The sequence below is a fragment of the Cupressus sempervirens genome, chromosome 4, assembly GCF_028749045.1.
Source record: "Cupressus sempervirens isolate cs-2001-9-10 chromosome 4, ASM2874904v1, whole genome shotgun sequence".
Taxonomy (NCBI): domain Eukaryota; kingdom Viridiplantae; phylum Streptophyta; class Pinopsida; order Cupressales; family Cupressaceae; genus Cupressus; species Cupressus sempervirens.
The window spans coordinates 608,370,975-608,515,153 of NC_143121.1; the positions used below are offsets into that span (position 1 = coordinate 608,370,975).

The 144,179-nt window shown below is 34.3% G+C and overlaps 1 pseudogene; it reads right to left on the minus strand.

Moving 5' to 3' along the window:
- Positions 1-6,356: 6,356 nt before the first annotated feature.
- Positions 6,357-9,232, minus strand: LOC149562703 (flavone 3'-O-methyltransferase 1 pseudogene; annotated as a pseudogene).
- Positions 9,233-144,179: the final 134,947 nt, after the last annotated feature.

A 144,179-nucleotide genomic window follows, 5' to 3' on the forward strand; every position in this document is an offset into this window, starting at 1 on the left:
TGTCAAAACTTGATTTGCAACATTTGGATTTTCTCTCCCTTCAAACCAAAGTGATGTCTAGATGCTTGCTCTTGAATTTCTCAATCATCTTGTTACTTCCTTATCCCCTAGTAAATATAGTAACTCATACTTGTTGCATGCTACTTGGTGGTAGTTACTTATTTCTATCCTTGAATAATCAAAATCCTCTAGCTTGGAGTCTAGTTCCAACAATGCTTCTTTTACTTTGAAAACTTGTCTGACATCATCTTTAGATGAAGCTATTTCAAATAAAGCTCTAAATTGTTGAACTACTATCTATGCTAAGGAAATTTTAGTTAATGATTCATCTTCAAAAATCTTTAGTCTATTAGTGTTGTAGTATGTTTTTGCTTCCAAAAATTTCCCCTGAGATTTATTCTTTATTTGTTGAATATCCTCATATAGCCCTTCCATGACTTTATTTCCTAAAGATATATTCTCTATTCAGTCATCTAGTTTGTCTAACTCCTCTATTGAATAAATTTCAATTAACATACAATACCTTTTCCCTTTAATAGATTTCATTGCTTGTAAATCATTAGCCTTGGTATGGACTTCATCCATCAATTCAAAATCTTCATTTACAATGGTAACCAATTTGCCAATGTGAGTTTAAATGTTGTGTAGAAGGTTCACATTACCTTCTATTATGTGTACTCTTCTTATTTCAAAACTGTGATGCCACCTCTCACATGCACCCAAAAATGAATCCCCTATTGGTTGCCCTACCTCTTTTCTACCTAGTGTAGATTTAAGAGAAATCTTAGGATTCTTAGGGTTTATAGAACCCACTACTTCATTAAAATATCTCGTCAATAATTTATTCTATTTTCTTAGTATCAAAAGCTCTAATTCATCTTTCTCAAGATGTGTGAACACTTGTTTGAGACATGTAATGATTAGAACCTCTTCTATGTACAACCTCCTTTTTTTGGTAGCCCTTAGGGGTCAACTCATATGAATCCGTGTGAGGAGGTGGAATAGCAATATTTGTTAAGAGGTCCTAATCCTAGTTCTTTGTTATGAAAGCTAGTGTTTCAGCATCATCCTTGGGTAGCTTAGGCTTCTTGGTTTCATTTATCAACTATACCATGCCTTCCTCTTTTGTCAACTCTAACTATCTTTTCTATCTTAAAAAGACCTTTTTTATCCATTACAATGTTTTTCCCATCGGTAACATATACTGAGCCAAAGAGGTGGGTTCTGATGCTACTCCCTTTCCCTTATCACTCCTCTTAGGATTCTTCTCATGTTGAGGAAGAACTTTAGAGTGAGCTTCTATGCCAAGTTGAGCTAGAGACCTAGCCTTTGTACATGGAGGATCTTTCTTCCTTTCTTGCATAATTTTCCATTCCTTTGATCCTTCATTGACATTTAACTAAAAATATTATCCATCTTCTAAGGTTCAAATCTCAGGTTCAATCATTGGAGGAGGCAGGGAAATTGATCCTTGATCTAGTTTAGGAAGCATTGATGAAATATCATGTGATGGTGCATGAGGAATACCAAGAGGCCCTTGTGGTAAGGGAGTCAATTGATCCCAATCTTCTCCCATTCACTCATTCTAAGGAGTATCTCATATCTTGTCCCCTACCATTTTAGTTCCTACAAGCATAAAATCAAAATCTGAAATGACAAAAATGTCTACTCCCTTGCCTTCCATTTCTTCAATCCGCTTTTTTTGTTCCTCTTCAGAGGTCTCAATAAGGGCATGCTCTCAAGGGACAAAAGGTAGTTTTTGATTTAAACTCCTTCCTTCTTCTTCAATGGCTATAGTTGTACAATTCCTCTTATTCAAGGGGACAAATTATATTTTCTCCCCATCTTCCTCATCTTCCACCTCATGGATGGTTTTTGGCACTTGAGGTGATGGAGTGTTTTTTTTCTTTAATCTCCTCCTCTTTATTCCCACCACTATCACCTCAGTTTTGGCCATTTTTGGTACTAATGGAGAGGTTTCTACTGCAAGTTCTTTGGGTGAAAATGCTCCTTCCTATGTTGGTTTAGGCTATTCTTTCTCAGGTTGGGCTTCTTATTTTTGGGTATCCGACTTTGGCTGAGCCTCTTCATTTTGATCCCTTACACAAGTGGCCCTAATTCTCTTCTTGCCCTTTATATTCACTACCTAGAAGTTCTCCACCTCCTACTCATGTTGGTGCACCATTTTAGGTCTTGCTAGTGATTTAGTGGGGTATGTCAATACAATGACTTTCACCCCTTTACCTTTCTTGGGTTGAGTTGTAGCCTAGAGGCTCGCGGCTTGAGGAAATGGATCCATATAGAAAGGATTTTTGATCCATTCTCTTGCTAAGTCAACTACATGTTAGGCCTAGTCATTGATATCATCATTCTCTCCCTGCCCAATCTCTGCATTCATTATGGGCCTCTCATACATCTTATGCCTATTGTATAATGGATCCAATACCTTAAGAGAATCATTATTCCATGCTTGGAGAGGTATCTCCATGTAAAACACCTTCTCAAAAAGTTGTAGAATCATCCTACAATAGTTCCTAATGAAGACATCTTAGTCATCTATGTTATTCATCCAATGATCCTCAAGTGCCTCTTTGGGAACAAACATCTTTCCCACCAAATGTTGCCATCTTGATATTGTCAAAATATGGGCAAGGTTACTATTAATCCTCAAGAGGATATTGATTCCAATCTAAATCAAATGTAGCAATATCTTATTTCTATTTGACTTCAAAGGCCCTAATGGTGATTGTCCACACCCAAGTCTTCTTGTGCTACTTCCTCACCTTGTGTTAGGCAGAAGCTAGTTGACTTGCTATCTCCAACAATAACAATCTACCAATGGATATCGTGGGAGCTTCTTTGGAAACAAGAGGGTACCAACTACTAAAATACAAGTAAATGTCTTAAATTGGATGTAATAATCTCCAACTTGTGTTATTCAAGTTGTTTCTTCTACTGATATTCTTTTCACATAATCTTCTTCAATGAACCAAATGATGGAAAATATGAACCCATTATTGACCACCTTGTATTCAATACTTTGTAGTGGAAATTTCTTCTTCACCAACCATGGATAGACTACATAAGGCCAAGTATTGCATCCTACATGCTTCCTTTTATAAATAATCCTAAGTAATCTATTGGTCTTTCTACCAAAAGATACACTATATAGGAGGTCATATAAAAGTGGGGATCATTTTTAACCAAAATCAACTTCTCATCTAGATCATTATTGAGTTTTGTGGTCCAATCAATAGGCATATTTCCTATTTTGATGGTTTCTATGAAATGTACCATCCATGTTTCTAGATGACCTACCACAAGAAGGCCCATAGCTCGACTCAGAAGAAAAATTGAGTAGCCAATATTGTCTATCATATAGCCTCTAGTTATGTCTATCTTTCCACTTCTCCTTCCCAAGGATGTTTTGTCAATCAAGTACATCCCTTGTACCAATTGTTTGGCTTTTATCTCATTCTCCTGGTACCATCTATTTGTGTTGTCAAAGGTGATCTAGAGGTACTGATCTACCTAGGGAAGATGGAAGACCTCAATATTTTGAGGTCTTATGTCCAGGACTATCTCTTTAGTCACACTTATGACCACTTTCTCTTCTAGTACATAGTGATGTGCCAAAGTCATGATCAGTTCAGATGATTGAACTGGCATTGGGTGAGAAGCAATATTTACCAACCCACTTTAGATTAGCACTAACACCATGGCTGACCTTTCTTTAGGATTGTTACACAATAAGAGGAAAGCATTCTAGTCAATATGCCTTAATTTAGTATCGTAGATCTTGGAATGCTTGTCTTGAAACCAATATTTCTTTGGCTCCTTGATACTTGATGGCAACTAGTTTTGGTACTATATTTGTGGCCATGGAGGATGAAGATGAGGCCAATATATCTACACAAAAGAGAGATGTTAGTATCTAATGTTGTAAACCTAGAATGACCCTAAAGCGTGACTCAGACTGATAAAAAATTGACCAAAAATAGATACAATTGACTAGAAATCCCTAATGTGTATGAAATATACACATGCACACATGCCCAAGGTGTGTATGTGTGCTCTTTGCATAACACAAGACTTCACTAAATATAAAGTGCACTTGCACAAATGTGCACTTGAACTATGTAATGACAACTCATATTCGAGGGACTTGGGTTTTTAGGGAAATTATGCACCTATTAAGGGTAAGCACATGCACATGTGCATATACTTATCAATTTGTGTTATTATCTCTAAAAGGTGGATGCCCTTTCTCAGAGACACAAAGTAGTAGAGTTGCAGAGGGTGTGTAGGTGCGGTGATTAGAGGTCTAGAGGGTGTGTAGTGAAGATTGAAGGAGGGGGGGTCTATTTATAGGCTGAGGTGAGTTTGGTGTACACCTTTGAGGGTGCACACATGTGTGCATCCTCAATAGGAGATGAGTGTAAAGATGTGCACTTAGTGCACATGGTGTACTAGTGCATACTTTTTATGCTTGTGAAGCCAAAAATTTGAATTTTTGACCTTATAATATTGCTCATGATTGCTTGACTAGGTGTCAGAGCTTGACCCAAACTCAAAGAAAGGTCCTAATTGATCGAGGCACCTCACTGGGTGTCTCAAGAGAGTTTTCAAATTAGGGGGTTCCCATTTTGTGACTCAAAATGGGGCATGTGTTGTGAGACCACAACAGATGGAAGTTGACAAATAATATGATTCCACCAACACAGTTCAGCCAAGATATACATTAATGATTGGCAGATTACAATATCTAATACAAACTTGACCTGATATTGCTAGTGTAGTTCGAATTATAGCAAGGCATCAGGAAGAGCCAAAGGAATCACATTTGACAATAGTAAAATAAATATTTTGATACTTGAAGGGAACTTTGGAATATGGCTTGTGGTATGTTAGATCTAATAACTTTACATTTTATGCCTATACTAATGCTGATTAGGAAGGAAATGTAGATGATAGGAAATGTAGAGAGAGAGAGAGAGAGAGAGAGAGAGAGAGAGAGAGAGAGAGAGGTATAAATGGTACATATTACATAGTTATTATTAGTTAAACTATATGAAAATTTAATAAGATTAGTGGAAACATAGAGATTCATGCATACTATTAGTCATCTCTTTGTGATTATTTATATTAATTACATGGGCACATTCTAGATTCATCATTTTTGATGATGTAGATGATGAGAAATATTTGTAGAAATAGGGAGCTCGATTATATAATTTGTGTCATTCTTTATATTTTCCAACTCACACTCAACAATTTTTTTAAGTGTGCTTAGATAGTTTCCAAATTGTGTTTAGATATTCATGTTAGAATAAAAAAGACCAAGATTATTTGTATCATCTTACACCCTTCTTTATAATTCATAATCATTTATTTCAATAAACAACTCATTTATTCATATCTATAATTTCATTGACATACAAATACTAATTAAAGTAAATTAAGTATTATTAGTAAAAGATCTTATTATTTAGATTGTTATACAAAGATTTTAAAGATTTTAATTTATTTATTTTAATACAATAATAATGTATTGTATATTAAATACAAATAATATATACATAAAATTTGAACAAAATATTAAAAAAGCCAAAATATTAAATAAGATCAGTTGTTAAATTAACAATATGGATAAGGTAGGTACTTTTAAATTACTTTTTGTGTAAGATTTTTTAGATTTTTATATTTAATTGGATATACATGAAAGTATAATGTTAAAGTCAACAATATATACTTATCTTATATGTATAAGTACATTACATAGACATACACATACACATTTATATAAACACACACACACACACACACACACACACATACACACACACACGAATATATATGTTATTCAAATCATTAAAGAACTCACAAAATTATAAAAAAAGACAACAATTTTTTTTGTAATGACTATTCCCATATGAACCAATAAAAAAAAAAGAAAAATGACAATTTTAAACTTATTAAGAATAAATTATAAAATATATAAAATTGTTTCTCAATAAGTTGAACTAATCAAGAAGTTGGATTGAATCAAAGCAATAGAATAAGATTTATTTATATTTAGAATTCTTCTTTTTCCTTACTTGAATAAATAATATAGGAAAATGAAAAAATGACAAAATAAGCACACACATCTAGACACATATTTAAATAATCACTATTTACCTCAATAAAATTCTTTATTTTGAAATTGGAATATCATAAACAATTATAATATCCAATACAACAAATCCAAACTATACAAATTGAATACTACTAAATATGAAGGGGCATAAAAGTTTGAAAATATATATAAATTCTAATATACACCTTATAAATAGGGAATACTTGATATCTACAATTTATAATTTTGATAGCTCCATAATTGACTCCATCAATGGTAGCTTTATAATTGTGTAGCATTTAAATCCAGAATCTTCAAATAGGGATTTGAATTCTTCTTCAATCCTTTCTTTTGCACCTCTAGTTCATAAAATCATGGACATGTGTCAAATGATAGTTGCAAAGGCCTCAAACTTCCTTGGCTTTCCACAATTGTCTCCACAATTATAATCTTGCCATCTTCTGGTGTGGCCTCATAACATTTCTTTAGTAGTGTTACACAATGCTCATCATCCTAGTTATGTAAGATCCACTACAATTGCATTGCACCATTAAGATCTAGATTTTGTTTATATAATTAAGAAATACATTACAATGTGACATTATGGCCAGATTTTATTTACCTTGAGAAATATTACATTGGCTGTAGGTATTCCCTCAAACATATTTCCACCTACATGTTCTATGCCTGCATAAACAATAAATGCAAAATGACAAAAAATTGTGTATTTTGAAAAATGTATTATATTGATGAGAAAGGAAAAATAAAATATAATTTTTTTAATGATAAGAATCTTGAACAAGATGAAAAAGATCACCATAACACATTAGAGTTAGACAACACAAAGTGTTGATGAGTGACATAACATTCTTCTTTATTACGTGTTGTTAAAAGTACAAAACAATTATTGTAATTTTATATGCAATTCAAAAGTGTTTTTGGAAGTATGTAAGAGTTATGACCATAACTCTATTATTATTTTTTAAACATCAAAACATATTATTGTTATATAGAGACATTTTTGTTTGTTTATTTTATACATTTTAATCATAAAATTTTGTTCATCTCACACTCATTTTTATGTTGACTTTTAACTTTAACTATTATATATTATCACAAGTCAAAATATATCATTGATTTATCCATTAAAAATAAATGAAAAAAACCATAGTTTTAAAGCAATATGTATTGAATCAATTGTGTTATTTTCGTAGTGGTTGCGTGTCATAGCAATTGAGGCATCTATAAATAGATATCAGTCTAAACTCCTAATGATATATTTTTGACCTTTGTATGCATAAAGTTTTCTCACATTCATTGTAACTACATAAAAGCCAAATCAATAACTCTAAGTTGGTAGGTTACATATGAAGAAATCTAAAAAAAATGTCTAAACCCAATCGACCATTTAAAAACTTAAGATGCAAAAAATTAGAGTGGACACATCTTAGATCCTTTCCCTATATAAAAGTGAGGTAGTGTAACTAATGTTGGATTTACATTAACTTTATAAACTAAATTACTCATATTAATCTTGCTAGATTTTCACAATTCATGTCAATATTATATGTATATCTTAATTTGATTGTGCAACATAATTTTATCCTAACAATAGATCATAGAATGTGGTCCAATATAATAATACTGACAATCTCCAACACAATCATATTCCAAAACCACTTAAAATATTACCTATATTTCATCGGACAGCTTAAACATCACACACTAAGACTTGATTCCTAAACTAAAAAATAAATAGTCAAAACTGACTTATTTTTCCAAACTTAATTTCTTCGTTAGTGTGTGATGTTATGGTACGGGAGCACCACCTCCACTCTCAAATTTAATATTTTTAAGTCACCTTATAATCCCATTAAAATCATTAAAATTGTAATGGCAGATTATTCATCTATTCTTGGGAAAATCAGAAAACATTATATTACATGTTAACTGTAATAGTCATTTGTATTACATATTAAAATGTAATCGGTTGGATGGGAAGTTTGATAACTACCGAAGAAACTTGTGCTCTAAATAGACACCATTGTAATCGATGGAGAGGAGGAGATCGATAGGAAGTTTTGAGGAAGATAATTTAATGTGACTAATACTCTAAATGGACATACTGTTGTAATCTGCAGATATTATCTTAATGGAAGCATAAATGTTCATATTTAATGACATCTTAGTTTTACTGAATTATATTCTATCGATTCTTATTATCTTTTCCATAGTTGTCCAACTTTTAATATAATTGCAGAAGAAGAGAATTCGGTTATGAAAACTGATAAAGAATGAAAGTTAGAATTTTGATATTCAAGATGCTCTGAATCATGTTACGACCGTGTTATAATGAGATCGCGAGACAAAAACATTGTCAACAAAATGCTAACACATTAAGACACAAGACATTTGGCATGTTGGAAGGATACATACCAGGAATAGGAGGTGCACTGGTCACCACATGAGGAAGATCAAAGTTGATGCCATGAATGTGAGGATGTTTGCTTACAATGCTGCGCAAGGAAGCCCCCACACCTCCCCCAACGTCCACCAAGCTTTTTACCTCCTCAAACCCTCCATATTTGTCAAGCATATAAGGCATGATGGAGTTAGCATAAGAGGCCATTGCACGGTGAAAGGTCATGGCCGACTTGGGATTTTTCTCTGCGTGTTCCCAGCTGCTCATTCTATATTCCTTCTCAAACGGACAACAATTTTCCACCACGACTGCATCCAAATGTTGCCAAGGACCCACCGCCACCTTATCACTTACAAACAACACATATGGAGCCAATGATTCTTCATTATCTTTCTGCACGAGCAATCTTGAAACTCTATTCAATCCAAATCTGTCACCATCTTCAGAGAACACACCATGGACAGCCAAAAACCTCAGGATGCGACACAGAACGTCTAGATTTGCAGGGGCAGGAGACATGTGAGAAGCTATCTCTTCTACTGAGAGATACTTTGTTTCATTCACATGGGTGCCCATGATATCAGGAATGTTGAGCAAAACAATGGCTCTCAGAGCCATGGGCTTGGCTAGAGATATCATCATCTCATGCAACTTCAGTTTAGCTTCCTCCATTGTCTCTTCTTCTTCACAAATGAAAGTTTCTCCACAATGGAATTAGAGATTGGACGATTGGCTATTATAGAGACTTCAGAACAACACTCGAGTCTAGACAATATTTCCCTTTCTTCATTACTGCCCAAAATAATAAAGAAAACCTTATTTATTTCAAGCTCAATCGTCTTTAATAATAGCACACCAACCATACTCACTCCATTAGTGCTATTGAATGTTGATAGATGTATGTATTGACTAATTGTTATATTGAATGTTGATTGATATAAACATATATGGCACTTAAAAATATTATTAATGCTTGTAGTTATAGCTGTAAATTAAGACGTGCTATCTGAATATTGTAGGGTCCCAATCCCAACTATTGGATAACATAATGTTGATAGACACATTAGTTATATATGTAAATTAAGAAGTGTTATTTGAATGTTTAAGAGTATATATATATATATATATATATTGTTTTGGGTAAAATGCTTTTATTTATTATGTCAAATATATATATTTATTTTAAGATGAGTCATTTGAATTTCTAAATTAATGGTCTACAAGAGGTACGGCTGACTATAGAAGTCTTTCTGGCCATAAGATTATCCTATCATTGATTTCATTTGTGCAGGACTGCTTGTTTTAGTTCTAACAATGATTTTCACTGATAGAAGCACACCACCTTGCACCCAAAATACCAGTCAACTGTACATCATGGTATGTACAAATTTTCAAACTGAAAAAAACATTCTAGATGTTCAAGTAAATTGATCACTTGTCATATTGGCCTAAATTTAGTGTAAGGATGTTTTAAAAATACAGTGTTGTATGAATTAATACTAGAAGTTTAACTTTTCTATAAAAGTTTTCCATCATGCAAACCATCTCCATTTAGTAGTAACTAGCACTTGCAACCATAAGAGGTGAAAGGGAATCATTGACAAGTGTTTGAGTGAAAAATATAAATGAAACTTTATATTATAAAGTGTAGTGCATAATAGTGTAGATCTACAAATATGTATCATAATTAAAGATACTTTTGTGCATTATTTTGATCATCTCATTCATTTATTTAAGTGAAGGAGATTTCTTCGGACAAATAACATTTATTTTGGATTAGTTAAAGTAGCATTAGTATCATTTTTTCTCCTTTTTTGTGGGACATCTTAAACAATCATAATATTCAAATATATTGAAAACCATTAGAATATTTTTTTATTGCAATTAAAAATGTACATATTTCCTTTTCTTGATCATGTAGTGTCCACTTGTAGAAGATAAAATATTGTACTCTTTTTTTGATGAATAGACCTTCTCTATTAATTAAATATTAAAGAAACATATGTAGGGGGATACAAGTTCACTTGGCACATAGCCGGATAAAACAACTATTCATTAAAAAAATTAAAATAGAAGAAAGAAATCCCTCAGGTTGCAAGAGTAGTGTGAGCCGAAGGAGGATCTTTATCATTAGAGCCCCAAGAGTCTGTGGGGTTAGTTGATGGCTTAGGGCGAGCCCAATAATCAACAGGGGCAACAACAACATAATATTTTCTTTTTTTCCCTCTGGCTTGGGCAGACAGATAGGTAAGTCCAGCCAAGAGAACACCCATTTAGGGTCTTTGTGCATAGTGGGTCATCCCGCATGAGGAGAAACATGAAGAGCCACTAAGGACCATCATGAACCCAACCTCCGTGGAGGTAAGGTCGAGTAGCAACGACCACCAAAACTACATTTGGGAGAGCAACAAGATGGTTGCAACCTGGGAGTATGCGAGCAATGCACTGAATTTCTCTGACTTGTCTAACACCCACCTGGAGGAGTATAATCATTGGATAAAGTATCTAGTGGTACTTAGGAAACTGTACAAGGGGAAGTTCTCCAATGAGCCAAAAGCTCCTATAGGTGATGACCTCCAATGTCACCTTATCTATTTGTACTTGAATCTGCATCATGACATTATTACAAATACATTCTTTAGCATACATAGAAACATGTGTATCAAGAAAGCTATGAGAGAATAATACAATATTGTGGTCTTTCCAAATAGTAAACAAATTCTCCATTTTGAAAGCATTTGATATCTGGGAATACTTGAAAGAGAGTCTAGTTGCATCTCCCACAACCATATGCTAGGAAAAGGCCTTTGAGTGGAAAGCCTTAAAAAAATAATGAATTCAAAGCCAGTAATTCTAAGCTTGCCTACAGAACCAAAAAAATTGCAGGAATATTTCTAGCTAGCCAAAAAAAGGACATCTAGGGTTTGGGACACCCAGATCTTGAAGCCAAGGGCCCAACAACAACCCCTGGAAAAGGAGACACTAGGTAAAGTGAGCTATTTGTGGCTCTTTGATAGCTTTCCAAAGTGTGGAGAATCTAAGACTCCAAGTCTTGTGAGAGGACTACAAATGCTAGCGCTAGTTAAGAGTGTCAACCATCAGAAGGTGGGGAACCAAACACCAATAGCCCAACTTTGGTTTATAGCTAGTCAAAGGAGTGGCAAGGTACTACTTCTAGTCCTTCCACCATGGGCAAGAATGAATACCAAACTTGTGCAACATATGGGGAGATCAATTATCTATCAATTTGGATGGATAATCTTGAATTGCACCTGTAGGTCTTCCCATGAGAGAAGGGTCACAGTAACTCTAAAAAAGAGATCTTTAGATGTCTTGATTCTCCTCTAAATAAATGCAGCATGCTAGCTCCTTGAATTTTAGACAAAGAAACGCTTTGAACAACAAACATAGGAGACTGCCACAAGTTTTGATGGTTCATAGAGAGCCTATCTCTGAACCCATTTCCTGCCCAACGAAGCCAAGGTTTGATGACTTCCCAGGGTTTCCAAATGCTTTTAACAACAAACTATTACAAGATAGGATTATCATTGCACCAAAAGATCAACATGTCAATGCTTGATATTACCATTAGACTTATAGAACACATGTGGTAGTTAAGCCATGTCACAAATCCTCAAGGGGAACATTGGTAGTTATTCCAATAATCCCCCCTAGCGTTAGCCAAGGAGATTTGAACATGTGACCAAGTTCTCACACCACTTGTTACAATCTAGGATTGTCATTGCACCAAAAGATCAACCTATCAATGCCCAATGCAACCACTAGACATATCAAACACAGGGTCCGATGGTTAAGCCATGTCATAAATCCTGAAGGGAAATGTGGGTTGTTAGTCCAACACAAAGGTTCCTTGAATTTTCACTAGTTCAGTAGTCACAAGAAGGTTTTGAAAGACAATCCCCTTCCAAGTTGGCCAGTTAACTAGAAAGCTTGAAGAAATGCAATATCACAAAAAAAATTTCTAGGCTTCATCACCATAGAGAGCCCAAATGATCCACTTAGTACAAAGGGAAATCCCCTATTTGCAAGTGGAAAGAATTCCAAGACCACTAGAGTATTTGGGCTGATAAAAAAAGTCCCAAGCAACTCTGTAAAAGCCATGATGCACAACATTAGAGACACGCATGATGTCCCTTAAGAGGCATTCAAGCTTGAGGTATGAAGCTTTTCGTAGGGGCCTAACAAGAGGAGTAGTAGACATGTGTAGCAAACAACACTTTAGAACAAATCTAAAAATTTTGCTAAGAGGGTGAAGGCCGGACACCCAACACCTACAAGGGTGAGCACTGGACACCTGAGGTCTATATAAGACCTTGACCCCCTTCCTTACCCTTACTTCATTCCGAACTCCCTCCTTGACCACACGTCCGTAGGTCCTCACCCTCACTTCTCTACTCTTACTCATTCCCCTGCAACAAAACACCAAGATCAACACTCAAAGAGGTGCACACCATCACACCCCTCACAGGTGAGCATGTGAGCACCCCCTCCATTGCAAACTTAAAGCTAAAAATCCTAGCAACAAAAAACCTAAGACTAAGATTCATGCGAGGTGTGCACATGCACACCCCCATGAGGTGTGCATGTGCACACCTCTATAAGCACTCAAACATAAGTATTTTCCCCCTATTTTTGTGTTGTGCACTACACGTATGTGCACCTTTCCAAGGTACATAGGTGTGCAATTGAGTACTTGGCCTTTATCCAAGGCTAATTCAGTGCACCAACACACCTGTAAGGGTGCGTTAGGTGGACTAAACTTCATACCAGGGTATTCTTGGGGGAGAATATACATTTTAGCTTGTTTTCACTAATTTTGATTCATTTTGATGATATTATAAGTCTCATAGAGTCTTATATTTTCCTTTTGACTAATGTGTGCCTTTTCTGTGTAGATAAAATGACATCCTCTTCCTCTTCAATGGTTAAGAAAATGATACCAAAACTACTCACATTTAAAAATCAAGGAGCCCCTAACAAGTCATGATTCTAGGATAGGCATGTAGGAATCTAAGACATCAAGCTAGGGCATATAGACTATAACACATTCCTTACAATGTGCAACAAGCCCAAAGAAAGGTCTTCTATGGTATATGCACTCATCCAGTTTGGCCTAGTAAATGTAGCATCACATCCTACGTAAGTTCAATATTCATAATTGATAATAATACTTGCTAAACACTATGTGACTGAGGAAAAGGTCATAAAGAGCATCATTGGTGAAATTATCTTGGACCTTCAACCTTGAAACATCAAGAAAGTGTTTCACCTTCCAAGGGAAAATCATACGTATAGATTTCATATGATGAGGTAGAATGATGGTAGAAAGATAATGAGAAAGAGGTGAAGGAAATAGTGCAACCCTCTTCCCTCATCGACAAGACACCTTTGGGTCATAGAGTAGGCAAGGTAGATATCACCAGAGGATACATGAAAGATGACATTGGGTATATGATTGTCCTCCTAAGTAGAGCCATGGGTCTTCTAGTAGTAGGTCACCTTCAGACATGGATGGTTCATTTCATTATAACCATTAAGATTGCAAAGGTGCCCATTGATTAGACCACCATCCAAAGTGATAACTTGGGTGAGAAACTAGTAGTTGTCAAAGAAAACCCTCACTTCTATATGAAATCATATATGGCATACTTATTGGCAGCTAGAACCATGGATATCTAGGCCTCTATATAAATGGAAGAATGTAGGATGCAAATGCTTGGCCCTATGTGGTATACCCACAATTGGTAAAGAAGAAGTTCCCACTACAGAGTGTGGAATATAGAGTGGTCAATGATGGGATTATTTTTGCAATCATCTGATTTATTGAAAGGGATTATAAAAAGACAATTTCAGTAGAGGTGATACCTTAAATTATAGAAATCAAAGCCTACTACATTCAATTCAAAACCTTCATGTATCTTAGGGAAGCTAGTACTCTTATATTCCCCAAGAATCTCCCAAGATACCCATTAAACAAGCTCATACTCTTGGAGATATCCCACCAACTCACATTTGTGTATGATAGGGTGGGGAAACAACATAAGAAGACATGGACCTATGGAAACAACAACATTGGGATGGTGGAGCATATGGTAGGTAAATATCTTGTGCATATTAATGCCCTAGAAGATCACTGGATGAGAAAAATAGATGACTATAATATTTGAATAAGGGACTAGTATAGGATGAATCTATACCTAGTAGAAAATGTGCTAAAGATGAAGATTCATCTTAAGGATATCGAGAAGGATGTCGATGAAGTCATGTATCCTTTGTATAATAGAGATAAAATTTACAATAGGATGATTATGAATGCACAAATAGGAATGGATGAAAGTGATGAAATAGATCATCGGGAAAGACATGTGGTTGAATTGACAAAGGAATCGATCCAAAATCCATTTTGGATGGATTTAATTCCCTAGGCCATACCTCTACAACCCACAGCTAGACCTATCAAAGGTAAAGGTATAAAAGTCACTGTGCAAAATTATCTCACTCAATCCCTAGTAAGTAAAGGAATGGTACACCAAAATGAGTGGTAGGGTGAGTACATTGAGGCTAATAATGGTAAGAAGAGGAGAAGGGCACCCCCTAGGGAAAAGAAACAAGTGGCTAAGATCCAAACCATACCAGCTCAAGAACCACAAGCTGAGCTTCAAGAAGAGCAAACATAAGAACCTCCAAAGCAAGGACAATTAGAATAGTAGTAAGAGGAACAAGTAGAGGAAAAGAGGATTCCACTATAAATGACTACAGAGGGAGAAGTGTCTCCCTCAACTCCAAAGAGAGCAAGGACCAGAGCAACTGTAGTAGGTATACAAAGAAGAATATTGAAGAAGAAAAGTACTCTATCCCTACAGGTTCTAGAAACCATCCTGGAAGTTGAGGATGAAGAAAAGGGGAACAAATAAAGTTTGTCCCTTTAAGATAAAGAACCTTCCCAACTAAAGATCTAGAGAAAGAGAGGAGAAGAATCTCTACACAAACATCTCCATCCATTCCAAAAGAGCTTATCTAGATATAAATTTCAAAAGATGAACAACAAAAGTGGATAACAAAGATGGAGAATGAAGGAACTAATGTCTTCAATCTCTTAGACTTTGATTTTATGCCAGTGGGAACTGAGATGGTGGGAGAAAAGATCTAAGATAATCCGACAAGTGAACCTTTAAGAGAGGATTTCAATCAATTTCTTCATCTACCTCAAGGACCTTTGGGCATTTCACCACCACCATTATAAGATATGGATTTTTTGGACAAAGGGTTAGTGACTTTGTTTCCTACACTCATTCAAATAGGAACAAAACAATAAAGGCTAGAGAAGGGTGAATACAAATAGGTTTGAGTCAATGAAGTGTCCAAGGAGGGACAAATACTAGAAGAAACTCAACAAACTCCTTTAGATACAGATGTTAGGTACTTAACCCAACAGAGTATAGAGACTCCTCCTAAAGATCTTCCTTGACATGAGTAGACTCTAGAAAGAAGTGACAAGGGAAAGGGACCTATTGCATAACCAACCAGTTCAACTATGTTAATGTCACCCATGGGAACCAAACAAATATGGATGAAGAGGGAGGTTATGTTTCGACAAAAAAGGTAGTTGGACCTGACAGAAGAGGAAGGAATGAAAGAATCAATTAAAGCAGTGAAGAGGCCTAAGCCACCTAAGGGTGATGTGAGATAAAGAAGAACCAAGGTCAAGACCTACTTGCACATATTGTCATTCCTCCTCCTCATGCTAACACTAAAGAACTAACTCTAAAAAATTACCAATTCAAGGAGGTCATGCTGGGAAGGCCTGCAATTGACATAACCAAAGTGATGATCACTACATGCATGAAGGAGGTGTTTTGACACATGAATTAGAATGTGTCAGAGCTAATAATAATGTGAAATCATAACGAGGTACTCAAAGGCTACCTTAATAAAGTAGTGGGCGCTTTTGACCTGGCGAATTCAGAGATCGCTCTTGGAGTGGAACTAGGAAGAAAAGGAGAAGGAACATAGTTGGACCCATATTTGGAGGCATATCAACAATGGCGTGACAATTTTGAAGAGAAAGGAGTGTAGATAATACAAGGAAATTTGAGTCTATTGCACCACATCTCATCAAATGCTAAAAAATTAGGTTTGATAGTGAGATAATATTTTGGGCTAATGGATGAAGTACATACATGGGCTAAGGACTTATAGGCATTAAAATCAATAAAAAGCTAGAGGTGTTAGATTTTTATGGAGGTATATGTTGTGGACAAGCTAGATAAGCTTGATGATTGGATTGAGAAAATATCTACAAGTAATAAAGTAGTAGAGGGGTTACATGAGGAAATCCAATAGATTAAAGATAAGGCTCAAGAGAAATTTTTGGAAGTAGAGAAGTACTACAACGCCGCATGCTTTGAGACTTTTGAGGATGAGTCCAAAACCAAGAATTGTATCATGTAATCACTAGTCCAATAGTTCATAGGGATATTTGAAGGTGCTTCATTAGAAGATGACATTAGAAAAGCATTCAAAACCAAAGAAACACTATTGGAACTAGACACAAAGCTTGAAGCTTTTCTAGATACAAGGGTAGAAGTTAGTAATTATCAGCAAGTAGTGAAGAATAAATATGAGGCTTTAGATTTATTGGAAGCTAGCCAAGTGGCTGAGATGATAGAGAAATTCAAGAATAAACATCTAGACATCATTTTGATCTAAAGGGGAAGAAAACCTAGATGTTGGAAATTTAGTTTTGATACTCAAAAGATTTTTAGATTTTTGGAACTTGTTACCAAGCTGTGCAGCTGTGCTAATAGTTTTGAAGAATGAATAGTGCACTGATAGTTAATTGCCAATTGCTAATTTAAAACATTCCATGCATCAAAAATGCATTTTGATAGTAGTTCAACTCTTAGAAATGGATAGAGAAGGTTGAGCTACCATTTTTAAAGCTTTTAGAGAATTTGAGATCATCTCACATATTCCTTCTCCATATCTTCTTATTCTTTCATTCTTTTAAGTCATTTAAAGGATCATGCACCCATTAATTGATATGAAAAAGGGTGGAGACCTATTTAACACCATTTAGAGAGTTAGTTTGTATATAATTAGATTTTTTTAATTTAGTTTTTAGTATGAGCTTGAATTTTAAGAGCTCTCACTCCTAACACAAAGGGAGGAGATTATTTATTATATATACATGGATGCAATATATACTCCACACTATTATTTTGATGCAATAAGATATGCTATTGGTGCTATCATTTTGAGTGTAGTTATTCTCACCAAAGTGTGTTATTTTTGTGAATGTATGTTCATGAATAATAATGGAGCCAATGGTTTTATTGTGTTGTTATGATTGTATGAAATTTTAGTTCTAGTGTTTTCCCTATGTTAAATAATTCCACTGACATAATGAATTAGATAAAGGATCATCTTTGTTCTTACATAGTGTCTTATCTTACATGAGCAAACTTTTTGTGGCCTTGCAATTTGATGAGATGTACAACATCTTTTGGAATATATTGAGTTCCCATCAACAATTGTATCAGTGGAATTGAGGAAGCACTACTCTTGATTTCATTAGTTGCCTACCTGATCCTTTTGATAATTTAATTCAAAGATGTGTTATTACCTTGGTTTATGTCTGTTAGGAATTTCCCTTTCATTTTATTTGATTTAATCTCTCATTACCCTATCTTTTTTATTTTCTTTTCTAATATTTGGTTAAAATAGGAATTCATATAGTTGCATTAATAGATTGCATTCATCATAAAATAGAAAATACAAAATTATATCTCTTTTGTGGTTACACTTTTCAAAAAGAAACATATTTATCCGATATTAGTTCAAACTAGAAAAGGCCTCCTCGTGAACATACACATTTATCTTCAATTGAGCAAACCAAGTAGGTTGAAAGACCCCTTAGAATCTTGGAGTTGGTCCTTGATCATTTATTCAAGAGAGGGGTTCGAAAGGATCCCTATCATTTAGATCATGAAAAATGACATTTCAATAAAAAGTGGTGCTGAAAGGAGGGCTCAAACCATTTGGATAAGAAAAACAAGACATTGTTTGAAAATTTTACAGTTTTTGAAAGTTCATAAAAGTTTCCATCTGACACTATTAGAAGGTGCACAAGTGCACTTTTTGAAGATGTTTAATTTTTGTAGACACACTTCCTAGAGGTGCACTTTTCTAGAATCAACATAAACTAGAAGATCCCGATCCACCATCTCCATTTCAACAAGCTTTATAGTCTTCACCTACTAGATAAGAGTTCTTAGAATTCACTCATTTCTGTAAGACTCACAATGATAAAATATTACTAAGAATTCTACCACTTCCATTCCAAATTTCATCATCTTCTTCAATTCCACCTCCAAACCTACCTCCACCTAATCCTCCATCGATGGACCTTTTTGCAAATGCAGTAGATTTACCAATCAACTTGTAAGGTGCACTTAATGACCTTCCAAAGGATCCTAAGAAATTATGCCCAAGGTTCATCTATAGATAGACACAAACAACTAAATATCACATCAAGGTCTTCAAATAAATCTATAATAAAAAATAGATTCAAGAAGATTATGTCATTCTTCATTTATTCCCATACACTTTGGGAGAAGTTTCCTTCAACTAGTGTGTGAATTTGCCACTAGGATGTATCTAGAATTGGGTGGCCTTTGAAAAATTCTTCCTATATCAATTGAAAACTTTTATCAACCCAACTATGATACATCATCAATTTATGTCAATCAAGAGGGTCCAAATACAAACCATTTTACATTTCAATTGTCACTTTCATATGGCATACCGCAAGTTGGAGACACCCTACACCATGCTAGTTAAAGTTGTAATCCAAATTTATCTTAATACTATGGACCACCTCATTGCTATCTTTCTACGGAGACTACCTACTACAAACATCAATAAATTAGATAAAGTCTTCATAAAAGTGGTTACATTTACTAAACAAGCCAATCCTAATGGAGGAGGATTGATAGTTCCAGCTCAAGCTAGTACAACAATACTAATGTATCCTACTAGAGCACAAGTGATGCCTAGTTAGTTCATTCTAATGTATCCAATTCCACTACAATAGACACTAGCTATACTAGTTCCAACCATAAATTACTCAGCATATGAACCTCCAAAAGCTTCTTAGTTTGAGCATAAGGAAACAACATCCACTGATGCAAAAAATAATATTTAACTGAGATTGGCCAAATGAAGAAGACAATGTCACAAATTACCAACAAACTAACCCATTTGAGGTTTTTGCAAGTGTAGAACAACACATTTGAGAGAATGAATGTAGGCCCTTCCAAACACAACTATGGTCAAAATTATAACAAGAATTTCAGTGGAAACAACAATGCAGGGAACAATTCTAATCCTCTAGATCACAACAATGAATTCCAAGGACAAAATAAACAATGGAATATCCATCCAAACAATGGAAGTATCCCTATGGATAGTAACAAAAATGCTTAGTTTGTGGACATTAATCAATTTAATAGTAATCAAAATATATGTAATGATGACAAATCATATTTCAATGGAAATCAAGAAGTAAATCAACATTCACAAGGAAATGACAATGAGGGCCCCACGTAGTTCAAAACTATGCTATTAGAGTCCTAAGATTCTCTACAAAATCCTTATATGGAAGAATAAGTCAATGAAGAATTTACTTTTCCATTCAGTCAAGAATCAAATCCTCAACTAGAATAGAGGTTTTCTTTTCAAAATGACAATTGAAATACTTACAATTTGCAAAATTGAAAGGAACCCATTATTAATAGGATTCCTCCCACATTACAAGAAACACCTCCATATTCAAGGGCTAATAAAAATCTAGTGCCTACACAAGCACCATATGTTGGACAAAATAATTAATACCAAGGAAACATAACTATGAGACTGAATAATCCTATATGGTCAACTAAAAAGCATAGTGTAGTCGAATATATAAAAAGAATGAAAGGGTAGTGTATCCTTGTTTGATATGTTACAAATTTATAATAATAAGAGAGAAGCACTAATAAAGATTCTTAATCATACAAAGGCAAAGTCTAATGTAGGCCCTCAGAAGATATTATCACCACAAGTTAACACTTTGGAGGCTATGTCAACCATGTATAAGGAAAATGTGGAAGTGCTTCCTTTCTTACTTAGTATCAATTTTTTTGGAAGAAATGTTCACAATTGTCTCATGCATTTAGGACCTTCTTGTAATATCACACCACTTTCAATAGCTCAAAGGTTGGGAGTCATTCCACAACCCACCAATCAAATTTTAGTTCAATTCAACAAAACAAAAGTAAAATTAATTGGGCTATTGAAAGATGTTTGAATATAGTTGATTATAGACCTCAGAATTCAAGACATCATATACATACATGTGGTGGAGATTTTGGAAACATATGATTAGTTATTAAATAGAGAGGGAAAAAATTCTTGAGAGGATGGTTTTCAGCTGATTTTACTCAACTATGGTTATCTTGGACATGATTGAATAATCAAATCAAGATCAATGCTGAGTCAAAACTACAGACAATGATCACAAAATACAATGGACCAAATGAGGTAGAATTTTCCCAAGTAGATTTGGGCTCTTACAAGGTGATGGCTCTTGACATAAATTCAACTAATAAACTAGACAATTTGAACAAAGAATTCATCAATTCTACTCCAAGAGAAGATGTTGTGACTCAATTCATAGACAACATGGTTGCAAATTTATGATGCCTAGAGAGAAGAAGCAGACCCAAATGTTTTTCTCCTCCCGAGATTTTGCAGGTTACACAAAATTAGTCATTCAAAATTTTAGTGCTCACATTTCCAACAAGAAGTTGTTGTCAAACTCCAAGTGATATACAAAAAGGAAAATATGAAATCATCAAGAATGATGAAGAGGAAAAAGAAGATATTAATGTCTCATATAGGGACACCTATTTAGATGGTGGGGGTTTATCTTGTCCTCTACCAAGGATGATTAAAGTCCTAAGGAGAAGACATTTTGTAAAAGGCTAAGGTTGGACCTCAGTAGTTGTTCACCCTAAACCAAAAATTGACAAAATCATAGAATTGATTGGGGAAATTCAAGATCAACAAGAGAAATAGACGGCACCCATATCAAAGGTAAAAAATGGTAGCATGCCAAGTCTACTACATGAAAGATTAAAATTAATCCCAAATAAATAGTCCTTTAAAGTTCAAGTGAAAGAAAAACTTCGAACAAATAAACACAACTCTGGAAAGCCCAAAGAATAATCAATTTGGGAACTCAGGTTTGATGGCTCTAAATGAAAATTAGGAGCTAGTGCAAGTATTGAATTAATTAATCCCAAAGGTAGATTTTGTTATGCTACATATCATTTACAATTTACATGTACTAACAATGTTGTAGAAAATGAAGCCTTGATTCACAGACTTCTCTCCATATTAGAGAAAGACATAAAATCTCTCACAATTGAAGGAGATTCTCAATTGGTAATTAGATGGGTTAAATCAATCTACTGTTGTAATGATAGAAGACTACTTATGTATCGCAAAAGAGTTTGGGACTTGATGGAAGATTTTGAGGCTCTGAACATAAGATCCATTTTGAGAAAGAAAATATGGTATCTGATGCCTTTGCAATTTCAACTAGTTTATTACAACCCATCGAGAGTACAAAACTAAAAGGTTTTTAGTTGAATTGGTTGCCACTCCATCTATTCTAGATAATATTATGAACTTCTTAGTTTTACACAATGACCAACATATTCTTGAGTTCATTATGTGCAATGGCCTTTTCAAAGGTCAAGATATTGATGATACTCTCGATGATAAACCTGAGGATGATGAACTAGAAGATGAAGATGGGATTATTAATTTGAAAATAAATACTATCCCCAAGGGGATGGTATAATTGGAGCATATCTTTGACTGAGATGAATCAACACATAGTAAAATAACTGTTGAAGAAAAAGGGATTGAAGAACGTGATTCATATAATCTGGGCATGAAAGAAGATCCTAAAATGGTGAGAATATGAAAGATGTGTAATCCCTAGAAATGAGAAATTATGCTTCAATTTCTTACATAATTCAAAGATTTCATAGCATGGAGTTATGAAGAACTCAAGACATATGATCCCAAAATCATCACTCAACATTCTAGAAGCCTGATGCCAAACCTTTTCATCAAAGATAGAGATTGATGAATCCTATTAATGAACCACTAATAATGAAAGAGGTCTAGAAGTTGCTTGATGATACAATTATCTTTCTAATCTGACATTCGATGTGGGTTGCTAACTTGGTTCCATTAAGGAAAAATACTGGAGAAATTTTTCTTTGCATGGATTTTCACAATTTGAACCTAGCATCCCAAGAGCATAACTACCCTTTTCCTTCACTTGATGAAGTGTTGCAAATAATGAATCAATCCAAAATGATGTCTTTCTCAGATGAACATTTAGGATACAACAAGGTGATGGTAGATGAGGAATATAGGTCAAACACTACATTTACAACAAAATGGAGAACTTTTGCACATAGAAGAATGCCTTTTGGATTGATCAACCTAGAAGCTACCTTTCAAAGAGCCATGGATGAAGAATTCAAAGGGATGATCAATAAATGTATAGTTATCTATATGGATGGCCTAACCATATTTTAAAAATATTGAACTACCCATATTTCTGATTTAAGACAAGTTTTCAACAAATGGAGAATATATGGCATATCTCTTAATCCTAAGAAGTATTGGTTCGAGGTTATCAAAGGAAATATTTTGGAGAAAGTTGATTCTAAAGTTGGGATATCCATTGATCCTAGAAGGGTAGAATCTATTCTAAATTTTTTATCTCCCCATAGTTGCAAAGAGTTGTAATCTTTCTTTGGGAAGAATAACTTTGCGAGAAATTTCATCAATAGGTTTGCTGAGATAGTGCATCCCCTTAATGAGTTGTTGAAGAAAGGAGAAAAGCTAGAATGGGTTCCTAAGATCAAGAAATATTTTGAAGACATCAAAGTATCCATCTTTATGGCTACAATACTTTTAAGTCTTGATTATGATTTTCCTTTCAAAATCTATGCATTTGCTTCAGAAGACTCATGTGCTGGAATTCTCACTCCAAAGAAAGACAAAGAAGATCAGAGACCTAGTGCATTCATGATTTTTCCACTAAAGAATGTTGAATTGAAATATTCTAATCTTAAAAAACAATCTTTTGACTTGTTAAATGCAGTCAAGAAATTTTGTCATTACATACTTAGGAGTAAGGTATATGTTTTTGTGCTTGGTCTTGTAGTGAAATCATCACTGATACAAAATTAATTGGGTGAATGAAGAGGAAAATGGATGGCTATATTAAAAGAGTTTGACTTGGAAATTTAACCAGTGAAGCTGGTCAGAGGACAAGGGCTGACCAATACGATAGATGACAATGCGATCAATACTGACAATAAAATCATATTTAATGATGAAATTAGTACTAGTAATGAACAAAATATCATAATATCTCACATTGAAATTGATGATAGAATAAGCATAGATATTTGGTATTAAGATATTGTGTACTTTTTTTTGATAGAATCAATACCCTAACTGGATGAATAGTTCCCAACATAGAGGACTCAAGATGAAGTGTGAATCCTATATGCTTCAAGATAGAAAACTTTACAAAAGAAACTATGAAGGAATTTATTTGAAATATTTGTGATGGGAGGAAGAAAAAGAGGTATTGGAACAATATCATGACAAGTATGACACTAGACATGGATCAACTAAGGCTACAATCCATATGATTTTTAGATTAGGTTATTTATGGCTTGTTGATGTTTCAAAACATCATGTTTAAAAAATCACAATGAGAACAAAATACATCTAGGGGAAGCTACTTCCCATCTACAACATACCCATTCAGACACCAGGGCCAATTATAGGGCTAGATCCTTCTTCTACTTCAGGCTCTACAAAACTTAGGTGGGTATGCCTTAGATTCATTCATATGGTACTAGTGTAAAAGCATACACTTAAATCTAAAAAAATAGATAACACCCTTAATCTTCTAATTCTTATACAAACAATAGAGGCATGGAATAGCTAATAACACAACCTATGAACTAGATAAGAAAAGTGAGGGTAGCTCTTTTAGCTCTTTCAACATGAAAGGGAAAATACTTTATAAATGATGTTGAATATCAACATAAACTAGGTATTAAAAATGTAAACATGGCATTCCCTAAGTTGATGAATCCCTTATCCATTGGGCATTAACTAAGTCATAACATACACATGTATACTTAAAATATAGTCATATATTTAGATATAAAATCTATCTATCTACCTTGTAAATAGACATCTATCTTCAAAATGAAATTCATGCTTACCATATCCTCCCATGATCCCTATAATTTTGTCAATGTATATCAAGAAATTTACTCACATCCTTGACCCAATAGAAAAACATTCAGTGGGGTACAACTTCAAAGCCAAGTTGCAACTCCTTATGCATATATCAATAGAAAATTACAAACCCATGAAGATGGAGAAATTTTTTAGATTGAAACTTTCAATGAGGCTTTCTTATTAATTTCCTTGAAATTAATACATCATCGTATATGACAAAACTCAGAATATACACAACACATGGCTATGTTAATTAGTTTCTTACAAGAAACTACAATATTGATGTTCATAACAGAGAGAAATGTTGAGGAAATTGTGGAATCATAGTCATGATAGAGATTTCAACCTAACTAGATTTATCCTTGTGGTATCACAATAGTTAAAAACATCTATGAACTAGAACCAACCCTTATAATGAGAGAGAAAGAGAATGATATAGGACAAGAAGAAGAAACTAGATCTGATCTTGAAGTGACACATGTCCACTTCAATCTCTGCCCCCTACTACTACAAAGCATCTCTCTTCTCTCTACAACAAAAATTTGAAAGGAATCTCATCATTGTGTTTCAACAAACTCAAAATATCTTTTCTAATTGATGAGAAACCCTTGTTCTTATACAATCATCAAAAAGCATCTTAAATGTTGATAAATCATCTACTAAATTGATTTGGAGCTGAAAATACTATCACTAACTATATCTCTAATAACCTTGGTGCACACCTAGTTCATCATTTTTCCAAAAACCAACTTTGAACTGTTATTTCTAAATGTGGTTGAAAAATGGCTACCTAGGACAAAACCCTAAATAGATCAAACATATTGCTTCCTATGCAAAAAATAACTACAAATCTAGAAAGTTCATCTTCTCCTAGTTTTGATGGTATATGATTGTCATTTATTGACCCATCAGATATTCCTAGGACATCAAGTTGAAGCTCAAGTTCATACCATGGCCCTTAGGTCTACATTTCTTTTCAAAACAGTTATCATTTCCTAAAGTTAAAACTTTAGTATATAATCCTTGTTTATTTAAAATTTCTTGGTACGTGATTTTGAGGGAAATAATATAAAATTGATTTTTCATGCTTGTTCCTTTTTTCCTCCTACTTTTCAATCTTGTTCAAACTAGTTTGATCTTCTCTAACACATGTCATCCTATGATTCACTAGGTTTTTCTTTGTCATTGCCACTTGGGCATCATGTGGCACCCTCTGATTGGACCACTAGTCAACCACTTGTTACTTGCCACACTGCTATGTGTCATCATTTCATTAGACCTCCTCCTTTACAGTCAGTGCAAGGTCACCTATCAACTAGGTACTCTGCCATGTCATTTCCACATGGCACTTCCTGATTGGTTTGATTTGTTACACTACCAAGTGGGCTCACCACAATGTGTCAACATGTTGCTATGTCACTTTGGTTAAATTTATCACAACTTTTCATGGAAATATAGTGATAGTCATCAATTCTATGTCACATAGTGAAATCTTGTGTTTCTATTTGAAACATGCAATCTTAGCCAGCCTACCACACATAATGATGTCAGTATTAGAGTCAAAAATTGTCACACCAGTTGTGACATAGAGATGTTGTGACACTATTCATCCTTGCCATGTCATCAATGATCTACCACATGTCATCTTGCTAATCACCTACATGCTACCATTTGTCATCATTTAGTTAGTCAAACTTGAAGCCATGTGACTGCCACATCACTACACATGTTGTTCAAAATTTCTTACCTTTTCTCTAGCTAGCCATGGGCCCCATGCATGTGCAAGCACTTGTGTATAAAATTAGATTTATTTTGACACTTAAGCTTAAGGAATTTGAATATAAAAATATAATAGATGCTCTCAAAGTAGAGAATGTGGGACTATTAAGTTTTCACATGATCTTACAGACCATATCTTTCTTTTTTCTCCCTCTGCCTTGGGCAGAGAGATAGGGAAGTCTAGTTGAGGGAATGCCCATTTAGGGTCTTTGTGCATAGAGCGTCATCCCGTACGAGGAGTAGTAGGAAGATCCATTGGGGACCATCATGAACCCAAGCTTTGTGGAGGCAAGGTTGAGTAGTGATGACCACCAAAACTACACTTGGTAGAGCAATGAGAGGGTTGTGACCTAGGAGCATACGAGTAGTGCGCTAAATTGCTCTGACTTATCTAACACCCATGTCAAGGAGTACAATCATTGGATAAAGTATCTAGCAGTACTCAAGAAATTGTACAAGGTGAAGTTCTCCAATGAGCCAAAAGCTCCTATAGGTGATGACCTCTAATGTCACCTTATCTATCTGTACTTGAATTTGCATTATGAAATTATTACAAATACATGCTTTAGCATACATAGAAACATGTGTATCAAGAAAGTTGTGAGAGAATGAAAAAAAATTGTGGTCTTTCCAGATAGTAAATAGAATTTCCATTTTGAAAGCATTCGATATCTAGGAATACTTGAAAGGTAGTCTAGTTGCATCTCCCACAACCACATGCTAGGAAAATACCTATGGGTTGAAAGCCTTAAAAAAATCATGAATCCAAATCTAGTAATTTTGAGCTCACCTACAGAACCAAAAAATTTGCAAGAATCTTTCTAGCTAGCCACAAAAAGGACATCTAGGGTCTAGGACACCTAGATTTTGACGCAAAGGGTCCAATGATAGCCCTTGGAAAAGGAGACACTAGGTAAAGTGAGCTATATGTGGCTCTATGATAGCTTGCCAAAGTGTGGAAAATCTAAGACTCTAAGTCTTGTGAGAGGACTGCAAATGCAAGCATTGTTTGAGAGTGTCAACCATTAGAAGGTGGGGAACCAGAAACCAATAGCCCAACTTTGGTTTATAAGTAGTCAAAGGAGTGGTAGGGTACTACTTCTAGTCCTTCCACCATGGGAGAGATGAATGAATGTTTGTTGTCCCTTAAGCACTAGAGTTTGAAATAGGTGGAGACATGAGAAGAGGTACTAAAGATTTGGGTGGTGCTAAGCTTGAGATAGGAAGACCATTATTCTGAGGAAAAGAACCTTCCTTAGTTGTAGTGGAGCCTTTTCCTTTTTCACAATAATAGTCCATTCATCCATTTTGACAATTAAAGCTGGTTCGGCTTCCTAGACTGGTGGACAATTATGTTCCAGTAATGCACAATCCTTAATCTTATGTTCTATAAACTAACATCTATAAAATGCATTCAAGAGGTTTAGGTAAAACACCTTCTGATTGGAGGTAGTACCACCTATCTAAATTTACACTAATTCTTTGAGGTCCCTAAAATGGTCGACCTTAACACAAACCCTATGTTGAGGTTGAGCATTGAGAAACTTATATTGCTCAAGGCAAATGACCTTACTGATTGTTTGTGCAATGGCTTATGGGAAGGACCAATATGGAATAGGAAGCCTAGGGAACTCTATCCATACTAGGAAATTGAGATTATGATCATCAGAGATAGCAAAATTATGGGACCAACATTGAAAAACTAGAAGAGAGGACTTGATAGACTAGGGGTGTCTAAAAACACATGCTTAGCTTGGCTAGGGTTTCTAAAGTGAAAAATAAAAAATCCTCTAATAAGGATTTGAATACCTTCAAGGTGAACACCCCAAGGTGTCTAGACCTTAAAAATCCAATCCAATAAAATTCTTTTGAAAATGAGTGCAACCCAAATAAATACCCAATTAGGTTTTTTTGTTCTAGCCAAGTACATGCACTATCAAATTCCTTGACATTTAACACAATATCAGGGGAGGAGTTACTTCATGGAACACCTTGGGAATGAACTTACATGAGTATTTATTTGGCAAAACCATTCTCACCCATAACATAATATCTAGCATCGACACCAACTACTAGGTCAGAGAAGGCCGAGGCCATTATAACTGAAAAAAAAATCCCACAATAAATGTGGTATGACATGCGACAAACAAACATGGATTTAGAAAGAAGTTGTACAAACCCTAGTAGATCACATTTTTGTCTTCATTCTATACTTCCATATCAATATTATAAAATTTGACCTGCAATACCATTTTAATAAATTAAAGAAATAGGAATTTATAAAGTATAAAACCTTAAGAGTGAGTATAGAAACAATTTTACATACATTGGACCTATTATTGCAAGAGACAATTTTGGTAATCTTCTTATTTCTTTCTAGACAATGTTGTATGGATTCTTACTTAGTGCAAATCCCAAAATGGAGGTATGGATGTACATATGTGTGAGTTTGATTATATTTTCTATCAAAGATGATCACAATAAATGAATAGAGGTCATATTTTTCTATAACATTTATAAGGTGGCAAGTAAATTGTGTGATAAAGAAGTAAATATTTACTATTTGAATCATCAATGTTTGTGGAAGGAAACATTTCTCTTACTCGCAAGAATGATGAAAATAAATGCAACATGATTTATTTAATTTTTGACCACCACTCTAAAAGTCAACTTCTAAGAAAAAATAAACTAGAATATAGAAGAGGTAAAGATTGAAAGGCATTCTTGAACCCAACAATTATTTGGGAATTCTTGATAGGGATTATTTGGTCAAGAAAATCTTAGTCTCATGGTCAACTAAAAGAGAAAAAGATAATTAGAAGAATAGATAAACAAAGTAGAAGATTTGGTTAAAGTTGACTTTGACACTAAGCTAGCAATAAAAAATATATTTATTGAAATTCAAATATCAAATAAACTTAAGAATTGGAATAAAGGTGGGTTTACATTATGAAATAATCCATTCTATAGAAGAAATAAAATTTCAATTTTTGTTACACTTCAAAAGAGGGGTGAATCAACAACTTTAATAGTATATGTGTTAAATATAGATTTGGAGACTTGTATCATGTTAGAAAAAGTCATCATAATACAAGTTTGGATTGAATTGGAACAAAAAATAGGTATACAATTGAAGTCACCCACATTGTAGAAACAACTTAAACGACAATATTTACTACACATAAAAATATGGTCAAAGAAACAACTTTTTTGTGGAAAGGTTCAGATTACAGATCATGAAACTATATTATAATTCTAAAAGTTTAAATACAATTAAGTTTTCACATCTTAGTGAACCCATAAAACATTCTTAATGCATGCATCCATACGATTATGCAATCACTTAAAACTTGTAGGTTACTATCAAATAAACTTGTAGAATTGTAAACATGAAAGATAACAAATTCATCAACATGCTTGACATAATGATATATGTGGAAACAAAATTTGGGAAAACCACCAGTAACATGCTACTCTTTTTCACTCTTTTGAAGTGATGCCCTATGAAAGGCCAACCCTTTTAAAGGTTACAATACACACTGTTAAATGTGACCCTATTAAAGGATTTCAATCACCCTATTAGGAGTCAACCTTCTTAGAGGACTTTAGACCATTCACTTGGAATGTCACTCAGTTAAAGGATTTACAAATGACTATGAGGTCAACCTTAATCCAAAGGATTTATCCTAGACTAATACAATTGTTAGAGAGTAACAATAAGGCTTGATCTGATAAAAACTTACAACTTCATTTGCAGATTAAAAATCATTGTTTCAATCCTCCATTATTTTTAGCCTTCATACATTTTATCTCTAATAGCTTGTTCACCCTTCAAGCATTCATACCCTTAAGCCTTCTTGTTTAACATTCCAATGTAGTCTCTTATCTTAGGTTACTTGATGAAGCAAAACCCTTGACTCCTTGTCTTCCTTAAGTTCCCACACATGAAACTTTTTCGTTTGACCAACCATTCCTATAAATAAAAAATTAAGATATTTTTTCCACTAATTTTATATCATCTAATTTAGGGTTAGGGTAGATTAGGTAGGACACAATGAATCTACCACACATTCCATATCTCTTCTAGAAAATTCTCCTTGAATCCTCTTTGAATTTTCCTAAAAATAGTTTACCTTGAATTTTGTGCCACTAGGTCATCAACCTTATCTTCCACATGTTTCACATATTCCAAGAAAATAAACTTTTGACTTAGATCCATCGAAATCATGATCTTTTAAATAATGTAGCCAATCAACACTATCTTGCTTCTAATGATCAACACATACTGCATTGCTTGGCATCCTCTATAAAATCACTCAGCATGAACTAAAATTTACTAGTGCTCGACATCAACTAAACATTACTTGACATCCACTATTTTTCTCAGCATACACTAAAGTAAAATTTTACTTAGGTCCAATGGATTTTTTGCTCATCTTTCACTGACTTTACTTGGCACCTACTATCCACTCGTTCAAGTTTTGCAGATAAACTTTGTGTAACTTGTTCTTCGAAACATTCTTAGTGTAACCAACCTTTGTAACCTCAAGTAGATTATCAATACATCATGTTATTATTGTCTTAACTCATTCTTGTACTTGCTTGCATAATTATAACTCAACCTTCCCTCTAGGTGCTATTGTTACATCTTTTGATCAAATCCTCTTCATCAATCAAATAAGTGATAGTACTTAAATCATATAAGTAGTTGTCTTACCAGAAAATAGTAGGTTTGACATCAATGAAAAAACAATGATTGAAACATACAAGCTCCTTCTTCAACAATCTAGTCTCAACAATTTCCCTCAACAATGATATTTTTTTATCTGATCTTAATAATCTCCCTCTTTGGCAGTGATGCCAAACCAAACTGATCAACCAAACTAACTAGGTTAAAATAGTAAGAAAATACCAAAAAGAAAATAATTCCTTGTGCTAAAACCTCTCCCTTTATCATCAACTTCCATCTTCTGATTAGGTTACAAAATTCTTCCTTATAACTCCCTCTGAATTTCTTCTTGTCATATCTCCCTCTTACTAGGTAGATGTTATGATTTCTCCTTCTTTGTTCTCTTGGTCAATAACTATCTCCCTCTTTATTGCATTTAAATATCTCCCTCATCATTCTTGTATTATCCTTGATTAGGGATATCAACAATTATCTCCTTTAGTAATTATGTTGGCTTGATCAGCAATTATCTCCCTCTTTGACAACAATGCTAAAGACTTGTCATCTTAACATGTAGATATAAGCTTTTCTATTTCTCCCACTATCATTTTCCTTGTGACTAATGTGAAGTGTTAGTTCTTTGATTACTTTATGTAGCTCCTACAGTAAGTTCCTCTGCATCAATTTGAAATATATGAATATTAGCTTGTTTGATGTAGGGAACTCATCTTTGTTACTTAGATAGCCTTTGATAGGGGTATCACCCCTACTTTACCTCTTAGATACTCATGAGTATCCTTAGGTAATGCTTTTGTGAAGATATCAACAATTTTCTCTTTAGTGTTGACATATTCCATATTTACCTCTTTATCTTGAACTAATTCTCTCAAGTAATGATACTCGATTGCAATGTGTTTAGTCTTTGTGTGCATCACATGATTCTTTGATATATTGATAGCACTTGTATTGTCACAATAAAGTGTTACTACTTCTATGATCTCTTCCTTCATTCCTTTGAGTAGTTGTTTGATCCATACAATGTTTGTATAATTTATCGCAACAACAACATCTTTAGCTTCAGCAGTAGATTTTGAGGTGAAATTTTGTTTCTTGCTAGTCTATGTAACCGACCTCTTTCCTAAGAAGAATGATTCTCCACTGGTGCTCATTCTATCATCAAAGTTTCCAGCCCAATCAACATCAGTGTAGACTCTTAATTCAAAATTTTCATTTTTCTCATAGCATAGACCATACTCCTCTATTCCTTTTAGATATCTCATTATTCTCTTTATTTCCATCAAATGATTCTCCCTAGGATTAACAAAGAATCTTGCAACTATCCCTATAGATAATACAATGTCAAGTCTTCTATGTACTACATATTATATTTTAACAATCATAGACCTGCACAATGTTTGATGTATATTAGATGAATCATCATTCTTTGACAACTTGTGTCCTATCACCATAGGTGTACTTACTGGTTTGGAATCCTCCAATCCACACATTTTCAATATTTCCTTCACATATTTTGACTAAGTGATGTATATACCATATTTCATCTGATATACTGTGAAACTCAAAAAGAACTTGATCTCTCCAAACATAGACATTTCAAATTCTTGCTCCATTTTATTTGTAAAAACCTTACATAAGGCATCTTGACCTTCAAATATGATATCATCAAAAAAACATTCAGATAACAAAATACCTTTTCCTTTCTCTATCTTTATGTATAGATTGCTATTATCTTCAGTCCTTTTAAATCCAATCTTCACAAGATACTTATGAAATCTCTCATACCATGCTCTTGGTGCTTGTTTCAAACCATATAGAGCTTTGTGTAATCTACATAGCATGTTCTTATTGTTAATATCAACAAAACCTTCTGGCTATTCTATGAAAACTTCTTCCTCCAATATGCCATTTAGAAATGCAAATTTAACATCCATTTGATAAACTTTGAAACCTTTGTATGCAGAATAAGTAAGTAAAGTTCTTACTCCTTCCAATATAGCAATAGGGGAAAATTTCTCTCTATAGTCAATTCCTTCTTCTTGTGCATATCCTTTGTAGACTAATCCTACCTTATTCCTTGTTACTTCACCATTTTCATCTAGCTTGTTTCTAAATACCCATTTGGTGTCAATCACATTATTGTCTTCTGGTCTAGGAACTAGAGTCCATTTCTTATTTTTCTCAATTCGTTCAATCTCTTTTTCCATGGCCTTACTCTAGTCTACATATTCTAATGAATCTCTTACTAATTTAGGTTCCTTCATGCTTAGAAAACATTTATCATCTCTCAATCTATTTCTTTTCATTGGTCTAGCATTTTTATCTCCAATAATTTATCTAGTAGGATGATGTCTCTTGACATATTCAGACAATCTTGGTTCAACTCTTGTTTCTTCATTTTATCTTTTAGTTTTAGAATCATTTTGTACATCTCTGTCAAGTAATTCAACATTTCTACTAATCTTAGAATCACAAAGAGCTTCTTCTTTATTTTGTAACTCAGCATCTAAATGTAGCTCAGTTCATGAATGCAACTCGACATTCATAGTGTGTGACTTGACAATCACTGAAACTTGCTATTTTTTTGTAGCTTGATTTGCATCATCTTCTTTAGAAGGCATATCTTCATAAGAGTATACAAATGATTTGTATTCTTCTAGTTCTTTCATAGGTTCAACCTTATATACTTCTATATATTCATCAAAATTCACATTTACATTTTCTACAACTTTGTTAGTGTTAGTATTTAAACACTTATAAGCTTTACTTCTTGTAGAATATCCTAGGCATATACCTTATTTACTTTTTGCATCTAGTTTACCATTCTTGAAGTCTTTAAGAATGTAACACTCACTTCCAAATACCTTAAAATATTTTACATTGGTTGAGTATCCATAACATAATTCAAAAGGTGTTGAATGAGCACCTTTCTTGACTTGTACACAATTCAAGGTATAGATAGCTATACTTATAACTTCTCTCTAGTATTTTAATTTTTCTCCATCATGAGCATTCTGGCATAGTCCATTATAGATCTATTCCATCTTTTAGCAATTCCATTTTGTGGAGGGTTTCTAGGGAAAGATGTCTGTCTTTTGATTCCTTTGTCATTATAGAACATCTAAAACTCATTTGATGTGAATTCTCCTCCTTTTTTAGATCTCAAACACTTCATACTTTTACCTATTTTCTTCTCAAATCTTGCTAAGTACCACTTAAAAATTTGGAAAGCATCAAATTTTTTCTTTAGAAACATAACTTTCCTCATTCTAGAGTAATCATCCACAAGAAGCATAATATACTTATCTCCTTTGTAGCTTTGTACATCCATTAGTCCACACAAATTAGTATGAAAAATCTCTAGTATTTCTTTAGAGGTATGAGCTTTACTCTTCAAGCTTGAATTTATCATTTTTCCTAACTAACATTGTTTGCACATTATATTATCAGTCTTCTTCAACTTAGGCAAACCTCTAACCTTTCTCATATTATTGATACTAACTAGGTTATCAAAATTGACATGACATAACCTTTTGTGCCATAGCCGTACATTATCAAATTTTACAACTAGACAAGTAGCATCCTCTATATCAAGGTATAATAGATCCTAGTTTGATCACCCTTTCCAATTAGTCTTCAATTTGTGTCATATATCTTATCAACCTTGTTTTTAAATTCAACCTTACATCCCAAATTATTCAGTTGTGACACACATAAGAGATTATAGTTAAGTCCTTCAACATAGTAAGAATTGTCACATAAAATCTTATCTATGAGTTTGATTCATTCTTTTCCTTTTATCAAACATAGTGCATCATTACCAAATCTTACACTATTTTCATCATAACAATTCAGTGTAATAAACTTACTTTTATCTCCAGTCATGTGATGTGGACACCCATTGTCAATGATCCATCTATCATTCTTGTCCACACAAGTCACAAGTGTAGTTGCCTCATCTTCATTGGATTCATCCTTAATTGCAACATATACTACTTCATCATCCTATTATCAGATTCATCTTTTGCTTCCTCTTCAACAATGTAGCATGACTTTTTGCCTTTGTCTTTTTAGTGCTTTCTATCTTCATCTCTTCTACTTCTGTACTTCTCACCACCTCTGTAGTTCTTCTTATCTGGACATCTAGAAACAATATAAGCAATCTCATTGAAATTGAAACAAATGATAGGTAATTTACCTTTGAACTTACCTTTACATTTGTGGAATCTTCTTGCCAGTAGTGCTTCAAGCTTTTCTACATCCTCCTCATCTATATCACCCACTAGATACATACTTTATATTTTTTTCTTCTTCTTCTCATTAGGTTCCTTCAAGGACACTTTAGCTTTGAAAGAAAATTCAATATTCTCAGGTTTGTAATTATCAAAATTAGATAGCTCAAAAGTAGTAGTCTACATACCAGACCTTCGAGTGATAGATCATTTTCTGGTATGCATCTTATTTCTTTAATTATAGAAACTCTAATAACATATATACATAGAAGTGTTCTCAAGAATTTTCTTAGCACATTATCATCATCTATTTTATCATTAGCTCCTCTTATTGCATAAACAACTTTTATCCTTGCAACATATTGAGCAATATTTTTACCTTATTCCATTCTCATTTCATCAAACTTACCTCTGGGACTTTCAACTTTTCTCTAAGAATATTAGTGTCTCCTCCATAGATGGTGGCTAAGGTATCCCACATTTTTTGTGCATTTTCAAGACCTTTGATGCCATCAAATTTAGCATAACCTAGGGCAGAGGCAATCTCCAACATTGCCTAGTTATATTTTTTCTCTTTTTTTCATATATCCTTGGCTGTTTGTGCTCTAATATCATCAAAATGCTTAGTAGTAATGGTAGACTATGCATGATTTCCAAGTCCTCCAAGGTGTAACTTTATCAAAAATTTTCATGCAGGAAAGTTATCTCTATTGAGTTTTGGTACTTCTCTTTTTGACATCTTGATCTTTGTGCTTCTAGTACCTTCAAACTAGTCCTCTTAGGAAGATGGCTCTAATACCAATTGTTGGAATAATTTTTAGAATAACTAGGGGGTGAATTAGTTATTCAAGGTCTAGATGTATAAATAAAAACTTCTCATAGATTAGTGAACCCAAAAAACATTCTTCATGCATGCATCCATAAGATTTTGCATTAACTTAAAACTTGTAGGTTACTATCAAATTAACTTGTAGAAAAGTAAACATTAAACATAATAGATTCATCAACACACATGACACAATGATTTACGTAGAAACCCAACTTGGGCAAAACCACTAGTAACATGCTACTATTTTTGACTCTTTTGAAGTGATGCCCTATGAAAGGCCAACCCTATTAAAGGTTACAATGCACACTATTAAATATGACCCTGTTAAAGGATTTTAATCATCCTATTAGGAGTGAGCCTTGTTAGAGGACTTTAGACCATTCACTTGGAATGTCACCTAATTAAAGGATTTACAAATGATTTTTAGGTCAACCTTAATCTAAAGGATTTATCCTAGATTGATACAATTGTTGGAGAGTAACAACAAGGCTTCATTTGATAACAACTTACAACTTTATTTGTAGATTATAGATCACTATTTCAATCATCCATTATGCTTGGCCTTCATACATTCTATCTTTGATAGCTTGTTCCCCCTTCAAGCATTCATTCCCTTAAGCCTTCTTGCTTAACATACCAATGCAGTCTCTTCTCTTAGGTTACTTGAGGAATCAAAACCCTTGAATTATTGTCTTCCTTAAGTTCTTGCACATGACACATTTGCTTCTAACCGAATATTCATATAAATAGAAAATTAAGATCTTTTTGCTGCTCATTTTCCATCATCCAATTCAAGGTTAGGACAGATTAGGTAGGACATAATGAATCTACCCCACATTCCATATATCTTCTAGAAACTTCTCCTTGACTCTTCTTTGAATTTTCGTAAAAATAGTTTACCTTGAATTATATGCCACTAGCTCATCAACCTAATCTTCCACCTAGTTCACATATTCCAAGAAAAAAAACTTTTTGTCTTAGATCCATTGAATTCATGATCTTTAAAATAGTGTAGTCAGTCAGTATTATCTTCCTTCTCATGCTTGACACATATTGTGTTGCTCAAGATCCTCTATAAAATCACTTGGCATGAGCTAAAGTCTACTGGTGCTTAGCATCCACTATTTTTCTTAACATAGACTAGAGTAAACTTTTAGTCAGGTCCAACAGATTTTCTACTGGACTTGCACTGACTTTGCTCAACACCTATTTTCCACTTGGTCAAGCTTTGTAGAAAAACTGTGTAACTTGTAATTCTAAATTTTTTTAGTGTAACTATCCTTTGTAACCTCAAGTAGATTATCAATACATCACATTATTACTATCTTAACTAATTCTTGTACTTCTTTGCATAATCATAACTCAACCTTCCCTCTAGGTGCTATTGTTACAACTTTTGATCAAATCCTTTTCATCAGTCAAATAAGTGATAGTACTTAAATCATATAAGAAGTTATCTTAATAGAAAATAGTAGGTTTGTCATCAGTGACAAATCAATTGATAGTACTTAAATCATATAAGAAGTTATCTTAATAGAAAAGAGTAGGTTTGACATCAGTGACAAAACAATGATTGAAACATACAATATCCTTCTACAACAATTTAGTCGCAACAATATCCCTAAACAATGATCTTTTTCAATCTATTCTCAACAACAAGTTGTGAAAATCTAAAGATAAGTTGCTTGCCATGGTTCCTGGAGGTACTATAAGAGTTCAAGAAGCTATGGATGAGAGAGCTTATCAAAATTAAGGGATCACAAGGAACTCGAGTAATTAGGAGTTTTATAATATCAAACTTGGAATTATTTTCTTCTAAAATTTGAAATTCAAATATTCAAAAACAAAACTTGAAGGCTCTGAATAATTACTTGGATTTAATTATCAATCCTATAAATAGAATATTGTAACCACTTAGGCTAATTTGGAATCATCTTATACGAACTCTTAATGATTAAAAAGAACTCACATCAAAATCAACATAAATCTTAAACCCTTATGGTAGATTTTTCCATGCCCTTGTTCTCTTCATTATAGGAGTTTCTTTAGAATTTTCTCTCAAGGTATATGAATGCTCTGATTTACTTGAATTATTATTTTAAAAATTACAAAAAAAATTTAAACTCGTTGACATATTTCTTGTCTAGGATTTAGTTACATAAACAATGTTAAAATTTATGAACTTCAGAGGCTAGAATAATTTTCTAGGTAGTGATAGCTTGGAGGAGAGTCTAAAATACTACAATTATTTATGCACTTTTTGTTAAGCTAAATTTAAAGAAATTATCTATAAAAAAAATGCTATCTATTGGTATAATTCTTCACAATTTTGCATCTAAAGCAATGAAAGATAATTTTTTGAAAACTAAATACTACAAAAATCAATTGAAGAACCTAGCTTAAAATAAGGCAGTTGTTATAAAATTCCAACCCCTTCTTCCTGGCAACAAATGGATTTTTTTTCTAAAAAACATAGAGGCTTCACTTTTTACATTCATTATTCCAATTATTTCCATGTTTCCTATTTAACCATTTCATAGGGCCAAAAATTATAGTAATCATAGGAACATGGTCAAAAATAAAATAGAGCCCATGATGTTTTAAAATTTGAGTTCCTTATGTTGAATCTAAGACTGGTTTTGACTATTTTGTGTCAACAAACTTAAGATGTTTACTAAGTTCATGCCAAGCTAGTAACACATATAGAGTAAATAGTTGATGCTGAGCTACAATGTATGCCGAGCCATAAAAGTTCAACAAGTTTCGAGTGAACTTCAGGAGCTGAGCAATCTTCAGGTGCCGAGTGAAGTTCAAGTGCCGACAAAAGTATAGGTGCCAAGTCACTATAGAAGTTGAGTGGAACAAAATCACTATAGGAGCCAAGTGAGCCAATTTTTCTATATGTGCCAAGCATAAGAGGTTATAAGTGCCGAGTAACACAGAAATCAACATATGAGTTTGTGCCTTCACAAACACAGATGTAAACCATTTTTGGAGCTGACATAGATGAATTTCGAAGGATATTAAAGATAAGAATGAATCTTTTGCATTACTTATGCAATCTGCATGCAGCCAATAATAAAAATGGAGAAGGCATGCAACCAATAAGAAAAAAAACCCTAAGTCTTTGAAATATTTAAAAGGAGAACACAACCCCATTGTATGCATGGATGAGAGAAGTGTATGGGAAAACTATAGAAAAATTTAGAAGGGTTAGAGACTTAGTGTATAATAGAGTAGCATTGAAGAATCTAGTTGTTGAAGAATAGAGTATCAAAACATAGCAAAGTGACATATCAGATCAAGCAAGGATCAGATCAGCAAGAGCAAAACAAGGATTTGGAATCAGCAATTGAAGACTACAAAGCTATTAGGTAAAAAAATTTCTAATACTCTCTAGAAATTGTATTAGATATGGAAATCCTATGGACTTAGGTTGGCCTAGCATCCATTTGTAAATCCTTTAACAGGGTGGCATTCCAAGTGAATGTACTAAAGTCCTTTAACTAGGCCTCCTTTTAGCAGGGTAGTGAAATCCTTTAACCAAGTCACTTTTAATAGAGTGTAAAGTCTTTAACAAGACATGCCTTTCATAGGGTAGACCATTGGAAGTAGTCAAACATTGTAACCTTGAATAGTTACACATTTCTGCAGTGATATTTTGTGGGCATCATCCCCACCCTAGTTTTATCTTCTCATTTTGGACGGTTTTTGGGTTACCAAAGTTGTGTGTTATCTATTTTCATGCATGTCTTTACTTTCAAGTAGATAGATTGGATGCATGTGAATTGTTTTAGTTAAATTTTTAAAAGGGTTAAAGTGAGCTACTTCTGATTCACCACCCCCCCCCCCCCCCCACTTCAAAAGTGTATCTTCCTATTTGTTAATTCCAACAATTGGTATTAGAGATGAGTTCTCTCGAGAAGGAGCCTTACAACTTGGAGAAAAGATCTAGAAAATGGAAGTCTAAAAACTTGTGAAGATAATAGAGAATCAGGCAATTGACATACAACTTGCTTTACATGCTTTGGAAGAAGCTAGAGGAGAACTGAGGAAATCCTTGAAAAGAAGAAAAGAGATGGTCATAGCTGAGAATGACACATAGTACAAGGAGATTGAAACCTCAAATCTATTTTCAAATGGAGATTCCAAAGAGTTTGATGTAGCAATAGCAGACCCGATGGAGAAGAATAGAGCTCAAGTAGGGGAAATCAGAATACTCAAGCTTGAACAATAATCACAAGCCATAATGGTTTGTGAAGTGACTGAACAAAAGAAAAGAGGCATTGAAGAAAAAGCCATGATAGAAGATGACAAGAGAAATCTTAACAATAGACTAGAGGAAAAGACAATTTAGTTTGAAAGAATTTCTAACATGCAGTTAGACACCTTAAGCCAGATGATGAATGGACATCATGAGCTAAATATGAAAGACATTGAGATCTCTACACTGAAAATGCAAAATGAACAACTACAGAATGACTTGAAAAGAGAAAATAAAGTTGTAGAGAGCTTCAACAAACCTAATGAGGAAATCAAGTACTTTGAGTAGCTACTAAAATCACCCAGGGAAAGCAATGACACTTCAAGACTTGGTTACACTAGCATTGAAGAAGGAGAGTCCTCCAAGACTATAGAAGAAAGGAGTAACAAAGGTAAGAACACTAAACCTACCTATCATTTCTATGGTAAAAAGGGACATACCTCTAATGTATGCAGGAGTAAGAATGACCATCAACATGAAAAACCTAAGAATGAGGATTATTGTCATAAGTGCAAAAAATAAGGACATCAAGCACATAACTGTAGAACTAGAACTTTCAAGACACCAAGATTTGAAGGTCACTTTTACAATTGCAATAAGTATGGACATAGAGCTTTTGAGTATAGATCAAAGCCTAAATGGACACCTAATCAGCTTGCAAAGGGAAATAACCATGAACATCACTACAATTGGGACTACAACACCAAGTATAGCTATCACTAGTGTTAGAAATATGGACACATTCTAGAAAATTGCATAAGGGCTCATTTTAGAGGGAATTATAGCAGATGGTTGAGTGAAACCACATGTTTCAGTTGCTTGAAGACTGGTCATATTAGTAGAAACTACCCAACAAGGTCAAAGGCACCCAACTCAAAGAATGACAAAGGTAAAAAGAAGGCAGATGTTGAACACATCAAAGGAGAAATGAACATGACATGGAAGAAGAAAGATGGGAGTAGCATGTCAAATGAAGGGATCACTTCACCTAATAGGTCAAGTGGTCACACCTCATCCAACTAATCATGAGAAGGCATAAGGGAATGATTTACAAATTTTCATCATACATCAGTTCCTAGAAATGAAAGTACTAAAAAATAATAGATCAGCATGAGCAAAGATGCAAAGTCAAAAGTTTAAGATTTCATAAGTGTTGCCTTCAGATGCTGAGTAAAAATCCAATACAAGTTGAGTTGATTTTCAAAGACTGTAGGAGCCAAGTTGGTAAAGGAAGCCTAGTAAAGAAGAAATCTTAGTTGAAGCTGAGTAAGTAATACTCCAGTGGAAGTTGAATAGTGGAAAGGCAATGGAAGTTGAGTAATACAATATCCTTTAGTAGTCAAGTGGATAGTTGAGAATGTACTAAGCATTAAATGTGATGAAAACAGGGTATAATATCAAATTTTCATTCATTTTTCTTCATCAAGAATGCAAAGAAAATATGAGAAAGAGCGTAGAGTGAATCCAAGGCAAGGAATCCAGTGTATACAAAGATTTCAATATTATTCCAAGCACAATTCCATCAATTTTAAGGTATTTACGATTGTGCCGAGCTACATAGTTTCATATTTTCATTGTGTTGAAAACCTAGTTTGAGTAAAATGGCATCTAGCTCATGGAAAGCTCAAGATAAGGATACATTTGAAGTCTAATTAGTGTCCAAGGAGGTTAGGCAACCCAATTTCCATCCTATCCCAAAGGTTGTACACAAAAATGACCTAGCAGGAGCCCTTTCCACCATATCCCCAAAAGTCATAATGGTTCAAGATGTAAGGAAATGTTATAACTGCAAAATTGGAGCTATAGGTGACATGGAGATGAGAGAGGCATATGAAAAATTGTGATAATGGAGTGTTGAAGAACGAGTACAAAATTGTTGAAAGGAAGGGTTTAACATGAGCCTTAGATTTCCCCACAGTGTTTAAGACAAAATGGATTAGACTTGTGTTGAGCCGAGTGCATGATGGTAGTTTGTGGTTGGAGGATGGTCCTATCAAGATCACTAAAAGGATAGTACATAGAGTGATAGGGTACCCAACCCTAGATTGTGAAAAGACTTTTAGAAGTGATGCCAAGGAGGAAATTGAGAAAATATAGGTTCAAAATGGAATAAAAGAGGGATGACAATTGACACTATCCAAGACCCTCTACTTGACACTATCCAAGACCCTCTAGTTGACTTTGTAGTAAGGGTCATTGCACACAAATTCTACCAGTCTCGTAGGCTCAATAGTGTTCCATGTATTTTAGTTTATGTTGGATACAAATTGGTGAAAAAGGATCAAACATATGATCTTGTAGAGCTACAACTACAATAGATCAATGAAAATCTAGCAGCAATTAGAAGAACAAAGGGAGCACAATGTAAATTTGGTGCAATTTTGATATGTATTTTCTTTTATGACATAATGAATTTCCTTCTTTTGGTAAAGTAGCATGGAAGAATTATAGGTCTATCATAGCTCAAGTAAATGAATACATAGAGCAGATGGGAGCTAATTTCGAGACCTTGATGACTAGTTATTTTGAAGATTTTAAGAAATCAATGAAGAAGAGGCTCAGAATTCTAGTCTCTTTAGTGGAGAAACATGTTAATGATGTATGTTTTCTAGTAGATATTGATTATACATACATACAAGTTTCCATACTAAGAGTGAGATGGTTGAGACCTCTTGGATATGAGATTAACATAGATGAAACATTAGTAGTAATAACTGCACTACTTGCAAAAGAGACTAATAAGGATGCAACACATTTTGGAACATATGATGTGGTTAGATCCAAAGTGGTTATGAACTTGAAAACTACCTTCACTTTGAATAAGAAAGACAAGCTTGTTAAGAAGCTTAAAGCTAAATTTGGGGAAGGCACTGTAGAAGAAGCTGAAGATGAAGGTGAGGATGCCGAGGGAGATGAAGAAGAGCAAGATCAAGGGCCACTTGCCCTAACCCAAGGTATGGGAGAAGATGTAGATGAAGAATAAGATTCCAAATAGGAAGCTCCAAAGGCTAAACCAAAGAAAAGGAAAGCTCAGAAGCAACTAGTTGCCCAACCTATAAGGAAGAAAAAGAAACTCACAAAACCAAGCCCAGCCAAGCCAACTACAAGGGCTGACACCAAGGCTACAACACAAGGGGAAATGGTGTAGGAAAAACAAAAGGCAATAGTACAAAAGGGGCCTACAAAGTATAAAAAGAGAAGAAGGTATGTTACACACCTAGAATTAGATGAAGAGAGAATAAAGTCTGATGAAGATCAATTTAGACTAGAAAGCCATTCAACCACTTCTAAATTGGAAAGCATTAAAAAAAATATTAGGGATAGTGCTGATTTATTTGGTCTTAAGACCATAGATTTGAAATTTTTTTCAAAAGAACAACAAAACATAGTGGAAGAATCCATCTACACTATGATGGCTAAGTTCAAGACTACTCCACTTGAACTAGACACTTCAATGCCTAAGGAGCTAAGCTCATTAGTGGAAAATAATTGGCATTACTATCTTAAGATGGAAAAGGAAATAAGAGAGTCTACATTGGCTCATGTGATGCTTGAAATTACTAAAGGTCAAATAACAAAGACAAATAAGAAGCATGGGAGAAAATTTGCACCCAAATATAGAGCCTTCAAAATTTTGCAAAACCAAATTGAAGATGTTGTTGAAAAGTCCACACAAATGTAGAAATTAATCTATGGATTGAAAAATGTGAAAGAAGGATAGGAAGACCCATTTGAGGGTAGGAATGATGAAGAAGAAGAGGAGAATGAGAAAGAAGAAGGAACAGAAAAGGAGACAGAAAAAGAGATAGTGGAGAAGGAACATGGTGAGGAACAACAAACTGAATAGAGTGTCCAAGATAATCAAATGCCACCACCAAGCCCTCCACATACAACACATGCATACATGGTAACTGTACAAGATGTTCTTGATGCTTTAGCTTAGAACATCAATCCTTTGACTGTAAAGGATCTCAAGAAAATCCTTCACCAATCAACACTACAAGCACAACTTTGCACAAATCTAGTATTGGTGAGTGTTGATGAACTATAGAAAGCTAAAGAAAAAATAACAAGGGAGAAGGAAACCACACAAGAAAAATCCTCACAACCTCCCACAACTATAGTAGAGCAACCTAAAGAGCAATAAGAATAGGAAAAAATTGCTAAGGTTGATTCTACAATAAAGGTAACAACTACTATCAAGGAACAAACAAAGGAACAAATAGGACAAGATGTTCCTCCAGCACAAACCCAAGGTGCACCTCCACAAATTGTCATCATTGATCAAAGTAGTAGAGGAAAGGAACAAGAAGTAGAGAAAACCCCTAAGGAGTAGGAGGCAATACAAATGTTGGTAAACTTGCCTACCTTTGGGACTCCTAATAAGAAGTTGAGCATAGATGCAATCTCATTGTAGATATCAACACCAGGCTTGAGCACTACCAAGGTTGCAAGCGTACTTCACTATGGAGACCCTACACTTGATGAAGAAATAGTCATACCAAGATATGATCAAGAACAATAAACTTGCAATAGATAAATGAAGTGCAAGAGGCACTAGAAAGGAGGAAGAGACAAGAGATCACTAGTGGAGATCAAATAAATGTTTCTTGATGCATTTAGCTTGCAAGTACCTGATGAAACTCAGCCTATAATGGAGCAATTTTCAAATATTGTGGATCAAGTATAGAATGAGGACCTAGAAACCAATGTTAAATTATTGGAATGGTCAAAAAAGAAATTTTAGATGAAAGTAAATGAGAAGATATCAAGTGAAATAACACTTTCATTGGTTGAATTGGTGAAGAAGATTGAAAAAGTGAAGAAAGTACTTGAGAATGTATTCTCATTATACAAAAGTTTGTGTGCTTTCTCATACTTCACATAGGAAACAAGCCAAAGGATACTGAGCTTGGAGAGAAATATAAACATTTCTAGCACTCAACTCTCAAAAGATCTAGCTTAGAGTGAGAAGCATTTTTCCCAAATGCTTTACACACAGAAAGAACTAGCTGTGTTGATAGCAGAGGAAGCCAACATTAAGGAAAAACTAATGTAGATTCAATCCTCCATAACTCCACATCTAGAAGTAATTCATAAGGAGTAGGCCTATGTAGAAAATGTACTAAAGAAAGACCCAAATCTTTCTACTTTAGAAGGCCTTTTTCATCTTGCAACAGAGACAACAATCTAGCATAAGTCATTGGAGATAGCCTTGAATAATTGGGATGCTTCTCTCAAGATGATCATGGAGGTAAATAAAACATTTTTGGTGAATTATGGTCTTAGTCCTTAGAACCCTTTGACATAAATGTCAAAAAGGGGGAGATATAGTTAAGGGGGGAAAATAATTAAGAGGTATATATAATATTTTGGGGGAGTTGTAGATGTAGAAATAGGGTACATAGATATAAAGGTAAAGAGTATCATGGAAGATAATAACAAATATAGAGTAAAGGAAGCAGAAACAAGGTACACAAATATAAAGGAAAATAGTATCAAATATATCAGTATCAAACAAATTTAGCACAAGAAGTTTTTGTTACAGGAATGGTAATGGTACATCCACTTAGGGGGAGCTACAAGACTTTGAGGTGTACAAAATTTTGAGAAGTTTTGAAGTTTTGTGTATATGCTGAACTATATGCATATTTTACTCAAGGAGATTAGACCTTGATATACTGCTAAGCATTTTTGACACACATGTCAAAGGGAGAGATTGTTGAATCTAAGACTGGTTTTGACTATTTTGTGTCAACATACTTAAGATGTTTACTAAGTTCATGCTGAGCCAGTAACACATGCTTAGTAAAATATGTATAGATTTGAGTAAATAGTTGATGCCAAGCTACAATGTATTCCAAGCTAGAAAAGTTCAACAAGTGCCAAGTGAACTTCAGGAGCCAAGCAAACTTTAGGTGTTGAGTGAAGTTCAAGTTCTGAGCAAAGTATAGTTGCCGAGTCACTATAGAAGCCAAGTGGAACATAATCACTATAGGAGCCGAGTGAGCTAGTTTTTCTATATGTGCCAAGCATCAAAGGTAACAAGTGTTGAGTAACATAGAAATCAACATATGAGTTTGTGCCTTCACAAACTCAAATGTAAACCATTTTTAAAGCTAACATAGATGAATTTTGAAGGATATTAAAGTTAAGAAATGAATCTTTTGCATTACCTATGCAATATGCATGCAACAATTAAGAAAAATGGAGAAGGCATGCAACCAATAAAAAGGGTGCAAGAATTGAGAAGTAAATGAAGAATGAATATGGATCGTATATTCATACCTAACCCTAAGTCTTTGTAATCTTTAAAAGGAGAAGGAAACCCCATTGTATACATGGATGAGAGAAGTGTATGGGTGAACTATAGAAAAATTTAGAAGGGTTAGAGACTTAGTGTAGAACAAAGTAGCATTGCAGAATCTAATTGTTGAAGAACAGAGTATCAAAACATAGCAAAGTGACATATCAAATCAAGTAAGGATTAGATTAGCAAGAGCAGAACAAGGATCTAGAATCAGCAATTGAAAATTGCAAAGCTATCAGGTCAAAAGTTTTCTAATACTCTCTAGTAGTTGTATTAAATATGGAAATCCTATGGACTTAGGTTGGCCTAGCATCCATTTGTAAATCCTTTAACAGGGTGGCATTCCAAGTGAATGTACTAAAGTCCTTTAACCAGGCCTACTTTTAGCAGGGTCGTGAAATCCTTGAACCAGGTCACTTTTAATAGAGTGTAAAGTCTTTAACAGGATAGGCCTTGCACAAGGCAGACCATTGGAAGTGGTCAAACATTGTAACCTTGAATAGTTACACATTGCTGTAGTGATATTTTGTGGATGTCATCCCCACCCTAGTTTTACCTTCTCATTTTGGAGGGTTTCTTGGTTACCAAATTTGTGTGTTATCTATTTTCATGCATGTCTTTACTTTCAAGTTCATTAGATAGATTGGATGCATGTGAATGGTTTTAGTTAAAATTTTAAAAGGGTTAAAGTGAGCTACTTCTAATTCACCCCCCCTCCCCCTCTTAGAAGTGTATCTTCCCACTTGTTAATTCCAATAGCTTATATTGTGATATATCTATAGGAAAGTATTGTTCCTAGTCAATCCTCTCTCCCAGTCAATAAAATTTCATATAAAATATGGTGATTTACTCTTTTTAACAATGATTAACTAGTTTTATTTTATCACAAGAATTATATGTTCAATAGTTTTCAGTGATTGCTAATTTTCCTAAATAGCATTAGACCTAAAATATGAAGCTATAATTTTTTTTTTAATGTACACTTCCTTAATTCCAAAAGTTACTATGTCAAAAATCCTATAATTATAGAAAGCCAATGATAAAGAAAATATGGATGCTATTAACCCTTCCACTTAATGAAAGCAAAGATTCTGACAAAATAAATTATAGAAGACAAAGAAATGAAGCAAAGCCATGGATTTTTTTGTAAATATGACGATCTTTTCACATTAAAATTCATTAGTCAATTGCAATTAGGGGATTGGATAGGTAAATTGTTGTTCCTATAATTATGTGTATAAATATGATATACTTTAGTAAGATTGCCTTCAAAATAGATGATCTTAAGTGATGATAAATTATTCATATGTAGAAAATAGATGCTTCATACATATTAGTTTGATTTGACTTCAAGACTATAATTATACAAAGGGTGTAGAAGTTTGGTCTAAGATTTTCAAAAGAAAACTATGAATATACTCAAATGTGTGGAACAAACTATTTCAATATGTTCCTTGACAAAGAATAACACTAGAGAAAGAAATAAAAAAATACAAGCATACTATATTATTATAAAAAATATTTCAACAAAATGAAAGTTGAATCCATCATTCTTGACCGAATAAAATAATCCACGTTATTAGACTTTTAAGATCTTTAGAGGAAAAAAAATCTTTCTTATAGAAACCAAAATTTACAGAAGCCACCATTCTTGATCAAATTAGAAATATCTAGTTCTTGATCATATTGAACAATTCTTATTCAACTTTTGAGATTTCTAGAGGAAAAAAATTATGACACATGTATCTAACATCAAGCCATATTTTCCCTTATTAATGGAGCAAACAACAAAACCTATAGGCTAAATTTATCTTCTTCAATACCACCTAAATCGATTGTTATAAAGTAAAATTTAGATGGTATGCTTAGAGTAACTCAGGATAGCCAAGAAAAGTATAGTATTTTGATTAGGTTCTAGTTTATTTTTTAAAGGTTCTCTCTTCTTCCTAGGTGTTGTGGTTTCACAATGCACGCCCCATTTCTTGTGGAAATGGGGACCCCCTAGATGAATTCATTCCCCTAATAGGATCTTAGTCCCTGGTTAATTTCGACCTTCCCATGGGTTTAATAGGTTAAACCCTAATTTGTAACTTGGGAGGTTTGGACAGTCAAAAACTGATAAAAGTGAGTTTTTGACTCTAATATGCTTCAAGTGTGCATATGTGCACATGCTAACATGTGCATGTGCATTAAGTGTGCACTTGTGCACTACACCCCACTCTAGGGATGCACACATGCATACACCCTCAAAGGGTGTGCACCTTCCTAGGCATAAACATGTAAGGGTGAGTACTAGACACCTAAGGTCTATATAAGATCCCAACCCCCTTACTTACCCTTAATTTTTTCTATAGTCCCTCCTTGACCATACCTCTGTAGATGTACACCCTTACTACTTCACTCCTACTCATTCCCCTACAACAAAAAAATAAGGTCAACATTGAAAGAGTTTCACACATGCACACCCCTCAAGGGTGCATATGTGAGCACTCCCCTTGCTCTAAACTTAAAGCTAAAAAACCTAAGACTAAGATTCATTGGTGGTGCACACATGTGCAACCCCATGAGCTATGCACCTCCACACACACTCAAAAATTAGGGTTTTCCCCCTATTTTTGGATTGTACATTGCACATTCTACACTGCACATTGTGCACTATTCATGTAAGTTGTTGTGCACATTTCCAAGGAGCATAGGTGTGCAATTGAGTACTTAGCCTTTTCTAGGCCTAATTTAGTGCACCTGTAAGGGTGTACTGGAATGCATAAAAGGGTATTGTTGGGGGAGAATATAGATTTTAACTTGTTTTTTATTGATTTAGATTCATTTTGATGACATTCTAAGTCTTGTAGAGTCTTATTTTTTCCTTCTGATTAATGTGTGCCTCTTCCATGTAGATAAAATGACATCCTCATCCTCTTCAATGGTTGAGAAAATGGCACCAAAACTGGTCATGTTTAAATATCAAGGAGCCCCTAAGAAATCATGATTCTAGGATAGGCATGTAGATATATGAGACATGGAGATGGGACATATAGGCTATAACACATTCCTTACAATGTACAACAAGCCCAAAGAAAGGTCTTCTATGGTGTTTGAACTCATCTGGTTGAGACTAGTATGTCCATCATCACATCCTACATCAATTCAATATTTAGAAATGATAATAACACTTGTTGAAAACTATGTGGTCAAGGAAAAGGCTGTCATAGGTAAAATTGTCTTGGACCTTCGACCCTGAAACATCGAGAAAGTGTTTTACCTTCCAAGGGAGGATCAATACTTATAGATTTCATATGATGGGGTAGAATGATGGAACAAAGATAATGTGAAAGAGGCAAAGGAAATAATGCAATCCTCTTCCATCATCGAAAAGACACCTTTGGGTCATAGTGTAGGCAAGGTGGATATGACCAAAGGATACATGAAAGTTGAAATCAGATATGTGATTTTCCTTTTGAGTAGAGTCATGGGACTTCCAATAGAGGGTCACCTTCAGACACATGTGGATGGTTCATTTTATTGAAACCATTAGGATTGCAAAGATGCCCATTGATTAGGCCACCATCCTAAGTGATAAATTGGATTAGCAACTAGTAGCCATAAAAAGTAGACCCTCACTTCTACATGACATCATATATTGTGTACTTAATGGTGGCTAGAATCATGGATTATCTAGGCCTCTACAAAAGAGGAAGAATATAGGATGCAAATTCTTGGCCCTATGTGGTATATCCACAATTGGTAAAGAAGAAACTCCTACTACAAAGTGTGGAATATAGAGTGGTCAATGAGGGGTTTATCTTTACAATCATCTAGTTTTTTTAAGGGGATTAGGCAAAGACGATGTCAGTAGATGTGACACCTCGAATTACAAAAATTAGAGCCTACTAAATTCAATTCAAAACCTTCATTATCTTAGGGTAGTTGGTACTGTTATATTGTCAAAGAATCTCCCAAGATACCCCTTAGGTAGGCTCATACTCTTGGAGATATCTGACTAACTCACCTTTATGTATGACATGGTGGTTAAACAACATAAGAATACATAGGCCTAGCTTATTTACGATAAGGTGCATTCAAGGTGAAGTAGAAACAAGACATCACCACCTTTAACTCTGAATGGGATCAGTATCCCTTAGAAGAATAAAACTCTCCTCAACCATTCTTTGACAAAATTGGGATGGTACAACATTTGGCAAGTAAATAGTTTGTGCATATTGATGCCCTGGTAGATCATTGGATGAAAAAATAGATGACTATGATGTTAGAATAAGGGACTAGTGTAGGATGAATATCTACCTAGAAGAAAATGCATTAAATATGAAGATTCATTTCAAGGCCATGGAGAAGGATGGTAAGAAGTCATGGTTCCTTTGTATAATAGAGAAAAAATCTACAATAGGTTGATTATGAATGCACAAATAGGGACAAATGAAAATGATGACATAGATCATTAGGTGAGATATGTAGTCAAATTGACAAGGGAATGGATCCATAAGCCATTTTAGATGGATCTAGTTCCCCAAGAAATACCTCGATATGCCATGGTGAGAGCTATCAAAGGTAATGGTGTAAAGGTCACCATACCAACTTGCCCCACTCAATCCCTAGTAAGGATGGAAATGATACATCAACACAAGAAATACGTTGAGTACTTTGAGGATGATAAGGGTAAGAAGAGGAGGAGGACACTCCCTAGGGAGAAGAAACAAGTGGCTGAGGCCCAAACAATACTACCTCAACAAGAGCAAGTAGAACCTCAAGCTGAGCATCTTGATCCTCAAGTAGAGCCAGGACAAGAACCTCATGACCAAGCACAATTAGAATAGTGATAGGAGGAAAAATTAGAGGAAAAGAGGGTTCCCCCACAAATGAATATAGAGGAAGAATCTTCCCCCTTAGCTCCAAAGAGAGTAAGGACCAAAACAATTATGGCGGCTTCATGGAGAAGAAGATTAAAGAAGAAAAGTACTCCATCCCCGCAGGTTCTAGAAACCATCCCGAATGTCAAGGATGGAGAAAAAGGGGAAAAAATAGAGTTTGTCCCCTTAAGATAGAGAATTCACTTGAATAAAGCCACAGAGGAAGAGAGGAGAAGAAGCTCTACATAGACATCTCCATCTACTCCAAAAGAGCCTATATAGGTATCAACTTCAGAAGATGAAAAAAAAAGGTAGATCATAGAGATAGAGCATGAATGGAACTAATGTCTTCAACCTCTTAGACTTTGATTTTATGTTTGTGGGCACTAAGATGATGGGAGGAAAGATCTAAGATACTCCTATAAGTGAACCTTTAGTAGAGAATTGGAACCAATTGCCTCATCTTCCTCAAGGACCTCTGGGCATTTTGCCACCACCATCATAGGATATGGCTATTTTGGACAAAGGGGTAGTGACTCAATTTCCTCTACTCATTCAACTAGAAACAAAAGAACAAGGAATAGAGGAGGGTGAATACCGACCAATTTGAGTTGATGAAGTGTCCAAGGAGGGACAAATGCTAGAAGAAAGTCAACAGACTCCTCAATATACAAAGGCTAGGTCCTTAACCCAAAAGAGTATAGAAACTCCTTTTGAAGATCTTCCTCGACATGAGTAGATTCTAGAAAGAAGTGATAAGGGAAAGGAGCCTATTGCACAACCAACCTATTCAACTACATAAATGTGACCCATGGGAACCACACAAACATGGTTGAAAAGGGAGGTTATTTTTCAATAGAAAAGGTAGTTGGACTTAATAGAAGAGGAAGGAATGAAATAATTGATTAAAGAGGTGAAGAGACTTGAGCCATCTAAGGGCGATGTGAGAAGACTAGACTTCTTAAAGAAGAACTAGGATCATGACCTTCTTGTACATATTTTCATTCCTCCTCCTCATTCCAACACCAAAGAACTAATTTTGAAAGATTACTAAATAAAGTAGGTCATGTTGGGAAGGCCCATGTTGGATAAAACCAAAGTGATGATCACTAAAGGCATGAAGGAGGTGTTTTGACACATGGATCAAAATGAGTTAGAGCTGAAAATGTTGCAAAATCATAATGAGGTACTCAAAGGATACCTGAATCAAGTAGTGAGACCTATTGACCTAGTGAATCCAAAGACCACTCTTGGAGTGGCACTAGGAAGAAAAGGAGAAGAAAAATAGTTGGACCCATTTTTGGAGGCATGTTAGTAGTGGTGTGAAAATTTTGAAGAGAAAGGAGTGTAGATAATATGAGGAAATTTGAGTCTATTGTACTTCATCCAATAAAATGCCAAAAAATTTGTTTCAATAGTGCACCGAGATTTTGGGCTAATGGATGAAGTACATAGTTGGGATAAGGACTTGCAGACATTAAAATCAATAAAAGGCTAGAGGTATCAAATTCTTATGGAGGCATATGTCATGGATGAGATAGATAAGCTCAATGATTGGATTGAGAAAATATCAGCAAGTAATAAAGTGATGGAGGGGTTACATGAGGAAATCCAACGAATAAGAGATAAGGCTCAAGAGAAATTTTTGGAAGTGAAGAAGTACTAGTACAATGTCGCATGCCTTGAGATTTTTGAGGATGAGTCCAAAAGAAAGATTTTTTTGGTACATTCATTAGTCCAATATTTTAGAAGGACATTTGAAGAAGCTTCATTAGAAGATGACATTATAAAAGCATTCATAACCAAAGAGTTACTATTGAAACTAGACACCAAGCTTGAAGATTTTGTAGATACAAGTATAGAAATTAGTAAATATTAGAAAGTAATGAAGAATAGGTATGAGGCTTTAGATTTATTGGAAGCTATCCAAGTGGCTAAGATGATATAAAATTTTAAGAATAAACATCCAGATATCGTTTTGGTCAAAAGTGGAAGAAAACCCAGAAGCTAGAAATTCAATTTTGACACTTAGAAAAAATTTAGATTTTTGGAACCTATCACCAAGGTGTGTAGGTGCATTGATAGTTTTGCAAAAAAAATAGTGCACTGAAAGCTAATTTCCAGTTGCTAATTTAGAGTATTCCATCCACCGAAAATGCATTTTGACAATAGTTCAACTCTAAGTAATGCCTATAGAAGCTATGCTTCCATTTTTAGGGCTTCTAGAGACTTCAAGATCATCTCACAACTTCTTTCTTCTTATCTTCTTATTATTTTTTTCTTTTAAGTCATGTAAAGGCTCATGCACCCATTAATTGATATGAAAAGGGTTAAAACCTACTTAACACCATTTAGAGAGTCAATTTTTTATAATTAGATTTGGTTTATTTAGTTTTTAGAATGACTTTGAATTTTAAGAGCTCTCACTTTTGATACAAAGGGAGGAGATGACTTATTATATATACATGGCTGTGATATGTAATCTAGACTATTATTTTGATGCAATAATGTATGATATTGGTGCTCTCATTTTGTGTCTAGTTATTCTTTCCAAAGTGTGTTATTTTTGTGAATGTATGTTCATGAATAATAATGGAGCTAATGGTTTTATTGTACTATTATGACTGTGTGATCTTTTAGTTCTGGCTTTTCTCTCATGTTAAAGAATTCTATTGATGTAACAAATTGGATAAAGGATCACCTTTGTTCTTGCATATCATCTTATCTCACATGAGAACATTTTCCATGGCTTTTCAATTTGATGAGACGTGAAACATCTTTTGGTTTATATTGAGTTCCCATCGACAATTGCATCAATGGAGTTGAGGAAGTACTACTCCTAATTTCATTAGTTTCCTACTCAATCCTTTTGATAATTTAATTCATACACATGCTGTTACCTTGGTTTATGTCCATTAGGAATTTCCATTTCATTATTTTTTCTTTTATCTCTCATTACCCTATCTTTATTATTTTATTTTCTAATATTTGGTTGAAATAGGAATTTATATAGTTTCATCATTAAGTTGCATTCATTATAAAATATAAAATATAAAAATATATCTCTTTTGTGGTTACACTTTTAAAAAAGAAACATATTTATTTGACATTAGTTTGAACCAAGAAAGGTGTCCTCATGAGCATACATGTTTATCTTCAATTGAGCAAACCTAGTAGGTTGAAAGATCACCCATAACCTTGGAGTTGGTCCTTGATCATATTTCAAGAGAGGGGTTTGAAAGGATCCCTATCATTCAACATTGTGAAAAATGAAAATCACAATAGAAGTGGCACTAGAACGAGGGCCTCAAACATTTGGATAAGAAAAACAAGATGTTGTTTGAAAATTCTACAGTTTTTGAAAGTTCAAAATTTTTTGTGTTTGACACTATTAGAAGGTGTGCATTTTGAAGAGGTGTGCTTTTCAAAAATGTGTTTCCTAGAGGGGAAATTTTCTAGAATCAGCATAAATTAGAGGATCTTGATCCACCTCCTCCATTTCATAAATCTTTACAATCTTCACCTACTAGACACAAGTTCTTAGAACTCACTCATTTCTATAAGACTAGTAGTGATAAATGATTCCCAAGAATTCTACCACTTTTATTCCAAATTTCATCATCTTCTTCAGTTCTACCTCTGAACCTACCTCCACCTATCATTCCACCTAATCCTCCATTGATGGCCTTTTTTGAAAATGTAGTAGATTCACCAATCAACTTGTAAGGTTCACTTAATGACCTTCTCAATAATCTTGAGAAATTATGCCCAAGGTTTATTGATGGAGAGACATGAACAATTGAAGATCACATTAAGGTCTTCAAAGAAATATGTAATTGAAAATAGATTCAAGAAGAGAATGTGATTCTTCATTTATTCCCATATACTTTGGGAGAAGTTTCCATTAGATAGTATGTCGATTTTCCATAGGATGTATCTAGAATTGGGTGACCTTTGAAAAATTATTCCTAGATCAATTTAAAACTTTTGTTAACCTGACTACAATACATCATCAATTTATATCAATCAAAAGGGACCCAACGTGGACCATTTCACATTTCAATCATCATGTTCATATTCCATGCCACAAGTTGGAGATAACCTACACCATGCCAGTTGAAGCTATGATCTAGATTTATCTTAATGTTATGGAGCACCTCACTACTATCTTTCTATGGAGAATACCTATTATAGACATAGATACATTAGATAAAGTCTTCATAGAAGTAGTTACATTTACTAAACAAGTAAATCCTAATGGAGGAGGATTGATGATTCCAGCTCAAGCTAGTACAATAATACCAACTTATCCCACTAGAGGGCAAGTGATGCCTATTCAGTTCATTCCAATGAATCCAATTCCACTACAATAGGCACCAACTGTACCTATTCTAACCATAACATAACTAGGATATGAACCTGTTAAAAAAAATAATCCACCAATATAACTGGGGGGGGGCGGTGTGAATTAGTTATCCAAAAATTAAAATATTTATCTTCTTTAAACAAGCTCAACCATTCAACCAAAGTAAAAAAAAACCATAATAAAATGCTTATAGAAAATTACACTAGATATGTTGACTAGAGAAACTCTTGATCAGAGGGAAAACCCTAGTGGGAATGATGCCCATGAGATGATGTACTAATATAAATATCCCTTGTTAGAGGATGAACCTTGTTAGGAGTCTATTATAATATTTAGTACAATGAGTCTTTGTTAGGAGAGTTTGAATCCCTATTAGGAGACTCCAAGCCTGTTAGGAGTTGTGCCAACCCTATTAGGAGTTGCGGTACATTTTATGTAAGAAAAACCAACTTCCCAAATATTCAATTTCAACTACAAGAAGAGCTCACTACTCAAAAAAGTAATTTACTATTATCTTCCTCTTCCTTTATCCTGTCAACCAGACCAATCATTGTCAAACCTTGTAGACCAGGTCACAAAACCTCAGATCCAAATACCAAGCCTCGAATCACTCAACAAAACCTTAAAAATGAGGCTTACTTCACTTTTATACTTCTCTCCTCAACTTCTCATTCTGCACTCTCTACTACTTATTAAAAATTCACATTTCATAGTATGATTAAGGAAAATGTCCTTCCTTTATATCGAGTTCGTAAAATAATTCTCTGAGTTAGTTATTAGACCTTCTCAATTAATTATTATAGGCACACATTAAGAACACATTACACTTAGTGATGACATTAATCTTCTACCTTGCAAATTGAATAACTTTTTGTACATGCAATATTATGATGAGTGAGCTTAGCCACATCATCCTCAACATGTCTTCTTCATATCCTCAACCTCAATCCTCAAAATATAAAATATGCTAAGAGATATAACAAGCTTACCAAAACATACCTCTGTAAAATCTATCTCAGAATAGACATCACCAAAACTTACATAACTTCTTCTAGACTTATCCTTTCTTCTTCTAACATTAACTATATATACTAGATACTCAAAAGTATCTCCTATAACCTTGGGCTTTAATAATGGTCAACTAGCCATCCATACCAACTTGATCTTTCTTTTGCTCTTTTGTTAGATACCACATAAAATTGCTATGCTGACATCAATAAAAAAATTAGTCATGAATGTAACATATCATCATAGTAGTACTTGTTGGCATTAAGTTAGTATTTCCATTAGTGACAACACTTATCCATATCAGTATAGCTACTGAGCTCAACACTTAATTCTCTACTCTCACCAAGCATTCTAGTGTTAACCAAGCTTTGAAGAGTTCAATAGTTTACACCTAGTAGACAGTGGCTACCAAGTGAATACAAGCAATATGAAGATCAACAGTGTCCATCGAGCTTCACAATGTCTACTAAGTAGTAAGCTTGTGTCATGCAGATTCTGTGTGAACCAAGCATTGGGAGAATTAGTGTTTACTGAGTGAAGTAAGGTAAACTTAGTATCTACCAAGTGACACTACATCTACTAAGTTACCTGTGGTCACCAAGTTTAGAACTACATCAAGTGATTAGTACAGGTCGAGCCTTCACTTCTACTGAGTGCATGACAATGTCGAGTAATGTAGTGAACACTGTGTATCAAAAGGTCATCGAGTCAGTTCAGTGAACCTGAGTTATTTACTATTGGGCTGACTTTGTAATGTATTTGTTCACTTATGTTTTGGCCGACCTTGCAAATTTGTAAATTTGAAAGGTATATATGTAAGATGTATTGTAAGATATCAAGAGATAGCAAAGTAATGAGAAATATATGTGAAAGATTATCAGCAATAGTTCAAGGAACACAACAAGGTCAATATAGAGGCATAAAAGTTATATCTATCACATGAGGTGATTAGTGCAAAAAGGATCTTATCAGCAATCAAGTGTAAGTAGATCCACTGCTTCATCTTACCAGGTGAATTAGTTTTCTAAATCCTCTAACAAGGTATACTTAACAGTCTAACTAAGTGCATACTTCATTGTATGATTGTAAATCCTCTAACAAGGTGGACCTAGTAGTCCTTTGTGCTCCTAACAAGGCAGATCACCATAAGTGGTCAATGTAAGCCTTAACAAGCCAACTTTATGCTATAGTATTAAAGTTTTGTGGGTATCATCCCCACCCTAGTTTTACTTTCTATTTGAAAGATTTTTGGGTCAAGAAAATATTGTGTTCTTTAGTGTGATGAATGTTTTAACTTTTAGTATTAATGCATATAGTAGCATAGATTGGTTTGTGACTAATTCAAAAGAAGAATTTAAAGTTACTGATTCACCCCTCCCCTCTTAGTAACCTATCATATATTAAATATTTCCAACAATTGGTATTAGAGCATTGTGGTTCTTCGGACAAAAGTTTGACAGCTTGAGAAAAGATCTAAGGATAAATGGAGATATTTAGACTTGATAAGGCAATTGAAAATGGAAAGCTAGATCTAGAGATGGCCATAGCTCAACTCAAAGAAGCAAAGGAACACCTTTCACAATCCCTAAAAATAAGGAAGGAACTTGCAAGACAAATGGATGACCATTGGTATGTTGAAGAGAAGATTGAAGACTTTTTCCCATCAAGCAGCTCAGATGAAGCTAATGAGGCAATCAAAGAATTCCTAGCAAAGAATGGCTCTCTACAAGAAGAAGTAAGAAAACTTAAAAGAGAACAAGAAATCCAATCAATTAGGCTATGTGAAATTTTGGAACAAAGAAATAAGGTAAGTGAAGACTTGGAGGCAAGAAACAATGAAGAACAGAATCAATCCAATCAGCATGAAGACCTCATTGATAAAATCATTGGAGAAAATGAAGAAATTAGGATTCTCAAAACACAGAATGAAAGAATAAGAAGTGAACTAAACTATGAAAAGGAAATTAATGAAAGAATAATGAGAGAACTAAGATGTTAAAAGCAAATCATTGAAAAATTGAAGAATGACCTAAATGCTAAAAAACAAATCAATGAGAGACTGTTGAAAGCACAAGAAGACATGAATCAATTGAATTAGCAAAATGAGCAAAATCTTCATAGGCAAAAGGGTAAAGTAGGACTAGGATACAGTGAAGAATAAGGTGAATCTTCCAAGCAAGGTGCAAAAAGGAATCTAAAACCCTCATGCAATCATTGTGGAAAAATTGGTCATACATCAAACAAATGCTAGAGCAATGGAAAAGGAAAATTCAATGGAAAGTGCTATAACTACAATTAGCATGGTCAAAAAGCCAATGAATGCAACGAGAAACCAAAATTTGAAGGTAAATGTCAAAAATGCAAAAATCATGGTCACAAGACATCTCAATGCAGATCCAAATCATTCAATCCAGCTAAACAATTAGTAAAGGTAATATTTGGATGGGACTACAATACCTGGTGCATATGTCATTATTGTGGAGAATATGGACACACTGGAATAAATTATGCAAGGCACCACCTAAGAAAGAAAGATACTACTATAAGGTGTTACAAATGCACTAAAATTGGTCATATAGCTAAAAAATGCATGAATATAGGCAAAGTTGAAGATGAAAAGAAAGCAAGGGATGACAATATAATGAAATAAATGAGGTAGCAATGGATTCCTAAATCTACTAAGAATACAAGCTCGAATCATGGTAGTGAAGTCACTCAAGAAGTGGGTGACTCCATCCCCTCAAACTAAATTCTTAAGAATGAGTTGGATCTGTACTTAGTAAGAAAATCATAAGTAGTTCCAAGAAATATGAGGAGTGCAAATGATCCAATTAGTATTCTAGATACACTAGGAATCACAGAAAGGTTATTTTTCATGAGCTACATGAGACTCAACTGAGGTAAGTTGGTTGTAGACCTTACTGAGCAAGGTTGGGAGTAAAGGAAATTTGGTTTGTTCGCCAAGTTGATACTCTTGCTGAGTTAGGGTAGTGGATGATAGTCTGTCACGCACTATGTCATAATGGTGCCAAGCATTTATGAAAATTTCTCAACAAAAGGGGCAATTTTGACTTCATTTTTCATCACATCCACAACATTCGAAGAGTAGAGCGATTTGAAAGAGCATTATAGTGTTTTTGAGCGATTCAATAGCAAGATCTTCATGAATTTCATCATCTACCAAGTAGCGATGGTGTCTACTAGTGGAAGCAACACTAAACCAAAGAAGGGTTCTAAAATGTTGGTTAAAGGTGTTGAATGGAAAGCACCAAACTTCAAAATCGTTCTGGCTATTGCTAAGTCACTTGATCAATATGGAACTCATTCACAAATCCCTCCCAAGGTACTCCTAATTAACGACATATGAACTCACTTTAAATGTTCTGTTCAATAATTAGGGACACTAGAAATGAATATTTCCCTAGCTGAAATGTGTGTTGATAGAGTTTTGAAACCCAAGCATAAACATTTGGAAGCTAAAGAATTAACTCATATCCCTCACATGCCTCAAAATTTCCAAGTGAAGTGGATAAGATACATATTGAGTCAGTTTTACAATGGCCAATTTTGGTTGGAACAACCCATTCTGATTACAAAGAAGATGATACATAAGGTTATGGGTCTGCCAATACTAAGAAAGGCCAAATCAACAAAAACCCTAGGTCAGGAGGAACTGCAAAAGAAAACCCTAGCCAAATGGGATGGTAGAGGTTTGAAACTAAACAATGTCACTGGCATAGAGCTTAGGTTCAATATCCATATCATTGCACATAAAATCTATAGCTTGAGTCGGTCAAACAACATTCCTTGTGAGGCAGTTGACCTATCATACAAGGTTATAAAGAAGAACCTTCAATTTGATTTGTCAGATGTACTTCTGAAAAAATTGAACAAAAAAATTGAAAGTGTGAAGACTTCCAAGAACAATTCCTTCAAGTTTGGTTCATCGATTACCTATTAATTCTTTTATGTTCAAAAATTCTTTCCATCTAAGGGCATAGTTGTATGGAGAAAAGACACCCGTGTTCTTTATCAGATAAATGAATTTATTGAAGAAATGGGTGAAAACTTTGAAAGGGTAATTACTTTGAGGCATTCAAAGAGAAAATGAATAATAGATTTCAAATTCCACCCAAGCTTGTGGAAGACTACAAGGATGACATATGCTTCATGGTGGACTATAACAGAGTGTACATTCAAGCAGTCATACCAAGAGTGGCATGGGTAAAACCATTGCCTTATGAAATTAACATTAATGAAGCTAGAGACATCATTGAGGCTTTAGTAAATGACCCATCCAATCCAAATCTTCCTGCATTTGGAACTTTTGAGGAAGCCAAGAAGAGGATAGAACTCAGTATCAAGATTCCTCAAGCTATCAACTAAGGAAAGAAGAGGATTGTAAAATTGAAGAAAGCTAAAGGTCCTCTAATGCTTACCAAGGGCAAGGGTGAGGATGAAGAAGAGGAATATGATGAAGGTGAAGAAGAAGAATTAGAAAAGGAGGAACTAGCAAGGAAGAAAGCTAGAGTGATTATCACTAAAACTTAGACAAAACCTACTGCAATATTCTCTAGGAGAGGTAGGAAAGGTAAAAATGAACCAGCATTCATTCGCTCTCCACCTGCATTTGAGGAAAGGATGAAATAGCTAAGAGTTGGAGTAGTAATATGTAACTTCAAAGTTCTCAAGTATGAGACTTGGTCTCCAACTGAGTAGAAAAAGATTGAGGACTTAGTCATGAAGAAGATGGGTATTTGGAAATATTCCCCTGCTCAGATGCAACCTCAAATCCATGCAGATCTTTTTTCCATAATTCAAGTTAGATGGGAGAACACAGTGCAAACTGTTAAAGACATCTTTAAACAATAGCTAAAATAGTTAGTACCTAATCTGACTAATGCTTAATTAAAGAAGAAAATGAAACAACATGAAGAAAAAATTATTCTAAAGCTTAACTCATGCTTTATATTAATGAATAACATAGAATCAATAGTTAAGCATGCCTCAGACATCTAGAGAGATGTATATCATCTCAACAAGCCATCAGAAGAAACTGTTATAATGAAATATGATAATAGTGATGATGATGACAACACTCCTTCCATCATAGTTACTAAAAGTGAATAGCATGCTCTAATGGAGGAGAAGGAAGAAGAAGAGAAGGAAGAAGAGGAGGAGGAAGTAGGAGAAATGGATGAAGAAGGAGAGGAGGAGGAAGTAGAAGAGGAAGAAAAGGATGAAGATGATCCAATCAAAATTGTAGTAGAAGCTATTGCATCTCTTCCTCACACTCCACCACACACTATCACTTCTATGGAGATAGATTCTACTAGTGAAATTGTAAGTACAACAGCAACATCAATTGCTCAATCTTCACTAGTCAGCTCCCAGCTCCAAGTTTCTACAATAGAAGTATCAAGCACTTCATCTAAAAAGCTAATTATTACCTCTTTAGCTACTGAGTTAGCTCCTTCTATATCTACATCAATAAGTTCTACACTTTTGTCTTCATCAATTCCAGTAAGCTCTACAGTTTTGCTTTCATCTGCATTGCCTACATCTACTTTGATTCCAGTTAGTTCAGACACTTCTATGAGTATTCTACTGAGTGTGGCACCATTTTTGGGAGGTTTTTCAGTTTTTGGTCCAGTTAGTACTTCTATTGGCATTCAATCCTTAAGCCATATTCCACTTTTCACTGCTAGCCCTTCTATCTCTACTATTGTGTCTATTGCAAAGGTCAAACCAGTTATCATTGAAGTAAAACGAAGGCAACCATTGAAACTTCTAATCACTAGAAAGGAAATTGAAGAAGACATTGACTTAGAAATAGAGATAATAATACCTAAGATTGACTATGAGACTGCTACTATTGAAGAAATGAGGTTAGCCAGTCAACTCATAGAGAGGAAAGCTACGCAGAAGCAGCTAAGGTTAGAAAGGGATAAGAAGTACAAAATAATTAACAATGCCAAGAATATAATTATAGATGCTATATATATTGAAGTAGATTCCACTCAACACATTTTGATTTAGTTAGAAGAGGCTGTATAGAAATATGATGAGGACTCCTCTGGACAAGAGAAGCTAATTGAAAATGTTAAAAGGAAGTTTGATACCAAAGTGCTAGAGCATATTGCTTAGTAGATTACAATCAAACAAGTGGAGTTATCCACATTTTTGGGCAATTTTGAAAATTCCTTTAATAATGTAGCATCACTTTTTGGAAAACTTTGTGATATATCTAGTTTTACCAATGAAATAAAGGAGAAGCTAAATACGATTGATGCTAACATGAAATCTAGTGTATCAAAGTTGTAAGTTGATCCCTCTTCCAGCTTGTCTCATCACGCTAAGGTGAAATATCTAGAAGAAGTGTAGGTAGAACTTCTACGAGAAGAAGCAAGAATAAGAGAAACCTTTATTGACATTTAGAACATGATCTTGCCAATAATGGATACAATGTAGAAACATATTGTTCATTCCAAGACATTAGTTCAGGATCAGAACTTCTTAGTGGCTGATCACATGATCAAATTATCAGTAGAAGCGCAGATTGCTCTCTCTACCTAAAAATTTTGCAAAATAATTGGGATACTTCATTCACCCTCATTCTTATGGTACATCAATAATTTCTCTCCCAACTTGGTGTAACTATATAAATAGTACATGTAGGTCTTTGGCATTACTGTCAAAAAGGGGGAGAGCTTCACAGCTTTAGCAAAAAGGGAAATTTTGTATATAAGGAGAGATATTAGTATAAGTGAACGGGGGAGATAGCACTCAATAGAGTTAGCATGTATATGTGTATAGCTATGTACATAAGTATCTTTGTATATACATTATATGTCATCAATGAGATATATGTAGAAATGTATATGTAGTTGCTTTACAAAGATCAATTTTGAAAAACCAAAACTTAGTGAGTCAGTTTATGTACATATGTTTTGGCTTATAAGTGTTTTGTCACTAATGCCAAAGGGGGAGATTGTTGGCATTAAGTTAGTATTTCCATTAGTGACAACACTTATCCATATCAGTATAGCTACCAAGCTCAGCACTCAATTCTCTAATCTCATTGAGTGTTCCAATGTTAACCAAGCTTTGAAGAGTTCAAAAGTTTACACTGAGTAGATAGTGGCTACCAAGTGAATATAGGTAATATGAAGATTAGCAGTGTCTACTGAGCTTCAAAATGTCTATCGAGCAGTAAGCTTGTGTCATGAAAATTCTGTATAAACCAAGCATTGGGAGAATTAGTGTTTATCGAGTGAAGCAAGGTAAACTTAGTATCTATTGAGCGACATTACATCTACCGAGTCACCAGTGGTCACCGAGTTCAGAACTACATTGAGTGATTAGTATGGACTGAGTCTTCACTTCTACTGAGTGCATGACAATGTTGAGTAATGTAGGGAATGTCATGTATCAGAAGGTCACCGAGTTAGTTTAGTGAACCTAGGTTATTTACTATTGGGATGACTTTGTAATGTATTAGTTTGCTTATGTTTTGGCCGACCTTGCAAATTTGTAAATTTGAACGGTATATATGTAAGATGTATTGTAAGATATCAAATGTATGAAGAGATAGTGAAGTAATGAGAAATATATGCGAAAGATTATTAGTAATAGTTCAAGGAACACAACAAGGTCAATATAGAGGCATAAAATTTATATCTATCACATGAGGTGATTAGTGCAAAAAGGATCTTATCAGCAATCAATTGTAAGTAGATCCACTGCTTCATCTTAATAGGTGAATCAATTTTCTAAATCCTCTAACAAGGTAGACTTAATAGTCTTTGTACAAATCTCTTAACTAAGTGCATACTTCATTGTATGTTTGTAAATCCTCTAACAAGGTGGACCTGATAGTCCTTTGTGCTCCTAATAGGGAAGATCACAAGAAGTGGTCAATGTAAGCCTTAACAGGACAACTTTATGCTACAATATTGAAGTTTTGTGGGTATCATCCCCACCCCAATTTTACTTTCTATTTGGAAGGTTTTTGGGTCACCAAAATATTGTGTTCTTTTTTGTGATGAATATTTTAACTTTTAGTATTAATGCATATAGTAGCATAGATTGGTTTGTGACTAATTCAAAAGAAGAATTTAAAGTTACTGATTCACCCCTCCCCTCTCAGTAAGCTATCATATATTGAATATTTACAATAGTACTTCCCTATAGGAATATCATCAACATTCATGCTTCCAATTAATCTTCTAACAATCTTCCAAATCTTCCAATAATCTCCCCCTTTGGCATTGATGGCAACATAGATGAAAAACATCTAGTTCCAAGAATACCAAAAAAAGACTATTCATCTTCAAATCCTCTTCATCAATCATTCTCCCCCATTGATATACCTTAATGTGATCTATACCAAACTATTATTCCACATACTATTTTTCATGCCAAACTTCTCCATCATTGACATCAATGTCAATGATTTTAGTAACCAATATCTCTACATCAAATTCTGCAACAACTGACACTTACTAGCTCAAGTGTCAAAAGACAATGCACAAAAAAATATCCAACAAGAGTCTTAGATGACTCTATCCATCAAAGATACTCTCCCATTTAGGAAACATAAGCATTTAGTCCAAACAAAAAATGGTGCTCTATTACACTGGACTAATGCACTCTTGCATCATCTACTCTAATGTAGGAAGGGGCATAACCTTGAGCATACCTCACAAATACTCAAAAGTTTTTTTGGGAAGAGGCTTAGTGAATATATCTAAAACCTACTCTTTAGTGCTCAATACTCCAATCTGATTTCCTTCTCTGCAAATATTTCTCTCAACATATGATACTTAATAGAAATGTGCTTAGTCCTTGAATGCAACACTAGATTCTTAAACATATTTAATGTGCTTGTGTTGTCACAATGTATAACAACAATTTCACTGATTTCTATCCTTATATCCTTCATCATCTACTTCATCCAAATGAATTTATTGAAATTATTTATTGCTACAATATACTCTACTTCTGCTATACTTTGTGATGTAAATCCTGCTTCTTGCTCAACCAAGAAACCAATCTTCCTCCAAGAAAGAAAGCTCCTCTAGTGGTGCTCTTTCTATAATTCATATTTTCTACCTAATTGGAATCAGTATAAGCAATTAGAGTAAAATTATTAGATTTCTCATACTATAATCCAAACTCTGATGTTCCCTTCAGATATCTAAATATCCTTTTCACTACTACATAATTTCATTCTCTGGGATTAGCCTGGAATCATGAAACAATTCCAACTACTTTTGAGTTAGATATTGCAATCCTTTGATCATAGATATGTACTTCTTCTCAAAAGTAGGTGTCTCATCCTTTGTAGATAACTTATGTCTAGTTACCATAGGTGTTCCAATGGGTTTGCATGTTTCTAAACCAAACCTTTTCAGTCAACCTTTCAAGTACTTAGTATGAGATATAAAGATTCCTTCTTTATTCTATACAATTTGAAATCCTAGGAAATATTCCATCTCTCCTATCATACTCATTTCAAATTCTTTCTTCATTTCTTTTGAAAACTTATCACTTTCTTCATCATCTCCTCCAAATATGATTTCATCAATAAATATTACTAAAATCATCAAACCATCATCAGTTTGGCTCCAATACAGATTACCATCTGCCATACCTTTGCTATATCCAAGTTTTGTTAAATGTTTGTCCAACCTTGCATACTAGGTTTTGGGTGCTTGCTTCAATCCATATAATGCTTTCCTTAGTCTGCATACTATGTCCTTGTCATCTATCAAAGGACATCCTTTAGGCTGCTCAATGTATATTTCTTCTTCAAGTTCTCCATTTAGAAATGTTAACTTGAAATCCATCTAATATACTTTGAATTTCTTATGTGCTACATAGGCTAAGAATAATCATACTTCTTCTATTCTAGCCACTAGAGCATAAGTCTCCTCATAATCTATCCCTTCTTTATATGAGTATCCTTCACATACTAATATTTCTTTATTCCTTACAACTTCTCCTTGCTCTTTCATCTTGTTCCTGAATACCCATTTAGTTCCTATCACATTCTTGTCCGCTAGTCTGGGAACCAATTCCCATCTCTCATTCTTTTCTATTTGATCCAATTCCTCTTTCATAGCTTGTTTACAATAATTATCTTTACATGCTTCATCTACATTCTTAGGCTCAACTTGAGATATCAAGCATAGTTCTTCATTTTCTTTTCTTCTTGTCAGCACACCTTTGTTTTGTTTCTGATGATATATTAAAATGGGTGATTCTTTATCATGTTCTTTCTTGAAATAGGAGTTGCTATCTCAACTCTTGGCTCAACTTAAGGTTTTGAGCTTTGTTCTTGCCTTGGCTCTCCTTCATTCTATAAATCATTGTTAGTCTCAAGAAATACCTCATCATTTCTTGGCTTAGTAACAACATCATCATCTTAATTGTAATCAACTATTCTTGATAAGTAGGAGATGATTTCCATAGCTAGTCAAATTGTGATGTGAATATCAGGATTTAACTGTGAGATTTTGAGTCAAACTTGATGACCCATGTTTCATGAGTAGTGATTCAACACGAATCCATCTCTCATGAGAATAAATGGAACACTTAGCACTCATTGGATCTAGGTGATTCACCACTGTGAGCATCACCTAGATCCAATGAGTGCTAAGTGTTCCATTTATTCTCATGAGAGATGGATTTGTGTTGAATCACTACTCATGAAACATGGGTCATCGAGTTTGACTCAAAATCACATAGTTAAATCCTGATATTCACATTACAAATCAACTATTCTTTCTTGTATTATGAATTTCTCATTAATTCTCACATTTGCACTTTCCATAATAGTCTTAGTTCTTTGATTATAACATCTATAAGCCTTGATTTTCAATGAATAACCAAAAAAAATACTTTCATTACTTCTAGCATCAAAATTACCAATATCATCATCTCTCTTTATGTAACACTTACTTCCAAATATTCTAAAATAATTAACTATAGGTGAGTGACCAAACCACAGTTCAGAAGGTGTCTTGTTTGTTTCTTTTTTGACTTCCACTCTGTTCATAGTGTAGATTGTTGTATTTAGAGCTTCTCTCTAGAATGTCTTGGATACATCATTCTCTTCTAACATATCTCTTTCAACTTCTATAACTGACTTATTCCTTCTCTCTACAATGTCATTCTATTTAGGGGTTCTTATAGCTGATAGCTATCTCTTAATTCCATTTTCTTCACAAAACATGTTAAACTCATTTGAATTAAATTATCCTCCTCTATGTGGTCTTAAACATTTAATCTTCATACTAGACTCATTTTCAACTCTATTCTTGAATATCTTGAACTTATCAAATGCCTTAGATTTCTCTTTAGGAAATACAACCCACATCATCCTAGAAAAATCATCAACTAGAATCATAAAATACCTTTCACCATAGAATCCTTTAGTCTTTATAGGAATGTTGTGATTAGTATGTACAATCTCTAACTTCACCATAGTGGTAAACTTCTTTGGCGAATCTCTAACTACAAACATTCTACATGTTATTTTAGTAGGATCCAACCAAAATACATTATCTCTAGATCCGATTCCTATTCTAATTACCTTTCCATCTTTATCTTTAATCATGTAGTTGTCAACACTCAAAAGATTGTGCTTTAAACCATTAACAAAGTGTACATCCTTAGTGTTAGTTTTACCATCAAGAGTTATAGATCCAATACCTTTTACTTGGCATGATGCATTGTTTCCAACTCTAACAATTCCCCCATCTTAACTTTTGAAGTCAAGAAACTTATTCATGTCACTAGTCATATGATGTGAAAAATCACTATCAATTATCCAATTAGATTTCTTCTCAACCTGTGATACCAAAGCTACCTTCTTTAAATTTTCTTCTCTAATTGCCACAAATCCAATTTCATCACCACTAACACTTAATGCTTGTTCATTAGAATCATTATCTTCATTTGCATATAAACACTCTCTATCTTTTCTAGGCTTATGATTTCCCTTAAACTATTTTGTCTCTTTTAGGACACTCAGATGCATAATGACCATATTCATCACAAGTCCAACACTTAAATATTTTGTTGCCTCCTTTTTCTCTTCTTACCAGAAGGGCTACTTCTTCTTCAATCTTTCTATCTTCCTCAGATCTGTTGCTGCTAGCAAAATTTCCTCTACCACTTATGCTCCTTTATAAGTTAGGTTGAATATTCAAGGCACTGAAAGTTATCTCTATACTGGTTGATTCTCTAGACTGTCTAAGTTCATTCTCAACTACTTCAAGTATTCCAAGCAATGCCTCCTTTGTGAAATCTTTGGTACAAGACATCAACAACTATATCATTTGAACTACTAACTTAAATGATGGTGTTCGAGTCTTTAATATCTTTAATATAACCTCATCATCTTCTTTGGTTCCTCCTTGAGCTTTAATAACTATATTAATTTTTGATATACTACCTATACATGTTCTTACAGATTCATCTTCCATCATCTTAGCATCTTGAAATACACAAATCCAACTTTGTAGCCTCAACCTTTTAGAATGTGCATCACCTTCAAAACTATTTTCTAAAGCTTTCCAAATAAAATGTGAAGTAGCAAGTGATTTTACCTTATTATACTCAATTATAGGAAGTGTAGTCAATAGTGCTTCTCTAGCTCTCATGCCACACATGAAAAAATCTCTTTCTGTCTCAGTGCAAACTTCCAAATCTTTTTTAGTAATGATTTTTTTGGCTGACTTAGTTAAGATCCAATATCTTGGACCCATACACAACAAATGCATCTTCATCTTTTCCTTCAATTATAATAATTTGTTCCATTGAACATTAGACTATCTTTCCTAAGCATGTTTGCCATGGATCTCCCAAATTTGTTAAGCTTTATCTTCAAGGACCTAATGCTTTGATACCAATTGTTAGAAACAATAGTCCACCAAGATAATTAAGAGGGCAGGGTGGGGGGGTTTAGGTTGAATTAGTTACTCAACAATCAAAACATTTATCTTCTTTAAACAAACTTAATCATTCATCCAAAGTAAATAGCAACCATAATGAAATGCTCATAGAAAATTACACCACATATGTTGACTATTGAAACTCTTGATCAGAGGGAAAACTCTGATGGGAATGATGCCCACAAGATGATATACTAATATAAATATTACTTCTTAGAGGATGGACCCTATGAGGATTCTATTAAAAAAATTACTATAATGAGTCCCTACTAGGAGACTTTGAATCCCTATCAGGAGTTGTGCCAACCTTGTTAGGAGTTGTGATACAATGTATGTAAGAAGAGCCCACTGCCCAAACATGCAATTTCAACTACAAGAAGATCTCACTACTCAAATAAGTAATTTACTATTATCTTCATTTTCCTCTACCCTGTCAACTAGACCAATCACTCTCAAACCTTGTAGAATAGGTCATGAAACCTCTGATCCAAATATCAAACCTCCAATCACTCAACAAAACCTCGACAATGAAGTTTCCTTTACTTTTGCACTGTTCTTCTCAACTTAGAATTCTTTACTCTCTACTACTTATCAAAAATTCACATTCCATACATATGATAAAGGAAAATTTCCTTCCTTTATATTGAGTCCATAAAAAAATTCCTTGAGTTGGCCTTTAGACCTTTTGAATTAATAATTATAGGACCACATTTAGAACATGTTACACTTAGCGATAACATTAATCTTCTAACTTGCAACTTGAATAAGTTTTTGTACATGAAATATTATGATGAGAGAGCTTAGCCACATCATCCTCAACATGTCTTCTTCATGTTGTCAACCTCAATCATCAAAATATCAAATCTTCTAAGAGATATAATAAGTTTACCAAAACATGGCTCTATAAAATCTATCTCATAATAGACATTACCAAAACTTATATAACTTCTTCTAGAATTATACTTTCTTCTTCCAACATTAACTACATATACCAGATACTCATAAGTATCTCCCATAACCTTAGGTGGTTATAATACTCAATTAGCCATCTGTACCAACTTGATCTTTCCACTGTTCTTTTGTCAGATACCACATAAAACTACCATGTTGACATCAATCACAAACTCAATCATGAATGTAACATATCATCATAGTAGTACTCCCCCATATGAATATCATCAACATTCATTCTTCCAACCAATCTTCTAACAATCTCCCCAATCTTCCAACAAAACCTCCAAAAGCTTCTTTCTTTGAGCAAAAGGAAACAACATCCGTTGAGGCAAAAAGTAATGTGGTTACTAAGATTGGCCAAATGAAAGAAAAAATTTGAGAGAATAAATACAGACCCTTCCAACAACAACTATGGTCAAAATTACAACAAGAATTTCAGTGGAAATAACAATGCAAGGAACAATTTTAATCCACTAGATAATAATGGACATATCCTTGTGGATAATATAGATGCCTAAAATCATTCCAAACACTATATTAATTTATCTAATATTTTCCTTGACATTATAACTCATTATTTATTAATTAATTATATTTTTCATATTGTTCTACTTATTTAATTAAATTTATTTAATTAAATAGGTTCACTTCCATAATGTATTTAAATTTAATTTAAATGCATCCCCCCTAATTTATTAAACTTATTTAATACATAGTGCTCCATAAATCGCCTTTTAAATAAATTTCAATTTATTTAATTCCCTCCACTTTATTAAATTCTACAGTCTTGCGATTAAGTTAAATCCTATTTAATTTAATCCTAATCCCACCTAAAACCTAGTCTACCACCCATCACTCTCACCCTTCTAAGACTACCCACTACTTAATCCCACTTAATTATCCTAAACACCTCCCTAAGTAGCTTTTAACCCCTAAGTGGTTGCTCATACATGTGTGAGAAACTCAAAATACAAGAAATCCTCCCTTTTATTATTTTATCCAAAAAGCCTCTTACACTCTTACACACTTTTCCCCCTTTTCCTTTCTCCAAGGTCACTCACACGTGTGTTAGAAAACCTTGAGCCATCTCTATCACCAAAAAGACTTATGTTGGCCTTTGCATGGCTTGTCTCCTTAGCCCATGTATCTCCCTTATGACACCTATGTGGATGCCACATAGATGACACCTCCTCAAGGCCTCTCTTAAGCCTATAAATAAAACCCTTCTCTCAAGAATTTTCCATCTCCCTCATTTGCATTTTTATCATGCTAGTTTAGTTTTAGAGCTTTTAGAGATTTTGATGCTTAGAGCTAAACTTTGGTAGTTGTTTGCATTCTAGTCTTAGATATTGCATTCTCATTCTAAATTAAGATTGTTAGTTTGTGTAAGAATTTGGCTTAGACTAGAATTCATCCAAGAACTAAGAACTGAAACACAAGCACAACTATAGGCCAAATAGAGAGAGTATGATCAGAATGATGATATTCATTCAATATGCCCACTTGAGAGTACACTAGAGTGCCTGTATATAAAGGCCTCAGGAGAGCTTCTAGAATTCATAGAAGCCAACATCATGATAAGTCATACAACTAGGCACATGTCCACTAGATATGGATTATCCTCCATTGAGCATAGAATTAAGTGTGATGATGTGAGAATAAGCCTACAATGGTGTAGGGTGAAAATTAGTGGTGTAGACAACATGTGCTAAATTAGTAGTGTGAATAATTGTGTTGTCTACATGACAACTTAGTGAATGATGCAAACTCCTATGTTGTAGACACCATGTACATAATTAGAGTTGCATAACTCATGAGAGTACACAAACTCCTAAGTGTCTCACCTGAATAAATAATAAAATAATGAAAAATAATGAAATAATGCATTAACCTAAGTAAACTTAAATAAGTGTAATAATTAAATACTTATTTACACCAACACCCCTCCTTAAGTGCAACTTAGGGGAATGCCCTTAAGCTTACAAAATCTTGGATGAAATGCATAATGGGTCTCGGCTACTAGGCCATGTTAGGTACCCATGTACATAATGATATGCAATCTCTCATAAAGTGGAGAAAGAGGGAAAATCTCATGGGAAAAACCCTCTCCCAAAAAGAGAGATAAATAGGGATGCATGGATGGATGGAGTAATCAAGACCCCCCTATTAGGATATACATCTAGTATATACATAAGAGAATTATGAGAAGAGGAAGAGAGATGAGATAGGCTGCCACCCCAAAGAAGAATGTTGAATAGTGACTGCTTCGATGAAGAAGTTGATCCAAGACTGTAGAATGGTGTTCCTCCCCTTGGGAAGAAATAATGCCAAGGGTATAAATGAGATGCTTTTGCTATGTGTGGAAAGAATCCTATGGATAAGTGATGTCTCTGAAACCCACTCAACTGACTGAAGAACCTTGTTGCAACTGCTGATCATAAGTATCCATAATCACTTCAACCTATAATGATTGATAATGTAGAGAATGAACAAGAGAGTCAGATGAAACCCTCATAACAACTAAAGAAGGTGTTGTTGAATCAAGAAGAAGAGGTAGATCATCAATATTGTCTCCCAAATTTGTCACTGAACCTATATCTGGAAGACTAGATGTACCCTACTATTATGGACCTATCACTGTGGCTATGTAGGCATGTGGACTGAACTAATATAGTAACCTCTCACTACAACTGTCAATAGAACTCCACATGTCTAAATTTTTTGAAGCACTATCACTAGTGTCACTATTAGTTTCCACACTATATGATGTGTGAAGAGGATTAGAGGAAAAGCTAGGTGAACTTTCCTCAAAATGTACATCCTTCTCCACAAAAATTTGATGTTGTCTAGGATCTAGAAGTTTGTATGCCTTCACACCATCTTCATAACCAATGAAGGTACAAGGCTGAGATGACTATGCCTTGCATCCCTTGGAAGATCTATTTGCCCATGCAGGACAACTGAACACTCTGAAGTGTGTCACAATAGGTTTTTTGCCACACCATGCCTCAAAAGGAGTTTTTCCATCTAAGGCTGGATGAGGAGAATGATTAAGAATGTGAGTGGAACTAGATATTGCTTTGAATTTTAATAATGGATCTAGAGACTTGGATTGTATCATGCAACTTGCCATAGAATTAAGAGTTTGGATCCTCAATGTTGCAACATCCATCTTATGCAGACTAAATGCTGGTAAATTCTAAAGATCAATGCCCTCGAGTCTAAAAAAGTCTTTTAGTCTTCTATTCACATACATGCTTCCATTTTCCATTCAGAGTACTTTGATAGCCTTCCTAGATTTTTGTTCTACATGAGTCTTGAAGGCTAGAAACTTGTCCAACACTTCATTCTTGTTATGAAGAAAATAGACCCAAGTGAACCTTGAAAAGTCATCAACTAAGGTAAGTATGTATTGACCCTGGCTAAATGAAAAAGGACCTACTATTACCATGTGAACCATTTGTAGAACACTTGGTGCTCTTGAAGACTTCCATCTTTGTAACTTCCCCTTTGGATGCATATCCACTAAATCTATTGAACATTCACCCTTAGAAAAGTTGATTTGAGGTATACCTTTGACCATTTGGTTTGTGCAAAGTTGTTAAAGGTATTAGAAGTCAAGATGACCATACCACTCATGCCATAATTTCATGTTTGAATTTGATTGAGATAACAAGGCCTTTGAAGGATACTTGGGCACAAAATGGGAGAAAGAGTACAACCTTTTTTTATGATTCACTTTCCCCACTGCAACCAATGAGTCATCTTTAAGACTGTGCACCTTTACTGAGTTTGGAAGGAACTCAACTCTATGTCCATCTCTGAGGTGAGTGATTTGGTAGATTGAAAGGAGATTTGAACTTAGGTTTGGAACATAGAGAACATTTTGAAACTCTTCATTTTCCATCTTCACATTTCCTTTCCCTTCAACTTCCATTTTTCTATCATCTCCCATGAAGATATGCAGTACCTTTGATTGCTTCATTAAAGAAAAATCCTCCTTTGAAGAACCCATATGATAAGAGGCACCTGAGTCAAATATCCATTCCTTTGAGGAGTTTGAATTAGCCATGAGTGCTTGCCCTTTTCCCTTTGAATTTAAAGAAGATCCTTTCTCCTTGTAAGGATTAGGCAATGGAACATTATGTTTCCTCATGATGTTGGTCAACTCATCAATATTTTTAAGATAACACTCATGCTCTTCATGACCTAATTTCTTGCAATAAATGCACTTCTTATCCTTATTGTTTTCTCCTTTCTTGTTGGAATTCAAGGACTTTCCTTGTTGATTGGATTGTGGTGTTGTCTTTTCTACATCCTCAAATTTGTCTTTCTTCCACTTCTTCTTACCCTTTCCTTTATTTGAAGAATGTCTAGCTAAATTTGAAGAACCCTCATTGTTAGCCACCAATGCTTTAGATTGAGGTGATTTGAGAATCCCCATTGATTTCAATTTCTTTTCTTCATCATCCAATAGTTCAGAATATTCATCAAATGTGACTTTCTTATAGGCAGACCCTAAGGCAGTCTTTGATTTGTTAAAAGAAGATAAAAATGTGGAATACTTCAATGGAAGCTTGTTATGTATGAGATAGATCAATCTATCATCTTTGATAGAACTCCCACAATCAGTAAGCTTTGTCCTTAGTTCATTCACCTTGATGATGAAATCTTGAATAGAATCATATGATTTAGGATCTAAGGATATAAGCTCATCTTCAATTTTGAACACATCCTCTTCAAACACTTTACCATAAAGGTTTTCGAGGGTATCCCAAGCTTCCTTGGATGTAGAACACTTCTTAATTTGATACATTATCTTATCATCAACCCCCAAACTTATATCACCTAGGGCTTTCCTATCCATTGCTACCCAAGCTGAAATATCACTTTCTAATACTTTATCACCTATTGGTTTAGGAAGAGTACCATCTACATATTATGAAACTCCATTATGCATTAAGTGATACCACATTTTTATGGACCATGTAGCATAGTTATAAGGAGTTAATTTAGGAAACTTAAAGTTGTCCATAACGTAGAAAATGAAAGAAAAGTGTAGAAAAGAGAGAACATAATACCAAGAACACCCCCCCTTTTCACTAAATCAAGAAACCCCCCCAAAATAGATGCTTTGGCACTTTATCAGTAGTGTGATTATAATGGGCCACTTGATAATTTTGACCTTCGTTGACTTCTCACTAGTGCATTTTACCCTAAATTGCGACCAAAAATTGCAACCAAGTATTTTAAATGGGTTGGTTGGTCGAGTTATAAAGCAATTTTTTTTTTAATAATAACATGCCCATGTTGGTCGCAATTGCAAAAAATTATTTTTGTCGCAATTGTGACACACACCGCAGCATAAAAAAAAAAAAAGGGCAAAAATATAGGGTGATCCCACAATAATGGGTTCCACTTTTTGACCAATTTTGACACTGAAATCAATATTTTTGTAACAAACATCACGTTCAAGTGACTATATCTCGAAAACTATAAATAATTTCAAGATGACATAAACTAGTGATTTTGAATACTTTGTTCCTACTTTGTAACTATATTTTTTAATCTAAAAAAAAAAATATTTATGTCAAATTTTTTATCTCCTCTGAAAAGTGGTACATAATAAAATTCAATATTTTAAAGAGTGATAGTCCGTTTGACACATATAACTTTTTTTCTAGAAATGATAATGAAGTAATTCTTTCAGCGTTGGATTTGTAACATCAATATCCAGTGTTTTCATTTGGTTTGATTTATTTTTGTTGAATATTGTATAGTTTATGAAGTTTTGAAGTGACACGAATTGTAATTTAGACATACGTTCCGTTTGACATAGATAATTTGAAGTCAATTTATCATAAACCTATTTTTTTTTTTGAATAGTAAGGTATCTCAATAAGCTAGTGACTACATATTTTTCAAAAAAAAATTGACCTAATTTACTAATTTTTTCGAAGTGTCGAAGTCGGTTGATGTTCAATCGGTAATGAACCTATAATGAGTTAAACTCATATTTGAAAGTCTTAACGATTAAAATATGTATTAAAATTATAGTCGTTGGAAAGCTTGCTCCGAGCAGCACATTTTGACATTTTTTATTTTATAGTAGGAGATCATTCTCCTACAATTATGGGAGTCAAAAGAGCAAAAAAATTTTAAAATTATGAAAAATGAGTTCAAATTTTCCTAATTTTGAGCGTTCGCTAGAACACTGTGTTCGAGCGAACATATTATGCATGTTCACACGAACACATGTTCAAGCAAACATGTTTGTTTCACTTTCATGGTGGTCAAAAAAATATCTGGCTATGTTCGCACGAACATAGCTAAAAATTTTGTGTTCATGTGAACAATCGAAAAAGCCAAAAAATTATCAAAAATGGGCCCTGCACCTTGATGCATGAAACATCATTCTATCCACGAAAAAAAAACCACCATGTCTCACATTTCAATCATTGATTGCAAATTTTCATTATAGACATCATTTTGTGCCATCAATCTCCATATTCAGTATCAACTTGATAGTGCATTGCAGGCCTGTCTTTGCCACGAATTTTGTCCACAGATAAATCGAAGGCAGGTGGGAGATTTCTCAATATTTGCAAATTAATATTCTTCCTATCTTCGTTCACGCTTTCATCAATATTTCTTATCTTTGTTCACATTTAATTGAATTTTTTAATTTATGACTTGAATTAATAAAAAATATTTAATTTTATTTTCAAATCAAATTCATTCGATAAAAATAAATGTGTCATAACTCTTTATGAATTCTCAATTTCTATAAAGAAATAATCTAAGGTTTTCATTTCCTTCTAGAACATAGATTAGATGATTTTGTGTTACTAATGGTCTCCTTGCAGCATGTGGCAATTGTGGGATGAAGACATGATCATAAAAAACTACTAATGTTTTCTTTGTAGGACGTTGTCGAAGACCATTATGTGTTTGTCACAACCATGTGTGTGGATTTATTAGATTAAATAACACTTCGTTTGGTGCTTAAAATGAACTTTTTATTTTTTGCCTAGCGTATTTACAGTGTTTAAATCCCTAGGAGTTGCATTGGATGTATCCTCTCCCCTCGCCATTCGTGGATCTTGGGTGTAAGAGAAATCCATGTAACTTCTATAGGAGGCTTGCCTTGGACCAAGATACTCGATATTGGGTATGCCAAGGGACGACCTCAGAGCAGTAATGGGCCAAAAGCCAGGTCAACGTTCCAGCCGCTATATAAAACTTGATTACGGTGAAAGCCGTATCGGCGGTATTGTTGAGTGATAGCTCTCCTCTAGTATCCTTGTGGTGCATCAAACCCCGATTCTCGGGGCTGGGAGACCTTCTGAGGAAGTTTATCACTCACTTGTTGAATGGAATGCCCTTACTAAAAACCATGTTTTAGTGGCCAAAATCCTTTCTATCCACTGGCTCAAGGGGTCACCCATGCCCGTGAAGACATCCTACATTCTCGCGGTCCTTAGTAGAGACAACAGTCCCTTGGGAAGTCATGCCCCTTGGGAAGCGAATCTTGGTAGCCCCGAGAAGTGAGTGCGCTGTAAGGGGGAGCCTGTGGTGCCAAGGTCCTAAGTTGTTCGCTCTGGATAAGCATGGCTGAACTTTGGTTCAAGTAGGAATTCAGTGGATATAGTCCTAAAGCCTAGGTTGTGGTGTGACTATTCACTTTTAACAACAACTATTCTTGTCTTAATGTGTCTTGCATGTGTGTAAAACATAATCAAGATAAAAGCCAACATTCAAATTTACACCTTGAAAATTTGAAAAACCTTGTCAAAATATCAAACATTGTCAAAACATTGTCAAAACATTACAAACTTTGGTTCAATACATTCAAACCTTGGAAAACATAGAAACTTGTGCTCCTAAACGTGCTTGGCAAAACATAGATTTCACTCTTTCATAGCATCCACTTGCATTCTTCATAGTTTGAGCCTCATACTTGCATCATATAGACTTCATATAACACCTTTTTAGTATCCCTCATATTCACATTGCAATCATTAGCATTTAAGCTTGCATCCTTTGCATTTCACCTCAAAAATTATCACTTTGCATCTTCCATCTTGCATCTTTGCATACCCAACCCTCATCTTGACTACTTTAACCATCATTTCAAATGTCCTACACATCATTTTGAGCATTAATTTTGAATTATCTCCTTCAATGTGTCTCTCCCTCACTGCTCTTTCCCTCTCCCACACACACACAAACACTATTTACTTGTGTCTCATTTTAATATTCATCCCTCCATCTCTGTCTACCCCTTTCACTTCTCTCATCACCTATCCATTTTTTTCTCCACATACACCTCTTCTCTATATCCATATTTCTTCTCCATCTCTCCCTTTATCCATCTCTATCCCTATATCTCCCTCTCTACCTTCTCTTAGTTATATATTTCATTCTCACTATCTTTGTTTATCTCTTCCTTTTATCTCCATATCCCTCTTCTTCTCAATCCCTTCACCAATTGGGCCTTTTCTCCATCTCTATAGAGGCACTAGTAAAGTTTGACCCATTTTTCAACAAAAAAATCTGGAAAACATAGCTCTTAGAATTGCCTTAGTTTCAGCCCAGCTTTCCAACTGCTACCTATGTCAAGGTAGATTTGGCTTTGTCATTTTGATCTTATATTTTTTTTTCATTTTTTTGATCAAGATCCAAAGTCTATTGTCATAACGTTAAACTCTTAGGTTAATACCTTGTAAAGATTTCACCTAAGTTCAAAAAACCTTAAGTATACCGAGCTATCATTAGCATAATCATATTTCTAAATGTCATTTTTGACTTACCCTAGTGGTATATCCCCCTCATATTGCATTTTTCAAACCCTAACATCATTTTCACTATCAAACCCTATCAAATTGTCCATCAACCAACTTGTCTTCTTGATCACCTATCCTCATTTTGCATAGCCTAAACGTCATTATCAACCCTAGGAAACCATCCCTTGCATAGTCCACTTTGCGTACACCTACCTTTAACATCCTTACCAAGTCCAAAACATAACCCTAACCTTCATTTTGCACATCATAATCTTCATCTTGCATACCTTCAAAACGACACCTTGCATTTGCACTTGCATAACATCCCTAGGACATTTGTACTTTTCATATCAAAACCCTAGGTCATTTAACATTTCCTCACATTGCATAACATCCCTAAACACTTAAAAATATAAAAAACACTCATATCTTGCATACCCACATCTTAATTATCAAGTTTTGACCTCTTTTATCAACTGCAACCCTGTTTTACCAACTGCACACTTCATGGGCGTTGTTGGTAGTTTCAGGGTGCACTTGGTAATTAGGTGTTTCATTATAGGTTCCAAAACCCTAATCTGCACTTCCACACCTTGCATTGCATCCCAAGACCTTAAGAAACACTCTAAATCACTCAAAATTTGCATTTTAAGAAACTTTGGAGCTACATCATTTGCAAAAAAAAGAAGGACATGGGAGCTACAAATAAAAGAGGGGGTTTCTAACCTTGTGTTTACTTTTTTTGATTAGTTTGGCTTTCATGGTAGACTAGTGGGTGTTAATGTATGTTGATTGAGTTTTGTGATTTCTCATAGTATATTATGCATTTAACCCGTTTTTCTAGTCCTACAATAAGAACAAAAAAATTAAAGAGACAAAACAATTATATATTTTATAATAAAGAAAAATTTATTTTTTAGGACAAACATTATAGTATTCATACCATGTTATTTTTTTGTGATTCAATGATGGCTTAAGAAGGATTTTGTGCTTTGCTACTTGTAAAGAATGCGACTCACAGATTTTAGTCATATAATGAAAAATATTTATGTCTTGTTGCAGACGACTGCATTCTATTGATTTCTGTCAAATAATTTAAAAGTACTGACAACGACAGACAAATCCGTACAGTGATTTTTTTATCTAGTTACTGCATGAGATTTATCTTGAGGCAAGGGATAATTTTTTTTTTTTGATTTTATAATGGAAAACAAGAGAGGAAGGAAAAATAAATATGCAAGGAAAAGATCTGATGAAGCAGAAAAAAGAAATATTCAGAAAACTATGGCACGTTATCATTGAATTAAACAAGGTGAAGGAAATATTGAAGAAGGCTCAACAGAAGTACAAGTAGTGCCTATGGGAGAGAGGTCAGGAACACTCCCTATAGAATCTCAAATAATGAATGTTGAAGAAGGTTCAAGATCAGTCCCTATAGAGGTTCAAATAACAGAAGTCAGAGAAGGGTCAAAATCTTTCCTTGTTGAATCTCAAATAATGGATGTTGGAGAAGGCTCAAGATCGGTCCCTATAGAAATTCCAATAATAGAAATCAGAGAAGGGTCGAGATCAGGTGTAGGAACTAGTATGGATGAACTCTTAAATATTGTCCAATCTGTAAAGTATGGTATTTCTCATAAGAATTTAGATCATTTACTTAAAATGGATGTAGATAAATTGAGAAAACTTGCAGCTAGTGTTCAACCATTAAGTTTGTCTAAGAGAAGGTCAATGAAGAAGAAGATAAGAGAAATTATGACTCAATTTGATAATACTGAAACACTTGAGCAAGCTTAGTTGCTTTCACTTTTTCTTACACAAAAAAAGTTGCAAGAGGCATTGAAATTGTTAGGTGTAAACACAACATCAAAAAAGAGAAGATTTTCTAACATGCAAACTGATTTGATTGAAAATGTTAAACAAGGTCTGAGAAACATAGGAAAACACTCTCGAACTAAAGATAAGTCTGCAACAAGAAAAGTGATGTTGATGTCTATTGTAAGTAAGAATATGACCCAAAATAGAAAAATATCTTCAATTTCGTTTGAAATGGGTTTTAGTAGGAAAACAATGAGAGAATATGTTAAGAGAAGATTAATTGTGGATGACAGTACTATGGAGGGCAATTGGGCAATCATGTGTAGAGCACCTCATTCTGATAGGATTGAAGAGTTATTAAAAAAATTAATCATATCATTTTGGATTGATAACACTCATCCTTCATCAAATAGTAGAGATGTTATTAGGCATAGGATTGCACCTGGTCAATATGAACATCATATAAAACATTGGTTGGAAACAACATAGCATGAGTTATATGTGTCGTTTTGTAGTCAACATCCTAATGTAAAAGTTGGGCAAACATTGTTTGAAAAATTGAAGCCATACTTTGTGAGGTCAAACAAAGTGTTTGAAATGTGTTGTTGTCGTCATCATATTGAGTTTGATCTCCACTATCAGGTATTTTGAAAGTTTGTAGAAGACACATATGGTTTTCATGTTGCTCCTCCTAGTAGGAGAAGTGAGTTTATATCATCCATTTTGTGTGACAACATAGATGATCCAGCTGGTCAAATAAATTGCATCAAAGGATTATGTGAAACATGTGGTGAATTGGCTCTATTTCCTTTGAAAACTGAAAATATTGATGTAACAAAAATATTGAATTGCAAAAGTTACAAGTATGTCAAGAATGTAGCAAAGTTGGGGAAAGAAACAAAAAGGTTGGAATATGTTGAAGAGGAGTTGCCTATTCTAACATTTATGGACAGATTTAAGAAATTGATTCAACCTTATATTTGTCATGCATTTTTTGCAAAGTGGTAAGCACAACAGTTTCAAACTCTGAGAGATAATTTTCCACTTGGAAAAATTGTATCAGTTGTTAATCAGAAAGCAATTCAATCAGATTATTACTTTAATAAGAAGGTCACTATTATGGTACATGTTTTTTATAGACATGCACAGTTAGATTTGGATGGTGTTCAGAGTATAGTTCAAGCACGAGTAATTATAAAGGAATATCATTTTTATATAAGTGATGATAAAGAACATGACATTCACTATGTAGAACATTGCTTCAATATGTTCTTTTCTTATTTGAAAGAAAGAAACATAAATGTTGATAAACATTATGTTTGGTTTGATGGATGTGCCACGTAGTTTAAATCATCTAGACCATTTTATGCATTGTGTAGATATCATCGCAATGAGAATATAAAACACATATGGAATTTCTTTGAGAGTGGTCATGGAAAAGGTGAACATGATGGTGCTGGAGCTTGCATCAAACGTGCTTTGCAAAAATATCAAATGAATTATCAAGGAGTTCGTGTAAATGATGCACATGATGTTGTTGAATGGTGTAAGACTCATTTTGCATTAGATGAGGTCGGGACATCATCAACAATGAGTCGACAGACACCATATAGAGTCTTCTGGGAGATAACAGGTATGGATGTGTACATCTATTTAACTTTTATGCACGCTTAAATTATAAAATTTTATTGTTAAGTTTTATTTTTGAATTCGTTGAAGTTTAAATTTAATTTTTCTATATTTTCAATTTAATGAACTTTTAGGTGTCAATAGAAAAAACATGCATGGTTGCAAGAGGATAGAAAAGACATGTTCTTTACATTCAGTCATGAGTACAGATAATTGCAATTGGACATTGAAGATAAGAGAATACTCATGTTTTTGTGACAGTTGCATTGATGAAAACTATGAAGAATGCATCAATCAGACACATGGATATACAGGTGCATGGATTTCAGTACCACTTGATGTTACCGATAAATTTGATAAAGAAGATGAAAATATTGATGATATTCCATTGATTTATGATGATTATAATCATATCTCTGGATTGGTAAAAGTGGGTGAGTATCATAAAAATTAATCTCAAGTTTTTATTTAATTATCGATTTCAATTGTCTTATATATATTGTACACATGCATTCATGTATACTTGTTAAGCAGGAGATGTCTTTGCAGTGATTGCTGAGCCTGGAAATCATGAATGTGTCAGTTATTATTTATTGCGATGTACTGCAGAGAGGACAAAGTTATATGACCCTGAAGAAAGTGATGGAATGTTGTTCCCCATAGGTAAATTATACATATACATATGTACATGAACATATATATTTAAATAAATATATATATTTAGGTAACTTCATATTTGTCAAATTTTAAAACACTTAAATTTGTGGTACAAGTTCTGTTGTGATAGAGGGGACATATTTGAAGCAAGAGAAAATAGCCCAATATGGAATACACTTTGTTGATTATCAACCTGACAACAAAGTTTTACAATATAGCCACCTGGTCGTTGCTATAGGGCTTTGTCTGCATCCAGTCAAACTTAAGTGTGCACGTCGCAAGTGGAGACTAGACAGTGAAGATCATGAAAAAATATTGCATGTTATAAGTGTACATCATGGATGATTAGACCTTTGAGATTTATTTTATAATAATCTGAATATCAACTTTGGTGAAATTGTGTTTTTAATCTGAATATCTGAGTTTCAGTTATCATTAGTTTATTTTAAAAACTATAATATTAATTGTACTATGGATGAATTTAATAATTTAACAACTCGATAGAAATAGGCTAGAAGTTAGTTCGAACTTACATAATTTCATTATCTATGTTACAATTCTTAAATATCAACTTCTTTTCAAACTATTGAATTTCATCTTGAATTAAATGTGTTTAGATTAATTGTACGATCATAAGTTCTTTATTTTCATTAATTTATTAAAAAATTATATAATTTAATAATTTAAATTAATTGTACCATGGATGAATTTAATAATACTTCACCTTAAAAAGTTCCAAGGAAATTCAAGTAGTTGCAAACAATAAATATGGTGATTTTGTATCATTGTAAAACAAAACGCATACTTTCTAAGCCCACGGAGGTCCTCCAAAAGTTATAATTAAAAACCATCTGTTAAAGAAGATCAAAAACATTATTATTACGATAAACTTCCATGACAAACCACTTTAGAGTCGGTTCAAAAAAATTCGTTGGACGACTAAAAATTGAACTCTCATTAAAAAAGAAAGTATTTTATGATTGTAAACCTTTATAAAATTAATTTGAAAATGAAAAAAATTACTATTCTTAGTTAGGGTATGTAATCCTTTGATTTGACAATTTAAAATTAGTAGAGAACATTCTGTTTTGGTTAAAATCAATTTTCTATTTTTTAGGTAGTTTATTAACGTTGAGTTATTTACAAAAAAATGAGCCTACACATTGATCAGGAAAAATTACTAGCTGAGGCTTTTGAGTGCATTATTTCTCTCACTTCCATCACAATGCGAGGAAACTCATAATTTAAAATAGATACAACACAACTTAAATGTATTCGAAATTGATGAAGAGAAACTTCTGCTCCACCAATACCAGAAAATAGAGAAAGTACTCTGATGCCATTAGGATATAATGCTTTCAAGATTGATAAATGATATGCAATTGTATCTATTTGGAATGAATTACCCAAACAACACAAGCGGTCAGTCGGACAAGAAGTTCTATGAGTGTGATCTCTATCAAATTTTAATATAAGCTCTATCTCATGGAACTCTAGAGGGATGAGGTCACCTAACCCCACCCATACCAAATTCCACTCTTCACACTTTTGAAGTATATATTTTTGTGCACTATCTTGCAATTACCCTCGTGCATTCTGAATCATAACTCTCAGTTGATCAATAAGGACAGTGCTACATCATCTTGAGTCTATGGAATTTTTTTTTGTCATCTGATCCCATGAAGGCCAATACTTTTTTATTTGCAGAAGTGCTTCCTGAATAGTCATGGGGGGGAGAGGTTCTACTTGAAATCGCCAATAGGTTTCCCAGGAACTCCAAAACCAATTAGTTCATTGGGACACAAATTAGGGATTGCATCACATAATTCAAACATTGCTTGCTTGTCTTGCATGGTACCCTCTATGTATTTTTTATACTTCAACACTTTCATTATCTATGTTACAATTTCGAACTTACACAATTTCATTATCTATGTTACAATTCTTAAATATCAACTTTTTTTCAAACTATTGAATTTCATCTTGAATTAAATATATTTTTAATTGTATGATCATAAGTTCTTAATTATCAAATTTAGTTTATTAAAAAATTATATAATTTAATAATTTAAATTAATTGTACCATGGATGAATTTAATAATTTAAATTCATTTATCAACTTGTACACATATACACGTCTCAAGAATAAACATCTACAGATCTAATATATCTCTATGTATCTGAAATGCAAATCGTAAATCTCGAATAAATATACGTATGTAGCAAAATATAAAAAGTCATATATACGTACATGTGATGGTATCTAACACTGAAATACTCAATAATCAAATAAAAAGTGAAAGTACATGGATGTCATCAAAGAACTAAAATACACATGTGTACATGTAAACTGGACCTCCAATATATATGCATCAAAAAAAATATAAATCTGATCTACTACTAGAAGGACCCCTCAAGACGCATACAAACAGAACGACCCTCTGATCAAGTCTCCTGTACATCCTCTCGTCGAGGCGCATCAACCAAGCCCTGCAAATATATATACATATATACATACATGTGTTAGAGTTCTATCTTTAAAACATATATATACATACGTGCATCATGTACATATACATTCAAATTAAATACAAATTTGCATATATATAGATATATATCTAGTTTTCAAAATATTTAAATAACTTTAAACAAACTATTTAAAACTCAAGTACCTGAGCACTACCAGGTGCCTCAATAGAATCATCTCTCTTATGTATATGATGCCCTGAACCAATAGTATGTGTAACCATGTGCTCAGCAACCTGTGCCTACATGATTTATTATGAGTTAGAGATTAAATTAAATATCTGCATATATATCTGAACTAAATTTTTCAATAAATGAACATATTTTTTAATTTCATATATATTTAAAATTAAAAATAAATTATATATGTACCTGGGTCTCCGGAGGTGAAGGATGATCATCAGACTCCATCATATCATCTACTGATGCACTTGAGCCTGAAACTCCATGTCCAACTGCTAGTAAATCTGAGTGAAGTGGATTGTGTAACTGGCTCAGTACATCTAGTGTAGAATTAGTGCTACCAAGTCCGAATAACAGGTCCATGTATGATGAAAGACCCAGGGTCAAACTAGTATCAATCTCAGATAGGCCTCGCAACTACTCACCAAAATCATCAAGGCCCTCATCTATGATATGGACATCTCCAACTCATATGCTCAAGTCATCTGTAGAGTGTCGTGAGTTTGGTGCCAAATGCTGTGAGCTATGCACAGGTGTATCATTTGTCACTGGTGTGGCGGCCTGTGTCTGTGGAACTGTGTCTGGGCTCTGATGCTATCTAACAACATCCATCACCGCATGTACTGGAATCAACTATGTATCAGAAATATAGCTAATAAAGTGCAACATATCCTCCAAAAAATACAGTGACATATCCATATGTGTCTGCTGTCCTGAAAGACCATGAATATCGCCTGGTAGTGGTAGCCCAGCAGCTCTATATGCATCATCAAAGGAGGCACCTGATGTGCTACTAGATGCCTGTGAAGATGGTCGACCAAGTGGATAAGGACGTCGACTATGAAGATAACAACCAATAGAATCTGATGTGATACTAGCTACCACAGATGCAATGTGCCCAATAGTGTCAATTGCTTCCCTTTGGGAAGCAATGACAACTCTATCTGCAATAGGCGCATGTGTAGGAATCATAGGAGGCATCCTCGATCCAACAAACTGTCTAAGATCTGCAGGTGGCAGACGATCTACACTGTGGTACTAGTCACGATCTGCCACCCGACCACGCCCCTGTCCGTAATAATCAGGAATATCCAAGTAGTTGACATTGAGCCCTATACGGAACTCAACATACAATTGCTATACAAAATAAAGGGGTATTTGGTCGTTATTAGGATAACGACCATATGCAGCTAAAAATCATGGATAGATCATGCTAGCAATAATAGGGTCTCTACATCATGTGACTCTGTAGCCTCTCACCCTACCCTGTGTCCCCTCATAAGCTAGAAATAACTCTCTCCGGATGACGTCTTTGGGGGCTACCCTCTTGACATCATCAAATGATGCATCTCCTGAAACCTCAGCCCTAAGCTCCCTAGATATGGAAGCTAATATGGCAGGAGTAAATGAATGGTGACCTCTAAACCTAGCTGTCAAATCTTGTAAACTCCTACATATTATAGTACATATGTCTCTATAAACACCATCATCAGAGCTCAATGTAGAGTGCTGCAGTCTAGCAACCTCATGCTTTGAAAATGCAAATAATGCATCAATATTGATGCATGGAGGTGGTGCAGTAGGACCTCCCGCAGGAGCTGCAGGTGCAGCCTAACCTGGAACATGAGCCACACCAGGAGCTGGAACATGAGCTGCTCAACGAGCCATACGTCGAGGTACACAAGGAGCCCCACCAGAAGCTGTAGCACGAGCCCCACCACGAGCTGCACAAGGAGCCATATCAGGATCTGCATCAGGTGCTGCAATAGGAACCACATCAACCTGTGTCGTAGTAGGAGCCACAGTAGGAACTACATCAGGTGTCGCACCAGAAGCCGCATCAAGCATATCGTGTGAAGCCATATCTGTAAAAATGTATGAAAAGCTAAATTTTCTATTGTACATACTTTTTTATTTTTAACATTAAAAAGTATACACATGTAATTAAACATACATCACACATCATGGACCTAGATAATCTGTAACACATCTAGACCTAGATTAATTTGCATATAAGTATAAGATAACTTTAAAGTTGAGATTTTGGTTATGGTTAGAGTTAATTTTTTATTCTAAGATTTTATTATATTTTGGAGGGTATTATTAGAGAATTCAATTAAAGGGTACCTAATAAATTATTTATATTACTCTTAAATGGTAATGTTTCGAGGTTTGAAATTCTTGATTGATATTTTTATTAGAGTGAGTCACTAGACTCATAGGTGGCTCTCATCTACTGGGAGGGTTACCCTACTCAAGACTGTGATTCAGGCTCTTCCTATTTACAGGTGTTTAGTGCAAACACCTCCCGTGGGAGTTTTGAAAGATTTTGATGCTTTGTCACGACAATTCCTTTGGTCAAGCAATCTCCAATCCTCTAAATGGATCTTAGTCAACTGGGACACGATTTGTTTGTCTAAGTTTGATGGGGGTCTAGGCCTTAAATGTATGGCTCTCGATGTCAAAGCTCTTGCTGCAAAGTTATACTGGAGATGGTGCAAGAATCAAGATCAGGATTGGGCCAAGATTTTGACCCATAAGTATTTCTTAGGAGTGGAGGTCCAGGATATTCCTAGACTTGAGCTTAATGGTAAGAGGTCCTTTATTTGGGACACCCTTAAAAGGGGTGCTCCTCTTATCAAGGATGGTCTTTTCTAGATCTATAATGAGGGGTCAAGTGTGTTACTCTGGCAGGACTCTTGGGATGGCCACCTTCCTATTCTCTCCAGTTTTCCCCACCTTTTGCCTCTGTTTCAGGTTTTTTCTTCTGCAAGTTGGACCACAGTAGCTCACTTCAAGACTGTTCAGAGGTGTGGATTGATGGAGGTGGCTAGTTGGAAGGATCCACAAATTTGGCCCATAGGGGGCTCCTCAGAGATTCGCGCTGAACTGGCGCATCTTCTCTCTGCTAGGCTTTACAGCTCTTCTAAAGACAAAGACATCTTGTCTTGGGGTCCTTGCCCAAAAGGCAAGTTCAGTGTGGCATAGGGATATGCTCAGCTGGATAGCCAATGTAATGTAGTTCAGGTGGTTCCCTGGTGGAGGAAGGTTTGGAATAAATTTTCTTGGCCGAAATGTAATTTTTTTCACTGGTTGGTTGTGCAAAATAAGTGTCATACTTGGGATAATCTCCAGCGAAGAGGGTTTCAGGGACCCTCTTTCTGTCCCCTATGTATGTTGGACGGGGAAGATGTTTCTCATGTTTTCTTCTTATGTCCTCTCTCTAGAAAGATCTGGCATAAGTGGTGGGAGGCGTGGTGCCATAGCCGTATTCATGCCAAATCTCTTATTAAATTTTGGGACAGCCTTGGTAGACCCCCTACAAAAACTTAATTCCTTCAGGTGGCCTAGGCTATTGGACCTTCTTTCATTCTGTGGAATCTTTGGTTGGAGCGTAACCGTCAGATCTTCTATAATTCCAACTTGGGAGCCACTAAACTATGGCAGTTGATCCTAACCAGGCTTCAAGAGACTATCTCTGCTAAATGTGATATGTCAGAGCCGGTAGATCCTGGTGATTCTCATATTATCAGGAATTTAGGATTAGTGGATAAAGGATTTGGAACTAGTAGTAGTAAGAGATCTCAGCCACGAAAGAGGAAGGTTTGTAGAGTGGGGAGATGGAGTCTTCCTCCTAATGTAGTCCTAAAGATTGACATTGATGGCTCCTCCCATGAGAATACTGGACTGGCTGGAGTGGGGGGGATTGGGAGAGATGCAGATGACAATGTTATTTTCATATTCTCTATTCAGAAAGGAGTTCAATCCAATAACGTGATGGAGGCTTTGGCCATTAAGGTGGCTATGGAGCGGGCTTGTTCTCTTGGTTGGAGGAGAATGGTGCGTGAGTCTGACTCTCAAATTGTTGTGATATGATAAATAACTAGAGAGTGGAATCTAGCTGGCAAATTGCCTCTATTGTTAGAGAGATTCTCCACTTGAGTAGCTTTGTGGATGGGATCTCTTTCTGTCATATTCCTAGGGAATGGAATGGAGTGGCTAATGTCTTGGCAAAATGGGTATTAGAGAAAGGTGCTGGTTGGGATATTTCTGTTAGGGATGATCTTCCTGCTGATCTTGCTGGGACTTTCGAGCAATTAGTGGAAAAGGACAGAATGTTATTGGTTTTGGGTTAGTGTTTTGGTTGGTTGGGTCTGAGGCCTTCTGTAATTTGGTTTTATTTGAATAAATTTTTACCCCTTTTTTTAAAATTAAAAAAAAAATGTTTCGAGGTTCAGGTTTCAAGTTGGGTCACATATATATCATTTAAAACAAGGGTCATACTTCATGTATGTGCATGTATCTCAAATGTAATTTTTAAAAATTTAGGATTAGGGTCAACTTGTTTTAATTTTATGTAAGTTAGGCTTCAATTAGGTTTTCAAATAGGGTTTTAGTGTAATTAGGCTCAATTTTAGGGTAAGATTTAAGACCTTATGACACTGTCAGGGTTTACACAAACTTACATAATTTCTAGCATTAAATTTAAGGGTTAATATTAAAGTCCATGGTTAAGAATTTAGGATAAGGGAACTTACCATATGAAGTTTATGATTTGGTTCAAGATTATGATTTAGGGTATTTATTATCATTTATAATATTGGGTTTAGAAATTAAATTTTAAGGTCAAGGTTAGGGTTTGGATAATGGTTAGGGTTAGGGTTTGGTTAGGTTAGGGTTAGGGTTTGGATGTACATGTATGTTATATTCATACAGGTAGAAATGCAAATTAATCTACATTCTTATATATGTATAATTTAGGATCTCCCCTTAAGACATATCATTGAATTATATAGTTAATTATATACTTCTAATTATTAAGACATTAAAAATAATAACATATGTACATTTAAACATGAATATTGAAAACATATGTATGTACATCTATATCTACCACATGAACATATTTACATGTACATTTATGAAATAAAATATACATTTTAATCTACATTCTTATGTATAATTTAGGATCTCCCCTTAAGACACGCGTTATTAAATATAGTTAATTATAGTTAGTTATAAGATAAATTAAGATCAATAGTTAACATATACACAAATTAAACATATAAAAATATGAATTTATTAAAAATATGTACATACATTTACTTTTAACCATGAACAAATATACATGTACATCTATGTTCAAAATAAAAAATTATACATTTTAATCTGTATTTTTACATGTACAATTCAGGATCTAGACCCTTAAGATATGTCATTTAATTAAACTTCTAAGATTAAGACATTAAAGTGAATTTGACATATTTACATTTAACATTAACATATATATATATATATATATATATATTTTTTTTTTCTTTATTTTTTTTTTTTAAATATTTTTTTAAATTTGACTTCTAAAATTTTGTAATGCTTTTCTAATTTTTAAAAAAATATTTTTTCTAATATTTTTCTAAATTTATTTTCAAAATATTTGAAAACTATAAATTTTCTAATATTTTTTAAAATTTTTTTTCTAAAATTTATATTATTATAAATTTTCTAACGTTTTTCTTATTTTTTTCTAAATTTGTTTTTAAAAATTTATATTAAATTATAAATTTTCTAATGTTTTTGTAATGTTTTTTCTAAGTTTATTTTCTAAATTTTATATTAAATTCTAAATTTTCTAATATTTTTGCAATTTAAAAAAAAAAATTGTTTTCTAAATTTTATATTAAATTATAAATTTTCTAATATTTTTTCTAATTTTTTTAAAATTTATTTTTTAATATTTTTAAAATTTTTTATATTAAATTATAAATTCTCTAATATTTTTGTAATTTTTTTTCTAAATTTGTTTTCTAAATTTTGTAATGTTTTTGCAATATTTTTTTCTAAATTTTCTAATTTTTTTTAATGTTTTTTCTAAATTTTTCAATTTTTAAAAAATATTTTAAATTTTTTTTCTAATTTTTAACTATTTGTTTTCTAAATTTTATATTAAATTATAAATTTTCTAATGTTTTTGTAATATTTTTTTATAAATTTTTTGTAAATTTTATATTAAATTATAAATTCTCTAATGTTTTCGTAATTTTTTATAAAATTTGTTTTCTAATGTTTTTCCTATTTTATATTACATATTTTTTACTATTTTTTCTAATGTTTTCTAATGTTTTCTAATGTTTTCTACATAATATTTTTCTGTTTTCTAAATTAATATAAATAAACAATAAAAATATTAAATTAACATTTAGATATATTTTATAAACTATTAAAAACGTAAATAACATTCAAATATATTTTCAAAACTATTAAAAACTATATAACATTCAAATATGTTTTAAAAACACAAAAAGAATGCATTGAAAACATTAAAATCTATTTTGATAATATAAAAAAAATACTTTAAAAACGTTGAAAACATTAAATTAATATTATTTTGACATACTCGATAATAAAAATGAGAATGAAAATGAGAAGATGATGTCAATGGAAGTTGCTCAAGTCACACATTCGCCCGAACGCTCAATGAACAGTGCTCGCCGTAAAAATGAATTTGGAAAAGTGAAGAAGACGTTTTAAGCCGCCAAAATTTTTGTCAATATATGTTCGCGCGAACATGTGCTGCGTACTTGTTCACACGAACATGGCACGATATGTTCACGCGAACACTCGGCGAAAACATGTTTGCGTGAACATGTCTAGGGTGTTCGCGCGAACGTACGAGAAATGGAGATTCAAAAATTGGTCATTTTTTTGAAGTTTCTTCCTCCCACAAAAGTGGTACCTAGTATTGTGGGTTCACCCTATAACACATTTCATTTGGCGCGAGGGTTGCTGCAAGTCTGAAGAACAAAACATAAGGGCAGGCTTTTGATGGTTCACGATTGCCATATAATTTTAGGCATAGAATTGTATGGCAATCGTTGGAATGCTTCTTGATGTGCCGGTGGTCGACCTCCATTGACCCACCACTTCAACTCCTTAACTTCTAGCATTTTTCTTGCAGGAGGGCATAGATTTTCAAGGGCAGGTTCTAAAAGAGAGGACTTGGCATTGTGTAGGGACCATTGTAATAGGTAAGAGTTTAGCACTATATGGTTTTCTTTACCATGAAATTGTGTAGGGTTGTAATATATAAAATTTTAGTTGATAAGGTTTTTGTTTGGCTAATTATCTATGAAATCCTTGTGTCTGAGGCGTAGGGTTAACCACTGATTACTTCCCATATATACCCGGGGCCGAACATAGAAACTTGTTCTGATTACATAAGGTTAATGCTTTCTTGACAAGGCAATTTTTTTGCTATGGCATCCTACTTTTGGGAAGCTAAAAAAATAACAATTTAGATCTTAATTCAATGTGCTAAGCAAGTTCTATCAAAAACATTTAGATTTTCTGAACCTACTGTAGACACCTAAAATCCTTTAGAAAATAAAGTATTTTTATTTTCTGAAAAAAATCTTGATGACATCATCATTTATTAATTAATTTATTTTTATGCCATTAAATCTCTTCGTCTTAATTAAAAAGATTTAATTAAAGAATCCCTCTCAAAAATGTTTAAATCTTATTTAAACATTATTTCCTTATTTATTAATTATTTAATTAATAAATTGACCAAAAATCCAAAAATAAATAAATAATTTATTTTTTGTCCAAAATTTGGCCAATTTCCTTAAGACCACTAACCTCTTCCAAAATCTTCTAATCCTTCTTTAATTTCAATTAAAGGCTAATCCCATCATTTCCTATCCCTTATCCCAACTCAAAATATTTAATTAAGATTAAATATTAATCCTCATATTTATTAAAAATGTTTTAATAAATATCTCCTCAACCAAAACTTTTGAAATAAATAAAACTTTATTTATTTTCTAAAAAACCTTTTTATCCTCATCCTAGGAAGTTCTAGACTCTTCTAGAAAGTCTTCATCCTCATCCAAAGCCTAGACTCTTCTAGAAGATGTCAATCCTTATCTTTGACCCTTATCCTAATCCCCCCCTAACCTTGCCACATTCACTAAACATGGGTTAAGACTTGCTAACCCAAGCCAAAGCCAACAAATATCTCCTCCTTCACCCACCCTCATTAAATGCCATCCACTTGCCCATCTCTAACAAGCATAATCTAATCTTAACTCAAGCCTAATCCAAGTCTTAATCATTTGCACATTCCTAAGTCAAGCTTAAGACTTTCTTAATCCAACCCAAGTAAAAATATCTCAACTCTCTCACAAATATCCCAACCATAAAACTTTATGAAGCCCACAAAGCCATAAATGACTCTTACAAGCCCATTCATTGCTCTTACAAGCCATTATGAGGGTCTTTATGAGCTTTGAGCCTCCTTTGTTGACCCCTCAACCCCTCTTGCTCTAACCAATGACCCCGTGACATGTGTCACTTTTTGATTGGCTATAAGGAAGAACAATCCATGTGCTCTCCTCTCATTCAATCTAAACCTTCCATAAGCTTTCTCCCATCCTTGCATCCTAGCCCTTGGTCCCTCAAGCCCTTTTCCTATTTAAGGAATCTTCTCTTAAGCCATTTTAACACAATCTAGAAAGTAAAGCCATAATGCCATTTTGAGAAGCCATTTTTACATCAAATCCATTCACCAAAATCTATCAAAAATCCTTCATTGAAGCCCATTTGAGCATTTGAGCATACATACATAATCAAGCCATCTTAGCTATTAGACACACCTCTACATCAAGTGATCATCCTCATTGAGAGAGCCTATCCATGGCTCATATTCTCATTTGAGGACTTCACTTTGTCACTCATGAAGTTATGTTAAATTAGTATGCAAATGCTTTTGATTGTTTTAATTTAGTTTTTCTAACATACTAAAGTAGCATATACATTTTGGCACGCCCGGTGGGACCCCGCATGGGTCATCTTCATTAGCTTTTTTAGTCAAATTTTGTATGTCATTTGCTGATTTTGGCTAATTTTGCTTATTTTTGTAATTGGTAGGATTGTATAAATTGGTTTTGTAGGTCCACATGAGCATGAAGAAGACAAAGGAACTTATAGTTAGTGTTTGCAGATTTTTCAAGCTTATAGGTGGATGAAGCACTTGGAATTCTTCTTCCTCTTCTTGTCTATATTCTTCTTCTTCTTGAGGGATCTTGGCCTTTTTTTTAAGGAAACAAAATCATACACACTTTTTTTTTAAGTGCTTAAAATGAACTCCCAAATTATACTTAAATCCATTAAAAACTAAAAATTTTCAAAAAAAAAAAATCTTTTAACAAGTGAAACTAAACCAATCCAATCATTTGCATCCTTGCAACATCAAGGTTTTAGATGCATTCATGCAAAGTTAGGAACACTTCATTTTTGGGAATTTAAAAAGAACTTCAAGTTTCCATTTCAAAAGGTTCAAAATCAACACTAAGTGCACACTAAAATCTAAATCAAACTCAAAGCATCAATCAAGGATAAAATGAACCTCATTTGCAAATATTTTAAAGTTCTTTTAAAAATCTCATGAAAACTAAGAGTCCTAAATGGTTGTCAGAATTGTCCTAAAAGCTTTGTTATTTGTTCCAAACAAATGTCTTGTTGCAAAATCTTGAATGTTTCTTAGATTTTTCATGCATCAAAACAATCTAGGAATATCATTTTTGGGCTTAAAACATGCAAACTAGAACACAAAATCTTGAATAAAAACCAAAGTCCAAAGAGTCATTTTCACTTTTGAGTACAAAAAAATCTTGAATGATCTAAGGTTAAGACAAATCACTTCAAAGTTCTTAAAACAACACACAAAATCTCAATCTTGAATGCTCAAAGGAAAAAACTTGAATGTTTAATCACTTGTCTTTGAATACATGTTGTTAAAATCACTCTTGAGTGCCATGGATTAAAATCAAGTTTTTTTAATTTATGAATGCATGATTAAAACAAAAAATCCAATCTTGAATGCCATAGATCAAATAATCATCTTTTGGGGCATAAAAAGAATCCACATTTTAAAAACTTTCTAAGTTATAAAAACAAATAAAGACACTTTGAGTGAATTTGTTGTTGGACTCACCCTCTTTAATCACCCATTATTCTAACCATTGGTTATAATATTAGCACCATATATGGAGATGGATCAACCTAAGAAGGTGTTTTAAGTGCTTCACAAAAATCAAATTCCACTCACTTGAGTTTTTATTGGTTTTTCTAAGATAAAAAATTTCTTGAATGCACATTAGTCTCGCTAACACTTCATTTGGGCATAAAAATTGAACAAATCTTGATGTGGAGGGCCTCCGGGGGCGCACTTGAAATCGAGCTTTACACACATCTTTGTTTTGGGCTTAAAAAAAACTCACACTCAATCTTGAATGCCTTAAAGAAAATCAATCGATACTTGACATGGAGGGCCTTCGGGCATGCGAGTTTACTTTTTGTTGACCCTAAATCTTCTTGGTGTATTCATTGTTGATCACTTCTCTTTTGTTGGTGCATTTGAAATTGGAATTGAACCTTTGCATCTTAAATCACGTGTGTTTTCAAAAGGTCTAGATCATAAAACTTAAAGCGTCAGTTGGAAAAGAACTTTGTCTTTTAGCCCAAGATCTTCCAAGTCTTCTCTCCACTTTTTGTCTTTCGAGGCCATCTTAGGTGCATAAGGTTAGGATCCAAAATCTTGTCTTAGCTTTTAGGAGGCCTGCTTGGGGATTTCATCACCCCTTGGGATGACCTCAACTCTAGCGTTTTGGCAGAGTATAAAGATCAGGAGGTGAATCCAAAGACACCTCTCTTGGGATCAAGATTTTGTCACTCGAGCTATAAGCCTCAAGGAACTTTATACCCTTGAGAAGTGAAAGAGGAGAAGTGGGTTACTTCTCCTCTTGGCTGTGTGAAATTGTTTTGGTTTCATCTATGGATTTGGGCCTCATGTACCTTGGGTATATCAAGGACTCCCTAGCTAAACTAATTGTCAATTTTGTAGACAACCATCTAGGATGTTAATGTGTTTTAAGTGACTGCTCGAAACATTTGTAAAAAATACACACTCCACGATGCAATTACTATATTTTGAGAGTCACAAACTTCTATCTGGTTGTTTCTATCTATTGCTTGATCTTTTACTTGTTGAATGAATGTTTGCCAAACTTGGTCAATCCTAGCTTAGGGCACACTTAGCATAGTCACTGCCTGTTTCAAAAGTTGAACATGTTGAAGCAAAACAACCAAGATCTCTCAAAGGCAAGTAGATTTAGGAATTTATGTTTGAACAACCCAAACCCAAATAGAAGTTTCACAAAGCCAAACTCAAGCCATCTCAGGCATACCAAGAAATTTCAGCCAATAGAAAGGAATTAACACCAAGCCCTTGAATTGCCAAACTCCACAAAGCAGAAGACAAAGCTACCGACGAAACCTGTCAAGATGCCTGGTTAGATCACACTATTATATTTAGCAATCATCCAGGAGTTAACCCTGCTTATGTCTTACCAATTAGGCATGATTTCTATGATTAGGCCCCCTTGTTTCTCCACATCTTCTTGCATAAGTTTCACTTTAGAGTCATCTTTATAGGAAAGCTAGCCATTCTAGGTTATCCCTTTAAATCATTTTAGCTCATCCATCTCATCTAGATCTTTGCCTTAGAATCAAACCAATCCCCTCAAACCTAGCTAGCATCCCAAAAGCCTAAATCCCACATCAAAGCCTTCAAAATTGTTGTCACCTTGCTAAGATTCTGTTATTCCTACCATCTTGCAAATCCACCAGCCTCACCAAGGTTATCCCTTTGACAGAGCTTTGTCTAGGGTAATCTAGCATTGTCACTTGTCATCCCTCATCACCTTGAGCTAAAGGTTGAGATCCAAAAGTGGTCAATCTTGTGTTTTTCTTAAAGGATCATTAGTCTATCTTTAAGTTGACACAATAACCACCAAGCTTGCACATAGGAAAGTAGACCTTTCATGCTTTGGCAACATATCTTTGAAATTAGAATCCCCAACCCAATCCTCCTTAGGTTTGTCATATACCTTTGCCTCAACCTAGGAAATCATTTGCATAGAAAAGCCTTCCCCCTTTTGCATCCATCAACATTGTTACATCTCATCCCTAGAAAACATTCTGCATTTTCATGCCACCCGTCACTCACTTAGCCAAGAAGAAGAAAGAAATAATGGAGCCATATCATTTGGATCAAACAACATTGCTCCCCTTGAGCACTCAACCATCTTTCAGCCCAGAGAATGTTGTACCATCACCTACTAACATTGAAGCTTTCATGAACTAGCCAGGAAATGCAGTATTGGTGAACGCCATTATAGACAAGAACAAAGAAACAATCATGGCTAACTTTCGAAGGGACAACATAGGAGCCTTCGACTTTGGAAGATCTCCTCCCTTATCAGATCCATCTCACCCATTGTTTGGGCAACTACCACTCCCAATAGGCTCTTATGATTCAAATTATCCTCAATATGTGCCAAAAGAAGAGCCTCAAGCCAATCCTTATGATCCAACAGACCCACACATACCAACCTCCACTCAAGTTGAAATCTCCCTTTTGCAAGCCAATCCAGCCACCACCAGTCCACCATTGGTCCATACCACTCCATCCCAAACCCCCTTTTCCCAAAACACCTCATCATTCACCCCCTTTACTATTGTTGTTGCTGCTCTCCAACCCAGCCTTCCAAATCCACCCATCTCCCAAATCAGTGCTAGCATCTTCGGCCAACCACAACAATATACAATCGGGATGCCACACATGGCGCCAAGTAATCAATCTTTCATCACCTCCAGCTTGTTTACCTCAGCTAAGAGCACAATTCCATCATTTCCACTAGGTCCTTGGAGCTTAGTGCCATCAGCCACAAATCCACAAGCTACTACCCTCACTCCACAAAGCTATCAAACCCCACAAGCTACTACCAATGTTTTTCCAAGCTCTCAAGTAACCCAAGCTCCTACCACCACTCTACCAAGCTTTCAAAACTAACTACCAAGCTATCAAATCCCATTAGTTCCATTTCCAAGCTTTCAATTCCCACCACCTCCACCACCAACTAATCCATTACCTCCTATTACTAACTATTTTTCTATGCCACTTCTAGGAGGAAATCCACCACCACCAACCACCAATTAATTGGCCTCTTTTGCCACGCAGATACCTTCCCAAATGGGGGCACAACCCACATATATTGGTCAAACTCCTCAAATCCAAAGTCAAGTTCTACAAGCTCCCCGATCCTTTCCCCAAGCTTCACAACCATCTTATACCTTACCTCCACAAAGCAATACATTTATCCCATAGCTAGCTTATGTTCCTCAATCCCAACCTCAAATCCAATATCAACAACAAGCCTCACAACACATGCAACAATATGTGCCACCTCCACCTCAGCAACCCATCATCCACCATTTAGTTGCCCAAGCCATGTACAATCCCTACCAGCCCATACCTCAAAGTCATCCATATTGCATTGCCCCATCTAGCACATACCTACCTCAGGGCACTCCTACTTTGGGGGCACCCCAACCATCACCCATTAATTTAGAATGGGAAGCCATGAAGACAGCTTTGAAAAACATCCAGGAGGGAAATGATCCAAAAACCTTCAAGTTTGAGAATGTGTGTCCTTACCCATTTGATAGAGCCATTAACATGACACCATTTCTCGAACACTTTGAGATACCCAAGTTTGACAAATTTAGAGGCAAAGGAGACCCTGCCACACATATCAAAGAATTTTACATGCACTGCCAAGAAGTGGCATACAGTGACGTCTTCCTCTTGTGTCTCTTTCCCAAAAGCTTGGCTAGACTAGCTCTTGAATGGTTTTATAGAATCCCATATGGCACAATTAAAAACTTTTCTAAATTGTCTAAGGCATTTGTAGCCCAATATGCCCATCTTGTTGAAACAGAACTATCAGTAGTTGATCTTGTCCACACTAAGCAAAAAGGTGGAGAAAGCCTTGCCAAATATCTGCTAAGATGGCAAACCCTTACCACCCGCATATCTTGCACCTTGCCAGAGCACCATTTGGTGAAAATGTTTATTAATAATGCCCATCCTAGCTTGGCTCACCACATGACCATGAACTGTTTGCAGACCTACAAAGATATCAAAGAGAAAGGAATGATCCTTGAGTGAGGACTCATTAAGGATGGCATGGTCAAGATTTACAAGGAAGCCAACCAAAATCAAACACATTCAAATGGCAAGTCTAGGTATTGGAACAAAAACAAGCATGTTGCAACAGATGGGGTTACTAATATGAGACATGTGAATATTGTTGGTCCTTCCCAAAATCAGTCCAACCCACCATATCAATCAAACAATCAACAAGCTATCAACTACCAATAGTAGAATCACCAAAGCTATCAAAGCCACAATCTAAGACCCAACTTTCAAGGGTCTAGCAATCAAGCTAATGCCATCAATGTAGCTGCAAGACCAAAGCCTAAGTTCCAACCTGCACCTAAAAACTATACACCCCTTGGTGATCCATTGGATGTCATTTTTGAGAAATTGACTAAGGAAAACCTCATCAAATTTCCTCCTACCCAACAAATTGACCTAGGCCAATCCAAAGCTGCATGGTATAAAGACAATGAGTACTACAAATTTCATAGGGTAAAAGGTCACACCACCCTTAGATGCATGAAACTAAAAGATTACATGTAAGACCTCATTGATTGGAAAGAAATCACCGTTGGTGCCGTAAACTCTCCCAATGCAGGCTTACAGATCTATCAAAATGCTTTTCCTCCTTACAACAACCAAAATCCTAGAAAAGCACCTATCCAAACCAACAACAACAATACCAACAACTGCCAGCCAAACCAACAGCATGGGAAGAATAATAACCACACTTCATCCTACATAGACTATGGTAGCTTCATCGGTTGTATATCTAAAAAAGAGCCTTCTGTCAATGTTATCAATCTCCAAGGCCCAAACAATGAGTGTGCAATCACCACTAGAAGATCATGATTGAACATTGCAGCCCCATTAGTCCCATTAGCACTATCAACCCCGGCAGTATCATTAGCTTCATCCAAAAGTCAATAAATATCTTGGAACACCTCAGGAACATGCCAGCCCAAATCTCTATTTTAGACCTTCTCCACACTAGTCTTGTGTACAAAAACATCCTTGATAGTGCTCTCATAGAATCTCATGTTCCTTCAGATATCAACGCTACTGATTTTTGTAATCTCATGGGACACCTATCCTCCTCATGTTCCCTATCATTCAAACCCATTGACATACTCATGGTCGAGCCAGATCACACCCTTTTTCTTCGCATAGCCATCATGCTAACCAATTTTTTCATAAAAAGAGTATTGATAGATAATGGATCAGCCTTGAATATTTGCACCATAAAATTCATAAAAAAAAGCTGGGTATATTAAGGTAGATATCATTAGTGAGGTTATCACCATGAAAGCTTATGACAACTTGGAAAGAACTATAGAAGGAACTATTTTGCTGCCAATCAAGGTTGGGCCAATCATCTAAGAAACATTCTACCATGTTATTGATCTTAACCTACCATTTAACATCCTCATCGGTCACCCATGGATTCATGCCATGAAAGTTGTTCCATCCACTTACCATCAGTGCATCAAATTTTTGCATCAGGGCACTGAGGTAACCATCCATGCTGATCCAGAACCCTTTGCTTACTGCAATGCAATTGAAGCTTCATATACAAACCATTGCCCTGGAATTGATATTGGCACAACTATTGCCAACTCATCCCACACTTGTAATGACCTAGAAACCATCCTTTCCTCCACCCTGTCTACCATGAAGATCAATAACAAAGGCTATGGAGAGTATAGTCTGTCAGATGCATTTGTTGTCGGGGCACTCCCACTTGATCCACATGCCCATGGATGACTGACATATCACTAAGCTAAGGAGATTCCACCTCCTTGATATAAATAGTTTGGCCCAACAACCTTTGTATCCTCAAAAATCCCTCTTCATGAGAAGCTCACTCCAGATATCAACAATTGGTTACATAAGGATGCACCTCCAAGAAATCAAGCATGCCTTGATCACTTCAGCCAGAGGCATCCCTAAGAACATAAGCTCATCACTGAAAAATGGAACTATCAAGGTGGTGGTCTAGAACTAGAAGAAAGAGGCATGCAGTGTCCCATCAATGCACACAAGTGGGAATCAAAGTCAGGTCTTGGCTTTGGCATACCCACAACTAGGGGCACCAATGAGAACGATCACGATTTTTCAAACATTCACCACGACGTTGTTGAAATCAAAGACATTCTTGAGGAAGTTGAAAAGAGAGCATATGATGATATCCCAGACCAAATCTTCCTTGGAGACTGTTCTCCAAGAACTATCCATCCATTTCATTGACCTACCACTCGCCCATCCACAACTCATAGATTGGGACCAACCAAGCGTCATACACATTGATGAGTTCACATCAAAGGAAGTGCTTTTGAGATTCATGGGAGCTAAAAATCCTGACAAGCAAACAAAGCCAAATTTTTCCTATATCTATAAGCTAGATCCCAAGGGGTATTTTGGAGAAAATCCCCAACTTAGTTCTGATACACCCAAAACTGGAACTAAGGTGAATCCAGGATGAGCTAAGGTAGTGAAGAGAACCCCTCTGCAAGAAAATCTAGAGTCACAATTAGAACATGAGGATTTAGCATTGCCTCCTCAAGATAATCAATCAGAGGTGTCTTCTATTCTAATTGAGGATATTAGAGAAGTCAACATCGGTTCTTCAAAGATCCCCAGACTTGTTCACATTGCTGCATCCCTATCACAAGACTAAGATGACCTCCTCTTTGAGGTCTTAAGAGAGAACATTGGCCAATTTGCATGGTCATATTAGGACATGCCAGGACTTGATCCAAAGCTTGTAGTTCATCATCTTGCGGTCGATCCAAAGATCAAGCCCGTTAGAAAAAAGCTTAGAAAAATGCACCCCAAGGTGGCATTACTGGTCAAAGCTAAATTAGAAAGAATGTTAGTTGCTAAGGTTATCCGACCTATCGACTACTCAGAGTGGATCTCCAACATGGTCCCCATCACTAAGCCTTCCAATGACATCAAAATCTGCACTAATTTTAGAGATCTTAACAAAGTTTGTCCAAAAGGTGATTTTCCCTTACCCAACATAGATATGATTGTAGACCTTATAGTTGGACATTAAATTTTGTCCCTCATGGATGGATTTTTTGGGTATAATCAAATCAAGATTGCAAAAGAGGGTCAACATAAGATAGCATTCACTACCCCTTGGGGAACCTTTTGCTAAAACATGATGCCTTTTGGCCTAAAGAATGTTGGGGCTACCTATCAAAGAGCTATGATAGCCATTTTCCATGATCTTATCCATAGCATTTTGGAGGATTATGTGGATGATATCTTGGTTAAATCTCACACCTTCATGGATCATCTTGCTAACCTAGAGAAAGTCTTTGATAGGTTAGCCAAATATCATCTCATCCTAAATCCCAAGAAATGTGTCTTTGGGGTCACATCTGGCAAGCTTCTAGGCTTTATAGTTTCTAAATGAGGTATAGAGATCGACCCCAAGAAGGTCAATGCTATCTTAGACATGCCTCCTCCCCAGACATTGTGATAGCTTTATACTCTTTAGGGAAAGCTTCAATCCATCCGGCGCTTCATCCCCTAGCTTGTAGATAAGTGTACGCCATTTTCACATCTACTAAAGAAAGATGAGAAATTCAAGTGGGATTCTTTATGTCAATGCAGCTTCAATTAGTTCAAGCAGTATCTCACCAATCCCCCTATCTTGGTTCCACCAGTTCCTAGTCGTCCCTTCATCTTGTACATATCAGCAACACCTACTACTCTAGGGGCACTTCTAGCACATCTTGATGACTACAACAGAGAACGAGCCATCTACTATATAAATAGACCCCTAGTTGGTTATGAACTCAATTACACTCCCATGGAAAAAGCTTGTCTAGAAGTTGTCTTCTCAACTCAAAAGCTTCCCCACTACATGCTAAGTCATACCATCCAACTAGTCTCTAAGATAGACCCTCTCAAGTATATGCTATCTAGAAAAACACTTACAGGCTATTTGGCCAAATGGATTATGCTCCTTAGGAAATTTGTCATCCAATATGTGGACATAAACGCAATCAAAGGGCAAGGTATAGCAGATCACCTAGCTGATGCACGTCTAGTAGATACATATCCTTTGATCACAGAATTTCTAGATGAGCATATCTATCTAATTGAAGAACAACCCCCATGGAAACTTTATTTTGATGGCTCATACACATCTCATGGATTAGGGGCAGGAATATTATTGGTCACACCTCAAGGAGATTACATTCCAAAAGATTTTAAGCTACAATTTCCTAGCACCAACAATATAGTTGAATATGAGGCTCTCATAGCAAGATTAAAGATTGTTGCAGAATGGAACATTACTGAGTTACAAATCTTTGGAAATTCTCAGCTCATCATTAAGCAAGTCCTAAATGAATATCAAACCAAAGATGAAAAGCTATTACCCTACAAAGAGCTAGTTGATCAGCTAACCCAATATTTTACAAAGCTTCAGTTTACACAAGTGCCTCGAATGCAGAACAAAGTAGCGGATGCTATGGCTACTATCAACTTGCTCTTGGAAATTCCCCAAGTGGCTACGCAGTATGAGTTTTTAGTTGAGAAGCTCCCCACACCCGCCTATGCGAATGAGGATTCAAATCATGTTTGCATCTTGGTTGGTCCCCAATCCCCTTGGTACCATGAAATCCATGCTTACCTTAAAGATGGTATCATATTGCCTTACCTCACATGAACCCAACACCAAAACCTCATCCAAAAATCATCCCGCTATGTCATCATAGCCAATACCCTATATCGTCGGGGTTATCACAATACTCTCTCTAGGTGTTTAGACCAAAATGAGGCCGTGATGGCATTAAAATAAGTACACTCCAAACTTTGTGGTGCCCACACGAGTGGTATTGTCCTCACGTGAGAAATCCTTAGAGCAGGATACTATTGGCCTACCATTGAAGAAGACTCCTATGACTTTGTCAGAAAGTGTCTCCCATGATAGCAGCATGCAAATCTTGTGCATGCTCTAGCATAGGATCTACAGCCTATTGCACCACCTTGGCCTTTTGCTTGTTGGGGTCTTAATCTAGTTGGAACTATCACATCTCTCTCATATGATGGACATAAATGGATAATAATAGCTACAAAATATTTCACTAAATGGGTGGAAGCAGTCCCCCTAGTCTCAGTTACAGGAGTTTAGGTTTCCAAGTTCATCTTGTACCACATTGTTTGCCGCTTTGGCATCCCATCCACCATCTTCACTAATCACAAAGGTAACTTCAAAAATCTCAACATGGAAGAATTATGCACTTCCCTCCACATCCATCACCACTTTTCTAGCCCATATTTCGCACAAGGTAATGGCCAGGCAGAGGCAACTAACAAAACCCCCCTCAAAATCCTAAAGAAAGTTGTCAATGATTCTGACTGCAATTGGCACCTACAAATAAATCCAACCCTATGGGCCTATCAAAATTCCTTCCATACATCCATAGGCAGAACTCCATACTCCTTAGTCTATGGTGCTAAAGTAGTACTACCCATAGAGGTTGAAGTTCCCTCCTTGTGCATATCTTTGCAAGGGAAAATATCAGATGAAGAATATAGAGTAGCTTGGCTCACCTAGCTAGATCTCTTAGAAAAGAAGTGACAACAAGCCTATAATCATCTCACAGTCTATCAAACTCATCTCAAAAGAAATTTCAGCAAGAAGGTGCTTCCACGACACTTTCACTCGGGCGACATGGTCCTCAAAGAAAATATGAAAGTCTAAGCTGATTGAGAAAAGAAAGGCAAGTTTGAACCTACATGGTTTGGTCCTTATGTTGTCACTGCCTCCTTTGACTCTAGAGCCTATCAGCTATCTAAACTGAAAGGAGAACTCTTGAATGATCCTACTAACATCATTCATCTCAAGAAGTTTTATGCTTGAAGATCCTTGGTATACCCAGCTTTTGAAAATACAAATATATATATATATATATATATATATATATATATATAGTAAAGAGAAATAAGCATCCAATGGTGAAAACTTGGCAATTCAAGTGCCTTGGATAGGTAGCTTGGTGAAAACCTAGTAATTTAGGTACCTTGTGTACTAAGACTAATCCATTATCTATCACTATCCTATCCCTCATCCATTCACCCACCATCCCATAAAACACCTACTTGTCCCCTTGGTGTTCCAACCAAGTATCCAACATCTAATGAAGCTTGTAAATACCTCTTGTACAGCTTGTAAATCTTGTACCTCAGCTTGTAAATCTTGTACCAAAGCTTGTATCATACCTTGTAAATATTGTATCATAGCTTGTATATCCAAATCTTGTCCAAAACTTGTACCATATTCCAGCTTGTAAATAATCTTGTATCCTAGTTTGTATCCTATCACATGCACACAAAGAACCCCATTTTCACTTAAGCTTTTCGCAAACCATCTACCTATCTGCCTATCAACTATTACAGAAATCCCACCCTTCACAAAAATTTGCATCTCACAAAAACCACAACATGAACAACCTTGTACATTTGTAACATATCTTGGTCTGTCAGCTTGTACATCCTCTTTAGCTTAGTACCATTGTATCTATCCAGCTTTTGTGTCAGTTCCTCCTTGATTAGCATCTTTTACACATTGCACAACCCTTGGTTAGCTATTTCAATGCATCTTTTAGCTAGATCTCCTGTCACCAAAGTGTTATCCTTCTTAGTTCATCTTGCCAGATGCATCACTCATCCAGATCCATCAGCTTAGGTGCTCTTTGATAGATCCTTGTAGGATATAGCTTTCCTCATGTCTAATCTTGGTTTGTTAGTACCTCATCCCACCCATCTTGTTGGCAAACGGTTCTCTTTTGGATTTTTTCTTTCTTTTGATTTGGAATCTTCCCTTTTGGGTCTTGAAGTATCTTTTCAAAACAATCTTTTTGTTCCCTCCTCAAGGTTGCCACAATCTTCCATATCCTGGTATACTACGAATGGGGCAATCTGGGCATAAGGTCTTGATCAAGTCTTTTGTTTTTTTTTCTTTTCTTCTTGTGGGTTACCCAGTGTCGGTTCCACTCTGATTCTTCCAAGATTCAAGTTTGATACTGGAGCAATACTTGCGTGTTTTTTTTGAGTCAGTTCATCAATCCTCTGGATAGTTGGTGAAAAGGCCTTGATGTTCTTGGTACCCTTGGAAATTAACCAAAAGTCCTTTAGCAAATCTAGTGCTCAACTACATGGTGGTACTTCTCTTCGAAGCATCCCCCTACTTAAAAAAACTTCAATGCATTCCCTTCATCTCCATTATCCCCCATCCATATCCAGCATCTGTGTCTCCTACCCTAGCTTATGCATCAGTATCTCTTTGAATCAATCTTCACTTTTAGCTTTAGGGATCCACAATCCTAGTCTTAGGGATCCACCAATCCAATCAATCCACCAAGCCTCATCTTTCAAGATCCACAATCCTAGTCCTAAGGATCTCTAAAACCCATCTTTTGCCAATCCGACTCTTTGAAACCCTATTGCATCAGCTTTATAATCCCCTCATCTATCTCCCTATCTTAGATTCCTTTTTATAGCGCTCTGCTCCTTCATCCTCCACCTTCACTAAAGTCTTAATCTTGCTTCCTCTTGTGCATCTGATTCTCCTTTATCATTCTCCCATAGTGAGAGTTTGAGCTAATTCAGCCCCTTATCTTTGCCAATCTGAGTCTCCTTGCTTATCCCGGATTCTTGTATTTTTTAAAAAGTCGTCAAGCCTCATTTTCTCTCCCCGCTGCCTTCTTGAGGGGGCATCTCATAGTCTAGTCTCTCCTTCTTATCCAAGATTGGGGCAACTTTGTTGCTTAAACATCTTCCTTGTGTCATTTCTATTCAAACTTCTTTGAAACAGTGTTATCTCAACACTATGTCAAAGAGGGGCAAAATGTAGACACCTAAAATCCTTTAGAAAATAAAGTATTTTTATTTTCTAAAAGAATCTCTGATGACATCATCATTTATTAATTAATTAATTAATTTTTATGCCATTAAATCTCTTCATCTTAATTAAAAATATTTAATTAAGGAATCCCTCCCAAAAATGTTTAAATCTTATTTAAACATTATTTCCTTATTTATTAATTATTTAATTAATAAATTGACCACAAATCTCAAAATAAATAAATAATTTATTTTTTGCCCAAAACTTGGCCAATTTCCTTAAGACCACTAACCTCTTCCAAAATCTTCTAATCCTTCTTTAATTTCAATTAAAGGCTAATCCCATCATTTCCTATCCCTAATCCCAACTCAAAATATTTAATTAAGATTAAATATTAATCCTCATGTTTATTAAAAATGTTTTAATAAATATCCCCTCAACCAAAACCCTTGAAATAAATACAAATTTATTTATTTTTTAAAAAACCTTTTTTATCCTCATCCTAGGAAGTTCTAGACTCTTCTAGAAAGTCTTCATCCTCATCCAAAGCCTAGACTCTTCTACAAGATTTCAATCCTTATCTTTGACCCTAATCCTAATCCCCCCCTAACCTTGTCACATTCCCTAAACATGGGTTAAGACTTGCTAACCCAAGCCAAAGCCAAAAAATATCTCCTCCTTCACCCACCCTCATTAAATGTCATCCACTTGCCCATCTCTAACAAGCCTAATTTAATCTTAACCCAAGCCTAATCCAAGCCTTAATCATTTGCACATTCTTAAGTCAAGCTTAAGACTTTCTTAATCCAACCCAAGTCAAAATATCTCAACTCTCTCACAAATATTCCAACCATAAAACTTTATGAAGCTCACAAAGCCATAAATGACTCTTACAAGCCCATTCATTGCTCTTACAAGCCATTATGAGGGTCTTTATGAGCTTTGAGCCTCCTTTGTTGACCCCTCAACCCCTCTTGCTCTAACTAATGACCCTGTGACATGTGTCACTCCCTGATTGGTTGTAAGGAAGCACAATCCATGTGCTCTCCTCTCATTCAATTTAAACCTTCCATAAGCTTTCTCACATCCTTGCATCCTAGCCCTTGGTCCCTCAAGCCCTTTTCCTATTTAAGGAATCCTCTCCCAAGCCATTTTAACACAATCTAGAAAGTAAAGCCATAATGCCATTTTGAGAAGCCATTTTTACATCAAATCCATTCACCAAAATCTATCAAAAATATTTCATTGAAGCCCATTTGAGCATTTGAGCATACATACATAATCAAGCCATCTTAGCTATTAGACACACCTCTACATCAAGTGATCATCCTCATTGAGAGAGCCTATCCATGGCTCAAATTCTCATTTGAGGACTTCACTTTGTCTCAAGTGAAGTTATGTTAAATTAGTATGCAAATGCTTTTGATTGTTTTAATATAATTTTTCTAACATACTAAAGTAGCATATACACCTACATTATGATTGACTTCATTGACTTCAACTATTTCACTATTTTAAGCTTCATGCAACTATTTGGCTCACATTTGTGTCAGCTATACAATGCAATTTCTTTTAGACATTCCAATGCTTTGAATCTACAGCCTATGACCTTTTATCTACCAATTACTTTGGTTATTAGTAAAACTAATGAATAATATTATGTATTTGGAGAAGTTATTATGGATTGAAGAAATCTTAGCTTGTTTAATAATATATTATATAGGATCATGAGCTTTATATTGGAACTTTTTATATTGGGAGCAACACAATAATTATATTTGTTATTTGATATGGAAGTAGAATCCTTATAGTGAAACTTTTTTGATTGACAGTTGAGAATGATATATTTTTGTTATTGGATATAAGAGTATGAGTTCTAGATTAATATTTCTTGGAAAAATAATCAAGAATAATAATAATTTTTTATTGTTTTATATGAGAGCATGAGTCTTAGATTAGAGCTTGTTCAATTGTAAGCTAAGAGCAGTAATTGTTTTTGTTCTAGTCTATATGGGAGCAAGAGCCTTAAACTGAAACCTTTTCAATTGAGTGCCAAGGACAATAATTATTTTCCCTACTTGGTAAGGAACCCTATAACCTAGCTTGAAAAACTTCTTTGATAAGAACCAAGAACCATAATTGTTTTTGTTACTTGATATGAAAGCACAAACCTTAGATTGGGATATTCATAATTGGTAGTGAAGAACATCAATCATCTTTGTTACTTGGTATGGGAGTGCAAGCCTTGTACTAAAACCTCTTCAACTGAGAGCCAAGAACAATAATTGTTTATGTTACATCACTAAGGGAATTTCCCTCTCATTTTCTTATAGGTCCTCCAAAATTGGTGGAAATTAGGAAACTAACATGTTGACTGGTTTGAGATTTCTTTTCTTCTAGATTAAATGTAATCTGCTTGAAACTTAATGGAAGTTTGGTGCTTTTGCTAATTGCATGTTATTTGCAAGGTTACAAAATAGTGTTAGCAAAAAAATTATAGTTTCATTTGAGATGCACAAATCTTAGTTTTTTCAACTAGTTATGGGTATTTGTAAGGGTAATTAAAAATGTCACGTTTATCACTTGTAGTGGTGCATTGACTGGCTAGATTGGGGGCATCATAGAAGTTCAATTCATTGACTTTATTTTAATGTTCTCCATGAGCAATTTAGTGTGCCTATTTAACAATTTTCTCCTATAGTTCTTTCCTTCTATTATGTGGCCTTATCTCACCAAGCTTTTCTTCTTTGCTTTTGAATTTATCTGTGTCTCATCAATACATCTATATTTTATTGATGGAAACTTATGGCTCAGAATTAGTGTTTTGTGTTTTAGTGAGGAGATAATGGAAAATGTAGAAGTATCCTTTTAAATGGAAATGTTGAAAATATGCTTTGCATATATACAACTAAGCTAGTCTTGATACCAGGGATGTCTATGAGATAAGGTAATATCTTCCAAAACTCATAACACATTTGTACATGATCCATAAATAAGCATTACAACAAGTGAAAAATAAGGTAAAGGCCATGTGAGATAAATGTACATTTAATATATAGTAATTATTCTATTACAATTCAAAATGATTAGAACTCTTGAGTAGTAGTATATGAAATACTATACATCTCTAATGTAGTTTTTCTAGCATTTAGGAAAAACATTAGCATCATAGAATATCATTTCTTTAATATTTTGAGAGTTAAAAACTATGGTGAACTACTTATATATTTTTAATATTTTAAAAGTGTCATATAAATGTGGAACCATGTTACAGTGCAAGTTTGGTATATCCCTACCTTACCTTCACTCATTCTATTAACAAATTTTGACTGCAATGAAAACAAAACCTTCCATAATTATTAATTATAAGTCAAGTAATATTTTGAATCATAATGATTCTAGGATTTATATACATAAGTTGTCTATTTTTATCTTTCAAATGTGCTTTACCTACTGCAGTTATTTCTATAAATTAGATTTTTTTGAATGTAATTTTTTGACATCTCTGGTAAAACTTAATCTTGTTTGGCATCCTCTTGGGTGATGGAGTTAAACAATCACAATATAGGAGTTATAAACTAGTATAGGAGTAGTTATGCGTATAATTTCATACATCTGCAATGTAATTTTTAGAAATGTGGAAGCACAACACTACAATCACAATACCAAATCCAACTCCATAACTTAATATGTCAATTTCAACAACATGTATCGAAGATGAGAGAAGTTCTCTATTAGATTTCAAGGGTGGCCTTTATCTTTCCTCGGGTTAGTTATCCTCTTGGTGTGGATTGAATTGTTGCAAGTGGGAGGGTGTTGGCTGTGATTATCGTACATCACATGTGATTACCCTTGATCTAAGCAATCAGTTGAGTGGTGAAATTCATCCATTGCTGTTTGAACTTGGATTTCAGCTGGAATTACTTTCAAGGTATGTATATTCCTCCACAGTTCTCAAAACTACAGAGGCTTTCATTTCTTAGCTTGTCAAATGCTGGATTTGGCAATGAGGTTCCTCTAGTGTTGGGAAATATGTCAAGCTTGCGTCATCTAGATCTTTCATATAATTGGGAGTTTAAGGGTGGTAAGTTTGATGTATGGGCCAGAGGTTTGAGAAGCCTTGAATTCTTGGGAATGAATGAAGTGAACTTGACAATGGGCTTGGAGCACTAGGGTGAGGTCCTTAGCGGTCTTCACAATCTCACCCAGATTTAACTATCTAGTTGTGGGTTGTCAAGTAATATTCTAGATCTATCAAATCTAACTTCTTTGTCCCATCTATATTTATCATGGAATTCATTGTCATTCAAACTACCCTATTGGATTGAGAATGTGTCTTTGTTGATTTCACTTGATCTCAGCTACAGTAATCTAAATGGCTCCATCCCTTCCAATTTCATGCCCCATTTGAAATTGAGAAATCTTGACCTTAGTGGTAATAATGACTTGAAGAGAAACCTTTCTTTCATTTTAGGCCATTCCAAATCACTTGTTGCTCTATCTCTTTCTAGCTGCAATTTAAGTGGAGAGTTTCCCCACTCTACTGCAAACTATTCAAAACTTGAGACCATGGATCTATCCCGTAATAATTTGGAGGGAACTATGCCATCCTCTTTTGACAACCTTTTATCCCTTGCACATTTGGAGCTTGGTACCAACCAGATGTCAGGAAGAACTCCAGACTCCAATTCAAAGCTGGCAAGTTTAAGAGTATTGTTACTCAGCCATAATCATCTAACTGGCTATATTCCACCCTCTCTATGTGAGCTTTCAACATTAAGTGAGCTGCATCTAGGCAATAACGAACTATCAGGAACAATTTCAGATTCTCTTTTGAAGATGGCCAGTTTAAAAGTGTTAGCACTTGCTTCCAATAGATTAAGAGGCAACATTTCATTTTAGATGCTCAAAAATTTGTCTCACTTATGAGGATTGGACCTTTCTAAAAATTAGTTATCTATTACTATATCTGCAAGTTGGATTCCATAGTTTGACCATTTGGAGTACTTGGCATTGAGGTCTTGCAATATAGAAGGTGTTTTCCCTGCATTTTTGTCTCAACAATATCAATTGAAGGAACTAGATCTTTCAAGTAACAACATTGTGGGATCTTCCTAATCTTGATACACTCATTCTTTCAGATAACAATCTAGAAGGTTCTCTACCCTGGTAAATATCCCATTGATTTTCTATGGTGGATTTGCAAGGGAATAGATTGTATGGCACACTTCCTACTCTGGATTTTGTTTCATTCCTATTAGATCTATTAGATAAAATGTTTAACAGCTTGATTCCAAACATTAGACCTCCATCAGATATTTGGGCATCGATCTTTCTATCATTGTTAGGAAATAACCTCTCTGGAGAAATTCCAAGTTCTACTTGCACAAATTCAGATAGAGTGGGCATTTTGGACTTGTCAAATAACAAGCTAACAAGCAAGATCCCTGCAACTATTAGGTCATGTTCTCAATTAGTGGTTTTAAAATTGGCTCAAAATGATTTGGAAGGGAAGATTCCAGAGGAGTTTGGAAATCTCACAGCTCTTCATGCACTAAATCTCAATGGCAATAGGTTTCAAGGTAATATTCCTCTGTCCCTTTCAAATTGCACAGGTCTCAAAATATTTGATTTGGGAAATAATAAATTTGAAGGTAAAATTCCTGTTTGGATTGAAAAGTTGAAAGATTTGAAAATTTTGAGCTTAACCTCTAATAATTTTGAAGGTAAAATTCCATCCCAACTTATGAAGTTGCAGAATCTCCAAATTCTAGATTTATCGAGTAATTGTTTATTAGAAGGTATCCCTCAAGATCTAAGTAATCTATATGCTATGGTCAATCAATCTCAAATTATTGATGAATGACTTACCTTCTCTTATTTCACCGATTTAAATTTGGACTCTCCTTATGAATCAAAGTTTGAGGATGAAGTAACAATTTGGATAAAAGGAAGGGTTCAAACATACGGGAAGATAATTTATGCAGACAAGTTCATGGATCTCTCACATAACAACCTCTGAGGTAATATTCCTCTAGCATTGGGAGTTCTCCAAGGTTTAATTTCTCTCAACTTCTCAAATAATCAGCTATGTGGTTCAATTCTTGAATCCTTGGCAAACATGGCTCGTTTAGAGTCTCTAGATCTTTCAAAAAACAAGTTGTCAAGAAAAATTTCTTTTGAATTTTCAAAATTAACCTTCCTCAAAGTATTGAATCTTTCAAACAACATGTTTTTAGGATTAATACCATAGGGAAAAAAATTCACAACATTTGAGGCTTCCCTTCTTTTTAGGAAACCCCAACCTTCATGGGTTTCCCCTTGAAAATATGACACTAGGTTGTGGTTCAGGTTGTAAAGAGCATCAAGCAGAATGGAATAAGACTATAGTTGGTAGCAGCAAAGATATAACAGAGAGTCAATGGTGGGTAGTGGGATTAGGATTAAGTTATGGAGTTGGATTTGGTATTGTAATTGCAGTGTTGTGCTTCCATAGTAGTTATAAACTAGTATAGGAGTAGTTATGCATATAATTTCATACATTGCACTATAATTTTATTTTTATGCATGGTTAGAACACTAGCTATAGTTTCTTAGTTTAGGAATTGAAGCATTATATAAACAAGTATGTACAATGTAAATAATATTGACAATTTTTTTGCAATAAAGCTTTATGCAATTGTTGCTTCACTCATGGTGTGAGAATGCTTATATCTATGTCATTTGATTTTTTTCCACATCTTGTTCAAAACATATAATGCAATCTCATTTATGAAGTGTATTAAAAGCTAAGGATTTAGAGTGACTTGTATACAATTCATTTTTTGTCATTTCATTATATGGTTTGAACAAGTGTGGAAAAAAATTAGATTTTTATTATGAATTTTATGTTCACCAATCTATGTTAAACTAATCAGCAAGGTCACTTTCCTAATACTTTATGAATTGGATGCTATTCGCAAGGTCAGTTTCCTAATACTCACTATAGTACTTGCTATTCAATTGAGATAGACACAACTCATTAGTTTGTTTGTATTCTCTTTGGCTTTTGTTAAAGAAGACAACTGAATGCTATATGAACTAAAATTTCTATGGTGTCAATAGGCTTGTGCATCTCTTGAGCCAAATTACTAGCCCCAGTGACATTTTGTTTTGTTCAAAAGTGGCACCATACTAGACTATTTGCAAACAACCATTTAGATAGGCATTCTATAGATAGACTTGGGAACATCTTGCCAAGTCTTCAGTATATAATAAAGCAATTGAATTTCATAAATTGTTTTTTTGATAGTTGATTTGTTTAAATATTTCCCATCAAAAATTACTTAGTACATCTCATCTTTTTTCTACACAGGAGCTTGCAGTTTTGAAGAAGATATTGTAGCAAAGGTATATTTGGTGTTCTTTTTAAAGTGAAAATGTGATTGGAAATTTTTTTTATTGTCATATTTCACTTGTAGAAAGGTCAAATTATAAATAGAGGTGAAGTTGTATGGATTTAAGTTTCTTCTTTATTATTTATAATGCTCTCGATTCCTCCTTTGTAGCTGTAATAATACTTTTTTATTTTCACCTTTCCAGATACCCTTTGCCAGGTTCTTCAAGATTCCAAAATATCTTGGGCTGACTCCACTCCAGCATGTCATAACTCCTACTTGGTTTAGAGACCTAACTCCTTTTTATATGTGTCTTCCTCTTACTACTCCATCTGCAGGTTGCAAAAAAATTATCCTTCTTCCACCAATGAGTCATTCCATTCAAGAAAGACCATTTATGATGATATCAATGCACAAAAAATTAGGGAGACAATTGCTAGACTGCGGTCTAACTTAAAAAGAAAAGGTGATGGAAAATGTTATTGTCCTTGCAAAATGTGTAAGGGCTTAAAGAATCGAAGATATCTAATCAGAACAGTTGAGCAACATTGTAGGCAACATGGTCACATTGAAGGGGGAAACGAGTATCGCCCATTGGTATGTATTTTAATAGTTTATAAATTACATAAGACATGATTTGATGATGACATCATGGTCATGGTTAATATAAGGTCATCATTTTCATATAGGTCAACATCCCTGAGTTTCACGTTATGGACCATGACAATTCAGAGAATGCGGATTTCCAAACGAGGGAACATGGAGGTGTGAATATTGAAGTAGAAGGTAATGATACCATGGAAGAAGACTAGGATGATGAAGATCATGATGATCAAGATGATTACAATGATCAAGATGATGATGATGATGATGATGATGATGCAGAGCTTGATGTACCTTTACTTGAGAAGGCACACCAATCCCTATATGAAGGCTCCAAAATAGCTCTTCTTGTTGTTGTATTGCTATTGGTGAACTTGAAGGTTATGAATGGTTTATCCAATGTAGCAATGACATTTATGTTAAGGTATGCCATCTTCTTTCATTATTTTACTCGTAGTTCCCTTACAATTAACATTGGGTTCGTGTAGCAATTAATATTCTTTAAATTAAGAAGTTATATTTTTTGTCGTAGGTTGATAGGTGAGTCTTTGTTACCACCATCAAACATTCTACCTTGCTCATACCGAGAATTATCTACCATCATGAAAGATATTGGAATGGAGTATCAAACACTACATGCATGTTCAAATGATCATATTATATATCATAAACAACATGAATTTGCAACACAATGCCCTACTTGTCATATCAATAGATATCAATCAGATCAATTAACAAAAAAGGTGATGATGATGAAGATCAAGATGATAGTGATGATGATGATGGTGATGGTGATGATGATGATGATGATGGTGATGATGATGATGATGGTGATGGCGATGATGGTGATGATGATGGTGATGATGGTGATGATGATGGTGATGATGGCGATGATGATGGCAATGATGATGGTGATGATGGCGATGATGATGATGATGAAGAAGAAGAAGAAGATAATCAATGACTACAAACATAGTCACCCGATCTATTGATGATCTACATTCCATATATAAGGTAAATTTGTTTATGTTTATGATGTTTCATATTGTTCATGTTGTCTTCTAAGTTATTTGTAGCATACACGTATCATGTAATTTTTAGCTAACTTAAGATAAATGATTAACATATGCAGAAAATTTGATTACATATTTATTGTGTTCATTTCTAATGATTACAAAATATCCTATTTATAGTTACCAATGTTTATGTTGTGTCTGATTATGACCCTTTTTGAAAATAGTCAATTGACTAGAGGTACATCGTCACCCCTTCTGTTTACAATCTTGCATTCCATATATAAGGGAAATTTGTTCATGTTTGCGATGTTGCCTATTGTTCATGTTGTCTTCTAAGTTATTTGTAGCAAATGTGTATCATGTAATTTTTAGTTAACTTAAGGTAAATGATTAACATATTCAGGAAATTTGATTACATATTTATTGTGTTCATTTCTAATGATTACAACATATGTTATTTATAATTACCAATGTTTATATTGTGTCTGATTCTCACCCTTTTTGCAAATAGTCAATTGACTACAAGAAATTTGACCTGTTTGGCATAGCTTGTGCACAGTGACATGGATCAATAGGTATAAGTCAATAAATAGACATAAGTTTCTTATATTCTTCTTGTTTATCATTGAGCACGTATGTTATAAATAGGCATATTATATAATCATATAATGTATATATAGACAAAGAAGGTCCGTATAGAAATATAATTGTATAATCACTTTCAACTTACTACATTTTATATTTGTCACTTTCACTTTCCATTTGATGGATTACAGGATCCACCAAATAGGTACTTGTCAAATCTATCTACATTGAATGAGGGAAATGAGAAACTAGTAGATGAAAGCTCTACATGTAGTATGGCTGAAATAGGGAGATCAACTAGAGGTCAAAAGAATAGAAAAAAATTTGATAAATGCATGTAATTTTTCCTTGCTAATGGGGGTTCATGTTCTTATGATGATGAGACCAAAGGCAACATGAAGGTGCCCTTTCGGTACTCACACATTGAGAAAGAATGGGTACCCAATGAGCTACCTCCAATTAACACAGATTTTTGTGTTAATGAGAGGATATATTGCATTGCTCCATCCTCATTACAAGGTTTGGGCCTATTGTCCATGGATGGGATAAAGGTATGTTACAACAAATTTGTCAAATTGTTCAAGTATGTCAGTCCATGTTACAATTACAATGATTGGATGCGGATTGTTCGATATAAAAAAAGTATGTGTAGGTATGGGGTATCAGCTAATTATATACAATGGAAAGAAAATGATCAAAGTTGATGTAGGAGCATCCAGAGGTATAAGGGAAATCCTATGTCATCCAAAAAAATGTACCTAGAATTAGTTTCTATTTCATGTGTTTTTATTTTTGGATACCCATTTGGGTCAAATAAAGGTTCCAACTCTCACAGTTCCACTATCAGTGTTCTAGGATAGAGTATTTGAACACCTTGGGATACGTGTAAATGTCAAAAAAATAGGATTATGTAATTGAGCCATAATTTTGGTGAACTAGAAGGTGTAAATTGGTTGAATGATTGTAACTGTAATTTAGAGCATTCGAAAAAAAGAATCAAGTCAAAAGGCCCCACGGTTTGAAAGTTATTGCAGTTTTTCAGTTTTGGAGACCTCCTAAGAATGCTTCAAAGTCAAGTTAGGGGCATTAAATGACCTCAAACAGGGCTAAAAAATGGGGGACAAGAAAAGCTGGTCCATAAGGCTATAGAGCACTTCGAGAGCTTTTCAGAAATGTAAACGGTTCATCAATCAGAGCTACGGTTCAAAAGTTATGCCTTCCAAAAGTTTGGTTACCATTTCTGGATTCTTCAAAATTTGTGCCGACTTCTAATGTGACTTCTAGAGCCTTTTATTTGGTCGGTGGATGCCTACTAGCACTTTCTAGAATGTATTCCTAATCCTTAACCCTCTGGGGTCTATTTAAGAACATTTCTGGCATTATAAAAGGCAGTTTGGAGTGAAGTTGAGAAGAGGTATTGGGAGAAGGAATTATCTCCAGATTTATGCTATTGTAAGCCCATAGGGCATGTTTTGAAGTCTATTTTCTCTATACTGAATGTATTATCTTATTTGCAAAGTTAATAAAATTTCCCTTTCCTGCTGTGTCCATTCTGTGCTTGGGTTGGGTCCCCATCAAGAGTAAAATATTTTCTATGTACATTGATGGGAGACCAAAACCAATAAGTAATATTGTAGGTTTTATAAATAGTACGTGACCTTCTTCAACTAGTAAGCAACCCAATTGCATATTTGAGGCGCATGAGGGGAATGTAGTTTTTTTGTGTGCAATAAAATCAATAAGTGCAGGGGAAGAGCTACTAATCGATTACCATTTAAATCGCATCAATAAAAAAAAAATTACTATCATGAGGGCTGTAAGTACTATTTACAATTTTGTTAATAAGTTTTTTTTTTGCTGTCTATTGCTTTCAGTTAGCTGAATTTTTTATGTTTACTCTTTGTGACAGGACGATATGGATCCGACAGATGATAGAGGTCACTAGGATGCTACTCCCACCCCTTCTTCAACGAGGGTAAACCTTTTTGAAATTGTACAAATTAGATAGTTGAAAAATGTTATATTATTACGTTATTTTATTTATGGTTTTTTAGTTTTTATGATAGTTTTACTGATATTCCTCTCACAATTTGATGTTCAGGATAAGGGTAAAGTAGGATTAGTAAGTATCGAGCCACTAGCTATGCCTTCTGATGAGGATATTGCTAAAACTCCCAATTTCATAAAAATGTTGAAGAAAAAATTTAAAAAATTTAATTTAGAAGCAATGAAAATTTTGGATGAGGCAAATATGGAATCCAAGGAGATGATGAAGAAGCTATTAGATTTGAGAGTGCAAGCTTGTCATTATGAAGTAAGCTGCAATGAATATTTAGTTATAACAAAAGTTCAATAAAGATTTATATTTTATAATCTTTTATGTTGTGAAGTAAAATATGTAATATGTGCAAAAATACTTTATTGATGCAATTTTTTTAAAGAGTTGTAAGAAACTTTAACTAATAAATTCTTGTTATACAAGAATTTTTGGCAACTAATCCACAACTTGGTCAAGGACAATGCAGTGAGGCCGATAGTAGAAGAGCTCTGACTGCCACTGGTAAAATAATCTTTTAGTTGACAAGTTAGAAGGAATTTTTTATTTCAAACATTCAAAACTTCTTAACTCTTACTTTTATTATTTTAGAATGTCTTTGCTAACAATGTATTGTTCAAGTCATCCAGTGCAAGAGACTCTTATGAGGTTGACAGATGCCCGTACAAGGTTGCTGACTATAATATCGGCAACAAGGGGATGTCTAGCTGGTAAATCCTTGTTTTGCTATATTTGGTTTTGTGTTAATTATGAGTTGATAATATGTACTTTAATCTTGGGTGCATCACATATTGTATTGTTTTTCTTGTGGTAGGAGATGCACCATTTGGTACGCCACCAAATGTGGATCATAGTGCATGTATTGGTGATAATTCACCATCAGTTCTTGGAGCTACCCATATTTCTAGCACAGGAGCTATGTAGACATCGTTGTTGATTGACGATAATGAATCAATGTCTTTGAAATGTCCTAAGATTCTAGGTACTTTAAATAATTATTTTTTATATTGTAATAAGGATTTTCTTACAAGATGTAAACATGATAGGAAGTGGTGAATGCAAGGGCTTTTGATGTGGATTGATGCCTCATGACCTTCTTTAGTAAGTCATACTATGCAAGTTTTTTAATTATTCTAGAATTCCTTTTTATTAGGGGTTTGGTAGGATCATCTAAATTATCAATGACCTTTTGTCTATACCAATAATTCTCTAGTTTAGTAATTCAGTACATTGCAATTTCATGCTTTCAATAGAAGATACTAACCAATTTTTCTATAGAGAACCAAAAGTGGGAGTCTTCTTTCATATTCAATGTTCAGTTTTCAATGATTTTCCACATCATTTCTATTGCTTCTTAGAGTTTTAGAGTGCTCACTTTTAGCTTCACTATCTATTTTAGCAATATTTGTTTTCCATAATATCCCAGGTATGATCAATGACAACATCAATTAAGAATGACAAAAAATGAAGGTCATGGCAAGTTATATGTATTATGCACTATTTTTTTTTTCAAGGTATACTAATTAATATATTCATAGTACATTTTTTAGTTTCAAAACATCAGCAACAGAACCTTGGTAGAGCTTGACTGGTTTTAGACATTTTAAATTTTTTTCCAAACTTCTTTTTTGGTCAATTTTGGTCAAGTTGATCCTCCAAACCTGAAATAGATCATTAAAAAGATGAAATATGTCTCATTTATGTATTTTTTATTCACTATGAAAATTATTCTTTGCATGATTCATTTTAATGGTTCTTACTATTAATTATCCCATGACATTTTTTGCAGGAAATGATACATTTTATAGGAGGCTTTATGACCTCACACTGCGAAGATTCGGGTCCACCATATGTGAAAGGTGGAACATCATAACTAAACTAATTTTATCCCACTATTTTTTTTCATATCATTAATTGGTGCAACATTTTTCCTTTCATTCAGGTCTTTTATTATACTAGCTATATCTAACAATTTTGTGTTTTTTCTTAAAAGGTGGAACTACCAAGATCAAAAATTAAAAGATGAACTCATCAAAGATATAGAGCATGAGTTTGGTAGTAATATTTTTTATCATAAGAAATTGTTACAAAAATCTTCCAGACATCTTAAGGTTGTGAGGGACACATATAGAAAGAGCCTCGTCCTAAACCTGAAGTATGAGCGTCCTCCCTTTGTTTCAGTGAGGGACTGGAATGAGTTCATTTTGGATGCAAAGGAGAAAGAGGAATATCCAAAAGAAAGTACACTACCAAATCTAAAAAGGTATGCAATAGTATTAACTACTAGTACATTAATGAGAAAATTTAGGGTTCAACTTCAGTATCAACAATTTCAACTAGCTCAATTTAATCTATCTATTGATGAAAGGTATGCAATTCATATACTGATACAATTGCTTATAAATCTCAATCTCAATTTGGGCATAAATCCTACATAAGATATAACTGACACAACTGCTTATAAATCCTAAATTCATATGTTGACAAAATTGCTTATAAATCTCAATCTCAATGCTGACACAACTGTATATATCTCAATTTGGGCATAAATCCTACATAAGATATAAATAGTGCACTTATAACTTCACATATAGCTATATTATGTCTTGAAAATATAGTAATGCTCAACTACATGTACCATAATTGTATGTGTTAGCAGTATAGGTAATAAATGATATTCAGTAATTGTAATGACAAGTACAATTTTTTTGAAAAAAATTTGCAAGAATTTTACTAATGGTTAGTGTCCTAAAAGTAATAAGCATCACGTTAAATGCTAGAAACATAGGTTAATGACAACAATCACATTCCTATCTTTGAGGAATGACAACAACCCTTGTAGATTTATATTTATTGGTATTGTGGAGAGATGATCCAACCTACACTAGGTAAGAGAAACTATTTGAGACTTCATTTGGATGACGTGATGTATGTTACCTATAGACCATGGCTAGGCATAGAGCCATAAGATGATGTCTTCTCCTAGCTAGGATTCATGTTGGTATCTTAGCCACTGAATGGCCATTCTTCATTGAAGATAGAGAGATTTTTGCTAACCCATGTCTAGAGACAATTCGACTATCAATACAGTATATCACAGGAGTATTGTAGTTACACCTGCTTCACCAAGGAGGTAAAGAAAGGTTGTTCTCCTATATTGGACCCAATTAGATGTATGGAAGATGTTAGTGGCCTTACCATTTATAGGTGGGACTACTTTCTAGATGTAGTGAATGATGGTGTCACTCCCTAGTACACAGAGCATTTGGCCACACATTCATTTCTTCATATAACTAATCCTATAGGGGTAGTTAGTTAGGCACCACACCCTGATGTTCAGCAACCACAAGAACATCCTTTGAGGGAGGAGAGACCATTATAATGGCCACTAGTAGTTCTTGTTACAATTCCTTCTCATACTATTAGATTGGATCTTAGATCGAGCAACAATGAATAGGCACATAGGCCTATTCATGTGAGAACTCATAGAGAGATGAGCACCATGGGTGTAGTAGGAGGTGATGCTAGGAGACATAGGGTAGAGGAGCCACCATAGTAGGATGTGGGTGGAGGAGGGGATGATGAAATGCCAAATTAGCCTCCAAAAGTTTCACCCATAGGAGATGTATTAGCACAGACTCAAGATTCTCTATGACATGTGAGGGAGAGATTGAGGACTTCTTAGAGGTAGGTGGGCAAGTTACAAGTGCAAGTTATAGTTAGAGATGCATGACTAGCTAGAAGATGGGAACTACGAGATAGTAGATCTATGGTCTGAGATCATAGAGCTAAAGAGATAGATAGAGTTAGAGTGAGATGAGACCTGTCATCATACATCTCAGGCTACTCATTATTATGTAGTATATGAAAATGCAATACCTCTAGCTCAACATGTCTCAAGGTTCTTTGATTATGCTTGAGCTTCTGATTGTGTAGTGCCTCCTACACCTGCAGATGTTACTCCTCCTCCTCCTCTTGGTGATGAGGGGGAAGGCTATAGTTAGGTCCATGCTATCTTTTGTTCCTTTTTGTATCTTTATATTGATCATGAGATTCATTGTATATTTGATGTATCATTTTGAGACTTGAGATATTGATAGTGCTTTGATTAGCACTTAGTTTTGATCTTTTGATTGTATCACCCCTTTGACATGTTAATGATATATATATGACACTAGATGTGAATTGTCCACTCTTAGAAAGCATTATAATTATTGATTGTAGTTTTCCCAATAAGATAATGGTGAGCTTCTGTTTACCTAAATGTCTCTATTTGGAAACTGACACTCAACTTCTAGAACATTTTGCAAAAGTGAAATTGATCAGGAAAATCACCTGTTCTGATGATGAAGATTTTGCTAATGTCAAAGTTCTACAATGCTTTCCTTATTTGGAGGAGTTGTGCATGCATTCTCCATTATTGACCATGTCTCCTACAAGTGTAAGAATTTATGTTATTTTAATCTACATGAAAGCATTTTTTTGCAAGCATTTAAAGTTATGAATTTTTTTTAGAAGACTCTAACCCAAATTTCATTCTTATAAATAATGGTGATAATTTCTGCTATTTCTTTCCACTCTATGAAATTTACCATTTCTTAAACTCTTATACCTTATTTATAGGATCAAAATTATGTGGCATTATTAAGCGAATGGTTTAAACATGATCACATACTAATCTTCTTAATTTCTACAGTAAAAGTGTTAAAGTTGACTTTTTATTTTTTCTATCCTTAATTCTTCTTTTACTATGTGACTTTTAAGAATAGTTAAAGGTTATCTAAATAGTTTTCTATCCAATTGTCAGCTTTGAAATTGTTTGTTGTGGATGTAGACTATATGAAACCTCCTCCAAACTATGATGTAATGTTTTTGATCTTCTCAAACATTCTCAATGGTGTTCCACTGCTAGAAGCAATGAAAATAAACATAGATTAAGACAAGTCTTAAGTCATGAGTCTTCTGCTGGAACAATGCTAGGTAGTTTCTGTTAGTTGCTAGTTGTCTTAGCATATTAGTGGGGATTTTGTTTTAGTTACAACCACCATTTATAAAATCAATCCCATTCAGTGTGGAGGCTAAAGAAGCACTTGATGCACAAAGGTGATGTCTTTTAAATTGAAAACAAAAAAATACTTACTTTTCAGCTATGGGTAAAAAGGAATGCTACTAAAACAATCTGAAATCTAACATTCGCCCTCAAGTTTATACCTATTGGAGCCTTGGGGATAAAAACACTTTGGGTGTGGAACCTATGGATTCTCTGCAAGACATCAAGAATCAACAGGTAATGATACCAAGGTAATGCTGCCAGACTCATGCCTTTCCACTAAGCATATAGACTCTAAACTGCAGTTTGAACCAGTGGTTCCTCCATGAAGCTCCCCCCCCCCCCCTCCCCAATTTACCAAATATGTTCACATCCCATTAAACTAAATTGACTTATCTTTGATGGAAAAAAAATTTAATCTATAAAATCTACTAGTTGTTTGAACTTTTAGCTTATCGTTTACTTTGTGTGACAATGGATAATATAGACTGTCAAAATTGATGTGTAATTTTATGGAGAGGCATGTTAGAATATGGATAAATAGCATGAACTCCATGGATAAATAGCATGATTACACATGTCAATTAAAGGTATGATGCTATAATTTCTTTCCTTTTTCATATTTTTGGTGGAACATGCTACTTTATGCTAAAACCTTCATACCAATATATAATAATCCACTATTTAGTATTGATCTTTATATCTATATCAAACTTTTCATAGGTTGTAGGACACATCAAAGGCAACAAAGGCGAGGCTGGAAAAGGTTGGGCAGCATAGACTTGGCTCTGGGGGATATTCAAAAATCAAAGCACGTGTTGTAAGTAGCAATAAATGAATTGCAAAGAAAAATTATTTATAAAATGAAAATAATTTTGTTAATTAATAAAAATATGCAGGGCACTGATTTTAATCTAGAGGCCACCGAAGAACACAAAAAAATTGCCTTCAAGCAAGGCTATGCAATAGTGGTTGAATGCCTACAGCAAACTTCCATCACCCCAACTAAACAGTCTCCTACATCATGTGCATAGGTAAATATGCCAAAATATATATTAGAAATTGAATACTTGAGCAACAATTTATTTGATAATAATGTGCATGACATTGCAATGTAGCCTATTAATCGTGACACAGACCATATGTAGCATCATGAAGCCCTTGATGTGCATTGTACTATCGATGGAGGTGCTCATTTTTTATTTAAAACTAATTATATAATTATTAATACAATTTAACATCTTTAATTGAACTTGGTGTAACCTTTTTGTGTTGAGGATATAGAATCATGTCGTGCTGAATGAGTGCCAAAGGATGCTCAGACTAATCAGCAGGTAGATCATGTCACACATTTAGGTAAAGAAAATATATGTTTTGTTCTTTTAAATTAATTTTTTGATTTATAGTTCTTTTACTTAAATAAAAACTCATAATTCACTAATATAAAATGGTGCAAATTTAACTCATGAAGTACTTGTTATTGCAGTGGACCCCCTTTGGTGCAACAGCCTCATGATGTTCCTAAACGGATGAGGAGGAGACATGTGTTAGAACTAGTAGAGGAGGGGGATGACGGGGACATTGATATTCCTCTTAGAAATTTTATGAAAAAAAGAAATGGCAAGAAAGAAAAAAAGATATTATTATTCATGAATGACTTACTCTTGAATATTGTTAATGAATATTATTCATTAATGTTGGGTGTTAATGAATATTGTGTTAATGAATTATTCATGAATGACTTACTCTTGAATGTTGCGTGTTAATGAATTTTTTGTTAATGAATTATTCACGAATGTTGTGTGTTTATGAATTTTATGTGTTAATGAATGTTATCATGTGATTATAATGATTGAATGTTATATTTCAAAAATGGATGAATTGAATGTTATTAAATGTTAATGGGCATGACGAGGACATTAATATTCCTCTTAGAAATTTTATGAAAAAAGAAATGGCAAGAAAGAAAAAAAGATATGATTATTCATGAATGAATTACTCTTGAATATTGTTAATGAATATTGTGTTAATGAATTATTCATGAATGACTTACTCTTGAATTATTCATGAATGTTGTGTGTTTATGAATTTTATGTGTTAATAAATGTTATCATGTGATTATAATGATTGAATGTTATATTTCAAAAATGGATGAATTGAATGTTATTAAATGTTAATGGGAAATTTAGAGTGATGTTGGGTGGGGGGGGGGGGGGGGGGGGGGCAAATGAGCTTCCACCTTTATGTGGTTGGCCCTGTTAAGTAGATAATATTTAACTATTCTTGAAACCAAGTGAAGCTCAAACTTTAAAGATAAGCTTATAGTTAATAGTGACAACCAATTAGCAAGTCAAAATGAAGTTATTCGTTATAGGTACCTTTTTAGTTTTTAAAGCACGATATCATGTTTTAATATTGTATATTTTTTTTCTTAAGTTAAAGTATTCTTTTACTATAACAACATAATTTATGACCATTTTAGTAACTATTCTAACATCTCTTTATGAAAAATCCTATTTTGGCAAAGATGGCAATACGTGGTTCTGTCTATTCCTTGGGAGATTGGATTGCACAGGTCTGTATCTCAACATCAACATGGAAAATGGTGTGAAATTGCACTTTCCTTAGTCATTTTTGCATACCTACTGCACTCTTTCATTTGAAAAATGAATAGAAATACCATATCTAGTAGCTTCTCTATTTTGTATTCATTTATTGTTAATGATTCAATGTCATGCCATTTGATGGTAGCTTCTAGAGTTTCATTTAGTTGTAAGTGTGTCTTATCTTTTCAAGTTTGTATACTCCATTTGGTAGTTTGGTATTAATTGATGATGTCTGGGATTTTCTACCTTCACTATAGTCTTCATCATCATCCAACTTGTTGTTTGGTATTTTCCATGTTATACTCTATTTCCATGGTCTTCAGCATGGTTGTTTATTTTATCTATCTAGTTCAAAGACTCTATGTGCCTAAGGTGGAAGCCATTTAGAACTAATAGTCGGAGAGATCGTGTTTCCCCTCGTAAAACTAGAAAATGTCACAAGTTTAAGGTCAAGAAGGAAGAAGTCGTAACATTTTGAGTAGCAAAATATGCTTAAAATTACATATTTAGTTGATTCTTTGGTGAAGTTTCTTATTTCAATTCATTTGATTTTGGTTGTCAACCAAATTCCTAACTCCAATGTATATTGTATTTTAGTGCTACATTTTCATAGGGATCTAAGTAAAATGACAATTGAATATTATTAATATTTGAGAATTTGTGTTGTGCCTTACTATGATCCTATGATAATAGAGGAGAAATCAATCTATATTTTTTTCTCATGTCCCATGTTGGATGCTTCTTCTTGTGTAACTAACCACTTTTGATGTGGGTTATGAACTTTGATGCTAGTATGCTATTACACTACCATTTATTATAGAGTTGATATAATAAGTATCTTTGAATATATTGTAAGGATCTCTAAACATGAGTAAAGTAGTATTACATAACATAGATCTAAACTCAAAATTCATGATGTTTTGCACTCTAGAGAAAGAGGGGAACTTAATATACTCGTAACACACCCCATCATAAGAGATCCATTGGATGGTTTTTGTTGGGGTTTGACTCTCCTGGTGTAGTGCTAAGCTAGGCTTCTAGGTGCTAGGATATTTGCTCTTGTTGGTGGTTCTAGACCTGCTGAATGCTCTAGATAATTGTCTGTCAAATTTTGGTTGAAGGAGCTATGCTTGGGCTGTTGAGTCTTATGCAAATTTTTTCCTATTTTGTGGTGATAACATGGACTTTTATCAGTGCAGAAGTATGGTCTATAAATTCTTAGAGTCTCTAGTGCCTCTAAGATTTACCCCGTCGGGTGACTAATTCTTTGAAGTCCCTAATGTTTGGTGACATTGAGCTATACCTATGTGAGTTATGTTTGGGTTTTCCTTCCTCATCTTCATTTCACTTTTGTGAGTTGTTTTTCCCGAGGCCATTGGAAATTCTCTTTGCTAGTTCCTAAAATTGGATGGATCTAGTACAATTTTGGGCAATTCTATGTTTGTATTCTAGTTGAAATAGAGATCTCTCCACTTCAATCATGGATGATGAGAGGCCATGGGTGAAGCATTGAATATGACAGTTTTCCATTTTGTTGTAGAGATTGCATCTGTATAGGATACATGCCTAATGATTGCTATTTTGTGTTGGATAGGTGTTGTCACTTGATGGAGGGCCGTGAAAAATGACCATTTGACAATTAGAGCTTTTGATTCTATTTTAGATTTTCCTTTTGAGGACTTGTTTTCTAATGAAGGAGATTTTTTTTTAAAATTATATTGATGCTTCTCATGCTATTGGTTTGAGCTATACTTCTATCGTTTCCATTCTTGTCATAATTTTGGATGTTAGACCTTATTTCAGGTGTGATGCCCGCCAGCCTTGTGGCCTATGTTGTTGAAGTTACTCCTTCCATTTTTGTTTTGAAAAAAATTCTACTGATAATGCTGAGTCTTAAATAATCACTCTTGGGCCTTGTTGATAGGTTGTAGTGGGGTTTCCTTTGTTGCAATCCTAACAATAGCATTGCTTCTTTTGTCCAAGTGCATAGGAAGAGGTTTTTTTTGTTGTGTTGTTGATGCCCTATGTTTATGCTTTCATCCATTGTTTGTGTAAAGGTTAACAACCCCTTATTTTGGCTATTATAGAAAAACAACATATCAATATCATCCTTTCAGATTGAACAATACTAGACAAGTAATGATACTATCTTGAAAAATACAAGAAGCCAAGACTACAATATACACTTGTTTGATGAAGAAAATAAAATCCTTCCAACAATAATTAGTCAGAACTATAAAAGTGAATTTTTAGGATTGTATAAACACAATTGGAAAATGGATCAAAAAGATTTCATGTCTTTCTCATGGCAACTTTGGTTATTATGTGTAAAATTGGCCTCATTCTTTTAAAAATTATTTTCATGTTATCCGTAGAATTTTTTTTATCATTTAAGTTTCTTGTTCTTGCAAGATCAACTATGAGATGCAGTGTTACTGGTGTTTGCAAATAAGTAGGATATTCCCAATGCAATGAATGTTGTAGAGATCATGATAAACTTGGGTTGCATTCTCTTAGGTAGCAAAACTTGTGAGTATTACATTCTTTGTAATTTTTAGTATTAAAAATTGTAGATACTAATCATCTATTATACTGCACTATCTCTACTTTGCATATAGTTTATCATCACTCTAGTAAATGAGAAAAAAACTAGAATGTTAAGTGTTGCTTGTGAAACAGCTTGTATCATGTCCTAAGGTATAGACAAAGCATCTTTGATAGTTTGTTAGAAATAAATCTTTTTATTTTAGTTCTTATGGCTTTAGTTCTATTTTGCAGGTTTGAAAGATTACACTGGAATATGGTTGAAGAATTTTGTATAACAAAAACATCTTATTTCTTTATTGATACTGATAGATTGAGGAGGTAAAAGTTTAGTTTTGATGCATACTCATATGTAGGATGCAAACTTATTTTGATGTGACATTATGTGTGTTCTCTTTCACATTTTACTATCAATTTTCTATCCAATTTAATGACCCAAAACTACTGAGAAAAACTGTGAAGGTCACAATTGCTATTAAAATCTTGTACTACCTTTTTATGTTTATCACTTCCCTATCTGCAACTCCACAATCGATACTGACAGTCTCTTACCCTCACTATGCAACTAAACTACTTTAGTTTTATTGATGCAGCTAAACTATGAGTGCCTTTTGTGTTCTTGACAAATCGTAAGCTTTCAACTTTTGTGAAGCCATTATAGATGCAAATGAACAACTGGTGAGGTGTCAATTTTAAGGCAATTTTTTGTTTCTATAATGTATAGTTCAATTGCTAGAAATATTTCATCTAGATTGTTAATTGATAGATTGTTAACTTTTCATGTCATTTTCTACTTTGGTTGGGTAGTTCTCCTTGCATTTGTAAATCGTAAATCTTGCTGGAGTCTTTAGCCTAATGACAGTTTGGTATTACATCCAGGGCGATAACATAGTTGACTTAAAACTTTGCATTAAAGAAAACATCAAGGGATAATATTTGAATTGTGGATATTTGTAAATTATGTTAGTTTTAGACATAGTTATAGTTATAGTTATATATGCACTCTTATGATGAAGTGATTGGGACTGTAAGTTTTTTTGTCACATTTATCTGTTTGAAAAATAGATGAAATTATTTGCTTTCATTCTTGATAAATAATTCTCTCCTAATTTTATTCTTCCCTACAGGAACCAAAATTTAGACGTGATGTGCCAATTATTGCAAAGGCTTTGCTCTCATAGGAGCCTTCTAAACTCCACAAAATTTGAGTTGTAAAGCATAATTGCTCAGTGGAAATAGGATATCGTGCACATTTCTTCCTCCTTCCCATTGTTTTGTATAAAATAAATCATTTGATGAACAAAAAAATGGTGTGGAGGTAGAAATGTGCATGATACCCTGACTCTCATGCATCAAGCAATTACACTTTAGAATCAAGTTTTGTGCAGTTTTGAAGGCTCCTTTGAGAGCAAAGCTTTCAAAATAATTGGGATAGCGCATCAAAATTTCTAAATATCTTGGTCTCAATTGCAACACCAAACTAGTTGCCTTTGACGTTGCAAGTATGGCATCGACGTAGAAAAGTAAGGGGTTTTGGTAAGAATTCAGATGCTAAATTGATGTAGGTTTAAGTCGCAATTGTGACCACCTGCGCCTGCAAATAAAAAAATAATAGTTCAAGTTGACTAGAGAAATCGAAGAAATTCATGTTGATAAGTCCACCTTTATGAAGTCAAAATTGTGACTCAAAATGAATGTGGCAGAAAATTGACCAAAAAAGACCGATAGCAAGTTTTGTGGCTTTATCGACCTACTCTTGTCAAAATTGCAACCTTTTCATGTCAAAATTTAGCCCTAAATTTACTATTGTCTAATTTTTCTTGTTACAACCTCTTAATTGATTACAAATATGGAACTTTACAATGTGCTACAATTCTGAAGCAATACAAAGCAAAGAAATGCCCTATTGCTAAAAGTGACACTTTTGTCCACACAACTCTACAATCTGATAACCGATTTGGAAAGTAGATGAAAAATAATGCACTTTCAAGAAAAAAGAACCTATTTTTGACTCTAGATGTGTTTGTACAGAGGGTTTGAAGTTGCAAAATGCAAGATTATACAGGTACAATTTTCAAAAAATGCAAATTCTAACAAATCTTTACACCAAAATGAGATAAGAGCTACACCACTGAAAAGTTTAGGAAATTCTACCCAATTTCAAAAAAATCACACCTGATTTGGTGTTTGAATGTCTGAGTTATGGCTTCTTGAAGTCAAACTACAAAATTAAAAATCAATTTGGAGAGGGGTTGCATCAGTGAATGATGGGGTTAAATTTGATGGTCACATTCATCACAGTAGTTTAAATTGGCCTTGGAATGACAATCAAATGATCATCAAATTTAGGCTTAGGAAATTGATGATGTCAATGTACCTAGGCCCTTGATGATGTCAGTTGTATAGATTATTGCATTAGCTGTATGGATCCATACTGTATAGAATGTAATGATAAAGCAATTAAAAAATGATGTGTCTGGTAGATGTGTCACTAACTAGATGTACGGTGGGTTGATTCTACACTGACTTCGCTATAGATGTGGTAGGACAGTCTTGCATGGCGGACTAGAATTTTTCTACATGGTGTGTATCACAATAGGGATGCTAATTGGTCTTTGTGCACAGGTGGGAAATTTTTGTATGCCGCGTGGTAGATTTTGATTTATCCTCATGTCCTCAACACTGTTGTGGCTATTGTAATTTTTCATGTTGTCGGGCTTCCTTTATCAATGGTCAAACTTCCCATTTGGCAGTCGTCAAAGTTTATATAAAATATCCCATGTGCATGGGTACATAGCATAAAGCACTATTTAAAATGTAAATCCCATGCAAAAAACACAAAAGTGAGTTTTCCAATGAAGGTTAGATCCACCAGCATGAAGGCTAGGTCAGATTATAGGATGGGAATTTGGTGTGGCTGCCTACTGTGATTAGTCAATCTGCCAGATTTCTTAGAATATTCCTGCTACTGAGTGAGATTTAATTAGTCCAAATTTAAGTGGAAGATACCCGCTGATTAATATTAAGCCCTACAATAATTAATACAAATAATTTCAAAATTGTATTGCTCTAGTTTGGCTAAAAAAAATATCTCTACCTGAACGAGGGATTCTAAAAATAAAATTCAAAAAATACCTAGATAGTAGAGAGGAAATAATATTCAGATATGAAAACTCAATTAAATAGATCTGAAAATGATCATACCCGAACTGCAAATCCAGGCCTCCGGGTTTTGATTTGCAAATTTTTTTTTGCCTCATGATCAACTTTTTCCTAGTATAGGAAAATTTATGGTCAATCTTCATTGAATTGACACTCTAGATGCAACAATGAGGTCAGATCTGGCTCTAGACACTCCCAATTTTTGTGGATGCTCTGGATTTGTGTCGAGGTGTTGAAGCATGAATGGTATCGAATGGCTATGTATAGAGAATATCCCTCAGCTTTCATGCCATGTAAGAATTTGGATTAGGCTAGAATTCACCCAAGAACTAAGAACTCAAACACAAGCACAAATATAGACCAAATAGAGAGAGTATGATCAGAATGACGACATTCATTCAATATGCCCACTTGAGAGTACACTAGGAGTGCCTATATATAAAGGCCTCAGGAGAGCTTCTAGAATGCATAGAAGTCAGCATCATGATAAGTCATACAACTAGGCACATGTCCACTAGATATGGATTATCCTCCATTGAGCACAAAATTAAGTGCAATGATGTAAGGATAAGCCTACAATGGTGTAGCATACAAATTAGTGGTGTAGCCAACATGTACTAAGTTAGGAGTTCAAATAATTGTGTTGTCTACATGACAACTCAATGAATGATGCAAATTCCTATGTTGTAGACACCATGTCTATAATTAGAGTTGCGTAACTCATGAGAGTGCACAAACTCCTAAGTGTCGAGCACCTAAATAAATAATAAAATAATTCAAAATAATTAAATAATGCATTAACCTAAGTAAAATTAAGTAAGTGTAATAAGTAAATACTTATTTACAATAATAGTTTGATTACTTGCATCCATCATCACATTCTTTGAATGCTTTCAAGTATGGTTGCTTCCATAGAAATTTCTTGAAGTGTTTTCCATTAATCTTAGCATAGTTTCATATCATTCATCATTCATAAAATCATGGGATTTATCCATAATTGTGTTTGAGGAGAGCACATCCACATCCTTCATCTTGAGCATACCAACAAGGCCACTTGTGGGCACCTTTTTTGAGCTATTTTTAGGTTGCATGGAGACTTTTATTTTTTGTTGTATTAAGTTGTAAAACTCAAGCATAGAATTGGATGTATTTTGCATTACTTTAAATATTTGATATAGATGTGAAACTAACTTTTTTTGTTTACACATGCTTCCAATAGGTTATTTTTTCTTGTATATAGATAATAAGAACAATGCTCAATTTTTGGACATTAATCAATTTGACAGTAATCAAAACACACCTAATGATGATGGCTCATATTTCAATGGAAATCAAGAAGTGAATCAAAAATCACAAGGAAATGACAATGAGCCCCCCATGTAGTTCAACACTATGCTATTAGAGTTCTATGATTCTCTACAAAATCCTTAAATGGAAGAATAGGTCAACAAAGAATTTACTTTTCCATTCAATCAAGAATTAGATCCTCAACTAGAAGAGATGTTTTCTTTTTGAAATGATAATCAAAATACTTATAATTTCTGAAATTAAAAGGAACCCATGACCAATTACAACCAAAACCTCTAGATCCAAGGGCTAATAAAATTCCAATGCCTACACAAGCAACCTATATTGGAAAAAAATTAGAACCAACAAAACATAACAATGAGACTGAAGAATTTTGCATGGTCAACTAAAATGTATAGTGCACTCAAATATTTAGAATGAACGTAGGCTAGTATATCCTTGTTTGATATGATACAAAATTGTCTTAATTAGAGAGAAGAACTGATAAAGAGTCTTGATCATACAAATGAAACATCTAATATAGGGCCTTAGAAGAGAATATCATTGCAAGTTAACACTTCAAAGGCTATGCCAACCATGTATAAGGAAAAGATGAAAGTGCCTCCTTTTTTACTCAATGTCAATTTTTTTGGAAGAAACCTTTACAACTATCTCATACATTTAGGAGCTTATTGTAATATCATGCCACTTTCAATAGCTCAAATGTTGGAAGTCATTCCACAAGCCACCAATAAAATTTTGATTCAACTCGACAAAACAAAATTAAAAGTTATTGGGTTATTGAAAGATGTTTGAATATAGTTGACTATAGACCCTAGAATTTAAGACATCATATACATACATGTAGTGCAGATTTTGGAAACATGGGACCTATTACTAAGTAGAGAGTGGAATGCCAAAGAGGATGGTTTTCAACTGATTTTACTCAACTATAGTTACCTTAGAAAGGATTGAATAATCAAATCAAGATCAATGCTGAGCCAAAACTAAAGAGAATGATCACATATACAATGCACCAAATGGGGTAGAATTTTCCCAAGTAGATTTAGGCTCATATAAGGTGATGGCTCTTGACATAACCTCAACCAATAAACTAGGCAATATATACAAATAATCCATTGATTCTACTCCAAGAGAAGAGGCTGTGACTTAGTTCATAGACAACATGGTTGAAAATTTACAATGCCTAGGTGAAGAAGTAAACCCAAATGTTTTGCTCCTCCTAGGATTTTGTAGGTTACACAAAATCACTTCATAATTTGAGTTCTCACATTTCCAACAAGAATTTTCTTGGGTATTGACTTGGATGATGCACCTAGAAGATGGTCAAACTTTAAGTGATATACAAAGGGAAAATTCAAGTCCCACATGCATATATGAAGTCATGAAGGATGATGAAGAGCAAAAAGAAGATCTTAATGTGTCATATAGTGACACATGTTTAGATGATGGGGATTTATCTTGTCCTCTACCATGGATGATTAAAATACTAAGGAGAAGACATTTTGTAAAAAGCCAAGGCTAGACCTAAGTAATCATTCACCCTGAACCAAAAAATGATAAAATCATAGAATTGATTGGGGAACTTCAAGATCAACAAGAAAAATAGATGAAACCCATATCAAAGGCAAAAAATGGTAGCACACCATACCATGTGAAAGATTACAATGGATCCCAAAGAAATATTCCTTCAAAGTTCAAGTGAAAGAAAAACTTTGAACAAATAAGCACAAGTCTAGAAAGCCCAAAGAAAAACCAATTTGGATACCCAAGTTTGATGGCTCTAAATGAAAATTAGGAGTTGGTGTAGGTATTGAATTAATTAATACCAAAGCTATATTCTATTATGTTACATAACATTTAAAATTTAGATGTACTAACAATGTTGCAGAATATAAAGCCTTGATTCACAACCTTCTCTTCCCATTAGAGAAAGACATCAAATATCTCACAATTGAAGGAGACTCTCAATTGATGGTTAGATAGGTTAAATAAATCTACTCTTGCAATGATAGAAGACTATTTGCATACTACCAAAGAGTTTGGGACTTGATGGAATATTTTGAGGCTCTGAACATAAGATCCATTTCGAGATAGAAAAATATGGTATCTGATGCCCTCATAATTTTAACTAGTTTATTACAACCCATCAAGAGTACAAAACTGAAAAGGTTTTCAGTTGAATTGGTTGCTGCTCCATCTATTCCAGATGATATTATGAACTTCTTAGTTTTACATGATGACCAACATATTCTTGAGTTCATTATGTGCAATGGCCTTTTCAAAGGTCAAGAGATTGATGATACTCCTGATGATAAACCTAAGGATGATGAGCTAGAAGATGAAGACATGATTATTAATTTGAAAATCAATACTATCCCCAAGGGTATGGTAGAATTGGAGCATATCTTTGACTGAGATGAATCAACACATAGTAAAAGAGCTGTTGAATAAAAAGGGATTGAAGAATGTGATTCATATAATTTGGGTGCATAAGAAGATGCTAAAATGGTGAGAATTAGAAAGACATGTAATCCCCATAAATTAGAAAGTGTGCTTCAATTTATTACAAAATAAAAAGATGTCATAGAATGGAGTTATGAAGACCTCAAGATGTATGATCCTAAAATCATCACTAATGACATTTCATTTAAGCCTGATACCAAACCTTTTTGTCAAATAGAGAGACTGATGAATTGTATTATTGAACCACTAATAATGAAAGAGGTCCAAAATTTTCTTGATGCTAAAATTATCTTTCCAATTTGACATTCAACATCGGTTGCTAACTTGGTTCCGTTAAGGAAAAAGACTAGAGAAATTTTCCTTTGCATGGATTTTCAAAATTTGAACCTAGCATCCCAAAAAGATAGCTACCCTTTTTCTTCACTTGATGAAGTGTTGCAAATTGTGAATTGATCCAAAATCATGTCTTTCTTAGATGGATATTTAGGATACAATCAGGTGATAGTAGATGAGGAAGAATGGTTAAAGACTACATTTACAACAAAATGGAGATCTTTTGCATACAAAAGAATGCCTTTCAGATTGATAAACGTAGGGGCTACCTTTCAAAGAGCCATGGATGAAGAATTCAAATGGATGATCAAAAAATGTATAGTTATCTATATGGATGAACTAACCATCATTTGAAAAGATTGAAGTACCCATATTGCTGATTTGAGACAAGTTTTCAACAAATGTTGAATATATGACATTTCTCTTAATCCTAAAAATTGTTTGTTCATGGTTACCAAAGGAAATTTTTGTCACAAAAGCTTGCACCCTTGTCCAAAGTTTTTACCTAAGGACAACCTTGTGAGACATGGACACAACCTCCAAGCTGTGGGACTTAAACTATGAGTTGAGTCTCCAAAGAAGGTTGACTTTCTTTGCTATTAGGATGCACCTAAAATACACTTAGAGAGGAAAAGGGAGAAGGAATATGTGAAAGAAACTACCCAATATATTCTAAGGAGGTGATCCACCAAAATAGAGTGTTCAATCATACCTCTACCTATACATGCATAGTTAATTATCATGACACCAAAATATATATAGATTCAAACTTGTTTAACCTATCAATCATATGCAAATTAGATAGCCAAATGAGTGATAAAAGGAAAAGAGTTTCACTATATATCATTCATAGAAAAAAGAGATACAATCATGTGAATTGCAGATAGCTGCAAAATGTTGAAGAGAAGCAAATAAATCTTGCATAGTACATCAATGGCTAAAAGAGATAAGGCAAAATACTATGAATAGCTTAGAGAAAATGGAAATGTGCAATGCATATGCAAAACATTCCAAGGAAAAAAAGAAGGATTGAGCAGAATAAAGGATTGACCACAATCTGAATTGTCTCCTTTTGGTGTCATGATAGTTAATTATGTGTATATGGGAAGAGGTAGGATTAAACACTCTATTTTGGTGTATCACCTCCTTAGAATAGATTAGTCAGTTGCTTTCATGTAGTCCTTCTCCTTTTTCCCCTCTAAGTGTAGTTTAGGTACATCCTACTAGCAAAGGAAGCCAATCTTCTCCAAGGACTCAACCTCATAGCTCAAGTCACATAGCTTGGAGGTTGTTTTCATGTTTCACAAGGTTTTCCTTAGGAAAAAACCTTGGAAAAGGGTGCAAGCTTTTGTGACAATAGTTTTTGGCATGCACGTCGCCTAGTGGGACAATATTTAGAAGATTTCAAGTTCATTGGTGTCAAAGAAGAAAAGTTCCAATATGTCCTTAGAAGATAGTTCTATTCTCGGTATTTTTAGGCATTCAAGAGGCTCATATCCAAGAACTTGTTGATTCTACTCCATTCCACATGTAGTTTCTAGGCCAATTCGATGTGATTCATGCCCAAAGCTGAAACAAGGGCATCTTCTAGAGGTAAGTTCCAATACCAGGAGCTTTCATTTTCTAATCTAAGAAGAAAGGCTAGGGTATCTCTATCACCAGTTAGGAGTGCAATAGTAACACATACCCCTGTGAGATCCATCTCTACTCCTCCTGTAGTAAGATCTCAACCTAGAACACCATCTGCTCATATCAATAGATCACTTCCTTACTATTGGATATAATTATTTAATTGTGTGTTGTCTTAAATATTACAAAAATGTCATACCAAATGACAGTTAGTGCACGTCAATCTCACTTGGTTAGAAAAGATAGTTTTTCCCTATCTATCAAGTGTTATTAATTGTATTCTATCCAAAGACAGTGTCTACTGAGCTCACTCGGGCATAGAAGGAATTATGTAGAAAAAGAGTGTTAATCGAGCTCACTTGGTTAACGAAGGAAAGATGAACAAAATTAGTGCTAATCAAGTTCACTTGGTTACCAAAGGATTTTTACAAGTTTGTAGTGTTAACCAAGCCTATGTTGGTTAACAAGGAAATCATTTTAGAGATAGTTTTTACCAAGTAGTATCAACTACCAAAGGACTTTCTTATTTTTGCACGTGAAGCTTGATTATTTTACCTATTGATTCTAGCCAACTATGGTAATGAATATTGGTCATTCTAATTTGTATTTGAGCCAACTTGATAATCTGGATGATATAAGTATAAGGTCAAGTTGTAATTTCAAAGTGTGCAAATATGTTGATTGAATTGAAAGAGAAAAGAGAAGAAGGGAACTTGAAGGATAAACAAGTATCCTTGTGGAGTAAAAAAGTGACATTTGATCAGGAAGGATTAAGTATAAGCAGAACAAAGATCTAGATTCAATAATTTAGTTGCATCATAATCAGGTCATTTCATTGTTACTCTCTAACCATTGTAGTAGTGATCTAAAATCTCCTAACAGAGTTGGCTTAACAACTAGTTGTAAATCTTCTAACAAGGCAACAATTCCATTGAATTGTGTTAAGACCTCTTATAAGGCCACTCCTAATAGGGTGATTAAATCCTCTAATAGGGTCACACCTAATAGTGTATTTTGTAACCTTTAACTAGGTTGGTTCCTAATAGGGCTCACTTTAGAAGAGTGAAAAACAATAGCTAGCTACATTGGTGGTTTTTCCCATATTGGGTTTCCACGTTAAAATTTTGGTGTCTTATGTGTTCATTTATTTTCATGCATACAAATTAAGGCTAAGTAATTACTGATAACATCTTAAGGATAGTTAATTACTGAGTTCCAACCATTTATGTTTGTTTACTGATCATTAACAGTAATCAATTTTATCAGTCTAAATTTTATTATTGACATCTAAGGGATCTAGGATTTATTTTAGTAGTAACTGATTCACCTCCCCCCTCTCAGTTACTCCTCTTATATTTCCAACAATTGCTATCAGAGCTTTTAGTTCTTACAGGAAGGTTTCAAGGACCTAAGCCAAAGATCAGGATGTCTTACAAAAGAAAGATTCCAAAGCTGAACAAAGACAACTTTGTAGCATGGCAAGGACTTATGAGGCTTCATCTAGCTAACATCAGTGATTTAGGTTGCAAATATCTTGATGAAGAATACAAAACTCCTACTAGAACATTATATGTTGAAGATGTTGTTGAGATAAAGAACCATAACATCATGATGATTGATATTGCATCAGCTCTTAGCTATGCTAAATTTGATGAGATCAAAGACGATAAAAATATTTTTGATATGTGGAAAAAATTAAAAGAAATCTATGGAGGAGATGACAATGTAAGAAGAGCTAAAGAAAAGAGCCTTCAATGAAAATTTGATCAAATGAGGATGAGAGAAGATGAAAATGTTACAAAATATGTAGAAAGAATCAAGGCCAATATTAGTGCAATTAGAGCATCAGGAGGAGAAATTAAAGAAGAAATTGTTGTATGTAAAATTATCTGAACTTTGCTTTCCATCTATGCAATTAGAGTGTCTACTATTCAAGAAAAGAGATGTGATTCAAATAACAAGTTAGGCTTGGATGCCTTAGTAGGAAGATTGATAGCTTTTGAACTAGACAACTTTGACAACTATGTTCCTGCTTCCAAAAACATTGAGTCTACATTTGAAGCTAAACTCCCACTCAAATAAAAAGGCAAGAAAATAAAAGACAATCAATCAAAAAGTGAAGAGGAAACCAAGGAAAGTTATGATAGTGATCTAGAAGTTGTTAAAGCCCTATTGCAAAGAAATATTTTAGAAGTAGAGGAAAGTACAGAGGTAAAATCCCTCAAATCTAATTTTCTTGTGAAAAGATTGGTCATATTGCTGCTAGGTGTCCAAACAAAGAAATCAAGGATAAGAAGAAAAGCCACAAGTACAAAGGAAAGAAAGAATTCAAAGGTCACAAATCCCACAAAGACAAAGGTAATAAAACTTGTTTTATCACTAAAGATTATGATAATAGTGAGGATGAAATTGTGTACATTGTAGTAAAAGATGAAATTGATGATGAAGGAGATAAGATGGTAGTTATCTCTCATGATAGTAAAAATTATACATGGATCATAGATAGTGGGTGTTCACACCAAATGACTAGAGATAAAACAAAGTTTGAACATTTTGAACACTATGATGGAGGTAGTGTAAGGTTTGGAAATAATGAACCTTGTTGCATAAAAGGAAAAGGTCATATCTCATTAACCAATGAACTTGTGTGTGACGATGCCTATTGGGTTGAAGGACTAAAACATAATCTACTAAGTGTGGTGCAGCTAATCAACACTAGATTCAAGGTAGAATTAATGAATGGAAAGGTAAGACTATTGGATGACAAAGGAAAACTGATTGGATTAGGCAAGCAAACAAAAGGTAACCTATTTTATCTTGATCCTCGTGATTGCTCATGTTTCATTGTTCAAGTACAAGAAAGTTGGTTATGGTACAAAAAAACTATGTCATGTAAAATTTGATAATATAGTCAAGATAAGAAAACTCAGAAAAGTAAGAGGTATCCCTAGTTTGAAGAAACTAGATGTTGGTTTATGCTAAAATTGTCAAATTGACAAAATGGGAAAGATTAGTTTTAAGAGAAAAAACTATTAATTTGAAGATGCCTTGGAAATTGTGTGCACTGACTTATGTGGACCTATTGGAATAGAAAGTTATAGTGGAGAAAAATTATTCATTCTTTTTGTTGATGACTATTCTAGAATGATGACTATTATGTATCTAAAAGAAAAATCAGAAGTGTTTGAGAAATTCAAATGGTATCTAGCAAGAGTAGAAAAGAAAATTAGAAAAAGATTTAAATGTTTAAGATCAGATAATCATCTCCAATGAATTCAACAATTTCTACATTGAAAGAGGAATCAAAAAACAAGTATTAGCCCCTGGTACTCCTAAGCAGAATGGAATAGCTAAAAGAAGAAATAGATTCATCATGGATTGTGCAAGGATACTAATGATTGAAAAGAATGTTGCTATCAAATACTAGAAGGAAGCTATCATCACTACAGTTCATACTTTAAACTAAGTATAGTTGAAGAAGGACTTAGATAAAACTCCCTATGAACTATGGTATGGCTACAAACCCAATGTAAGCTACCTAAAGGTATTTGGTAGAAAATGTTATATCTTGAAAGAATGTAGAAAAGGAAAATTTGATGTAAAAAGTGATGAAGGTATATTCCTAGGATATTCTTGTAGAAGTAAATCATATAAATATTTGAATTTGTCTACTTGCAAGATCATAGAAAGTACACATGTGAGAATGTATGAGTTTGTAGAAAAGATTGAAGAAGAAAGAAAAGGAGCAAGAGGACTACAGAAGATTTGTTTACTATGAACCTAATACATTTCCAAACATGTTTGAAAATAAGGAGACTTCACCTCCCAAGCTTTTCATAGTTATCGAGTTGTAGGAAGTGCAAACTAAGTCACAAGGACCAGAGTCAAATTCAAAGGCTACTGAGTTAGTGCATATTGAGTCTGAAGGACTCGAACCATAGACAGAAGAACTCAAGCCTGAAGTTGAAATTCAGAATGAAGACAATGCAATTCATTCAAAAGTCAAAGAACCTATATTGGCTAAATATGTCAGAACGCATCATGCACCTGATCAAATTATTAGAGATAAATCAAATGGTACTATGACAAGAAGAAAACTAAAAGGTACATGTTTACTTGCTAAATTTAAACCTAGAAGTGTTAAGGATGGACTGGAAAATGAATATTGGATTGAGGCTATGAATGAAGAAATAGAATAGATAGAAAATAACAAAACTTGGACTCTTGTACCTAGGCCTAAGGATAAAAAATGTGATTGGTACAAAATGGGTATTCAGAAATAAGCTAAATGAAGATGGAAAAATATCAAGGAACAAAGAAATATTAGCATGTAAAGGCTACTCTCAAGAAGAAGGTATTGATTATGGTGAAACTTTTTCCCCTGTTGCAAGATTGGAAGGTGTTAGGGATTTACTTGCATATGTAGCTCATAGAGGATTCAAAGTATATTAGATGGATGTTAAATTTGCATTCTTGAATGTAATTCTTGATGAAGAAGTCTACATTGAACAACCAAAATGTTTTGTTGATCCTAACAAAAGGGACATGGTCTATAAATTACACAAAGCACTATATGGTCTCAAACAAGATCCTAGAGCCTGGTATGAAAGATTACATAACATTTTGATAGAGATTGGTTTTCAAAAAACAAATGATAACAATAGTCTATATATCAAGGAAGGACTAGATAAGAAGATTGTGTTGG